Genomic DNA, 123,812 nt, shown 5'->3' with positions numbered 1-123,812 from the left:
ATGATAGCTTGAACAATAAATTTTAATATGAATAGTAAATCAGTTTGAATAACGTATGATAAAATAAACAAACATCTGGCAAACGGGTTTATATATATATATTGGATTCGAATCTAGATAAGCAAACCCAAAACTAAATGGATTCGCAAAAGGTTCTGTTACTATGCCTGTATTCTGTTTCTAAGATTTATTCTAAACATTCTGTAGTTTTGAATATAAACATTTTAAACTGTGGGTATGTGGGGGTAGCATCCCCCAATCAGCATGTGTGCTATTTTTCGGATTTTGCTTGACTAAATGTGAAAATCTGATAGAAATTTCGAATTGAAATAAATGAATGCAACATACATTTAAAGCTTAGGACACATGTAGACATGCATATGCTACGAACAATTTACATTTAGTCTTCAATAGATGTGTTCAGGAACTCGGCAACAGTGAGTTGTTTTTCCCGTCCGATCCCGGGAGACAAGCAAACATGCATCGCTGCACGTTTATCTATCGTTAACAATGAAAGAAATCCTAACAGTCGTTATTATAGAAATCTTTTTCTCTGTGTAGGTGTCTTTTTATAATAATGAATACAGTTTTAATTAAAATAAATTAGAAAAAAATGTTATGCTTTCTAAAAAAAATCCAATTGGTAGTTATATACAATAATGTCAATGACTATAAAAATTAAATTTAGGTACAAAATACCTATACATGTACGTGTGATAAAGTTTCAGATAATGTGTCCTTTAAGTTAATAAATGAAGTACTGATTTTGCTTCCTTAATAATTTTATGAAAATTTCCACAAAGAAATAATTACCCTTGTGCTTGAATAGTTAGCACTTAATAATCACAAAGAGCATATCGCATACTTGTTCCAAGAACAGTTTTACTTATGAACGATAAAACAAGAAATGGCATGAATCCAATGACACAATCCAGTAGAATCAAGTTTGTAATGAATGCCAGGAGCTTTTTTATATGCATGTTATACCTAAATAATTACGATATGTTATCTGATCAGCTCATTGTATATGCAAGAAGAATTTAATTAGTTTTTATATGTAACTTGAAATAATATGCGTATTGGAAATTATAAAAGCAATATGGAGTATCATCATTTAAAATAACAATATATATATATATATATATATATACAGTGTATATAACCCTGAATACTGCAAAAGGGAGACCAATTTTTTTTATCTGCATTACGGGGACTTTTTGTATATATTTTATTTCTGGTGTCACCTAGAGTATTTTAGTATTTTCACACTGCATTTGCATTAATGATGCACACATGTTATTTTCACACTGAACAACACACAGCATTAAAATATACAAAATTATTGGTCTCCTTAATAATTACAATGTATAAACCATGTTTTAAGGAGACCACTTCTATATATTATATACATACCATATATGCATTAAGGAGACCTTGTCTAAAGACAGAAACATGCTTTAAGGGGACCTTTTCTGCAATACTTCAGGACACTAGGCAAAACCTGTGTAAATCCATGTTGAATTGTTATACTTTTAATTGTCAAAAATACCTCATTACATAAATTAAACAAAGATGGTTTTAAAGCTCTGCATTGCTCACTTCAGGCATGTACATATAATCATTAAACAAGAGGATTCTGCGTAAAAATGAGTATCGCATTTGTTCCAAAAGGTTTAGCACTTACGGTTTCAAACAAAAAGCTTCAGTTACAATTAAACATAACAAGAGTGCCTCATGGGAGAGCACAATAGACCAGTCATGAAAGCTTTTGGGAAAGGGTAGCTATGTTTTAAAAACTTCTTCCATAACAAAGACCTAATGACAACAGGAAAATTATTATTGACTGAATTACTGTCACATGGTTCTTGTGCATTGCACACCGTCTCTTGATGGCAAACATTTGTGCCAAGTTATTTTAAATTTTCCCATCTAAAGAGAGAGTGGTCCGCTGCTAACAAGCGACCACTCACGCATATCTACAGCGCTTTGTAGTTTTCTCTCATAGATGACCATGTGGCGGATTTTTCTGTGCAGCGGTTGTTCTGATACTTGAATTATATCTGGATGAGAAAGTCGCTGTTCTTCCATGTCCATATTATTTAATGTCATAAAATATTGAACTTGAAAGTGTGTACCCTTTACCTTATTGAAAAGCCTAGGCGTCATATGTTCATCGCACAAACTGCACTTCTTGGCCAAGGGTACAGAACAATGAATCCGTGGACGCAAAAAAAATAAGTCTTACATATTTGATTCATTTAGTTGTATATTTTCTATCAAAATAGGAATCTTAGGCGAAATTGTGACTCCATGTTTGACGGAAACTAAAATGAAGTCGCTGCCAGTTAGTATTCATCTTTATGTTGATGTGCGCTTTTAATGATAAAAGTAACTATTAACAAACCTTATTACAACCATGCGTCTGTATTTATTCTTTCAACTTAATATAGATCAAATGAACATTTACCCTTGGATAAAAAAAATGCCCCCCCCCCACTTGGGGTCACCCCCCCCCCCCATCCCCACTTGGGGTCACTTAGTTAAAAGTAGAACTTTAATATATTTTGCACGTAGCATCACCTTGCGGTCCTTTAAATGATTACCCTTGGATCAATATTTATCCCACCCTGGGGGTCACTTACTTTATATAAGACATATCTGGCAACACTAATTCAAATTCTTTATTTCTCTCAGTGCATCATACATGATACAAACATAAGGTATATAAACAATTTACATTTGTAAAAACAGCAGTATGTACATGGCAAGTCATTTTTGCAGAGAGCAATCACAATACATAAAAAAGATTAACCATCTACTAGTATTGTTTGTTTTTATTTTCTTCTTTCGTTCAGTAGGGAAGTAATTTATCGAGTGTAATGATTCTGCAGGATAAGTAATATATATAAAATACTTTTTCTGATATTTTAATTATATTTGACCACGTGTTATTAATAGTCTGAGCATAACATAAAATGATGTCTATTTCATGTAATCATCTTTTGACATCTGTCATGCATAATATGGTCTGCTTTTATAAGAAGTGCGGATTTCCTTATCTTTAAGTTACGTGGTCTCACGTGGGTTTTTGGTAACTCACAGAAAGTGTTTATGGATTTATTTCTATTGGAATTAAGCAGTGTTCTAAAGTTTGGATTAATCTATATCAAGTGATTTTGGATACACTTCACTATGAAATTTGGTGCAATGGCTAGATATACCGAAATCTTAGTGTTGCCGTGCTGTTGTCATTGGAAAACGTAAGTGTTAACATTAAATTGTTAATATCATAGATATTGCTTGTTTAATTGTTTCCTTTACTGTAAAGAAAAAATACAAGTAAGTAAAAATATATACATCTGTAGATATACCGTATTATTAATATAATGAATGGGATACCAGTCGTCTTATACAATAGATGGTTGATGAGTTAACAAATGTATATGCAGATTGCGTCTTAGTATTTACCTATACAGTAATCAAAATATAAAGGCAATTTGCTATTGAACTTATTTTATTATTATTATTGCTGTTTTTATTCATTTTTGTTTCTTTTGGCTTTATTTTCTGATGTTTATTTATTTCAAAGCCAGTGCAAAAAATGAAGACGTTTTTTGTTTGTTTGTTAATAATTGACATGCTTATGCTTTTGGCAAGAAATCTTACCGAAACGAAATGTAAGAAAACTTATAGCATGCATGCCAGTTAATTTAGCATAAATAAAGTTTCCTTTTAAAAGGACAGGCTTGCACAGTTGTGCCTTCATCCCAACCCTTTAAAATTGTGTGTTTTTTTGGTCTCAATTTATTATCACATTTTTTTTTTAATTACGGTATTTGTATATCATAAAGGGTTTATTTAGTTGGATTTTTTTTGGAAAACCGAATATTTTTTGTCAAAACGATTTGAAATCTATTCTCTATTGTATAAAACTAATAAAGAAAATGATCAATCGTAAAAATACTAACGTGATACTGAAGGAAAACAAGTGTGCACATTTCATTTCCCCTTCAGCGAAATCATTCCTTTGCTTTATAGACAAGTAAATGCACTAAAATACTTCGTTACGTGGTACCAATTAATAAGCATGTATCAACTATGTTACACGATCACAAATAGACGATATCAGCACCAAACTCCTCACAACTGTTACGTCACGCTTTGCTACTTTAACTCACAGACACTTGGGGTTTGGAGCTCAAAACGCCTTTAAAATCCAAATAAAATGCATATTTGTCAATCCCAGCACATGTACTGATCATATATATCAAAAAAACTTAATATAAGCCGTTTTGAAAAAAATTCATATTTCAACATCTATAATGTGTATTATTATAGATGTTGAAATATGATTTTTTTTCAAAACGGCTTATATTAAGTTTTTTTATATATATGATCAGTACATGTGCTGGGATTGACAAATATGCATTTTATTTGGATTATAAAGGCGTTTTGAGCTCCAAACCCCAAGTGTCTGTGCTTTAACTGTACAGATCAGGGGAAGTAACCGCTGCGAGGAGTGGGAAGGTTAATGATATGCATGGGCTATTTTTAGATTACCTCACCATTACGGTTTAAACCGATAAATCAAGTAAAAATATAAATCCTATTTATATAAACAAACTGGGATTACCGAAGTAACTAAAATAGCTTAGATTTCCGTAATATTACTTCGTCTGATTCCGCAGTATGACGGAATCGCCCGAATTGTCACGATTGCAATCGGAACTACATCGGCTATTATCATTAATCCGAAGAGTGACGGAAAAGGCCGAAAAGTTGCGATTGGCACGATTGGAGCTGGTTTCCCGTTCAATCATGCACCAACAGATGTAAGCAGGAAACCACCTAACCGGAACAAGTTTTCCAACTGCAAGCCAAAAAGATATGTTAAATATACATATACAATAGGTTCTTGACCTTTCATTCTCACAAAGATTTCCTAACATATATATACACCATATTTATATACATTTAAACATATTCATGCATTTATAATTGTTTGAAACACTTTTTTATCATTAAATAACATTTATTAATTATAGCTTACTTTAACATTTTTCATTATTATCTCTAGAAACATAATTTGATTAATTCAATTTTGTTGGTTAATACTGTTTAATAATTGAATGTATTTTTTTCAGTATATTTGGATGTCTATAATAATATGCTTTAACAAAAATAATTTCTATCATCAATTCCAGTACATAATGAAATTCATCACCAATATGTATGTGACACAATTGAAATTTTGTTTCTGGTACTGAAATACTATGCCTTCTTCCAACCTCAATAGAAAATGTACTTTTTTTCAAGAACGTCTCTTACAATTTTGCGCTTTACTTGAGGATGCATTGCAATGAAGTATTTCAAACCATGTTTTGGGCAGCGTATTTAATGCACTTTTTTCAATTTCATCAAAACAACTTCTTTTTATAAAAATATTTGCTGTTTTGAAACAGAAATTTGAGTTGTAAGTCCAATTATTGAAAAGAAAACACCATAAAAAACCTTCTTTACAATGGCAATGACTTGCCTCTTTAAATATTTTTGTCCCATGGTGTTTGTTTTTAACGGTGTAAAAAATTATGTTACACCTGCAGGAGAAGCCCCGTCTCTTCAGAAGTTTTCATTTGTATTAACATTTTCTTTAAATTTAACAACGATAATGACTCGTGCTAGAATACTACTTGTATTCAGAAACATATGAAATAAAACAAATAGGTGAAGTTTATTTATGACATATTAACCACGATCACATCAATAATCTACATAATGATCACATCAATTATCTACACCACATCACATCAATAATTTACATAATGATCACATCAATTATCTACACCATGATCACATCAATCGTCTACACTAGATCACATCAATTATCTACACCACGATCACATCAATAATTTACATAATGATCACATCAATTATCTACACCATGATCACATCAATCGTCTACACTAGATCACATCAATCGTCTACACTAGATCACATCAATTATCTACACCATGATCTCATCAATTATTTACACAATGTTTACATCAATTATCTACACCATGATCACATCAATTATTTACACCATGATCACATCAATTAGCTACACCATGATCACATCAATTATTTACACCATGATCACATCAATTAGCTACACCATGATCACATCAATTATCTACACCATGATCACATCAATTATCTACACCATGATCACATCAATCGTCTACACTAGATCACATCAATTATCTACACCATGATCACATCAATTATTTACACAATGTTTACATCAATTATCTACACCATGATCACATCAATTATTTACACCATGATCACATCAATTATCTACACCATGATCACATCAATTATCTACACCATGATCACATCAATTATCTACACAATGATCACATCAATTATCTACACCACGATCACATCAATTATCTACACCATGATTACACCAATTATCCACACCATGATTACACCAATTATCTACACCATGATCGCATCAATTATCTTCACCATGGTCACATCAATTATCTACACCATGATAACATCAATTATCTATACCATGATCACATCAATTATCTACACCATGATCACATCAATTATCTACACCACGATCACATCAGTTATCTACACCACGATCACATCAATTATCTACACTACGATCATATCAATTATCTACACCATGATCACATCAATTATCTACACCATGGTCACATCAATTATCTACACCATGATCACATCAATTATCTACACCACGATTACATCAATTATCTACACCATGATCACATCAATTATCTTCACCACGATCACATCAATTATCTTCACCACGATCACATCAATTATCTACACCATGATCAAATCAATTATCAACACCATGATCACATCTATTATTTACACCATGATCACATCAATTATCTACACCATGGTCACATCAGTTATCTACACTGTGATCACATTTATTATCTACACCATGATAACATCAATTATCCACACCACGATCACATCAATTATCTACACCATGGTCAAATCAATTAGCTACACCATGACCACATCAATTATCTTCACCATGATCACATCAATTAGCTACACCATGATCACATCAATTATCTTCACCACGATCACATCAATTGTCTACACCATCATCACATCAATTATCTACACAATGATTACATCAATTATCTACACCATGATCACATCAATTATCTACACCACAATCACATCAATTATCTACACCATGATCACATCAATTATCTACACAATGATCACATCAATTATCTACACAATGATCACATCAATTATCTACACAATGATCACGTCAGTTATTATCTACATTATAACCATATCAATTATTTATATCACGATCACATCAATTATCTACACCATGATCACATCAATTATCTACACCATGATCACAATAATTATCTACACCATGATTACATCAATTATCTACGTACACAAAAGGATAATCTCTGCAGGCCCTCCAAAGTGGCGGAAACCCTTAAATTAAAAAAAATAGACATCAATCGCCTCATACAACAATCGAATCAAGTGAATTTCAATCTTTATATAAGGCTTCCCTATGAAAGAGCTTATTGTCAATCCCTTGTCTGTCCGTAGAAAAAATAAAAGTATTGAAGTAATTTTATTTTATCTAGAGACCAGAAAGAGAAGTGCATTGTCAAAGAACAAAAAAAAATCCTTAATTTTTAATTACCTCCTTTTAGGTTAAAAAAAATGCTTGAATAAATTGAACAAAACATATTGAAGGATTATGATTAAAACTCCACATAATGATAGATATTAGTAAAATGTAGTGCAAGTCACACTGAAAGTACAAGACAACTGTAAATGTGAAATTTGTTCAGTCATAAATATGTCCATAATTTGTAGCTCACACTGTAATGTTGAAAAATATGTGACTATTTTGTTTCCTATGGTTGTAATCTGAAATCACATAAAATTTCAAATTGATTTTTTACTGTGAATTATTAGATATATCATTTTTCCAAAACAGTTCTTTTAAAGTGAATGTGACAGTTCGCATATAAATATAGAATATGTCATATGAAAATTTCTTTAATTTCCTTGAAAGCCATACGATAATTTACACCGGTGTGAACTATCAATGTAAATAGCAGTCATCTTCTAAGTATAAATTTACGTACTCAAACATGTGGTTGAAAGCTAATATCTAAAATCACGTATAGCAGATCGTACTGGAAAGCATTAATGTCATCGGAAGAGTCACGTTTTCTTGTCTTTGTAACTATGTTTATAACTGGCTACTGAGGTCATGTTATCTCTTAAGAATTTCCTTATCAATTAGGTCATTATTAAATTATAGCGATTATTACATAGTGAGATTCTTTCTCCTTGACAAGATGTTTTCTACAATGGTATGTTTTTTACTTGCTTTTACTTGAAAATTTGACAAAACACAAAGCTGTTTGTATTTTAATTCCGGACTGGCAAAATTGCTTATTTGATATCGCTTTCAAGTTGTTGAAATCAACATGATTATTGACTCTTTATGTAAACAAGCGTCGCGTTTTGCTCTTGTAATTTATCTAATTCATTCATGTCATTTATAGTATCTAATCTGTCGAAATAAAGCAAGAGTCAAGAAACAAAATTATGGGACGCATCTAGACTGGGACAGAAAGTTACACTATTAGTCCCAGATCTAGATAAAACTAGAATGTACATTTCTTCAATAAAATTTATTTTGCTACACTGTTTCGAAAGACTAGCAAAGGTTAAGTCCCAAAGCAATATGAATTTATGCTCACTTGAAGGGGTGGGGAGCAATAAATTTGCCATTCTCAGTCCAGCATTAAATATTTCTAACAATTATTTCAGAACCGTGTACTGCTACTTACAATCATTTTGGTTTATTCGTTTGGACAAACACGATGCACAGGTAAGATTAAAGTATAAAAAAAAATGTTGCGTCATTCAAGGCATGTTCTTTATCATTTTCCAATGTTAGTCATGTTAACATTGTTATGATAAAACAACATATGAAAATATATCTATCCTTCAATAAAACTTTATTTATTTCACTGCTACGTCAATTTCTACATTTACTTCTTTATGCCCATTTGATCAGACATTTTGTCGTAATGCAATTAATAAAATAACGGCAATTCGACCCCAATAAACTAGGTATTAAACGCACGTGAATACAAATTGATAAAAACTTGAACAAAGTACAGAAACAATCTTTATTATCAATGTCAATTTATATACTTCCGATTACATTGTAATTAAAAACTAATAAATGGCACGTATGAAATAATTACAAGAAAAAAACACAAAACTATCCTGAGAGATTGCTGGTACCTACAAATCTTTCACATTTTGATACAGTATAGGACATCTTTAACTTACTGCGTACGTTCTCGTTAGGATTGTGTATAACTTGGAATCACCATAGGCACACCATACAATCAATCTGGCAGAAAGCAGTTCAAGCGTCGACAGCTGTCCCAGTAAATACACGTACATGTCGGCGCAGGAAAGGTCATTTTCAGTCAAAATTCACGTGAAGTAAAGCTTGCACAGGGTCAGAAATTTGTTAGCATGCTTCTTTGGATGTTAACTATGAATCCATAACATTAATTACTCGAACACAGTTGGGATATGTTAAACATAGATGAATACTTACCGTCCGTCAAATGTATTTCCTGCGCCGACATGTATATACTGGTTAAGCTGTCGACGCTTGAACTGCTGTTTGCCAATTTGATTGTACGGTGTGTTGTCACAAGTTTTTCTGATATCTGTCACGAATTTCCTGGAAAACGTTACGAATTTCGTCGGAAAACTTTTCTATATACCGAAGAAACAAATACAGTCGAACTTCGTTCGCTTGAACTCGGGGGTCTGTGCAATTTGTTCAAGAGATCGGTAGTTCGAGCCAACCGAGGTTGAACTATTATTACATAGAACATAGGCCTAAAGGTTTTCAAGCTTACATCGGTCAAATGATAAATACGTCAATATAATTGTTTGTTAGTACATTTGTTTCTAAAATATGTCATATTAAGAATTATTTTCCTTTTGAAAACAGAGTTAACGGTACTCTGTGTTAATCTGTATTCATGCATATTGTAAATGGTTTAGTTCAATTGGGCGATCATTATCCAAACTGTGAACAGTGTTCAAAATATATTTATAAGTTTATTATGGGATGAATTTATTTTAAACAATGAATTAAAAAATCTTGAAAAAACAACAACATTTTACAGCAGCAGCTATTTGTAGTCATTTACTAAAATAAACACACGCACAAGTATCACTCTGTAAAAAGATTACATTGTTACAATTCACGTTACATGAACCACAGTTGTAGGGTAAACGTCATTTATTTATTGACTTAAGCGCATTTCAGGAGTTATTTTCGTTTTATCGTTATTAAAGACGGCAATATACAATTTTATCATAACAAGCAAATCGGTTACAACACCTTTTATTTTGTATCAATTAACCTTAATTGTTTTTATCACGATCACGGGGTGTTAAACACATGTGTCACCGACAGTCAATTATTTAGAAAATGTCGAACCACAACTTTTGTTGTCTGTGTTCAACCGAAATGGTGTGATTTACACTATATTTATGCCGAAGGAACCAGATATCAGGTTCGAGAGTTCGAGCGATCGGTGTTCGAGCGATCCGAGGTAGAACAATATATATTATATAGGAATTTTGCCGGGACTGGGCGATGAGTTCGAGCGACGGGAGGTATTCGAGCGATCCGAGTTCGAGCGAACAAAGTTTAACTGTAGTAATTTTTATGTTTGAGGTGCTAAATTAAACTTTGATGTTTAAGCTTGCCTTACATATTGTATAATGTGTCAGAAAAAAACAACAACTTTATGGCTCATTTTTCACCTCCCTTTGTTTAAATTCTTTAAATAGTTTATAGTAAAATTTCTAAATTATTTGCTCATTCGTACATAGTGACCAGTTCATTTATGATCTTCTTCCTTGATGTATTCAATTGAAAGTTGCAAACATTGAGCCCCGGCTAACAAATATATGCCCGATATTTCAAATTTCCCAGAAGAGTTCTTCTAATAACTTGTGTTATTGCCATTGTGTTTCTTGCGTTTAGTTAGGGCACATTTTAGCTTTTTATTATTCAATGAGGAGATAAATCATTATAAAACGTAGTACGCTTATCCTTTGCACAAAAATTATAAAATGTTTGTTTTGAGTCGGTAGTATAAAGTATGCAAAGAATAAACAGATGAAACGTTATCTACAGTAAAACCTGAATCAGCGGTCACCTGTATTCAGCCGTATCATGGCTTAAACCGCCAAGGAAAAATGTTATTAAAAAAACTTATTGTTTGTTCTTAGTTACACGTGTTTAAAGCAACCACCTTTCTTCAGCAGACAATATACAGTTGTGCTTCCCTGATCTAGCGGCTAAGTAATTTGTAGCATATTATATCACATTAATAAGTATAACTAGGATAACCTTCAAGCCTTACATGAAAAGAATTGGCTCTAACTATCCATCTCTCGACGCGCCCTCCGGGTTCGAGAGAACAAAGTTCGACCATATACTCGTATTTTTGTTATATATTAAAGTACAAGAGTTTCCTCTACTTAGATTATATCGGGGGATGCCCATCAAACATTGACAGAAGATTTTACATTTTACTGTAAAGGAAATATCAACGCACATGGTAATACTTTCGGACATTTGGATAAGAATGATTCTAAAGATATGGCAACCAATCTTTAGTTTAACTTAACTTTGTTTAGTATAAATGTATGCAATAATCTTCCGCAACATGGAGAGTCCTGCAAGTCCAGTTATGTTAAAAAAAAAAGAATTAATAAGAAAAGAAACTAAGTGGATAACAGATGACTGACATCTTTAAAAAATAACAAATTGTATTGTCATCTCGTTGAAAAATGTACTATAAAAAATCATGATGCAATATTTAAGCATTTAAAGATGAAAAAATATCATTTTTGGCGATTGTTTGCCGACGAAATTTGTAACGTTTCCCAGGAACACCGTGACAGTTATCACAAGTTATAAAAGAACCCCATCCTCTGTATAACAGTTCCTCCCCCGTGTCGCAGTCTTCGGCAAACCTGTCTGACCGTTTTGCAAGTCAGACTGGTCTTGAACATGAAATGAGGTGCAGGACCGAATGTCAGACACATATTCAAACTGGCGATAAATTTTAAAATTGAATTTTTATGACAATTTCTGTCACAAATGTTCGAAAATATGTCCGTTACAGTGCGTCATCCGATGTCAGCCTGATTTGAAGATTATTACTAAATCAAAATATCTTTACTACGGAATAAACTTAATTCTAGGTCATACGAGTCTGCATTTTTTTCGCATTGATGATATTCATTTGAAAGCAAAGTAAATGCTCCACAATTATGTTTACCTAGCCCGTTTGTAGTGATCTCATCAAGGTAAACACTTGTCATGTCTTTCGAAAATACAGTTTGACTTGCCTTTATATCCACCTGTATTAAGCAACCACTTGCCTAAGAAATCAGTTTAAAAATATCTTAAACTTTCCAAATAGGGACTTTCTACCTTGATTCCACCCAAACATATATATAGATAAGATATATAAACACATATATATCTTGCAAGGACATAAATATAACTTAAAGATCCTGCAACACATTTTTATGGTTTTATATCATAAATATAATGCTCACATGAAGATATATCAATATTGTAAGTTTCCAAAGCATTATTTGTAAAGATATTACCGAAATTTACATTTTATGTTAATAAAGGGAGGTAATTATAAATTTATTTTTCATAAAGTCTAAATCAAATAATTCAAAAAGAAATGAATGCATATATTTTAATGATTACATAATTATAACGTGGACAAATATTTGCAGTAGTATTTTACAAATTCTTCGAGGTTTGAAAATTGTTTAAGAAGCATAATTTTATACATATACAATGTATAAGATTTCAAGTGTGGTAGCAACCTTAGTTATAATACACAGGATTATTAATTTCATGAAATTACGAATGCGTTAATTATGTTAAATGACACATAGCCACGTAATCGTCCAGGTTGTTTTTCAAAGACGCAAGCATTTTCTAAAAAGGCAGACCAAAGTAATCAGTCAAGCATATGACAAGAACGCAAGTTTTTACTTAGTTGTAGTTATTGCTCTGCGCCCACAGGCGCGGAGCTATTTGTGTTTACTATTTTTTTGTCCATGGGCCCGGATTTGAGCAATAAATCCTTTCGATTAACAGCTAAAGGTAAATCCGCATTCATGAACTCCTTTCGATTTCTATATTGGTTTCCCCGTCGATGATTCGCAGCATGTCATATTAATGAATGAGAACCGGAAAGCAGTTCTGCTGTTACATAAATTCGAAAGCTATAAATAGCTATAAATGTTATACATTTGTTATTTCCCTTTTTAGTAGTACATGAAATTATAATTTGTTACATTTTGAAATACATTTACACACAGCATATCAAGTATACTATTAGTGATTGAATTTGTCAATATAAAAAAGATTTCAAGCAAAAGATTTTAACAATTTTGCTTTTGATAATTATTTTCAATTTATATATATGAAATTAAATGTTTAATAATAACATGTTGATATATTGGTTGTTTTGAAATAATTAAACTTTAGTATATTAAGTTACATTTCACTTGCACCATTGATACAGCTTACCATTCCGTGATGAGCCCATATGGGCTTTCCGGCGGCGACCTTAGATAAACGCAATTAAAAAAAAAAAAAAAAAAAAGATGATGGTATGAATGCTGACAATTTCGGGGTCCGTACTCGACAGCGAAAGCTGCATTTTGTAGCCTTGCGATCGGATGGACCCGCCTTAAGGTTATCCTCCCTGTCGGCCAAGTTTGTTCACACAAAATTTGAGCAAAATGAGAGTAGTATCAACAAAGCTCACTTTGTTATAAGATGAGCTATTTGCAAGTATACTTCCAATTCTATGTTTTAAAGACTATTTTAAACAAAAATAAAAATGATAACAATAAGAAATTTACCTTGAATGGGTTACATTTCTGAAGACCAAAAACATTCTGTTGCAAATCTTTATGCACATTTCATGAATGGCAAAATCCAGTTTAAAGTCTATTTTACTGCAAACAAATGGTACTTTTTGCAGAAAATACAAACAAAAACTTTTAAAAACATAAATCTTAGGAAAGTAGTTTACCTGACCTTGAAATAAAGTTTCCTTTTAAAAGGAAAGGCTTGCACAGTTGTGCCTTCATCCCAACCCTTTAAAATTGTTTTTTTTTTTTTTTTTCAATTTATTATCACAATTTTTTTTTGAATTACGGTATTTGAATATCATAAAGTGTTTATTTAGTTGTTTTTTTTTTGTAAAAACGAATATTTTTTGTCAAAACGATTTGAAATCTATTCTCTATTGTATAAAACTTATAAAGAAAATAATCAATCATAAAAATACTAACTATTCTATCATACTGAAAAGGAAACAAGTGTGCACATTTCATTTCCAGAGAAATCATTCGTTTTGGCAGTTGCTAATTTCATTTATATAGCATCTTTATGGACAAGTAAATGCACTAAAATACTTCGTTACGTGGATAAGCATGTATCAACTATGCTACACGACCACAGATACGATGCGCTAACGTGGTAAGGTTAATGATATGCATGGGCTATTTTTAGATTACCTCACTGCGTTCATTAGATCTAAATATAACTCGATCATGCACTAATATTCTGTGTGATTTGGTAAGCAAGACCACCCTTTGGAGACGTAACCATCCTTTATTGTATCAGGTATATATGTTAATATACGTACCTGATTGTATATAAAACTAATACAGACAAAAACAATTATAAAAGAAACTAACTTTTGCGTCTTGAAAAAGAATTGAAACGGAACAATTTCGTTTATAATTTATTACGGTTTAAACCGATAAATCAAGTAAAAATAGAAATCCTATTTATATAAACAAACTGGGATTACCGAAGTAACTAAAATAGCTTAGATTTCCGTAATATTACTTCGTCTGATTCCGCAGTATGACGGAATCGCCCGAATTGTCACGATTGCAATCGGAACTACATCGGCTATAATCATTAAACAGAAGAGTGACGGAAAGGGCCAAAAAGTTGCGATTGGCACGATTGCAGCTGGTTTCTCGTTCAATCATGCACTAACAAATGTAAGCAGGAAACCACCTAACCGGAACAACTTTTCCAAAACAAATGGGCTGCTGCAAGCCAAAAACATGGCCTCCATGGCGTGTGTAAAAAAGTAGTACCATGAAAATAAACATCATTTACCTATTTCTTGTGTACATGACAAACAGACACACTTCCCTGTTACACATAAAAAGGTTAGATTTTAAAGTTTGATTGTGTTTTCATTTTAATTGTAGTTCATAAGGCTATAAATGATGATTGTTTTCTAGCACTACTTTTTACAAAAAATAATGGAGGCCATGTGCTTAGAAGGACATGAGATACTGATTTATTTGGAATTAAGTTTTGAAAGATTTTTGTATTTGCTGCAAAAAATAGCTTTTGTTGGCAATAAAACAGACTTTTAAAAGGATTTTGCAATACATGAAATGTGCATAAAACTTTGCAACAGAATGTTTTTGGTCTTTAGAAATGTAGCACATTCAAGGTAAATGTTCTTATTGTTATCATTTTTATTTTTGTTTATAATTGTCCTTAAAATATAAACCTGGAAGTGCATTTTCAAATCGTTTATCATTTTACAATAAGAGCTTTGTTGTTATATGAATTTTGGCCTACTTTCACTTTGGACAGACTTTAGTTAAAACAAACGTGACTGACAAAGCGGAATCACCTTAAGCATAGGTTATAGATAGATATCATGACAACAACAGAAACATTGATCTGCAGTTTGAACATGAAGTGTAATGTTTTTTTATGAATGGTTTTAAAGCAATTCAACATAAAATATATATTGATCTCCCTAAAAATTAATTTACAATAGTTTTTTTTTGTATATCACCAATGTCAAATAGCTTTCATATCTTTGTCTTGCACGAATATGATATAAGTGAATTTCCTCATACCTACCTTAAATTCAGGTAACAGTCTTCTATTATATTGATAAATACTGTATCACCATGTAACGCGTGTATAACAAAAAATCCTGAATTTGGTCTTTTGGAAATTCATCCCATTTTTTCATTCCAGAGTGTGTTCTACTTTCAGTATTGAAAGAAACCATTTTTTTAATTTGACATGAAAAATATATATGTAATATAACTAAATATTATAATATTAGTCCTTTTTGTTACAATTTGTATATTTGTTACAATTATAACAGACTGATATTTCTATCATCTATCTTCTGTTACTGAAACAGAACACAGTACAGTCATGTCACATAACATTTATAATTCTTGTAAGTCTTGTTTGTATTCAATTGAATTACTTTCCTTACCAGGTAGGCATCAGTGAAAGCATTTTTTATATTAAATATTTCCCCTCTTTTTAACGATGGACTGTTATGGACAGTGCATAAGATAAGTATAATTATGCAAAAAATGGTTTACAGAACATTCGGAAAAAATCTAATAATACTTAATCTGAATATAACATGACCTGTGCGTAGGAATAATTTGGTAAGGTATCTGTAATGAGCACATTTTTTTTTTGCGCGGAGCTTCTCAATTGCTGCATTGCAGCAACATTTGTACTTGTAGTATTTGAAATTCGTAAGTAACGGGAGTATAACAGTGGCTGGGGCAACATTGAGGGATGTTTCTGTTAAAAAAAAGGCCAAGGCCAAACAGAAACATCCCTCAATGTCGCCCCAGCCACTGTTATACCCCTGTAACTTACGAATTGCATATATTATAAATGTTTTATCTCAACTTCATTATTATTTTGTAACAGAAATCAGTAAAGTAAAAAATAAAAAAGTACTATGTGCATTTCCCTCTGTTGTGCCCTTTCACTTTTGTTTTAAATGGAAACCCCAGACAAATAAACCAATCAGCTAGCTATATGTTATAATTCAGTGAACGTAGCCGTTTAAAGTTTTCGCTGTTGCCAAAACAAGGAATGTAACAGTTAACTCTGAAACCGCAAGAGGTATCAACAAGAAACTTTGCACAGACGCTTTGGGGTCAGATCCTACCCCAACGTAAACAATCTATCAAAACTATTTTAATATTTAAACACGAATGGGAATCTATTACAAAGATAAAACTGGTTTTCAAACAATTTTTACATATATGAAAAAATACCGTAGAATTCTGTTTGACCATGTCATCAGCACATGAATTTAATGAGAGGCCAGAGGCTCACATAATATAATTTTTTTCAGCTCTTTCAAAACATTCAGTATTGAACTTACTCTCATTCAATGTCCTCTATTTATTAGAACATGGCTAAGTATACTTCTCAAAATTTGCTAAGGATCACTTTTTCTGCAGTGCGTTACTTTTGTGTATTTGTAATAAATGTGAAAATTGATTAAAAGGAATTAAATATAATTAGTAAGGAATCGATTTTTACTAAAATAATGACAATGTAAGTGTTCCTTGACGTGTGCCTGTTGCGGAAAGTTTTGGTTGGATGTGGCTTTCTGCAGCATATCCCAAGCATGCTCAATTGGATTTAAATCCGGGGACCTCGCTGGCCAATCCATGCGGACTATAGTTGCCTCCTCAAGATATCAATTTGTGATGTGGGCTCTGTTCTGTGCACGGGCGTTGTCATCCATAAGAATGAATCAGAGCCGACTGCGCCAGCGTTCGTGCGTACATGGACGTCTAAGATTTCATTGACGTACCATACTGACGTCAGTGTACAGTTTTCAATGTGTAGGTGCGTTTTCCCCTGAGCGCTTATTGCCGCCCACACCATGACTGAACCCCCGCCAAAACGGTCGTGTTCTGCAACGCATGCTGGAGCTAAGTGATCATTTGGACTTCTTTAAACCCTAGCCCGTCTGTCCGTGAAGTCCCCACAAAACCTTGAATTATCAGCAAAGAGGACCGGGGTCCAATCATTAACTGTCCATGTGACATGAGTCTGCGCCCATTGCAAACGCTCTTGAATTTGGCGTTGTGTCAAAGGAATGCGAATCGCTGGCCTCCGTGACCCCAACCCAGCATCATGCAACCTGTTTCTAACAGATTTTGTCCTTACACGCACACCAGTTTTACAATAAAACGAGAGTCGTCTTGCTGCTTATACACGTTTAAGTGAAAGCACATGGCCATAAAACACCAAATTTCCATGGGTATGCTTTTCCACGTGCTTATCGTGCAAGATGTACATGGCAAATCGATAACTTAAGTTCACGATTATAAGGTTCCCATACAGGTGTATCGGAAATAGAATTTTAATATGATTATAATAGGAATGAAATATGCACTGTCAAAACGGTGATCCTTAGTAAATTTTGAGTTGTATAATTGTTTGTCATTTCACCTTTATGATTATTTGCATAAGTCATTTGGTTGTAAGTCACCTCATTTGAAATTGTAAATCACCTCATTTGAATCTGTAATTTAATATTCTATACCCAAAATAAGACTGTTTAATGTGAAAAAAGAATTATTTTTTATTGACGCACCTATAGTGTAACGCTAACATTTAACGGGTCTTTACATTATGTTTGAATTTAACGCAAATGTCACGACAAAACATATGCACGGCCGTTCAATACTATTTTTACAGCACGGGTATGTGATAGACTAGCTTTCCTCGAAACGACTGTCATAAACAAATGAATCTAAGCACTCGTCCGACGATTAACATATACAATTTCATCACATACCCGTGCCAATTTTGCGACTCTGTAAATAAAGTATTGCACGGCCGTGCATATTTTCTGACGTGACGCCATTTACGTTATACAAACAGAGTGTAAAAATGCGCTAAATGTCAGCTTATGAAAAATGATTCTTTTGCACTTTAAACAGTCTTTATTTTTGGTATGTGATAAATACAATATTATATTCGTATTGAGTCATTACTGAATTTATTGAACTCGTTGAATAAAATAATAATTAGATCGCCAGAGGCTCGCAGGCTCACATAATATAATTTTATTCAACTCGTTCAATAAATTCAGTATTGAACCTTAACTCATTCAATATCCTCTATGAATTCTCATTATTCTTTTATCTTATTAACTTTTCTTGTTGGATGGAATCTCTTATTGTTGTTACACACTTTAATATTAATTCTTTATTTAATTATATGTGTATGAACGAATGAAACTCTTCAATCCATTTAGCTCAGTTACTAATTCCGTTTTTGGCAAGATCATTTTAAATGTAAATACGCTATGATATTTCTCGTGATTCTAGACCATTGCGTTTACATGTCTATTTCAGGTTCTTTTGGTCGAGACTTTTATATAGGTGTACCAAAAGCGTGGAACAATAGTCCACAGTTTTCACTTCTTATTACCTCAAATACGGCTGGATCAGCGACAATATACATACCATATTTAGGCATCAACACAACACGTAGTTTTAATCAAAGTTTAGAGTACAAGGTAACTGGTGACACCATAACCAATGTAAATACAACAGTGGAACACAAGGGTATACACGTGACAACAGATGTCGACGTCACACTTACTGTTATGAAATATCCAACCAGTACATGGGAAGGTTTTTTAGCACTACCTTCTACCATGTTATCTTCTCAATATATAATCTCGTCAGGCTACTCGCTTCAACGTTATTCATATAACAGTAATTTTCTTGTCCTAGCAGTACATGACAACACATCTATAAACGTAAATATAGACAACAATACATTAAGAGTCACGTTAAATAGACTTGATACGTATCTCGTTCGACGGTTAAATGATTTAAGTGGAGCTGTTGTTTTCAGTAATAAACCTGTTGCCGTCTTCTCTGGACACGAAGCTGGAACTTCACAAACGACATGTGGTCATTTAGAATATTTCGTGGAACAACTTTTACCTACCAAACATTTTGCTCAAGAATTTATCGTTCACCCGGTACCGCCAAAATCACAATATGTAGTGCGAATATATAGCTCATCTCAAAACACATCTATAACATTTCGAGATACAACGAATCAAAATAAGCAACTCCTTTTGAAAGCTGGTGATTTTTATGAAATTTTAAGTGATAATGGCGCAATGTATGTTTCTGCAAACCAACCTGTTCAAGTCATGTTGTACGGTACATGTAAGAATGATGCTAATACTGGCAACGGATTTATGTCTATAGTTCCGGCAATCAATCAATATAGAAACTCCTATCATTTCTCCGTGATTGCAACCAATGAACCTTTTACTCATTATCTTACAATCATTGCAAAAACTGAGGATATAGCTGGACTTCGAATCAATGGAAACCAAATGGGGAATATCTTTCATAGCTATGTGACACACGCAAACAATGAGACGTTTACTGTTAATGTATACAAATTGTCAGCCGGCGAATATCATCTGTATCACGTGACAAGTAGGACATTTGGAGCAATACAGTATGGCTTTGGTGATTTAGATTATGCTTACGGATACCCACTGGGAATAGAAGTTTACAAAGGTAAAATTTAAATGCAAGTACATTTTTTAGAAATAAGTTAAATTTATAATTAATAACTGCAGCCAGATAGTTGGTTCTCATTTCACGAATAAGTACTAATTTGTTAGAGTTGTTTTCTTGTTATACATGATTAAATGTTTAATGAACTGTTAACTGGGATAGTAATGTTTCGTTTCACATCATTCATTTCTTAGTACAAATTACTGTTTTTGCATGATAATGTATCATTTAAACAATATCTAAACATACAGTATTTAATAAAGGAATATCAAATGTTAAGAAAGGTTGTTTAAACAGAGAGGGGTTATAAATGGCGGGTGATGTGGGATCGTTTAGTAATTTCTGTGTGAAGGTGAGAGTAATTGCGGATTTTGTTATTAATAATCATCATTTTGATGGATAAGTTTTGAGACTACAACACACTTTTTTAAAAGCTACTTTATGTGTTTAAACTATATGTCTGCTGCCTGAAGTTTAAATATTATGCTTGAAGTTTTTAAAAATAATAATTTCAAAATATATGTATGAAAGAAATATGTGTGTAATTGCTAAAGCGCATGTATGAAATCGTTAATAAACGATTAAAATCTATATAATCTGATAATATTATTATACGGCTTATTTCATTTTACTTATAAATACATACAATATGCATGTGAGGCATTCTTTATTACAACTCTTTTGAGATTCAACCATGATATTATGGAAATAACATAATATTTACCTCTAATAAATTTTATAAAAAATATTTCATTCTAGATATTCTGAATATCATGTTGTAGTAGTTTTCTGAGATTTTGTATTTTGCTGCTCGCAACGTTGGAAAATTGATATCTCTCGAGACCGAAGGTCGAATTTCAAACGCTGCGTGTAGGAAAAAAAACATGACTGCAACAAACCAATACGTTTAAAGACAATGAGAGTAAAACCAAAATATCTAACTTCTATTAGTTATTGTAGAAACTGAAATATAACTGTCAAGATATAAAATTCACGAGTGACGGATGAATACGTAATTTTCGTCTCCAAAAGTTTTGTCTCCTTTACCAAATGCTACATTATACACAGTTATAAATGACCAACGTGAAAAATAGTCCGGTATTAAGGTGCCGTATTTGTCACTATCATAATACATTTTCTATCTGTTGAAGTGTTCTGTTGGCTTTCTCACATGAAAGAGTCCGAAGATGCTGGTGTGGCTTGAACCTACAGCTGTGAGAGACAAGTTGTTTGAAGTCAACTACCTTAACCACTCGGCCACACAATAAAAGTGCTGGTAACATTTAATAAATACAAACCGGATTATCATTGATTTGGAATACAATATTTATAACATGTTCGCAAAATTAATAAAAACCTAATTTTTTTAAACATTGTCATAGTATTACTCAATTGTATTTCTTTCCATATTGTTTTTATTATCAGAAAGCATAGGGAATGACGAACTAAGGTGTTTCGACTGTAAGGATATGACACATTTGTACCTCTGTGACACCGTTACTAAATGTTCGAGTGGCCAGGTATAAATTTTTTTTTTTAATTTTAATTTTTTTTTTTTTTGGACATTTTTATATCATAACCATTTGTAGACTTATAGTTATATTTACACTGTAAACAGCAAACGACGACATTCAAGCTTTAATGGTAAAGAACTTATGTGTCCCTATGTGTTTTAATTTATACAGTGAAACTGCTGCACTATACATATATATTAATGTTGCAAAGACGTTATTGCTCTACATAGGGCCGGATTGCTGAGGTTAAAATGTATTTAATTCACGAACTTGCAATTGCAATTTTGTATGAAAATAGTATTGAAACTGTATTATTACATGTGAATAATAACTAAAATGATGTACTATTTAGGAAAATTAAGAGTTTTGTGTACGGTGTTCCCGTTCAGGTCTAAAACAAAAATAGTAGGACATTACGATGGTGACAGTTCGACAATAGTGTTGCAAAGCGCGGCAGTTCGACGGTGACAGTGTATCGTACTGTCGCATTGTCGCCATGGTACTGTCATACTGTCATCATCGTACTGTCGCGCTTTTGTACCCTAACGAAACACAGTAGTTATTTGATGCAGTCTGACCATGGCAAAACGGTATTCCGTTATGGCCAGCGCGTTTTATCTGAGAACGAAAAGCGCGAAGCATGGCAGTACGATGGTGACAGTACTGCTGTACGATAGCTAAGCGCGTCAGTACGGTGGTGACAATATCACGATGGACTGTCATCATTGTATCGCGTTCTTCGCGCTTTTCGTTCTCACAGAAAACGCGCTGATCCTAACGGAACACCGTAGACCAGACATACGATAGGCGATTTAAATATGGTATACGTGATTTGTATTTTAAGGTATGTCATGTGGAGACCTATAGAACCAACAGTGGGCAAGTGAAGTACAACAGCGGATGCTTGGCCTCCGAGGTAAACAAACAATCAACTAAACATACATACACAGTGAAACACACAACCACGCACGCACACATACACACATAGAGTGAAATGTGTTGTGTTTTCACCATAATACAAATTTAAAGAAAATATAATCGATTTTTTTTCAAGCTTGTATTTAAGATAATGTTTTCTTTAAGGCCATGATTAAGGCCATGATTGAAATGTCTTTATCCTCCGACTATGAAATAGGATATTGTTTTGTCATTGTCAGTCCGTAGATCCGTACGTCCGATCTTAGAGGATAGACATTATAATTATGGTTATGTGTTGCATAAAATAAAATTTAACATTATGCAGTTCATTCCGAACAAATTCTAGGTTTAAAATAAATTGTGGGGTATGAAAAAGTGATTGAAGTATTTAAAAAAGACAAAAAAAAACCCATAAGTCTATCCCCTAAAGAAGTCCGTCCATCCTTCCGTCCAAATTTTGTTTTCAAGTTAATTCCCCGAATGCAAATGAGATAAGATGCGCATATTATCTGCATGCCCAAAATAAAACTGGCCATGATTTGTTATATATTATATATACAGAGAAATATTCTGCCAAAGATACTTCTTGACAACTACTTACTGGATTTTAACGAAACTTAATGGAAGTCATCAATACTTGAGTAAATACTTGACAATTAATTCGTGACCTTGAGCTTCAAATGGCCTTCAAGAAAAAATTATTGAATATTTTTGTAAATGTTACAATAACTTTTTGTCTTTTATTTACTATTTTTTTTGTATATATACAGTATATTTGGGCAAAACAATGCTAAAGGAAAGAGAAACCGACATGTTGAAATGTTAAAGAATGCACTCGTCCATGACCTTTTCTCAACTTTTTGTGATTAATAATAACCCGTATTCGGCGGGGTTTAAAAAAGTAAACGACTTGTCTTGTATATAACGGTGATCAAGTTGAACATTCACGAATTCATTCGATAGAAACATTTGATGATAGTAAAGTAAATTCAAAATGTCTTTATTAGAAAAAGTTTTTTTTTCAATATATGTTGTGATTCATTTTGTATTAACAGCAATGTTCTAGTAAGAAACGACAAACAAGTCAGAGTACTTCCGAATGTGTTCACTGCTGCTCTTCATCACTTTGCAATTCAAACGGCTGTGGAGCTGAGGGTAAAGAAAACAATTTTTGACGTTTTTTGTTACTTGCAGTCAGTAACCATAACAAATTTATATGTAATAACTATTAATATACATAGAACTTTTCCTTTCGTAATACTCAAACGGTATTTATAGAAAATATAATGGTACGTTGTTTATGTCTTTAATTGTGCGTTATAAATATCTTGTTCTGCTGCAAACGGAACAATCGGCTTTCTCCAGTGGCTTCTTGTTGTAGCCCGAGGTTTTCCGATTGGTTCTGCTGTCACGCAGCGCTGGCAAAAAAAAAGAAAAACCGCCAACAATTTAAAACGGAATTCTGTCTTGTCTCGCGCTGAAAATATGCCAACAAGTTTAAAACGTCCTGTGATTGTGCAGGACTTCATAGTTTAATGATTATAGTTTGCCAATCATACCATTGTTTCTCAGGTTTGCCTCCCCCTCAACTACGAGGACCGTTATGCTACGACTGCTCGTATGTTTCTAATATGGATGAGTGTAAGACAGTAAGGCTGTGTTCGAAAGACGAGGTAAGACATCATTTTACACACTTCGTATTAAAGAAGTGCATAACTATAGAAATTTGTAGAAAAAACATTAATGATTGTAGATGAATCGCTTTCTTTTTTCCCTTGTTAGTTTAATAAAAATAACATTTCATTCTTTATATTTTGATTACGCTCCTGGCATCAGTCAAAAATTTCAATCCTTTTTTTGTGTGCAATAATGGTAGTGTGTCCACGTATCAGCTAAAGGGCGAATATTTTGATATGCTCTTTTATTAAAATTTAAGATTTACAAAAAAAAACAGCTTCAAAACTACCAATCATGAACGTGGTTTCACTTTACGTAATAATTTGAAAAAAAAACAACTTGTTGTTAGTTCATCATGTGACGAAGAAACCTAACATAAAATGTCTTTAAATATTTTTTTGTTTGTTTCAAGGTTTGTAGCGTAGAGAAGTATGACTGGGGTGGAGTATATGACCATTACACAGCAAAATGCCATAACAAACAGGTATTGTTGATATAAAATACAACACTTTAGCGTTTTTATGATTGCCTGGTCTTTCTGGAACATTGATACCGATTTTGTTACTGATGAAAAAAGAAAACTTCATATTTAACAGTGCTTGTTTTTCATTGATATCAAGTGGTTTCCAAATTTTAAAATCATTGCTATGAAGATCAGATTTTATATTGCAAAATCATCTTTTTCTCTAACAAAATAACTTTTGACAAATGATGTTTGTTAAGAATACAAGCCTTTACACCAGAAAGTAATTTTCCTCATGATTGAACAAACAGAATAAACCAGAATAGGCTAAGGGAATTGTTTCTCCTACGTTTTTGGATGAAATGCCATCTTTAGAATCTAGATTTAACTTGCACTTACAATAAGATACAGTAAATTTGATGAAAAAAAAACGGTTTAGTTTGATTGTGCTGTGCAGTTCCATTAAAGTAATAAGTACCACCAAATTCAGTCTGTAACACTCACTCATGATGAAGGGCTTGGACCTTTTATGTTCTTGATATATATGTAGAATAGCCCTATGGTTTTCCTGAGGCTAAAGATATTATAAAAAATTTCATGTTCCTATTATTATATAAGTGCTAAATTTAAAAACGATACGGAAACAGGTTTTTATAAGGTGTTACACTTTCCATTTTTAGTGTATTTCGCACAAGAGGCAAACTGACGTCACATATGCACGAGAATCACGATCAACCCCCGTATGTAAAACCTGTTGTGACGCTGACCTTTGCAATTCCGATTGCTCAAAGACGTCACAAAATGGCACTGACGTCATCATTGTTGGTATGCTATTTCGTTATACTTCTATGTGTAAATAGTTTACATGTATTTGTAAGTGCACTCATACTCCTTTTCACAACATAAAAATAGATAAGAAAAGTAACCATAACGTGAAGAAGATTGTTAATAATAATAATTATGATAATTAGGACAATGATATATGTAGGTGATGATATTGATGATGATGATGATGATGATAGTGAATGCAAACATATGCCAACGTTTTATGCCCACGAAGGGCGGCATATCAAAATTGCACTGTCCGTCTGTCCTTGCATCCCAACTAACCCAACATTCGTGTCCGGACTGTAAAAATGATATTTGCGGGTGATGATATTGATGATGACGATGATGATGATGATGATGGTATTGATGATGATGACGAATGTCAATCTATTCCAAATTTTTTTCACAAAAAGAAATCTGAACACAGAAGTCTGTAATCTATCAATCACAACATCACTGCGGACAAAAAGGAAAAAAAATACCTTACTATAATTAGGTTATTGTAATGTGTAAACCATAATCAGATAAATATGTTTGAATTGTTTATTTTTGTTATAATATATGATACTTATTAATATGTATGGATGTTGTATCTTCGAATTGCCCGCTAATTTATCATGCATTATTTTCTCGAATGAAAACAGAGAATATGTAAATGAAATTGATTTAACTTATTCTAGCTACGTACTGTTATTGTTCAAATTAAAGATTGGCAATTCCCTTATTAATGCATTGTTTTTTCTATTTCAGGATGAATTCGGACGTTGTCATGAAATTACTCTTTGGTGATGGGAGAAAAACTTTATCTTAATAAAGACAAAAATAACATCAATTTACTTATTTATTAATCATTCAAGAGATTCGAAGTATAACAAAATAGAAATTTTTATCATTGAAGGTCGTCAAAAAATTGAATGAAAAAAAGGAAAATATTTCAAGCCCTCTTTGATGGCGACAGTGGTTATTGCAATCAAGTTCTACCATCCAGTCAGATTAAGCAAACTACAACATTAATAAGTGATTTAGTTATATCCAAATTTGTATTTTTATATTTTAACACATGTGACATATTCCTGGCTTTCCATGACTAACGATGCATAAAGAACCTAGGTAACAGAACTAAACACATGTTCATCAACAAATGTATTGACACATATTACAGTAGGACCATAGTTTCAATATGTACAATAGGGACTTGGGGAGAGTCTTCGAAAATCGGATGAATATTCAAAAATATAATAAGCATTCTGCATTCAAATACTTTTAAATAGATATCACACACCAAATCGCACACATACATACTCATACTTATCATGGCTTTGGTCTGTAAAACTTCATTCTTTCACGTCGGTTCTTAATTCCGGTTTTCTAAACATTTTGAAAATTTGAAGCTTTTTTCATATGGAAAAAATATTGTACACTTTATAATTTATTTATAAAGAACAGAACCGAAGTTTATGGAACCAAATTGACTTTAACACTTTGGTTCATCATCATAACACATATACAATTACATAGCGGGAGTCATATTTCTATACTAGTATCATAAGTTATTTACGTTACATTTCATAATAATTTTTATAAACATATGTCTACATATGTGATAACGAAATAAAGAATATATCAGAATAAAAAAATGTATAAGTTTAATAATAAAATAATTATAAGATTATTATGAAATAATATACAATGTGCTCCTATAAGTTCACTATACTTTTAAAACAAGAACCAAAACAATGTACATACTGTACAAAAATCTGCTGTATGACACATGAAAACAACAACATTTTCAATCAAAATTAGATTTAATGGTCAAAACGTAGATCATAGGTCGGCCATTTTGAAAACAGAATGTCATCATTTAAATCGCGATAAATTGTGTCACACTAGTTTTTTCATGATTCAGTAAAAATTACGTCATGTTATATTGCTCAGTTTTAAAAATTCACACTATCATATTTTGTAACTGAAAATTATTTTTTTCAACAAACAAGAACAAGAAGAAAATGATTGTTTCAGACATATGCACACATTTCAACTAATGTTGTCATTTTGCAAAAATAAGTGAAATGTTGATCTGTCTTCCGTTTATTTTATTTTGCACAAAAACTTTGTTGTTTATACAAAATGTATGTATGACTAAAATAGGCCAATTTTGACCAATTTTAACAAAAGTCACATTGAAATATTCCATAACCGTGCAATAAGTGATTACGCGAAATTAGCGATGTTGAGTATATATCTTTTTCCAATAAAACATGCAAATATAAAAGAGAATGGCTAAAGCATCGCTGAACTACAATGAGTAGACGTTATTTTCCAGACGTCATTTGGTTTATTGATGTCATATGACGTGTAAACATACCTTTTTATGCTGTGCATAAATTGTTTTATAATGCATTTGACTGTCCTATTTGTTCGATTGGTGAATTGTATGAAGCGTGTTAGAATTGAACTTTAGTAGATCTATTACATTTGAATCGAGAAATATGATAAAAAGACAAAGCACAATGATTTATTTTTATGCACACGCGTAGTAATATATTATTTGTATGCGCATTTTATAATCCGCTATATGAATATAGGAAATAACCCATCATGTATCTCACATATGTCAACAAATTCAATTTATGATTATTTCGCATTATGTCACCTTCAGGGACAGAAAATTTAGTATTAAGCGCATTGATACCTTATTTTTAATCATATTTTTTTCTATTTTATTTTCAGTCATTATATTATACATTATGTTTAAAACAATTTAGTTTTGAACATTTTTTGCAAGGAAAGAGAAATAACTGAAAGAAAATACAAACATTCCGCAAAAACAACTGTAAAATCAAATCATGGCAGATAATAAAGTAACAAACACAAATTTAAAAATCAAACACTACTTTGTTTACAGAGTGCTACTTTTACGACGAATAATTTCCCTTTCACTACTTCTTTGCTCAGGTGATAAACATTTAAAGTTCAGCAGATAACAAAATGTCTCATGACATTGGCACCTTTGTTAAAAAATGTTATCATTCTTAATTTAAACCTTTTGGTCGCCAAAAGTAGGATGATGTCTCCGTTGTACAGCTATTAAATTTCATTTTTGGCAACTGAGATTGCGTTAACTCTTGAGAGTTTCCTTATCAGTTAGGTCATTATTAAATTTTAGCGATTTATACCTGGTGAAAGACTGTCTACGTTATATGATGTTAGTGACAATGGTATGTATTTACTTGCTTTTACTTGTAAATTTAACAAAATACAAATCACATATATTCTAGCTATTTGTATTTTAAATCCGAACTGGCAAAATCTGCTTATATGATATCGCTTTCAAGTTGTTGAAATGAACATTATTATTGACTCAGTCTCTTTATTGACACAAGCGTCGTGTTGTGCTCTCGTTATTTATCTAATTGATGAATGTCATTTAGCATCCAATTTGTCGAAATAAAGCAAGGGTCAAGAAAAAAAATATGGGATGCATTTAGACTCGGACAGAAAGTTACATTATTAGTCCCAGATCTAGATAAAACTAAAATATATATTTCTTCAATAAACTACACTGTTTCGAAAGACTAGCAAAATTTAATGTGAATTCAATATGAATTTATGCTCACTTGAAGGTGTGGGAGTAATAGATTTGCCATTCTCAGTCCAGCTTTAAATATTTCTAACAATTATTTCAGAACCGTGTACTGCTACTTACAATCATTTTGGTTTATTCGTTTGGACAAACACGATGTACAGGTAAGATTAAAGTATTTAGAAAAATAGTTGCGTCATTCAAGGCATGTTCTATATCATTTTCCAATGTTAGTCATGTAAACATTATCATGATAAACCAACATATGAAAATATATCTATCCTCCAATAAAACTTTGTTTATTTCACTCCTACGTCATTTTTTATATTTATATTTACTTTTTTAGGTCAAGTTTATCAGAAGTTTTGACTTGATACAATTAATACAATAATGGGATTCGACCCAATGACCTAGGTATTAAACGCACGTGAATACAAACTTGTAAAAACTTAAAGGGTACAGTAACAATCTTTGTATCAATTTCAATTAAAACCAATATATGGCATGTATGAAATTATTACAGGAAAATTCGCAGGACAATCAATGAGATTGCAGATACCAACAAATTGTTCACAGTTTGATTTGATAAACATGGTCACATATTTGTTACGGTTACATAAAAAGAACATAGGAACTCTTTTACTATGTACACACACGTAAGGATTGCGTGGCCACTCGATAGCTAAAACGTGAAAACACCATGTGTATTACGTGACCACGCGATAGCAATTATGTGAAAACACAATATGTATTCCGTGGCAACGTTATAGCTGTTACGTAGAAACACCATAGATATTACGTCGCCACGCGATAGCTATTACGTGAAAACACCAAAGGTATTACGTGACCACGCAATAGCTATTACGTGGAAAAACCAAAGGTATAACGTGGCCACGCGATAGCTATAACGTGAAAACACCATAAGTATTACATGACCACGCAATAGCTATTACGTGGCACATGGCCACGCGATAGCTATAACGTGGAAATACCATAGGTATTATGTGGCCACGCGATAGCTATTACGTGGCAACACCATATGTATTACATGGCCACGCGATAGCTATAACGCGGAAACACCATATGTATTCCGTGGCCACGCAATAGCTATTACGTGGAAACACAATATGTATTACGTGGCCACGCAATAGCTATTACGTGGAAACACAATATGTATTACGTGGCCACGCGATAGCTATTACTTGAAAACACCATAAGTATTACATGGCCACGCGATAGCTGTAACAGTATACCAAAATTAAGTCTGATGTATACAATAAAACAATCATTATTACAACCTTCAGCGCTAGAAATTAGACAGATGACCAATAACAAGACGCATTCAAATGAATAAACAAATACATAAGACTTACAACAATCAAAGCATTCAGTAAGTTGATATACAAGTAAAACAACACACTATTTAAGCCGACGACTAACCAAAATATTTCATCAGATATCTAACAAAAACGCAATAAAGACAGGAGACAAACACATAATTTCTTTCTGACGATTTACAAAATAAACATTCTGTCTGACTACTTCCGACAAACTGAAATCTTCAAACTGAAAATATGGCAGGCTTTGACAATAAATGGTAAATATAAGCTACTGTCCATGCACCGTAGCACCATCTTAAGCGGAATTCAACATTAAGACATAAAAATGGCGAAATTTTGAATTTAGCACATCAGTCAAAAAGAATTATTAAATTTGAATTATCTACCCATTTTGATATGACGTCACTTTGTGAACTTTGTAAAGAAGTTTACCAATTTTTTTGTTATTTAATGGACCTTTACTAAATTTAAATCAGGGCATGATCTCAAAGCAAAACTTATTATACCCATCTAAGTGTAAATAATCAGCAAACAAGTAAATAAAAAATGAACTTTTTGTCCTAATTGTATTCAATTTCATATTTTACTGTGAAATATTGATCAATTATCCATTTTACCAACGAAATTTTCTAAAAGATGTCGTTCAGATTGTATCGTTAACGCTCAATTCTAAAAATGAATGGGACAGTCGTGTTTAATTAAGGTAGGTTTTAGATTGTATCATACACATATTTCATTATCAATTATTGGTCATTCATCATTATAATAGTTGATTATGAAATATATATTACTTATTCAACACCTGAAAATGACCAAAGCATCTATCATATAACTAGTAATTATGCATATTTTATTTTTAAGTAAGATGAAGCCTTTAATCATTCTAAACGACTAAGCGTTTAGGCACCTGTCGTACAAGGACACAAGCACTGAGATGGATGATTTACAGAAATGTAGTTATTCAGAAAGATGACATAGAAATAACTCTAGCCTTCAGTGTAACAACTAACATATAGAATTGATATCGATAATATAATAAACATGACAAAATCATTTCGGCAAACTACATACAACCATTCAAGAATTAAGTAAATTCGACGACTTACATATATTACGATAGCGAGATGATAAACAAAGCATTCAGTCAAGTCAGATTGGTATTTATTACAAAACGGATCACGAGGTTTGTTTGTTTTCTGGCGTTTTACGTTTGATTTGAACACATGTTTTTGGTGATATCTATGCAACATCCCTGGATAACTGAATAACCAGTGATTTCCAAATTCCCTGACCGACTTTTTGAATCAACTGTGAGAGACAAAGACCCTCAGTGTCAATGTAAAATATGATCAGATGACTAACAACGACAAATTAGAGTAGACAATTTTAGTGACCCAAGAATACAGTCAGACAATAAAGAAATTGACACGCATTTAGTAAATCAGCGTACAATTACACACTTGACAAATAACATCAGAAACGTATTTTATTATTCATTAACCTTCATGTCAGTTTTTATGGAATGGCACTATATTAACTACATGAAAAGAAAATTATTTTCTTACTTATGTATATTTGGCGTCCGCGCCGAAGCGCGGCGCCCCTTTATGGAATGAAATCAGATTTTGTGACAGGGCGACAGCAACTTCTCGAGCCTTTTAGTCGGTCATAATAAAAGCCAATCATTCCGATATGAGGGTGCTTAATTATTAATTAAAAATGAAATGTCGCGATATGTACAAATGAATAGCGAACTGGAGAATTTCGGAATGCAAACATTTTCAAATGAATTAACCTTCTCCGTCAATAAATAACACTCTTCGGGGTTTTTCATTTATCATTTTGAAGTACACAGTGGGTTATTATATGGTATGTTATTGTTGTACATGTATATATAATGATGAGTTGATGACCTAAACATTCCGAAAATCTATTTATAGAGGGATGTACTCCTATCGGTAATCCCGGTTTCTCCCGGTCTATTTTGACCGGGATTTACTAGTTATCACACGTTTATTGTCCGGTCTCTCCAGGTTTTGGAGTAGATGTTTAATATCGTTACAGAACAGAACAAATATTTTACAGATAAATAAGCTTTTTTCCAAAATGAAGGTTTGTCACTTAGTTTGGTTACAATAATTCATAAACACAGATCAACTCTCAAATTTATTGATTATTAATATACATAAACATACAATTCGAAAAAGAAAAAAAACACCAACAACAACAACAATAGCATGTTTCATTTTATCTATATGAGATACTAGTAATGGTATTAATATGACACTTTAAACTTTGAAACATTTTATTTAATTTGTTGTTCGTATTTAGTAAAGATGCCGAGGAATTATTCAAAGTTACAAATTATATTTTATGAATTATTTAATTGATTGATAATTTAAAAAATGATAAAGAAAAATACAAATGTACATGTACATGGTTTAAGAATAAACAATATTATACGTATATTTAAAGATTAACCATAATTTCCTAACTTTTTCCAGTTATGTTTTGCTTTATAATCGTTGGTCAATGTGACAATTGAATTCTTAAAATTTATTTTACAATTTTAATAATAAATAAAGAGTAGTAAACGTAAAAACTCCGCATTAAAATTGCACATAAAACACATAAAAAAAGAAAACAATATTAATAAAATCTGTAATTTTTTAATAAAATAGATATTACAGTTATTGTAAAAATAAACAATTATGCTCAATATGATCAACATGGTATTATAACCAGTGTCATATTTTTACTAAGTGTGAACAGATACCTTAAGAGGGGTTCTTCGCTAATAGCGATAACATGATAAGGGACAATTACACAAGTGTTGTGTTGATTATGCGTTACACATATGGATTATAAATGAATGTATACATGTATATCCGTTGCTATAAATAATCATGATCATAAAGAAATAAAAAAGTAATATTCTAATCTCTAGCATGCCAATCAAAGTTCATAATGAACAATGTCTTTCGTCCGTTCATTCATAAGTGATATACAATTCTGGTAAAAACCAATTAACCATTGAAAAGATTATAAGAATATCTTGTCATCATATGTCTACTAGTTCATCTTCACCTGCTGCATTTCTTGCTTGGACGCCCTTTGATGCTTTGCATCAATGCTTTTCTTGTCTACTTTTGAAATAGAACAGTTACGCAAGTCTTAAATTTTTCATAGTTTCAAATTAATGATTGTTAAGAAATTGTTGATAATAAATGTATGTTTATGTACTACATTTTGTTAAAAAGTTTATGTTCTGTTTTGACTTATGATTAAATGAAGACTCATAATATATTACAAAATCATAATAAGATAATCAATCAATTCGCTCTTTCATTTATTTCCCGTTCATTTATTAGAATGATATTAAAATCTGGTGTAAAACACATTAAGGTAAGATTTATTGGAAAAAAAAATGGGCCGATTGGGGAAAATTCCGAAATGTCTGGGACCGAAACGTCTTGGGTTATTTGGGACCGAAACGTCTTGGTCCGAAATGCTCGAAATCATATAAAATGAATTCATTCTCAACTCTTAGATTTTAACTGACAAAAACATCAAAGTGTAACAAGAATATGAAAATTAAGCATTGTCTTTGGTAGTACTGATATGCACATTATAAACGCTTCACGAGCAGAGTTAAACCATGCCAAATTTGAAACGATTTATTATCAAACATTATTGCGAATTTGTGTGACATTTTGCTTCAACTGTTCAAATAATGATAATTAAATTTAAGAATGCTTGCAATCATGCAATTATTTTTCAAGTAGAAATGGAGTTAAATAAATTGAACTGGCCTTTTTGTTCAAGAAAATCTGGAATACACTTTATCAATGCATCCCGATTCCTGACTGACAGCCAAAACGTACGAAACTCCTACGAATTTAAATTTGCCATCAACGTGGCTGTAGATTCGAATTATAATTATGTTTTCTTTCCTTTTTCTGTCACTATGATTATATGTTAAAGCACTATTAAAAACTAGTGATTTTGATACATATAATGTACCACAAATGATAATATTATAACGTTAAATTAGTGGGACTCGTAAACAGATCTGTGGCTATAAATAGATTTCAAAACAATAACACATGTAACTTGCCTATATACAGCGCCACCTATGTGTTTTATAAGGTTCACGGGGAGGAATCACGCCGTTCGTTACCCAAACAAACAAGATGGCGGATGCGGCCAAAAAGTAGGTTTTACCCTTTTTAGCTCACCTGAGCATGCTCAGGGTGAGCTTTTAGGATCGATGATTGTCCGTCGTCCGTCCGTCCGTCGTCCGTTCACATTTAGTTGTTAACACTCTAGCGGTCACATTTTTGCCTCAATCATCATCAAACTTGGTCAGGATGCTTATCTAGTTGATAGCTCGGATGAGTTCGAACATGGGTCATCTCGGATGAGAAACTAGGTCACAAGAGCTAAAAATAGAAAAACCTTGTTAACACTCTAGAGGTCACATTTTTGCCTCAATCATCATCAAACTTGGTCAGGATGTTTGTCTAGGTGATAGCTCGGATGAGTTCAAACATGGGTCATCTCGGATGAAAAAGTAGGTCACCGGAGCTAAAAATAGAAAAACCTTGTTAACACTCTAGCGGTCACATTTTTGCATCAATCATCATCAAACTTGGTCAGGATGCTTGTCTAGGTGATAGCTCGGATGAGTTCGAACATGGGTCATCTCGGATAAAAAACTAGGTCACAGGAGCTAAAAATAGAAAAACCTTGTTAACACTCTAGCGGTCACATTTTTGCATCAATCATCATCAAACTTGGTCAGGATGCTTATCTAGTTGATAGCTCGGATGAGTTTGAACATGGGTCATCTCGGATGAAAAAGTAGGTCACCGGAGCTAAAAATAGAAAAACCTTGTTAACACTCTAGCGGTCACATTTTTGCATCAATCATCATCAAACTTGGTCAAGATGCTTGTCTAGGTGATAGCTCGGATGAGTTCGAACATGGGTCATCTCGGATGAAAAAGTAGGTCACCGGAGCTAAAAATAGAAAAACCTTGTTAACACTCTAGCGGTCACATTTTTGCATCAATCATCATCAAACTTGGTCAGGATGCTTATCTAGTTAATAGCTCGGATGAGTGTGAACATGGGTCATCTCGGATGAAAAAGTAGGTCACCGGAGCTAAAAATAGAAAAACGTTGTTAACACTCTAGTGGTCACATTTTTGCATCAATCATCATCAAACTTGATCAAGATGCTTGTCTAGGTGATAGCTCGGATGAGTTCGAACATGGGTCATCTCGGATAAAAAACTAGGTCACAGGAGCTAAAAATAGAAAAACCTTGTTAACACTCTAGTGGCAACTGTTGTGATCCAAATATTCTGTTAATTGGTCTGAAAGTTTGTTTTGATGATTTCTAAGTCAAGTTCGAACATTGGTCATCTTGGATGAAAAAAACTATGTCACACCGCCCAAATATGGAAAAACCTTGTTAACATTCTAGTGGTCACATTTTCGACTCAATTATCATCAAACTTGGTCAGGATGCTTGTATAGGTAATTGCTTGGATGAGTTCGAAATCGCATGTGGAACTAGGTCACCGGAGCTAAAAATAGAAAAATCTTGTTAACACTCTAGTTGCTACTGTTTTGATCCAAGTATCCTTGAAATTGGTCTAAAAGTTTGTTTTGATGATTTCTAGGTCAAGTTTGAATATGTGTCACCTGGGTAAAAAACTAGGTCGCACTGCTCAAATATGGATAATCCTTGTTAACACTGTAGTGGTCACATTTTTGACTCACCTGTCATGAGACTTGGTCAGAATGCTTGTCTAGGTAATTGTTTGGATGAGTTTGATAAATCAGGTGAGCGATCTAGGGCCATCATGGCCCTCTTGTTTCTCTGAAATTCATGATGTTCTTGTATAAAGTACATATAACAACCTTCTACACAATTTTCCTGGCACACAGAAATTTATTTCATGGTGTTTCGTCCAGCACTTGTTCTGAAATGCGCGTCACCAGATTTGAAGCGAGAGAATTTTCCACCGGTTTGATCGTGGTAACGTACGGCTTCTTCACTCAAATTCGCTGTTTCTTTTACATATATATATATTAACTGAAACCACTGACTTTGAAAAGTTGTAATATGTTGTCAAGTTATCCTTCATGCCCATTCCGGCTAGATTTACTGGTGTAAAGATTAATATCGGGGCATTTTTATCGTGGCATTTTCCGGAAATGATAACGTATGGCGCATAAAGTATCAATGATAACGTACGGCGCATTTTTCTACTAAGTGGATTTCTATTTGTCCAGTCAGCTGATAATAAATTATTTGTATGTTGGAAATGATAGATATTTGAAAAAAAAAGTTTGTCATTTCAGAAATAAATATTGTACAATGCTGCACCATCGGGTATCAATATCTTTCTAGCTGGTGGCATAATAAATATTCGTTGTAAATATACCAAGTAAAACACACGTTTATAGTTTGAGAATATTTTTGTAGAAAATGCAGAATCGAAAAAAAAATCCTCCATTTTCAGGAAACATTTGTTAATTGTTGTCTTCACATTAAATTTCGACAGTGTTGTGCGATAATTATGGTCTTATCCCATTATCAGAAAGAAGAAATGCATTCACCAGAGCAAAAATGTTAAAATGGTACGGAAGACTTGATATATTTTCTTTTCAAAAATTACGTTAACAAATTACTGTTAAGAAAATTTTAATATTTGAACCACGTCAAACATAAACAAACGAAAAGTGATTGCGACTAGCTTACACCCAGATGAGATGAGCCTGTGTTTATACGCTCATTAAAAGAAAATTCATAAAAGAGAACAATGAATATAGGTTCTATATTGAATTTATTGAATTAGTTAGAAAATAATGTTTTGCAAAAAGTTCAATAAATTTATTAAATAAGAAATTTCCAGTTTAGTTGACGAAACGTTTTCTATTTAGCGTGACGTTGTGCCACTATGACGTCAGATATATTTGCACGGCATATCCGTACAGTTTTTTATTAAAAAACAATTACATGCAATTTATAAATTTGCCTATCATATTTTGGCGTTTTTTTTCTCTCGCAAACGCCCTACCAAAACATTCAATCTCTGACAAAATAGTATTGCAGGTATCAGCAATAAAAGAGTGTTATTGAAATTTGCGGTAAACATTTTACCGACCATGATAAAGTTTCAAATCGGATTTGGATTTCGATGTTTTATCCATGATCGAGAACCCGTCTAGAATCATTAAAGCTAGACTGCTCATGAATGCGCTCAGATGACGTCATTATCTTTATGAAAGAACAGCTGTAAAAATTACTACGCTACTATGATAATAGTGTTTACGAAGTATATGTTAGTAACATATACTTCGTAAACACTATTATCATAGTAGCGTAGTAATCAGTTAGTGTTCATCTATGTTGTTCTACAGAATTTAGAAACTTTGACAGGAGCGATAGCGGCGGAGAATGTTTCTTAATTATTTCCGTAGAACAGCTACGGATGAATACTAACAAACGTAGTGTCAAGCTTTATTTGGCTTCATTAATATTTAGTTTCTTTCGTCACTATACTTGTCTATTTTACGAACACGGTTCTATTAAGCACTATGGAAAATAGAAGTTTATGTAGTGTCCAAATTTATTTCTCACCCAATGAAAGCGCTGTATTTCTTAAAAAATCTGTGCGTTAATTTCATGGAGGAACAAAAGACGATACTTTATTGAATTCCGTCCATAGTCAATTTCTCATTTTCATAAAAATTCATAGAACAGCTTAGTGACGTAATAAAGTGCAAAAAAAGCTTGACACTTAGTATGTAAGTATACATCCGTAGCTGTTCTACAGAAATTTAAACATCCTTCTTTCGCTATCGATCCCGTCAAAATCTATAATTTAGAACTATAGAACAGTACGGATGAGCACTAACATATACATAGATATTTGAAATTTGCGATCAAGTTTCACTTTTGACGAAACATTAAGATCACCAAAGGTGGAAAAGTTGCTCTATATTCGACTATGATATGCAAGAAAACATATCACTCGTGATTACCTATCGGTTTTTAATATCCATCCCACTGGCACCTGTACAAGGGCTTAAGTTAGCAAGCATTGTTACAGCCCATTGCGAAAGAGCCCTCGGATCGGATATTTCTATCCGATACAAAAACACATGATAGATATTATGCAAATACTAAATAATATTCAGTTTCTTTATTTGGTTCTACAAATCCTCTTATGTCTGGTAACTGGTAACATAAATTTTCTCTTATAGAGAAAATCAATTAAGCAGACAAAAATGCGCCGTTCGTTATCATTGTTATTTTGTGCGCCATACGTGATCATTTCCGGAAAATGCCCCGATTTTAATATTTTCAGCGGTTATTCTAGCCGGAATGGGCATGATTCAATGCTTAGATGCCGACATATTACAACTTTTTAATTCAGTGGTTTCAGTTAATATACATATGTGTAAACGAAACAGTGAATTTGAGTGAAGAAGCCGCACGTTACCACGATCAAACCGGTGGAAAATTCTCTCGCTTCGAATCTGGTGACGCACATTTCAGAAGAAGTACGGTACGAAACCTCATGAAATAAATGTCTGTATGCCAGGAAAATTGTGGAGAAGGTTGTTATATGTACCTTAACACAAGAAAATCACGAATTTCAGAGAAAAAAGGGAAAACCATACTTTTTGGCCGCATCCGCCATCTTGTTTGTTTGGGTAACGAACGGCGTGATTCCTCCCCGTGTAGGTTGCAGCGGCGTGCATTTTGTCTTCGAAAGGCACTTGTTTATATATATATATATATATATATATATATATATATATATATATATATATATATATATATATATATATATATATATATATATATATATATATATATATATATATATATACACACTTAATTTGTAAGCCAAATAACATTTAAAAAAAGAAGTTTAAATGATTACAACAGCGAATAAGGATTATTTTTTGTTAATTTTTTACCCACCGCCAGGACACCGACCAGAACCTGACGTTAGTACGACTTCAAAAAGAAACATCTAATCGACATCGGTTTTTGGACGTCAGATTAACGTCGTATTTTGGTCGCCGACGTCGTGACCAAAACCTAACGGTAATCCGACGTTATTTTAACGTCATGTGTTTACTGGGTACTTTGTGACATTGAAGGTTCCATGATAATTGCCGTATGAACACAACTGCGGATGTTTCTAAATTCAAACTTTCACCAGTTACGTGTTTAAATGTTGAATTTTGCTTAAACCGGTGCTAGGGGGCGTGGACTGTAACTTGCATTTTCCAGTACCGTCCATGAACAGGCTCATTCAAACCGAGCCTGCAACATTTTCAATTTTGCCGTCTTTGGCTTTCTTTAGGGATTCTGTTTTTCTCTATTTCGTTGTGTTGAATACTATGTGGTTGATGTACACTTTAAAACCCTTTATTCATTATTTAGTTATCTATCCAGAGAACCATTAATCTTCTATAGTCCTATGATACTCTCGTTTAGATAAGCCACAAATTATTTTGAATCATTTTTCAGGAATTTTATAAACCGTTACTCCCTACATCATGCTTTACATTCTGTGCTTTTACATTTTTTTAGGTACTTACGGGCGAGAGTTTTACATAGGTATACCTAAAACCTTCTCCGAGAGTTATCCACAGTTTTCACTACTCATTACCTCAAATATGACAGGAACGGCTATAATCTACATACCACATTTAGGCATCAACACGACACGTAGTTTTAATCAAAATTTAGAATACAAGGTAACTGGTGACACCATAACAAAGGTAAATACAACAGTGGAACACAAGGGTATACACGTGACAACAGATGTCGACGTCACACTTACTGTTATGAAATATCCAGCCAGTTCATGGGAAGGTTTTGTAGCACTACCTTCTTCCATGTTATCTTCTGAATATATAATCTCGTCAAGCTACTCGCTTCGAGGTTCTTCATATAACAGTAATTTTCTCGTCTTGGCAGTACATGACAACACCTCTTTTAACGTAGATATAGACAACAGTACATTAAGAGTCACCTTGAATAGACTTGATACGTATCTCGTTCGACGGTTAAATGATTTAAGTGGAGCCGACGTTTTCAGTAATAAACCTGTTGCCGTCTTCTCTGGACACGAAGCTGGAACATCACAAACGACATGCGGTGTTTCTTTAGAATATTTAGTGGAACAGCTTTTACCTACCAAACATTTCGCTCAAGAATTTATCGTTCCTCCAGTACCGCCAAAATCACAATATGTAGTTCGTATATATAGCTCATCTCAAAACACATCTATAACAATTCATAATAAAACGAAACAAAGTAGGCAACTTCTTTTGAAAGCTGGTGATTTTCATGAAATTTTAAGCGGTAATAACTCAATGTACGTTTCTGCAAACAAACCTGTCCAGGTGATGTTGTACAGTACATGTTATTATGATGCTAATATTGGCAACGGATTTATGTCTATAGTCCCGGCTATCAATCAATATAGAAACTCTTATCATTTCTCCGTTATGGCAACAAACGAAAATTTTACTCATTATCTTACAATCATTGCAAAAACTGAGGATATATCTGGACTTAGAATCAATGGAAACCAAATGGGAAATATCTTTCATAGCTATGTGACATACGCAAACAATGAGACGTTTACAGTTAACGTATACAAATTGTCAGCCGGTGAATATCATCTGTATCACGTGACCGGTAGAACATTTGGAGCAATACAATATGGCTTTTTTTCAAGATTTGCTTACGGATACCCACTGGGGATGGAAGTTTCCAAAGGTATATGCCCTTTCATTGTTTTAGAAACATATTCAGCTTATATTCATTATAACTTATTTAATACTGCGAAACTTATTTATTTTTAATGGAGCAATCATGTTTGTTTTTTGTCATACAATGATTAAAATGTAAATATGATTCTGAAGAATAATGCAATCATGACTTTATATCGACTAAGCATCTTCTGGAAAGAACTACTCACAGTTTATCAAGACATGACTTTATTTTTATTACGTATACTTAAATACAGTAAGTAACATTTTCATGGAGTGGCGTCACTTGACTCCTACTGAAAACCGATTGTATGGTGTATTCTTTATGATAAGCGGTCTTATGATTTGAGATTACGGGAACAGCCATCGTTAAACGAATGGCTACGATGTTTTTTACTAAGGGCGCGACAGTGTAAGTGAATATGTAATGTTAAGATTGTTTCCCAAAAACATTATTTTCTGCCGTAAGTGATCGGTAAAATAATAAGCACATTTATTTAGAAGTCGAAGCAAGGATGAATTCTTCCCCTGGTACTACGTTATATTATTGTATTAGTATGCTATTTTGTCGCACTACATATCCCAGACAGGCAATGGTTCAGTAGTAAGACACTCGCTAAAGAAGTGAGAGGTGTGTAGCTCAAAGATGATAAATGCCACACTTTTAATACATTTTTTCTTTACTCTTTAGTAATTACCCAAAAGAGAAAAAAAGCATACGCGTGTTTCACAAATTGAAAAAATGTGAATGATTGATATTTTAATGCAAATAATTTGGTGGCGTTCAAACATTTGTTTTTTATTTGTGATTAGAAGGCGACGAGAATGACGGGCTAAAGTGTTTCAACTGTAAAGGCATGACTCACTTGTACCTGTGCGACACTGTCACTAAATGTTTGGGGGGACAGGTATTGTTTTTATATTTTACACTCCAATTTAACTTTTACATTTATATTCCTTTTCGTTTTCGCTTGACTTTTGGGGCGTGAGAGATGTTGCAATTTTAGATTATCTCTCTTCCCTTGTGGCAGAGGGTTTGCCTTGACGTGTTGAGGCATCATAAATACAGCCACCGTTTAACCGTTTAAAGGCGACTTAATGAGTTCAAATGATTGGAGACTATACATCTCTTAGATCCAGCAGGTGAGACGCTTTTGACCCCTGGTGTTGCTTTAAGTTTGTATCACCCCAAGTTAGCCAAATCATCTTTACTGTTCCGGCGCCATATTACCTAAATTGTGTTGGTCCGCCGAAAAACCAAACAAAACAAAAGTTTTCCTTCTATATGCCTTACAACAACAAGTGCCAAATGTCGTATGTCACCTGTAAAGCGTTGCGCCGTATTTCGCTTCAGTGTTGTATGTTTCTGGTCCTTCGGGATGATTGATTCCAGCACATTTAAAGTTGAAGGTTGAATACCGCTTAACTGAGTGCTAGCGGGATTGAAAATGTTTTATATTTTCTCTCATGTAGAGACTCAATCAATGTATCTTTCATATCATATTGTTGTTTTCATTGCTACCGAGGGATGATGTCTTTTCCATACTTTTAAAATAACATCGGAGCATTAATTGAGCTTTAATAGATAGAAAGAAGGGTTGGATTGATTAATGGATATATGGATGGATGGACCAAGGAGAACAACGTTCAAAGAACGTTAATACCATAATATTCAGAAATAACAGCCGATAGGGCACTAAACTTGCAGTGGCGAACAAAAGCGATATATGAACGGAAAATTATACTTTTAGTACTAGAAATTCCTAGAGTTTAAAAAAGTGACGAAATTTATAGAGGAAAGGGCCACAATAGACGGGAATGGAAACGGCAATATAGAGAGAAGACAATTTGTTAATCCAATACATAACAATAGTGGTTGTCAAGCCATACAAAAAGGAGCATGTTGGGGCACTGCATTAGAAGACGGTCAATAGAAAAAAAACACAACCAGGGAGGGTAACGTTATAGCAGATAAAGATGCACGTTCCATTTTTTTGTGCCTTAAAATTGTTCTTGTTTTACGGTACAATTTAAACTTTCATGCCAAAATTATAATAAAGTCTGTACTGCAAACTAGTACTCCTATGCCGTTCAGTTGGCCAGATATAGTATAAGGTTAGATAATTTTCTTCTTTTAGATATCCAATGACTTTATTTTATTGTGTTTAAGGTATGTTATGTGGAGACCTATAGAACCAACAATGGACAGGTGAAATATAACAGCGGATGCTTAGCCTACAAGGTTCGAACACAAACATACCAACGAACACCTAGCCACTAAGCTGCGCATGCAAGCAAACATATTGTGAAATAATATAGGCATTTCATCACGAATCAAATTAGTAAAAAATATAAATAAATGATTAAGTGCTAAAGTCTTACCAACCAATAACTTCTTTCACGCTTAATTATGTAATTTTTGATTTTCAAGCTCGTATGATTTATCGCTGGTGGATCGAATTTCCAAAAAAATTCGTATGATATTTTCAATATAAATACCAAATATGTAGTATGAATGATGAACATATCACATTTATTTTGTATTAACAGCAATGTTCTAGTAAGAAACGACAAACAAGTCAGAGTACTTCTGAATGTGTTCACTGCTGCTCATCAACACTTTGCAATTCAAACGGCTGTGGAGCTGAAGGCAAGTTTAAATGTTAATGATGTTGTTTTTTTTTTTGTAATTTGAACAATAAATAACCATAACAAGTGTGCATACTTTATCACTTTGCACCTGTGGTTCACAATAAAGATCAGATACAAATATCTTGATACCGGGTATATAAATATATAGTACAGCTTTACTAGAAGAGCTTGTTCTGGTATTCTTTCACTGTTGGTAGTTAATGAACAGTTCCACGAACAATTTTGATCCCTTTCCGGTTCGGTCCACCATATCTGTATTTCATATACAATTTTATGCTCAAATTTAGGTTTACCTCCCGCTTCTTTACGAGGACCGTTATGCTACGACTGCCCGTATGTTTCGAGTATGGATGAATGTACATCAGTAATGCTGTGTTCCAGTGACGAAGTAAGATGCACACATTTTAAAGTTTTATATATAGAAATCAGTAGAAATAAATGCGGCATACATGCTATTTGAAGTATTCTTCATAACTTAGTTCTATAACATGCTCATTTACTACTTTGCTTAACATTTTATGACTAAGTTGAGCCTCAGCATGATATTAAAAGCAAAGGCTATATTGAATTACTTTAAAATAGAAGACCTTAATTAACTTTACCGGTTTCGGCTCTAATCCTTTTTCATACATATAAAATGGGCATTTGAGTTGCGACGGCAGTGCGTGTTTTTAAAGAAGTCATACCTGTGAAAAATAATTAGTAGAGCCCTTCAAAATATATACCATGTACCTCTACACACTTCAGCCCAAGAATTCATTCCTAAAAAGCATTTTTGAACTGTTCTTTTGGTTAAACTGTTTATAAACTGGCGGCAAGAAGGGTTCGAGCCGGCGACCGCGAAGGCGTGATTTAATGTATGAATTAAAGCAGAAGTCACCAGGAGAGAGGTCAGGCCTAAAAGCTAAATTACAAAACTACAATTCTCTGCTGCTCTAAGTAAACTTGAACCAAGGTTTATCGTTGCGCAGGTGCATTATCATTGAATAATTTGATACTGCGTACCCCGGACCTTGGATTCTTTGTAATGTAGTGATTAACTAACAGCAGTGAGAATATTGTCACGGTAAAATGTAATAGTGACCCTAACCCTCTCGGGCACAGCGACACGGACCACTATGCCACCAATGTCAAAAATAGAGCGTACATAACTCTTGTAACGCTCCTGCAACAACTGGGTAATCGCTGTTTTCATCTACCCACATTTTATTGCTGAATTTATTGTCGGGGTAAAAAAATAAAGCCACGTTTTAACCCCTGTTACAATATGTCTCAGGGGTCGAGGGTCTCGATCTTTGAACCTAGTAAATAGGGCCGAGGCTTTTTCGACCCGCTCCTTTTTCTGGTCAAATGCGGGATCCAACTGGCACACACTTACTTTTACTTTAACTTTTCATTCGAGATGGAAAACAAATATGACGCACTAAGGCCCGATATGTCACTTATCTCTTCCACGGTATATCTTGCATCCTCATCAACTTCAGAGGTAGCGGAAATTGCACGCCCGGGGCGGGGATCATCCTTAACATTAGTTCTACCTTCAAGAAAGATTTACCCACTAACCTACGAAATTTGAAAAAGCTCTTTAATAATGCAACTCAGCCAATTTTACAACCAGTATACAAAACCACATGTTTGTAAATGTTCTGCTAAAAATTTATTGCACGTGCAAATCGTGTGAAAATAGAATGCTTGTAAGAGAAATCAATAATCTTCCAAACGGCATATCATACATGTACTTTAACGCGCAAATCGTGGCTAAATTGAGTTGTTGCCACTAATTAAAATATTCCCCTCTTACTTTTATAATTTCACTGTAAAATTATCAAAATATGATTTCACTGTCCACTAAAAGGCATGTTATAAATATCTATAAATTCTTAACTGTTGTAACTGTTCCAAACTCATTTTGAAATATCATCACCATGCAACATTTTTCCTATCATATATAATCGTATAATGGCTTCAGGAAAATAATCTTATTCCTATTAAAGTGGATAGGTCTACAATGGGCTTATTTTTCATAAGTATTTTAAATATTAATAAAAAAATTACAGATATTCTTATGAAATATTTCTTGAAAACAAAATGTTGATAGAGTTCTTAACTTATTTAATATTAACAAATATATTATGCATAATAAATCATATTTGTTCTAGAACGCTTTATTATCTGCTATATATTTATGTGTCATATCGGATCATGTACCCAACACTTACCGACAACATTGATATATAATTCTTTTGTATAGTTTGTTCTCATGAATAATACTAAACGTTATGAACATAATTATTAATCGTATTACAGATCTCTTATTATAGACAAATTCATTTTAATTGTAGAATCTATTATACTTTGAACAAATGTTGGTAAATCGGTAAGAATTGCCAAGAAATAACTATGCATTAACTAATTTTAACTAATTTATTTTCAAGGTGTGCAGCATTGAAAAGTTTGATTTTGACGGGATGTATGATCATTACACAACTAAATGCCATAACAAACAGGTATTGTGCGTAACAAACTTTTTCTTTCCGCTGGAATGGAGATATAATTGTCAATCCGTCTGTTCAAAGAAACACCCAATGGTTATTGTCAGCTATTGACAATATCACTTTATTTGAAGTGAAATATTTCATGAAAGTGCAATGATGTTCGTGTCTGCCCGCCCAAAACACTGTCATTCGTAGCTAGAATAAAAAACAAAAAGATAATCAAGGATGCGTGTCGAGCATAAGAAGGTCAAGAAATAACAAGTTCATACAGATAATATAGTGTCGCTTCTTGCCTTCATGGATGTATATTTTGTTAATTATGAAAAAATATGTGGCACATTAAGAAAATGTTTCGCATGCAAGATCATGAAAATTAGTCCGATTAAATAGAAAGGACATTTTTTTCAGAAGTACATTGATGGTTGTTCCGGTCAAACAAGTTATTATGCGTTGATTTTAAAATACATGTCAGTTTGATATGCGCAAAATTAAGATGTCGTGTCATACACAAAAACTTGGCAAGCATTTCGAAATTCAATATCAAGTCATGAAATAACTGTGAAAAAACTATGTCCGGACTTTAAGTTTCCGGTCTTAGGGCAAGGTTTTATAGTTTAAGGCCAAATAGACCTCGAACATGCATATTATATCGTTCATTTTTTAAAAAATATTTTTTTGTGTTCTCTTACAGTTTCAGAATTGTTGCTCATTGGCCAAATACCTGAACCATTCTAGCTTCTTTTGTACAATTGGTACAGTGTTAGTGATTTGTATAGAAGTTAAATCACTTCGTTTAAATCACAATCTATTTCACCACCTGTTTGTTTAAAACTCATTCTTTCAATATTTTAAACACATGTTGGAACTTTTACAGAATGAAAAAAAAAGACATTTCTCAAGCTACATTTATTCTTCAAGCATGATTCTTCTTAAAAACTGCATAAAATGGTTATATCCGATAAACGTTATGTGATTCATGAACATATTTAGAAAACATATCAATTTGACAATCAATTTTGAGTGCATTGATGTAGAAAAATGCACGGTACGAATTTAAAGGCACAGAAATGTATACATTCATATACACGAAGGCCGATTGTGACACAAAGTAACCAGAATCAACTGTTTGAATAAGATATCTAATAGTGCTTTTGTTTTTCAAACTTTGTAGTGCATTTCCCACAAGAGACAAGCAGACGTCACTTCTTCACGAGAATCACGGTCAACGCCGGTATGTAAATCCTGCTGCGATGCTGATCTTTGCAATACCGATTGCTCAAAGACGTCACAAAATGGCACTGACGTCATTATTGTTGGTATGCTGTTTCCATTATTTCACGAGAACGAACTTTTCATAGACGTTTTCTTCCTTTGTTAAAAAAATTTCGTCGTATTTATCATCTAAAGTACACGGATATTTTTTTTAATTTAAACAGTGTAATGATATACATTGTACTTTATAATAATGATGAATATATTACGAACATTATAATAATAATAACAGCAATAATAATGATAATTATGATTAAAACTAGAATTATCAACATAATAAGAATACTGATGGAGGCAATAATTGTGTTGGTGTTCAAAACAAGCAAACATTTAAAAAAACAACATAGTTCAGATTGATAGCCACTAACGATTTCAAACAATCACCTTGTGATTTGTTTTCTTTCAGGATAAAACCCGATCTTGACATGGATTACTTGGTGATGGGCAAAAATCTTTATACTTTAATAAAGACTTAAAGTATCAGTTTGTTTACATTTTTATTCATTATTCAGTATTATTCAAAAGAGCATACATGTACAATGTTTAACATAAATAAAACAAAAACAAAAAAACAAACAAACTTGAAGTTCGTCTAATACAGCACATAGACAATGTTGCAGGCATTTGATTGATGGACAGTGAATAATACAATAAACCTTCCAATATTCGCAATGTTCAACATTCATATATGAAAGTGGTACAATACAGGAACATTAGTATATCATCTTGTGGTAATCACGGAGCATTATCTGTGATACTTTTATGTCATTCCATGAAAAGCCACGAATAGTCGCGTAGTTTACAGAACTAAACAAAAGTTTATCAACACGTAGAATAGTACACATTGGACCACTCTCGTAGCATTTAATAGAAATGAGAACGAATGTTTGTATGCACGAGAACCCTTTAACTACATATTGAACTAGCATTTAGAGCAATGTTGCAAATAACATAACTGTAGCATGAACCATTTTTATGATTTGTGAAAAGATAATCATGTGATATCTTATTGCAATACTTGCAAATTATAAATACATTGCAAAGTAACTGAATATGTTTTATGCAATACTCGGTATTTGGTTACTAATTTCAGATGTGTTTAATGTTGCTTAAGTCACAACAAATCTTTGTTGTTGCTATAGAGGTTATATTATATAAATATAATATTTGTAAGATATATGATCAGGAGGTTGTTTTAAGAATTTCCAGACCAATTTCACATACGGGTAATTTTCTGTCCAAAATAACGCCACATGCTTAGGGGAACAGAAAATTTGTTACCAATATTAAATACACTTCTTATAAAAAAATCATTGTTAGTGTGTATAATTCTTAGGTCAACTTCGTTTGTTGGTTATTGAAGATCTAAACCACAACTATTGGCAAAACATCAAAGGGAAATCACAATGACTGTTAATAATGTTTGTATTGCTAATTCCAATGTCGAGATAAAATAAAGGGCACCAAATCCAAAAACTAAACTTTAGGCCGCCACTTGCATCATGTAACGTTATTCTCACACTCTCTTTGAGCATGAAATGGAAGTTTTTTTTCGATGAGTTACAACGTGACTAGATGTCCTTTTTATTTACTAAATAGTCTGTCCTCAAATAACTTCTTCATTAACAAAATGTCACAAGACCTGGTCACGGCTTTTAATTTTTCTACCAACAATTGTTCAGTTTACTGTATTGTAATATAGACTGCGATTGGCTAGAAAGTGCAAGGAATCAGTAAAATTCAGTGCACATCAGGTGATTTGATGAAATTTTGATGTTTTCAAGTATGAAAAATATTTGAAAAAACTAACACTGCATTGTTTTCTTACGAAAATGAACTGTTTCATAAGAATCTTGGATAATTTTTCATTTGGATATTTACATTATTCTTAAAAGGATATATCAGTTTTGTGGTAAAAGAAAATTTCAGTGAAAAAGGGGGTGTATTATCTTTGAGATCATTATGCCAAAAAAAATGTCGATCAACCCGATATATCAAGATCATTTTGATGTGTCAGGCATGTCATTCTCCTAAAAAAAGTCACATCTTTACCATGAATACTAATTTTTAAGCTTAAGGTAGATTTATGGGTCACTTCTTGTAATAAAAGCATATTGGAAAATCAGTACAGTAGTTTGACCAGTTCATAACGAATAAAGATGACTTCCAATCCATATCAACATGAACTTGTTATTCCAAAATCCGTATATTTCCGATTGTGAGCGAAGCCAGGGTAGATTTGAAAGACCCTGTCGTAGCTAAGTGGGAAGAGTGTCAAGGAATCATGAACAACACATGTCTCGGAAACTAACGCTTTTGGTTGTCCTATGTATAGTATATATTTAAAGATGTAAATAAATGAGTAAAAAATCCGACCACTTGTCAAATTGCAAAAATATGTACATGACCAGTTTATATCTTCAATAACTTCGTCAAATCATAAGCTCAAAAGCGAGAGTTTCATACACATTGCGTTAAGGAATAGGCTTATTAAAAAAAATCAAAATAACATACAAACCCACTCACTTACCTGTAGAAAATGTGCCGGTGTTGTAAATATTCATGAGTCGGTAGCCAGTTTTTAATTCAAACTTTGTTTTGGTGCCAGACGACAAGGCGGCAAATACAATCATTGCTGTATGACGTATCTATTACAAATGAGTTTAATAGTACCAATAGGTATTCTAAATCTAATGCTTCTGAAAAAGACATTGTTAACAATCATATCACTAACATTTCCAGTATCAACGTCCGAATTGATGAAAAAGAACTCAAACTTTTTCTTTATGTATTGGATTCCTAAACCTTACAAAGCTAGATTTATTGCTAATTCTGCCTCTTGCACTACAAGTAAACTTTCTTTTTTTAATGACATATTGTTTGTCTGCCATTAAAACACATGTATATAGATATTTTGATAAAGTCTATGAAAACACAGGCAAACCTCTCTTTTGGTTTAGTGTCCAACGTAATATGTCATCCAATGAAAACGCTGTATTTCTTAAAAATTCCGTGCGTTGATTTTCATAGAAGAACAAAAATCGATACTTTATCAAATACAGTTCATAGTGGGTTTATTTTTTTCATAGTGCTTCATAGAACCGCGTTTGTAAAAATAGTCATCTGCATAAATTTGCATATGCGCTTTAGTGGGTCGCTTTTGAAAAGTAATTCATAAATAATGACGTCAAAAGGTCAACCGACATTAATTTTGCATTATATATATACATATATATACAAGCAGTTCAGATTTAAATCCTCGTCTTGGCGAAAAAGATACTGGACGTGTAAAAGTAAAAACCTATACAATAAGTCAATTAATATTTTTTGTTACGAATGTAGGAAATGTTTAAATTAATTTGTTATTAAGAGGAAAGTCCCGTGTGGGGGGGGGGGGTAGACAGAAAGTGAAAGAAGATGTTTTTGGAAAATACTTGTTTACACATGACAGATAGTGTATGGAATTCATGTATCAATTGTCTAACTCAATAAAAATGTTTGTTGAATTTAAATGTTTCCATACCGAGCAAATGAAAACTTCATGCGTATTAACGTAAATCATGCATATTTATAAGGTCAAATTTAAACCCAACGTTCAGAAAGCGGACCGGAAGTGACGTAATAAAGTGAATATGAATGAGGCCAAATAGTTTTACACTAAATATGTTAGTGTTCTACAGAAATAAGTCGCTATCGCTCCCGTCGAAGTTTCTAATTTCTGTAGAACAGCACGGATAAACAATAACATATACATATAAAAAACTGGTTAAATTTTGCATAGAACTTAAACTGTCAGTACATACGATTTTTCTACCCTTTTTACAACACTGTCGCATAATGATAGTTATTTAATGATAAACTAATTCCCTTATTCAGAGAACAGATTCATGGGAAAAAGTAACATTTCTTGCATGTAATCTCAAAACGCTTTCTTTACAAACTGTAGTGTACAAACATTAAACTATGTGTATCTGTGACAAAGGTTGTAGAACACTCTCTTTTCTTTTAGACAACATTTATATCATGTTTGGTAATGCCCTATTTAAACAGAACATTAGATTTCCTATGGGTACTAATTGTGCACCCCTAGTCACCGACTTGCTTTTATATTGCCATGAAAGCGACTGAAGATAAACAGCAAGATGTTATTGTAGCATTTAATGTAGACGGAGACGTACCCCATGTATCATGTTACGGGGTATATATTTTTCTCAGTTAATTAGATTTGCCACAGTTCATAGCAACATAAAGGATGTAAAAGAGCATAATATTTTTACTACTAGCAAGCTATCATAAAATTCTGCGACAAGGAATAAACAAGTCTGTTTTTATGGGGATGTGATTTACAAACTTCGTAGGATCTTGGTAACTTTTTCTGTTGTCTTTACTAAAATTATTAAACGTTTTGTTTTAAATGAGGTTATGACCATACGATTTTAAGACATACCGCATGCTTAGTGTCAAACCCTATTTCAGTTGGACACTACACTTTCCTCTTTTGATAACGACTGAAGGACCAAGTGGGGCACTCTATGATGGACAGTTCTTAAAACACTTTGGGACTAAATTGTCTCAATGTTCGTCTTCTGCTTCGTCGGGCCCTTGTGTGTAATTTCTCGTTGCTCTGTCTTTCTTTAAGACATTAAGTACTTTTGTTATGGCCATTTGGTTTACTTTTATACAATTCTACATGAGCATTTCTGTATTTAACTTTTCACCTTTTGTTACCATAACAACTTTTAGAATTTCATTTGGCGGAGATTCATTTTATTTGCATTGCCTCCTTGAAAAAGGAACATGATGGGGCTAAGAGTGAGGTTTGGTGCACCAACAACCGATTTCAGCTCCCCAGCAGTGCTTAGGCTGTTGATCGTTCCAAGGCGGCACCCCTTTGTGTTCCTCAGATGTATGTATTGTTTGTTTTTCCATACTACTATAATGAAATTTTGTGTCCCTTCTTTCTGTTTTCTCGTCTACGGTTAGTCCCCTTCCCCTGTGCCCCTTTACTTTGTTGGCCTGTACATCAATCAATAAATCGTCTTCTTTATTTCGTTATCGGTTACTGTTATTTTCTTTTATGTATTATCGGAGTGATTTTTTTGTCTATGCTTTGCCTTGTGTCCTGTCCTGTTTTTGTTTGGGGTCCTGCTTGGCCTCCTGCTCCTGGTACTTTGTTGCTGGGATGTGGGGGGTTGCGTTAATTAAACGCCACCTTTCCTTGTTGATCTTGTTTATCATATTATTTTTCAAGTTTGCAACGATTTTTCTCACTAGAACCAAGTTTTCAACAACTTCACGTCCTGTCGGCTTGCTTCAATCTCCTGCAAATTGTTTTGTTTTCATGATCAGTGTATTTCATTCAAAAAGCCATGCATCATATACATTGGCAAGTTTACAGGTTGCACAAAGACTGAAGTTTGTAGATAAATGTAATAATTATGTAGGTTCCGTTATCTCTATCGAACGTCCTTTAACGAGTGGGTCATACAATTTATGCGATTTGTTATAAGGAGATAGTCTGTCTTTTTAACAAGATGTTAACAAAAATGGTATGCTTTTCTTTGCTTTTATATATCTATAGATCAAGTTTTGTATTTTAATGGACGGTTTTTTAACACCTAGAAACTGTCACAGGACAGTTAGAGTAAAATAGGTTAACTTAATACAGCACGCAATAAAGAAAGACATGTGGACATAACTATAACAAAAATCAAAATAACATATGAACATGCTCATACATGATATATAGGTAATGATAAGGAACAATGGTGATTGTAGTGTTGGTAGTTTACCCTTCGGATCAAGGCACCACCAGAGCACAGTTGAGCTACCGCATTGTTCCTGGACAGGCTGTCAAGTAGTTTACTAGTACTAGTTGCCTTCGCTTTCTCAAATAACTGATAATTGTACATTCCAGAGCAGAGGTACTTTTGAATGACATTAGAAATGATTTTATGATTAATCATAACGAAAATGACCTACATCGCCCGGAAATCGACCTAGTGAGCTAATCGGACGGTATAAAAACAACTGTCTTAAATCTTAAGTAAATAATAATAGTAACAAAATGATATTGAGTTCATAACGGAGATTAATTCTTAAGATATGATACATTTATGACCAATGCTTTTTTTTATAATTTTCAGTCAAAATGTTAGATTCGACGATTTTTACATCAAAATAATATATGAGCCACACCTTGTCTCGACGTTTCGGCCGTATTCTTTCCGTTTATTTTAGCGTAATGTTCGCATCCTACTGTGCATAAGATAACAAGAGCTGTCGGTAGGACAGCAACGCTCGACTATTCTTAGTGCTTGATAGTAAAAAAAATGCTTGATACAGTTACCTCCTCCTGTTTACAGGTTGGGGTCATGATGGTGAACAAGTGTGCAGAGTTTCAAAGCCATATGTCAATGGACTTTGAAAATATTTGAACTATTACAAAAACTTAAACGTAAATTCTAAGTCGAAAAAGGGGCATAATTCTGTCAAAATGCTTGATAGAGTAACCTCCTCCTGTTTACAGGTTGGGGTCATGATGTTGAACAAGTGTGCAATGTTTGAAAGCCATGTCAATGGACTTTGAAAATATTTGAACTACTACAAAAACTTTAACGTAAATTCTAAGTCGAAAAAGGGGCATAATTCTGTCAAAATGCTTGATAGAGTTACCTCCTCCTGTCTACAGGTTGGGGTCATGTTGGTGAACAAGTGTGCAAAGTTTCAAAGCCATATGTCAATGGACTTTGAAAATATTTGAACTTTTACAAAAACTTTAAAGTAAATTCTAAGTCGAAAAAGGGGCATAATTCTGTCCAAATGCTTGTCAGAGTTACCTCCTCCTGTCTACAGGTTGGGGTCATGATGGTGAACAAGTGTGCAAAGTTTCAAAGCCATATGTCAATGGACTTTGAAATATTTGAACTATTACAAAAACTTTAACATAAGTGGTTACGCCGACGCCGACGCTCGGGTGACTGCAATAGCTCTACTTATTCTTATCGAATAGTCGGGCTAAAAAATAGAACTTTACACGGCCTTGACATACATTAATGATAAAATCACATAATTTGTTTCAATAAACATATACTTCAGGGATGTGTTCTAATGTTTGCATTCATTTTGGTTCATTCGTTTGGTCAAACACAATGTACAGGTAAGAGTAAATTATTGTTAAGTTATTGTTGTTTGTAAAAACATTGGTGACATTGAGACTGACCAAATATTCCAAGTTTTCAAAAAATTTCTTTATAAGTAGCTAACAATAAAGTCTAGGTTGAAAAGAACATATAGCTCTGCAAAAATTCTTAGGCCGATGCCAGCAGTCGTGGACGGTATCTCACACTTTCTAGTACTGTCCATGAACAGGCTGAAAAACGAGCTTACAACATTTTCAATATTTTAAGGATTCTGTTTTTCTCTATTTCACTGCCCCTTTGAAACGTATTCTGGTTTTAAAAGACAATATTTTAAGTTTAAATTGAGTGCCTTTGATGGTCATTGAGCAAATAGAAAAACGTACTAAACGACAAAGTGAAATTGTTGCAAGCTTGGTTCGATTGAGCCTGTACAAAATTGTAAACATAAGCTACTGCACATGCCCGTAGCACCAGCTTAAGCAGAATTCAATATTAAGACATAAAAATGGCGAAATTTTGAATTTCGAACATCAAAGTCCAAAAGAATTATAATCATGCCACCTTCGAAAAAAGGGCGTATATTGTTTTGCTAATGTCGGTCTGTCTGTCCGTCGGTTTGTCTGTCTGTCTGTCGGTCTGTCCGTCGGTAGACCACATGGTTTCCGCTGATTATCTTGAAAACTATTTATCACAAATTCTTCATATTTCACATAGTGATTTGCCATAACTAGTAGATGACTCCTATTGATTTTGGGGGTACTAGGTCAAATGTCAAGGTCACAGGTGCCTTAAATGTCATAATGGTTTCCGCTGATTATCTTAAAAACTATTTATCACAAAGTCCTCATATTTCATATAGTGATTTGTAATTGGGGTCATACGGTCAAAGGTCAAGGTCACATGGGCTTTATATGTCAGAATGGTTTCCGCTTATAATCTTAAAAAAGTATTCATCGCAAAGTTTTCATATTTCACATAGTGATTAGTCATAACTAGTAGATGACCCCATTGATTTTGGGGTCACTAGGTCAAAGGTCAAAGTCACAGGTGCCTTAAATGTCAGAATGGTTTCTTGTGATTATCTTGGTTACTATTTATCACAATGTCTTCATATTTCATATATTGATTGGCCATTACTAGTAGTTGGCTTCTTTTGATTTTTGGGTCACTAGGTCAAAGGTGAAGGACACAGGGGCCTTTAATGTCTAAATGGCTTCCGCTGATTATCTTGCAAAGTAATCATCACAAAGTCTACATATTTCACGCATTGATTGGTCATAACTAGTAGATGAGCCCAAATGATTTTGGGGGCAAAGGTCAAGGTCATTGTTGCCTTGAATGATAATATGATTTCCCCTTATTATCTTGGTTACTATTTATCAAAAAGTCTTCATATTTCATATATTGATAGTCATAGCTAGCAGATGACCTCTATTGATTTTGGGGTCACCAGGTTGAACGTCAAAGTCTTAGGGTCTTTGAATGGTAGTATGATTTCAGCGCATTATCGTAAAAGATAATTATCACAAAATCTTCATATTTCACAAAGTGATTGTTCTTAACCAACAGATGATCCATATTGCTTTTGGGGTCACTAGATCAAAGGTCAAGGTCACAGGGGCCTTAAATTTCAGAGTTGTTTCCGCTACTATCGATCACAAAGTCTTTATATTTCACATACTGATTGCTCATGACTAGTAAGTTACCCCTATTGATTTCGGGGTCACTAGGTCAAAGGTCAAGCTCACAGGGCTCTTGAATGTTTGTATGGTTTCCAATTATTATCTTGAAAGCCTTTTATCACAAAGTTTTCATAATTCAATATTGATTGGCCATAACTATTAGATGTCCTCTATAGATTTTGGGTCACTAGTTCAAAGGTCTAGGTCACAGGGGCCTTAAATGTCTCATTATCTTGAAAACTATTTATCAAAAGTCTTCATTATTTCTTTTTTCCATGATTGAACATTTCCATGTAACCATTTATGGTAAGTGTCTATAACAAAATTACCAATAATTTGAGTCAAGGGCTAGAAAGGGGGCATATGTGTCGTTCGACATTTCTTGTTTAAATTATCTGCCCATTTTGATTTGACGTCACATTTTGTGAACAAGTTTACCAATTTTTGTTATTAAAAGTTTCTGAGTCAATAGACCTTTGCTAAATTTAAATCAGGGTATGATTTCTAAGCAAAAACTTATTATACTCATGTAAGTGTAAATGATCAGCAAACAAGTAAAATAAAAATGAACTTGACATTTTGCCCTTATTGGTTTTTCATATTTTACTAATTTACTATGAAATATTAGGTAGGTTTTAGATTGTTTCATACACATATTTCATCATCAATTCCTGGTCATTCACCATTATAATAGTTGATCTTGAGATATATTACTTATTCAACTCAACTTGACATAAAATGTTGAGCATTATGTAACTTGAAAGTTACATTATTTAGATCGGCAAAAGTTGACAAAAGTGTCGTTGCAATCACTCCATTTTTTCTTAAGATACAACACGTGAAAATGACCAAAGCATCAATCATATAACTAGCAATTATGCATATTGTCAGTAAGATGAAGCCTTTAATAATACTAAACGACTTAGCGTTTACGCACCTGTCGTGTAAGGACACAAGCATTGAGATGGATGATTTACAGAAATGTACTTATTCAGAAAGATGACATAAAAATAACTCTATCATTCAGTGAAACAACTCACATATAGAATTGATATCGATCAGATAATAAACATGACAAAATCATTTTGTCAAACTACATACAACCATTCAAGAATTAAGTAAGTTCGACGACTTACATATCTTACATAGCGATTACGATAGCCAGATGATAAACAAAGCATTCAGTCAAGTCAGACTGGTATTACAAAACGGATCACAATGTTTGTTTGTTTTCTGGCGTCTTACGTTAATTTGAACACATGTTTTTGGTGATATCTATGCATATCCGGATAACTGGATAAACAGTAATTTCCGAATTCCCTGCAAGTGCCCGACTTTTTGAGTCAACGGTGAGATACAAAGACCCTCGGTGTCAATGTAAAATGTGATCAGACGACTAACAATGACAAATTAGAGTAGAAAATGTTGCTGACCTAAGAATACAGTCAGACAATGAAGAAATTGATACGCACTTAGCAAGTCAGTTTACAATTGCACAACCAATAAATAGCATCAGAAACTTATTTTCATTATTCATTAACTTTCGTGTCAGTTTTCGTTGTGCTGAATCTTATGTTGTTGATGTACATTTTAAAACCCTTTATACATTATTTAGTTATCTATCCCGAGGACCATTAATCTTTTATAGTCTAATGTTACTCTAGTTTAGATCAGCCACAAATTATTTTGAAACATTTTTCAAGAATTTTCTAGACCGTTATTCCCTAGATCATGCTTTAATGTTCTTGTGTGCTTTTACATTTTTCAGGTACTTTCGGGCGAGACTTTTACATAGGTATACTTAAAACATACGCCGATAGTTATATGTTTTCACTTCTCATTACCTCAAATATGACTGGAACGGCTATAATCTACATACCACATTTAGGCATCAACACAACACGTAGTTTTAATCAAAGTTTAGAATACAAAGTAACGGGTGACACCATAACCAAAGTAAATACAACAGTGGAACACAAGGGTATACACGTGACAACAGATATTGACGTCTCACTTACTGTTATAAAATATCCAAGCGATACATGGGAAGGTTTTTTGGCACTTCCAACTGACATGTTGTCTACTGAATACATAATATCATCGTATCAACCATATACCAGCAACCTACATAGTGATTTTCTAGTTGTTGCTTTACAAGACGACACCTTCATTAACATACATGTCGAAGAGAAATTAGCAAGAGTCGTCTTAAATAGACTAGAGACGTATCTTGTTCGACGACATGACGATTTAAGTGGAGCAAGAGTTAACAGCAATGCATCTGTCGCCGTTTTCTCTGGACACGAAGCTTCAGCTGTACCAGTAAAATGTGGCTATGGAAAATATTTTGTAGAGCAACTTTTACCTACCAAACATTTTGCACAAGAATTTATCGTTCCCCCAGTACCGCCAAAATCACAATATGTAGTGCGAATATATAGTTCATCTCAAAACACATCTATAACATTTCGTAATACAACGAATCAAAATAAGCAACTCCTTTTGAAAGCTGGTGATTTTCATGAAATTTTAAGCGGTAATGACTCAATGTACGTTTTTGCAAACAAACCTGTTCAGGTGATGTTGTACAGTACATGTTTTAATGATGCTAATATTGGCAACGTGTTCATGTCTATAGTCCCGGCAATCAATCAATATAGAAACTCCTATCATTTCTCCGTTATTGCAACAAAAGAACATTTTACTCATTATCTTACAATCATTGCAAAATCTAAGGATATATCTGGACTTAGCATCAATGGAAACCAAATGGGAAATATCTTTTATAGCTATGTGACACACGCAAACAATGAGACGTTTACAGTTAACGTATACAAATTGACAGCCGGTGAATACCATCTGTATCACGTGGCAGGTAGAACATTTGGAGCAATACAATATGGCTTTTATTTATATTATGCTTACGGATACCCACTTGGGATGGAGGTTTACACAGGTAAATGCAATTACTTTATTTAGAAATGATTTAAATTTATTATTTATTATCGTACAACTTAATTTTACCGCTGGATAGTTGGTTCTCTTGTGACGGATAAGTAATAATACTGGTACATGTATATAATAGGGTTTTTTTTAAAATACATAATTAAATGTTTTATGTGATTCTTAACTGGGGTTTGTAATATTATGTTTAACATTATTCATTTCTTAATACTTACTTTTCTTGACAGATCACCTTCTGAAACAAGATATTCCGTATTTATCTACTGAAATATTTTTTTATAAAATCTATAAACGGTTAATACTATGTTATTTCCGTAATATTATGGTAGACTTTCAAAAGATTTGTAATAAAGTAATGTCTGTGTTGTTGAACAAACATGCATATTATATGTATTACTGAATAGGATAAAATGATCCGTAACACAACATACATCATACGATAAAAAACGTTTTTAGTACAGTTATATATAGAAATGAATTGAAACTAAATTGTTAAGAAAGGATTTGTATATACAGAGTAGGGCTGTTGGGGGCGATGGTGTGTGTGATCGTAAAGTTATTTCTGTGCAAAACTTTACTGGTGCAAATGATAGCGGATTTTGTAAAAATAACCTTCATTTGGGATAATTTTTGAGGCGACAACGCACATTATAAGTTTGAAAAATAATATTTTCAAAATATATGTATGATAGAACTATGTTTGCATACATGTTCATTTGCTTATGTGCATGTACGAAATCATTAATAAAAGATAAAAATCTACATCGGATAATGTTGTGTTACGGATTATTTTATTCTATTAACTTAAAGAGGTAATCGCCTCGGTCAATATGACATTTACCGGTGAATATGACATCATTTTCAATGGCTCACTATTCAATAATTGTATAGTAGTAGCTTCTGATGGTGTGTATTGTGCTACTCGCAACGTTGGAAAATTGATATTTTGCGAGACCGATGGTGCAACTCGAACCCACAACCCACAGAGGTAAGAGGCAAGTGTTTTCAAGTCAACGATCATAATCACTCCGCCTCACAATAAAAGTGCTGGTAACATTTTTAAAAAATCTGGATCATCACTGATTTGGAATACAATAAAGATTTACTTCCTTCTCGCAAAATTAATAAAAACCTAATGCTCATTCCATTGTTAAAGTATTTCTCAATTTCCATATCTTTTTGGTTATCAGAGAGCACAGGGAATGACGGATTGAAGTGTTTCGACTGTAAAGATATGACTCATTTGTACCTCTGTGACACCGTTACTAAATGTTCGAGCGGCCAGGTATACATGTTTTACATTTTCATATCATTACCATTTGTTGACCTGGTTTATAGTTACGTTGACACTTTAAACAGAAAATGACGTCTTCCAAGCTTTAATGGTAGAGTAACAACATGCGTGTCCCTATGTGTTTTTATTTAAACTGCTGCACTATACATACATGTATATAGTGTTATTGCAAAGAGGTTATTGCTCTACATAAAAGTGTTCTGCAGAGGTTGAAATAAATTTTATTCACGAACTTGCAATTGAAATTTTGTATGAAAATAGTATTGAAACTGTATAATTTATTTACATGTTCATATTAACAACAAGAGCGATCAGGTATCACATGTGTCGCCTCATGATGGCCAATTTCATGTTGGGACACTGAACATTCCTGTAAAGTTTGGATGAAATTGCACCAGTAGTTTATGAGGAGTAGTCCGGACAAGTTTTGTGACGGATGGACGGACCGACGGACAGACAGACTCACAGGACAGTAATTATGTGGCTACTCTATTGTTCTCTCTATTGTTCTTTTTAGCCACACAAAAGAAAATAGCCACATAAAAGCATTACAGAATGAATGACATCAAAGAGAAAGAACAGTTACCTATAGTCCCTCTAGCCACATAAATACTCTCCTGTGAGTGCGGACGGACGGAGAGACGGACAGACAGACGACGGAGAAGTGATCCCTATATGTAGCCACTACTCCGTAGAGGCGACACAAAAATTGTTACCATCGTACTGTTATGTCATACAGTCTGACCACTACGGTGCTCGTTAGGGCCAGTGCGTTTTCTCTGACAGCAAGACCGTGAGAGTACGTCAGTATGATGACCAAGCGCGACAGTTTGGTGATGACAATACCACTGAACGACGGACAGTTACAATCGTACTTCCGTGCTTCAAACTGCTCGTTCACACAGAAAATGCGCCGGTCCTAACAGAACTACGTAGACCAGACAGACGATAGGGGATCTAAACATGGTAAACGTGATTTGTATTTTTAAGGTATGTTATGTGGAAACCTATAGAACCAACATTGGGCAGGTGGAATATAACAGCGGATGCTTGGCCTCCGAGGTAAACAAACAAACAATCAACTAAACAAACACATACACAGTGACACACACAACTATACGCACGCACGCATGCGTTTGTACCATAATAGATATTAAAAGTAAAAATGTTATTGATTCTTTGAAAAAATGTCTTCAATTTTTTTTTCTTTAGAGGAACACGCCATGATTTGAATGTTTTTATCCCCTGTTCATACCGAACAAATTCTTGGCTTAAAACATATTGTCGAGTATAAAAATATTGATTGTGATGTTTAAAAAAGACCAAAGGAGAAATAAAACAACCCCATAAGGTCTATCCCCTAAGAAAGTCCGTCCATGCTTCCGTCCGAATTTTCTTTCCGAGGTAATTTCCGGATGCGCATGAGATAAGATGCACATATCTTCTGCATGGCCAAAATATACAGAGTAATATTCTGCCAACGATACTTCTTGGCAACTACTTACTGGATTTCAACGAAACTTTATGGAAGCCATCAATACTTGATAAATACTTGAAAATTAATTCGTGACCTTAAGCTCCAAATGACCTTGACCTTCCAGAACAAATTATTGAATATTTTTGTAAACTGTAAGAATATCTTTGTCATTTATTTACTATTTTTGTATATACACTGTATATTTGGACAAAACAATGTTAAGAACATAAAGTGATTAATAATAACCCGTATTCAGCGCGGGATACAAAGTAAACGAATTGTCTTGAATGTAACGGCGATCAAGTTGAACATTCACGAATTCATTCGAAAGAAACATTTGATGATAGTAAAGTAAATTCAAAATGTGTAATATTAGAAAAAGTGTTGTTGTTTTTTTCAATTTATTTTGTAAATTTTTTTTTTTTAAACTTAACAAAATGTTTATTTAAGAAAGGGAAAAACGAGTCAAAAGTAAAATCCGAATTTGTTCATGCTGCTCTTCATACCTTGCAATTAAAAGGGTTTTTGGGGAGTTTAAAGGGAAAAAGAAAACAATTTTTTTGACTTTTTTTTGTTACGTGCATTTACCCAGTACCAAAAACAAAGTTTTTATGTTTAAACTTTTAAAAAAATCCCATAGAACCCCTTTTTCGTAATCCCAAAAACGGTAATTTTTTTAAGAAAATAAATGGGGGTTTTTTAAATGTTTTTAATGGTGCGTTATAAATATTCTTTTTTCTGCGAACCCGTAAAAAACTCGGCTTTTCCGGGCTTCTTGGGGTCCCCGGGGTTTTTCCGATTTGGTTTTTGCTGCCCACGCAGCCCCCTGGCAAAAAAAGGAAAAAAACCCCCAAACCCAATTTTAAAAAGGGGAATTCTGTTTTTGGGATTTGGGCCGCTTTTCAAAAAAAAGGCAAAAAATGCCCAACAATTTTTAAAACGCCCTGGTGTTTTCAGGACTTCAATTTTAAATTTTTTATAGTTTTTCCCCAATCATATTCATTTTTTCTCGGGTTTGCCCCCCCTCAACAACGGGCCCCGGTTTAGGGCAAACCCTGCTCGTATGCTAATATGGATTGGGGTGTAAGACAGAAAAGTCTGTTTTTCAAAAGACGAGGGTAAAAACAACATTTTAAAAACTCTTCGTATTAAAGAAGTGTATAAATTAGAAATTAGAAAAAAAAAATTTTTAAGGGTTTGTGGGTTAAATCGCTTTTTTTTTTCCCCCTGTTAGTTTAAAAAAATTTTTGACATTTCATTCTTTATTTTTTGGTTCCCGTTCCTTGGCACCCGGTCGAAAATTCAATGCTTTTTAAAATTTTTGTAATATAAGTTATTTTGATTTTGCTCGTTTTTTAAAAATTTAAGCTTTAGAAAACCCGGGCCCCCGGGTGGTCAAAGGGGTTAAGTCAATGATTTTTAAAATCCAGTTCCCTTTCTGGGTGGGCTCGATCCGGGAAAATGTTTTGGGGGTATTTTTAGCGCGGGGGAAGGGTAGTTTGGTATTTATTTAAACTTCCAAAAACGTTTGGTTTGGGGAAAACTACCCGCTATATGACTGAAATACTGTTGGGAAAAGGCGTTAAATGAAACAAACAAACAAACAAAAATGGCTTTAACTTTACGAAATAAATTAAGAAAAAAACCTACTTTGTAGCTTCCTCATTAGAATGAGCAGGCAGTTAAGTGATGAGAAACTTGACATAAAATATCTTTAAAAAATTGTGTTTTTTATTTTGTTCCTAGATTTGTAGCGTGGAGAAGTATGACTGGGGTGGGGTATATGACCATTACACAGCAAAATGTCATAACAAACAGGTATTGATATAAAATACAACACTTTAGTGTTTTTATGATTGTCTGATCTTTCTGGAACATTGATACCGATTTTGTTAGTTATGAAAAATAGAAAACTACATATTTAACGTTGATATAGACATTTGACATGTAACAGAAATTTTATTCCATTAACATGATTCAACAAATCGAACGATTTTCAATTACTTTTGTTTTGCATTGATATCCACATTTTAAAATCATTGCTATAAAGAACTGATTTTACATAAAAAAATCATCTTTTTCTCTAACAAAATAACTTTTGACAAATGTGGTTCGGTGATTGAAATAACAGGAAAGTTCTCAATATTAATCAAAGTTATATATAGGTTTCACCAAATTCAGTCTGTAACACTCACTGAAGATGAATCGCTTGGACCTTTTTATTTATTTATAGAAACAAACATGTTCTTTTTGGGTTTTTGTTGTGTGTATGTTTTGTTTTTTTCGTTTTTTTTGTTTGTTGGTACGTTTGTTTGGTTTTTTTTTCTGTTTTTTTTTTTTGGGGGGGGGTGGTCTCTTCATATGTCTTATTATGTTCTTGATATATATAAAGGCCGTCTGATTGTCCTGAGATTAAAGATATGAAGATGAACCTCGTGAACCTAATGTTATCTAAGTGGTAAATTTAGAAACAGTAAGAAACAGGTTTTTATATAGTGTCACATTTTCACTTTAAAGTGCATTTCCCACAAGAGGCAAACTGAAGTCACATCTGCACGAGAATCACGATCAACGCCCGTATGTAAAACCTGCTGTGACGCTGATCTTTGCAATACCGATTGCTCAAAGACGTCACAAAATGGCACTGACATCATCATTGTTGGTATGCTATTTCGTTATACATCTATGTGTAAATATTTTACATATATTTGTAAGTGCACTCATACTCCTTTTAACAATATAAGAAATAGATAAGATAAGTGACCATAACGTGAAGAAGAATGTTAATAATAATAACTATGATAATTATGACGAAGATATTTTTGGGTGATAATATTGATGATGATGATGATGATGATGATGAAGAAGAATGCAAACATAGGCCCACGTTTTATGCCCACGAAGGGCGGCATATTAAAATTGCACTGTCCGTCTGTCCGTGCGTCCCCACTTACACAACATTCGTGTCCGGACTGTAAAGATGATATTTGTGGGTGATGATATTGATGATGACGATGATGATGATGATGATGGTATTGATGATGATGACGAAAGTCAGTCTATTCCAAATTTTTTTTCACAAAAAGAAATCTGAACACAGAAGTCTGTAATCTATCAATCACAACATCACTGCGGACAAAAAGGAAAAAAATACCTTACTATAATTAGGTTATTGTAATGTGTAAACCATAATCAGATAAATATGTTTGAATTGTTTATTTTTGTTATAATATATGATACTTATTAATATGTATGGATGTTGTATCTTCAAATTGCCCGCTAATTTATCATGCATTATTTTCTCGAATGAAAACAGAGAATATGTAAATGAAATTGATTTAACTTATTCTAGAGACGTACTGTAATTGTTCAAATTAAAGATTTGCAACTCCCTTATTAATGCATTGTTTTTTCTCTTTCAGGATGAATTCGGACGTTGTCATGAAATTACTTTTTGGTGATGGGAGAAAAACTTTATCTTAATAAAAACAAAATTAACATCAATTTACTTATGTATTAATCATTCAAGAGATTCGAAGTATAACAAAATAGAAATTTTTATCATTGAAGGTCGTCACAAAATTGAATGAAAAAAAAGGAAAATATTTCAAGCCCTCTTTGATGGCGACAGTGGTTATTGAATCAAGTTTACCATCCAGTCAGATTAAGCAAACTACAACATTAATAAGTGATTTAGTTATATCCAAATTTGTATTTTTATATTTTAACACATGTGACATTTTCCTGGCTTTCCATGACTGACGATGCATAGAACACCTAGGTAACAAAATTAAACACATGTTCATCAACAAATTTAGTTACTCAGTTTACAGTAAAACCATAGTTAAAGTGTGTACAGCAGGGACTTGGGGAGAGTGCTCGAAAATAGGATGAATATTCAAATATATAACTGTAGCATGAACAGTTTTTATGATTTGTGTAAAGATATTCATGTGATATTTTATTGCAATACTTGCAGTTTATAAAACAAAGTGCGAAGTAACTTAATATGTTTCATGCAATTCTCGGTATTTGGCCACTATTTTCAGATGTGTTTAATGTTGGTATAGTCACAACAAATCTTTGTTGTTGCTATAGACGTAATATTATTTATATGAAATATTTATAAGATATATGATCAGAGGTTTGTTTCAGAATTTTTAGACCAAGTTCAAATACGGGTAATTTTATGTGTAAAATGACGCCATATGCTTAGAGAAACAGAAAATTTTGTCACATACGCTTTGCATAAAAATCCGGTTTTTTTGTGCGAATTCTTAGTTTAAATTCGTATATTGGTAATTGAAAATCTAAACAAAACCATTGGCTAAAATCAAAGGGAAATCCAGAAGCTATTCACCATGACTGTTAATAATGTTTGTATTGCTAATTTCCATGGCAAGATAGAATAATTGCGGGCACCCAATTCAAAAACTATACAATAGGCCATTAGCGCCATGTAACGTTATGCTTGCACTCTCTTTGAACATGAAATAGAACTTTTCTTCGATATTTTACAAGTTCCAAGGTGACTAAATGTCCTTGTTATTTAGCCTGTCCTCAAATAACTTCTTCATTAACAATATTGTGGATATATATCATATATTTTGAAAAGACAAATATAAGCACTTTACGTCTGTCTTTTAGATATTTTAGATTGATTATGACAAATCCCTTCATATTTTTAAATCGTGATAATTATGTATACAAAGCAAGTTTGTGCTGAAAAACTCTTTTTTCTAACTATTTTGATTCAGTATGTGTTTTTATGTTGTACTTTAACAAAGATTTTTGTGAAATAAATCGTAAATCAAGTATAATAATTGTTCTTGTAAGTAACATTAACAAGAAACAGTTTTTCATTCATCAAATTATTAATTTAAAGTCCAAAAGCTGACGTTTATCCAAGCCCATTTCATTTTGCTATCTGACCAATATAGTGTCCGGAAACTTCTGGACGTATTTTGCTCACTTCAAACATCAACATTGTTGAGAGAAATCATTATTCATTTAAATATTTGTTGTTCTAAATGATTTAAATCAGAAAGAAAGCTTTTCTAATCTGTAAAATATTATTTTATATCCACAAGACTAAAGCATGTCAATGCGCAGTTCAGGTCACACTAATATATTCAAAAATTGAGGAAACATCCGAAAGGTTTTTTTTTTCAATGTAATCAGAGATAACATTGAAATATATCGTAATTAAGTTTTCCAATTGTTTAACATGATATCGACTCGTTGAAACACATCATTTGATGTAATGTGTATTTTAGACAAAATATTAAAAAATAACTAATTTCCATGGTCGAGTTCTTTTTCCTGTCGCAATACCTGGTCCCGGCTTTTAATTTTTCTTCCAACAATTGGTCAGATTACTGTATTGTAACATCGATTGGTTGCAAAAAGTGCAAGAAACCAGTAAAATCTAGTGGACATCAGGTGATTGGATGAAAATGTGATATTCACGAGTATGATGTATATTTTAGAAATTAACGCTACATAGTTTTCTTACGAAAATGAACTGATTCATAGGTATCTTGGATATGTTTTCATTTGGATATTTTAATTTAAAAAAAAATATATGTCAGTTCTGTGATCAGCAGAAACAAATCAGTGAAAAAGGGGGATAATCATCTTTGGGATCATAATACAAAAAAATAGTCGATCACCCCTATACATCAAGATCATTTCGATGTGTCAGGCATGTTATTCTCCTAAAAAAGTCCCATCTTTACCATGAATGCTAAATTCTTTAGTTTATGGTAGGTTTTTGGTCACCTCTTATAATAAAAGCATATTGGAAAATTAATACATTAGTCTGACAAGTCAATCGCGAATTAAGATGACTTCTAATCCGTATCAACAGGAGCTTGTTCCAAATACCGAATATTCCCGAATGTGATTGTAGGTTAGTGGTAGGGAGCGTCAAGCATTCATGAAAAACACATGTCTCGGAAAATCCGTATTTGTTGTCGCTTTGAGTGGTCCCATAATATAGTCTGAACTATGTAGAATACCTCAATTATTACGGGGTTGTAAATGTACCATTCCAAATTATAAAATGTATATGTTATTTTGTGAAAAGGAAAGGGTTTTTTCCTTATTTTTTAAAAAATTAAATACATGTAAACACACGTGCAAAAGTTAGTGCGCAAAAGTTAGTGCGCATGGCAATATATTTATATCGATATATACATGTACATATCAATTTTAACACAAGCGACATAAAAGGAAAGTCATGAATTATTTAATCAGGCTTCCAACCTACAAATTAGGACAAGTGAATGCAAGAAGTTCGTTTTCATAATGACAGAGATAAATTTCAGTTCGTCAATAATACAAATACAATGAACAGTTTAGCATGTTTGGAAATTTGGCAACGAAAGCCCACCATAGATGTGTTCGTGTGATAAACTGATGGCCACCAAAAATAGGTGAATCAAAATTTTTTGTGAACTGAAATTTTTTTTATCTCTTAAGATTTTCCTTATCAATTAGGTCATTATTAAATTTTAGTGATTGTTACATAGTGACAGGCTTTCTACGTTGCATGATGTTAGTTACAATGGTAAGTTTTTACTTGTCAATTTGTCAAAATCAAGAAGCAGGAACTGTTTCACGAAGGATGGAGTTCTTATGAATACTTGTCAGGAGTTTTTGTGTTTTCATCTTTAAAACGTGAGTTTAAGGTGTTAAATGTAAACTTTGATGATAAAGCTTCCCTAACATCTTGTATTATGTGTCAAAATTTAATTCTTAGGCCATTTTTCATCGCCTCTTGCTTAAAATCTGATAGATTTGAGTAAAATTTCTGACGAGTGATTTTGTAGTATGAACAAAAGTTTTCCGTCGAACTCTATGACAGAACTATGACAAATTATCATAAGAATTTCATCCCTGGTGTAACAGTTCCTCCCCCGTGAAAATGCATATCACATTTATTCAAGGTTTTTTGTTTCTTAAATCCGAACTGGCAAAAGACGCTCAAATGATATCGCTTTCAACATTGTTGAAATCAAAATTATTATTGACTATAGAAACAAGCGTCGCATTTTGCTCTCATAATTTATCTAACTCCTGAATAAACTTTTAAAACTGTCATTCAGTGTGAGAAATTATTTTCAAAGTGTCAAGAAACAAAATTATCTTTGCTGTTCTTTATTCTCATTTTATTTTGGGAACGCTCAGATAACATTTGCATAAATTATTTCAAATAACATTTCAGAATCGTGTTTTGGTTTTTGCATTCATTTTGGTTCATACGTTTGGACAAACAAGGTGCACAGGTAAGATAAAATTATATGCCTCTTTTAATGCAACTTCTATGTATAAGAAATCCCAATGTCAGTCAAGTAAACATTGTATGTATAAATTACATATAGCCTACATGAAAAACTTACCTGATTTTAAAACATATCTAACAATCATATTCAATTTAAAAAATGCCCTCTAATGTTCAATTATTACCAAAATCGTCTACAGATAAATTTTTGTGTACTTTTTGTTTCTACAAATATAATAATAAGTACATGTATATGAATAATAAATTGTTAACTTTTATATCTATAGATTTAGTTTAGTGTAGGATGGACCGAACGTCCGTATCCGTTCTGTGTAATTCTTCTGTACCCGAGGTCCTTATTACAAGCTTGACGGAAAGAACCGAAATGTGAATATTAAGTTTGATGAAGGCTTAGCTAAAACTCGCATGCGCGATTGTTCAAATAGACGCCACGTTTACACGGTAAAAAATACGGTTTATGCGAAAAAGATGCTAGAAATGTTCAAACTTAGGCCTTCCCTAGCTCAAAGACTAAGTTTCAATTTATCAAGAAAATGCATAGGGACACTCATTCGTTAATAGAGGCAAATAATCATGATTCTTGTGAGATGACAATCATGTATCCTTTCACCCTGACTATTTATAGACAAGCATTCAGTAAATGAGTAGCATAAACTAATTAATTCAGTCATATCTTATATTTGGGCAAACGTTTATTAGTAATTAATATATAAAACAATGCAATAATTTTGTACGGTGGCAAGGTGGCATACAGGGGACATAGGATTTTTTTTATTTAGTACGTGGTCACGCTATATATATTACGCACACACACAATAATTTTACGTGATCACAGGATAGTTATTACGTACGCGTGCACACATGCACATCGCATGGTCACATAATGACTTTAACGTGCATAGGTAATAGACGACTGGAAGTCACGTAATACTATCACGTAAGCTCTATTAGCTATCACGTGCGGTCGTATTAGCTATCGCGTACAAACGCTATATCTATAACGTGGCACTAGTAAATAGAAGGTTCCTATAACCTCTCCATGCAACTGTAATTTCGTCAGCCGATTCATGATAGCGCAAGGATTCAATTCGATTTATTTAAAAGAGTGAAAACGACAGTTGACCAACACCGATACGTGTGGTTGATAAAATAATAACGGCGCAAGTACTCAACTGAATATCACCAGTTTGTTTAAACTCAATCACAAATTTCGTGAAGGCATTCTAACACCGCACTTTGGGTCCAACGCACTTTGGGGTCCGACCCCAAAGTGCGTTACACTTCGCATCGCACTTTGGGGTCCAACGCAATTTGGGGTTATAATCGAGAAATTGACCCCAAACTGCGTAAATATGCTGCATATTAACGCACTTTGGGTGCAAGAGTTTTGAAGATGTCAACAGAGTTCTGCTTAAATACTAAGTACTGACTTATTTTCGATCTGCGACATTGAAATATTTGCGGTGGAGTTCAAGATGACGGTTGATACTTTGTTTGATGCTTTACTGATAATAGTTTCATTAATTTTACCACTTGAAATATCTGAAAATTGTGTCCATATAACAAGGCACTCTAGTACATAAATTGTGAATGAATTCCTAAAATTAAAAGATGCTGCGAAAAGTATCATCTTCTGTCAGTCATTTACTTGATAACTTTTGGTGCCATATTGTGCCCCATTTTAAATATGGTTTAAGGAAAGTTCTAACTGATCAAGATCATTTAAAATCCCTATTGATTCTACTATAATTCACATGTTTTGCGTCTATTTAATACCTTAATATTATTTAAATATGATGCTTTAAATAAATGCAGTTAATATTTTTTATCCAAAGAACTACAAATATACTCTATTGCAATGTTCTGGTAGAATATAAAGTTTCTCGATCGGACTATAAATAGTGATTTTTACAAATACATTATTAAGCTTATCAACAAACTTAAGTTTGTTTGTAAGTTCCGTAACAACCGTTCGCCAGAGGCTTTTTTAATGGGAAATCTTACATACTTCTTTAGAAAGGGAAAACATGAATTTTATAGTGTTAATTGATGGTATCAGAGAAATGTAAGATGCTTGTTACCTAAATAATTTAGCGAAAAATGTGTAATAATTTGTCATAAAAGTAGCAAAATGTAAACAATGTAATATGGTACTTCCATATAAAATACTAACTCACTATAACTGTACTCAAAAAGCAACAGATGAAAAAGATGTTTTGGTAATTGGCCAATGGGTAAGTTTTTGGATACTTTAGAAGTACACAAAACTTAAAAACCTTTTAAGAAATACAAATAAAAGCATAATAGGCCTTTAAAACGTTAATTTTATAATCTCGAGGCGATTGACACCTCACCATCCCCTCTAGACCCCTAAATGAGAACTTTACATTTTTATGAAGTTTCGTTCTTAACCCTTTCACTGCCATAGGGACGGCTTAAGCCGTCCCTGTTGTTTTCGGCGTATTTGCCATATGGACGGCTTTAGCCGTTTCTTTAATAATTATAGTAATAATAATAAATAAATAATAATAATAATAAGAATAAGAATAAATATAAAGAAAATTATACCATCGACAATAATTATCATTATACTTACAGATTTGGAAACATATATAATTATTTTAATACTAATAAGAAATAATAATAATTATATTAATTAATAATATAGTAATTTCTTAGAAAACCCTCTGGCAAATAGGTGAACAATAAAACAATAACCCTCTGGCAGCGAAAGGGTTAATTAATGTGTTCTTAATGTGTGACTATATACTTAAATAGTTACGAACTACTACTACTTAAGGTCGCATCTACACCTTGTCAAGTTTCTTAATTGGCACATTTAGATAAGCTAAATAAATGGCCTTTTCATGATTTTATCAGGAAAATTTCTTTACTGAAATGTTTTATTTAGATTTCCCAGGATTTATACATTTGTCTTTGCTAAGACTATCATATTTCCATAAAATGTGTAAATAAAAAACCCGGGAAAATGATGCAATTATCTAAAAACAATGATGTTAATGAAAGTTGTACATTCTTTTAAAATAAATGGAAAATGTAAGAAAAAAAGTTTGAGCTTGTAAATTGATACAAATTCTTTATTTGATGAAAGTTCTTCACTATCTGACCAAGATCATTTAAAATCCCTATTGAGTATATTATAATTCAGGGCACATGGTTTTCGTCTATTTAATATCTTGAATTTTGTTTATCATTGGCTTTGATTACAGTATATCATTTAAAACATCATGAAAATTCCATTTTATTGATTGACTTTTTATGACCCCAAAGTGCGGTCGTTTGTCTGATGTTAAACCATGCATATGTACCTGTTTAACGCACTTTGGGGCCAACATTGGATCCTTAAGTGCGTATCGCACTCTGGGGTCGGACCCCAAAGTACATAACGCACTTTGGGGTCGAACCCCAAAGTGCGTTGGGCCCCCAAAGTGCGGTGTTACAAAGCATAATGTGACGAAACTTTTAATTGAGAATTTACTAGAATGTTTTAAATGGCTATATACGCCATCATTTTTTAGCGTTCCTTCGTGATTCTGACTGATCGCTTTTACATTTTTTTCAGGCACTTTTGGACGAGACTTTTACATAAGTATACTCAAAACATATAACGACAATTTGCTAGAGTTTTCACTTCTCATTACCTCAAATATGACTGGAACGGCTATAATCTATATACCACATTTAGGCATAAACACAACACGTAGTTTTAATCAAAGTTTAGAATACAAGGTAACTGGTGACACCATAACAAAGTTAAATACAACTGTGTAACACAAGGGTATACATGTGACAACAGATGTCGACGTCACACTTACTGTTATGAAATATCCAATTGGTACATGGGAAGGGTTTTTGGCACTTCCGACGGCCATGTTGTCTACTGAATATATAATATCGTCGTATAAACCATATTCCAGCTATAAAAGTGATTTTCTAGTTGTTGCTTTACATGACGCCACCTACATCAGTATACATGTCGGCAAAAAGATACTTAGAGTCGTGTTGAATAGACTTGATACGTATCTTGTTCGACGACATGACGATTTAAGTGGAGCAAGAGTTAGCAGCAATACATCTGTAGCCGTCTTCTCTGGTCACGAGGCTACATCAGTACCAATAACATGTGCCTATGCAGAATATATTGTAGAGCAACTTTTGCCTACCCAACATTTCGCTCGAGAATTTATCGTTCCCCCGGTACCGCCAAAATCACATCATGTAGTGCGAATATATAGCTCAACTCAAAACACATCTATCACATTTCGTAATACAATGAATCAAAGTATGCAAATTCTTTTGAAAGCTGGTGATTTTCATGAAATTTTAAGCGGCAATGTCACAATGTATGTTTCTGCAAACAAACCTGTTCAGGTGATGTTGTACAGTACATGTTATTATGTTGCTGATACTGGTGACACTTTCATGTCTATAGTCCCGGCAATCATTCAATATAGAAACTCCTATCATTTCTCCGTAATTGTAACCAATGAAAACTTTACTCATTATTTAACAATCATTGCAAAAACTGAGGATATATCTGGACTAAGAATCAATGGAAACCAAATGGGAAATAGCTTTCAAAGCTATGTGACACACGCAAACAATGAGACGTTTACTGTTAATGTCTACAAATTGTCTTCCGGTGAATATCATCTGTATCACGTGACCGGTAGAACATTTGGAGCAATACAATATGGCTTTTCGACATATCATACTTATGGATACCCACTGGGATTGGGAGATTACAAAGGTAAAGTTTAAATGCAAGAATTTTTTTAGAAATAACTTCATTTAACTGCTTGATAGTTGGTTCTCTTGTGACGGATAAGTACTAATTTGTAAGAGTTGTTTTCTTGTTATACATGATTGAATGTTTAATGAAATGTTAACTGGGCTAGTAATATTTCGTTACACATCATTCATTTCTTAATACCATTTTTGCATGATAACGTATCATTTAAACAATATCGAAACATACTGTACGTTAAGAAAGGAATAAAAGATGTTAAGAAAGGATTGGTTTTAACAGCGTGGAGTTATGTAAGATCGTTTAGTAATTTCTGTGCTTTGTGTGAAGCAAAATTTTACAGGTGATAATAATTGCGGATTTTGTTGTCAATAATCATCATTTTGATGGATAATTTTTGAGACCACAATACACTTTTTAAAAGCTACTTGATGTGTTTTAACTATGTGTCTGCTGTCAGAAGTTAAAATATTATGCTTGAAGTTTGAAAAAAAATAATTTCAAAGTATAAGAATGATAGAAATATGTTTGGAAATATGCTTATGCGTATGCATGAAATCATTGCTTTATGATAAAAATCTACTTAAATAACAGCATATCGGATGATATTTTGTTCAGGATAATTTTATTCTAAATGTAATAAGTAATATATGAAATATGCATGTGTGCTAAACAACAGAGAAAGTCTTTATCATAACTATTTTGAGAGTCTACCATAATTTTATGGAAATAACATAGCCGTATATACATTTTAAAAAAAATTTCTTTAGATATTTACGTTCTAATATTATGTTGTAGTAGCTTTCTGAGGTTTTTCATTTTGCTACTTTCAACGTTTGAAAGAGACCCACAGCGGTATGAGGTAAGTGTTTTCAAGTCAACGACCATAATCACTCCAGTACACAATAAAGGTGCTGGTAACATTTAATTTATGCAAACCGGAGTATTATTGATTTGGAATCCAATATAGATGTAGCACCTACTCGCACAATTAATAAGAACCTAATTCTCATTACATTGTCATAGTATTACTCAATTGTATTTCTTTCCATATTGTTTTGGTTATCAGAGAGCACAGGGAATGACGGACTAAAGTGTTTCGACTGTAAGGATATGACTCATTTGTACCTCTGTGACGCCGTTACTAAATGTTCGAGCGGCCAGGTATACATTTTTTACATTTTCATATCATTACAATTTGTAAGTCGGACTTAAAGCTTATAGTAACATTGACACTGTAAACAGCAAACGACGACTTTCAAGCTTTAATGCCTATCTGACTGAAATACTGTTGGGAAAAGGCGTAAAATATAACAAACAAATAAACAAGCTTTAATGGTAAAGAACGTATGTGTCCCTATGTGTTTTAATTTATACAGTGAAACTATTGCACTATGCATGTATATTGTTGTTGCAAAGACGTTATTGCTCTACTTAAGGCCGCACTGCAGAGATTGAAATGTATTTAATTCACGAACTTGCAAATGCAATTTTGTATGAAAATATTATTTAAACTATATAATTACATGTAAATACAAATGTATCAAAATGATGTACTATGGTGCAAAATTTAGAGTTATATGAACAGTATTCCGTTAAGGTTTGAAAACAAAAATCGCAAAAGTATTACGATGGTGACAGTATGATGGTGACAGTATATCGTACTGTCGCATTATCATCATAGTACTGTCATACTGTCACCATCGTACTGCCGCGCTTAACCTTCCTGCTGTACCCTAACGGAACACCGTAGTTATTTGATGCAGTCTGGCCATGGCAATATGGTATTCCGTTATGGCCAGAGCGTTTTCTCTGTGAACGAAAAGCGCGAAGCATGACATTACGATGGTGATAATACTTAAGTGCCATAGGTTAGCGCGACAGTACGGTGGTGACAATACCACGATGGACTGTCACCATTGTACCGAGTTCTTCGCGCTTTAAGTTCTCACAGAAAACGCACTGGTCCTAACGGACATCGTAGACCAGACATACTATAGGCGATCTAAACATGGTATACGTGATTTGTATTTTTAAGGTATGTCATGTTGAGACCTATAAAACCAACAGTGGGCAGGTGAAGTACAACAGCGGATGCTTGGCCTCCGAGGTAAACAAACAAACAAACAATCAACTAAACAGACACATACACAGTGACACAGGCTTGTATTCGAAATAATGTTTTCTTTAAAGGACCAGGCCATTATTGAAATGTTTTTATCCTCCGCCGATGAAATGGGAAGATGATATTGTTTTGTCATTGTCCGTCCGTCAATCCTTACGTCCGATCTTAGAGGATAAACATTACAATTATGGGTATGTTTTGAATACAACTTAACATTATGAAGTTAATCCCGAACAAATTCTTGGTTTAAAATAAATTATGGTGTATAAAAATTGATTGTGGTATGTAAAAAAGACTAAAAAAGAAATAAAACAACCCCATAAGGTTCCTCCATGCTTCCGTCCGAATTTTCTTTCCGAGGTAATTTCCGGATGCGCATGAGATAATATCCGCATATCATCTGCATGCCCATAACAAAACTGCCAATGAATAGTTATATAGTATATATATATACAGAGTAATAGTCTGCCAACGATACTTCTTGGCAACTACTTACTGGATTTAAACGAACCTTTATGGATGACCTTCCTTCGAGAACAATTTTTTGAATATTTTGTAAAATATAACAATATCTTGTTATGTATTTACTATTATATATATGATAAAGGAATGAGAATCCAACATGTTGAAATGATAAAGAATGAACTCGTCTATGACCGTTTTTGGACTTTTTTTGTGATTAATAATAACCCGTATTCGAGGGGGGGGGGGCCGGGGGATATAAAGTAAACGAATTGTCTTGTTTATAGCGGCGATCAAGGTGATCATTCACGAATTCATTCGAAAGAAACATAGGATGATTTCAATGTAAATTCAAGACATGTAATATATGGAAAAGTCTTTTTTATTATGTTTTGATTCATTTTGCTTTAACAGCAATGTTCTAGTAAGAAACGACAAACAAATCAGAGTACATCCGAATGTGTTCACTGCTGCTCTTCATCACTTTGCAATTCAAACGGCTGTGGAGCTGAGGGTAAGAAAACAATTTTTAACGTTTTTGTTACTTGCAGTCAGTAACCATAACAAGTTTATACTTTATATAACTACATAGAACTTTTCCTTTGTGATACTTAAACTGTATTAATATAAAATACATGGTATGTCGTAAATACCTTGTTCTGCCGCAATCCGTACAACTGGGCTGTCTCCGGTGACTCCTTATAGTCACCCGAGTTGTTTTGATTGGTTCTACTGTCACGCAGCGCTAGATGAAAACAAGTTTAAAATAGATTGCAGTCTTGTCTCGCGGTGTCAAAGCAAAAGGCGAAAAGACGCAAACATGGTTAAAACAGATTTTCTGTATTTTTTTACAGTGATAGCAAAAAGCGAAAAACCGCAAACAAGTTGCAAAAATATTTCTGACTTGTCTCGCGGTGATAGCAAAAAGGACGAAAAGACGTCAACAAACTAAAACGTCATACTGTCTTGACTCGCGGTGATAGCGAAAGAGCTTAGATACAACATCAAAAATATAATAATAATAATAAAACTTGCATAGCATCTTAAAATGGCTTTTGGCGGTGGTATGCAGCAAAATAACAACAAAAAAGGGATATAAAAAAACGACCATAACTTAGTTCTTTGAACGGCCTTCGACTAAGTGAAGGGAGTTGAGAATGGAAGTCGTTCCTGGGTTTTACATTTCAACATTCAATAGTCTATGGTATAAACTTTCATATTGACAGCCAGGCAAGAAGTCAAAATAAGAATTTTGGTCAAATACCGGCTTAAATAAAAATAGTTGATATCTAAAAGATACATTTAAGGCATGGTGTTGAAATCTTTTCTCATGTTATCCTTTAGGAATTTTATGCTGTCAAAGATAAACAATTTTGTTATAGTCATTGTATTACAGTTTAATGATTATAATATGCCCATCATACATTGTATCTTTAAAAAAAATGGCAATTTCAGGTTTGCCTCCCCCTAAACTACGAGGACCGTTATGCTACGACTGCTCGTATGTTTCTAATATGGATGAGTGTAGGACAGTAAGGCTGTGTTCCAAAGACGAGGTAAGACGCCATTCTACACACTCCTTATTTATGTAGTGCATAGGTATAGTAATCAGTAGAAAAATCATCTGTGGTTGTAGATGAATTGCTTTTCTTTATACATTGGATACTTTCCTAGGTATCAGTTGAATATTCAATGCCGTTCACTTTGTTGAACAGTAGTGTGTCCAAGTATCAGCTAAATGAGCGTATATTTTGATATGCTCTTTTATTAAAATTAAGTTTTACAAAATAAAACGGCTTCAAAGTTACCAATCATGAACGTGGTTTCACTTTACGAAATAAATGGAAAAAACTTGTTGGCAGTTCCTCATTAGAGTGAGAGAGCAGATATGTGACGAAGAAACCTAACAAATCGTCTTTAAATATTTTTATTTTGTTTCTAGGTTTGTAGTGTAGAAAAGTATGACGAGGGTGGTGTATATGACCATTACACAGCAAAATGTCATAACAAACAGGTATTGATATAAAATACAACACTTTAGCGTTTTTATGAATGCCTGCTCTCCCTGAAACATTGATACCGATTTTGCTAGTGATGAAAAAAGGAAACTATATATTTAACGGTGATATAGACATTTGACCTGTAACACAATTTTTATTCCATTAAATAATCCAACAAATCCAGCCATTTTTTATTTACTTTTGCTTTTCATTAAAATCTCGTTCAAAATTTAAAATCGTTGCTATGAAGATATGATTTTATATTTAAAAAAATCACACTTTTCTATAACAAAATAACTTTTGACAAATGTTTTTTGTTAAGAATACAAGCCTTCACACCAGAAAGTCATTTTCTCAATGATTGAACAATTAAATAAACCAAATAGGCTAAGGGAATTGTTTCTTCGACGTTTTGGATGAAATTCCATCTTTAGAATCTAGGTCTAACTTGAACTTACAATAAGATACAGTAAAAGTAGATAAAAAAAAGAGCTTTGATTGTTCCAGTTCCATTAAAATCAAAGTTAGGGGTACCACCAAATTCAGTCTGTAACAATCACTCACGATGTAGGGCTTGAATCTTTTATGTTCTTGATATATATTAAGAAAGGCCATATGATTTTCCTGAAGAAAAACCTCATGTATCTATTATTATATAAGTGCTAAATTTAAAAAAGATACGGAAACAGGTTTTTTATAAAGTGTAACATTTTCCCATTTTTAGTGTATTTCGCACAAGAGGCAAACTGACGTCACATCTGCACGAGAATCGCGATCAACGCCCGTATGTAAAACCTGCTGCGACGCTGACCTTTGCAATGCCGATTGCTCAAAGACGTCACCAAATGGCACTGACGTCATAATTGTTGGTATGTTATTTCGTTATACATCTATGTGTAAATATTTTACATATATTTGTAAGTGCACTCATACTCCTTTTAACAATATAAGAAATAGATAAGAAAAGTGACCATAACTTGAAGAAGAATGTTAATGATAATAATTATGATAATTATGACGATGATATTTATGGGTGATCATATTGATGATGATGATCATGATGATCATGAATGCAAACATAGGCCCACGTTTTATGCCCACGAAAGGCGGCATATTAAAATTGCACTGTGCGTCTGTCCTTGCATCTCAACTTACACAACATTCGTAGGTGATATTTGTGGGTGATGGTATTGATAATGATGATGATAAAATCAAACATATGCCCATTTTTTTAACAAAAAGAAATCTGAACACAATAGTCTGTAATCTATTTATCACAACATCACTGCGGACAAAAAGAAAAAATATAATAAGTAACTATTATGTTATTGTCAAATTGAATTGCAATGTGTATTAGATAATCAGATGAATATATTTAAATTGTTCTTGTAATCATTTCTTGCTCGAAATATAAGTTGTATCTTTGTATTGCCCTCTGCTCTATATGTATCTAATTGTATGTACTGTATTTATCATGCATTATGTTCTCGAATGTAAACAGGGAATAAGTAAATGAAATTGTTTTAGAGACGTACATGTACTGTAATTGATCCGATAAACGATTTCAAAACTTCCTAATGAAGAGGCATTTTTCTCTTTCAGGATGAATTCAGACGTTGTCATGAAATTACTTCTTGGTGATGGGTGAAAAACTTTATCTTAATAAAGACAAAAATAACATGAATTTACTTATTTATTAATCATTCAAGAGATACGAAGTATAACAAAATAGACGTCTTTGTCATTTAAGGTCGTCAAAATATTGAATGAAAAAAGGAGAATATTTCAAGCCCTCTTTCATGGCGACAATTGTTATTGCAATCTAGTACTACCATCCAGTCAGATTAAGAAGTCTACAACATTTATTAGTGATTCAGTTACATCCACATTTGTTTTTTATATTTTAACATATGTAACATTTTCCTGGCTTTCCATGACTAACGATGCATAAAACACCTAGGTAACAGAACTTAACACATGTTCATCAAGAAATTTACTTTCACATGTTACAGTAGGACCATCGTTACTGTGTGTACAGTACGGACTGGAGGAATGTTCGAAATTCAGATGAATATAAACATTCTACATTCAAATACTTTTAAACTGTTATATATGATGGCACAAGTGATTAAGTGCATGACTTCAAATTATCCGATTGAAGATACCAAACACATAAAAGCGCACGCACCTACTTTCCATGGCTTTGTTCTGTTCACCTCGGTCCGTTATTCCGGTTTTCCAAGCATTTATAAAAATTGGACCTTTTTTATACTCTAAAAGTATTGTACATTTTTATTATCTATTTATAAAGAACAGAACCGAAGTTTATTCAACAGAATTAACTTTAACACTTTGGTCCATCGTCATAACATATAAACAACTACATACATGTTACATAGCAGGAGTCAATTACATATACTTTACCAGTACCATAAGTTATTTACGTTACATTTCATGATAATCATATTAACATATCTACATATGACAACGAAATAAAGACTATAACAGATTGTAAGTTAAATAATAAAAATAATTATAAGATAATCTTGTCTTTGCTTAAAAGTTTTGATGGAGAAAATTACATGTCTATATGATTTTCTTTGAAGATGCTTTTGAGATGTCCTATATATGGACACTGGAACTTTATGTCATTCTTGATTCTGTGAAAGGTGGAGTCTACTTTACCAACTTGACTTTATCCAAGACGAAAAGAAATATGTTATTAGGAATAATCCAATAGTCACACTGTTAACTGTAGAGGTCCAAAATGAAATTATTTATAGTTTTTGCAGGTACAAAAATCGGCAGCGGAAGTATTCTTCGCTTAAGCTTTGGTGATCTTCCTTATTTTGTCAAGCTAGAATCAAAACAATATCGGCCTGAGTGGTTAATTTTTTCTCATCAAAACGACAAACCGGTTTTAAAGTGAATAGGTCTATAATGAAAGGTCTATAATTCATTAAGTTATTACTCTGATAATATTCAGTAAAGACATTAAAACCAACTGCGAAATAATTATACATTGAAGTTGGTGGCAAATGTAAGATACGTGATGGACTATTTCAAATATTTATATAGCGGATAATAAAATGTAAGGGAACAAAATATTATTATTCATCGTATTCATCGACATTAATTGAGAAGAATATTCAAACCATGCATTTCCACTGTTTTCGTTTATCAATATTTAAAATAATTATGGAAAATGTGCCCATTGTAGATCTATCCACATTAAATAACCGATTATCGCCTCAAAGACCGATCATATTTCTAAATCAAAATGTAGAGATATGTTGCAGAAAAAAGGATTGCCAACAATGTGTACTGTCTAGTATACTAAAAGGCTAGGGGGCTCCAATTAGTGCCATGGACGACAACCCCAACAGCTATTGCATTTGTAAAATTGGTGGTCTTTCTTATGCGATATGTCGTACAAAAATAGCTCTAAAATTCGCTGATTTTTGCAGATAAAAAAGTCACGTAATATAGGTACCGTGTTCAAATAAAAGTTCATAAATAAATTATTTTATCACACACCCGTGCCGATTTTGCGACTCCGTAAATATGGTATTGCACGGCCGTGCATATATTTTGACGTGACGTCATTAGCGTTATACAAACATAGTGTAAAGACGCGCTAAATGTTAGCGTTATACTATAGGCGCGTCGATGAAAAATGACTCTTATTTCACTTTAACGGTCTTTATTTTGGGTATGTGATAAATAGAATATTAATTTCGTGTAAGTTCATTACTGAATTTATTGCACTCGTTGAATAAAATAATATTATGCTCGACAGAGGCTCGCATAATATAATTTTATTCAACTCGTGCAATAAATTCAGTATTGAACTTACACACATTCAATAACCTCTATATCCTTAACTTCAACAATCCCGTGACCTTTGAACGTGGATTGCTGTTTATATGTATATTTCGGCTAATTCGGTTCCGTTATCTTATTTGAGTATCCTTATCATTAGGGGTCATTAAATTTTAGCGAGTGGAAGCCTTTCGAAGTAACAATATGTTAGGAAAAATGGTATGTTTCCTTTCTTTTAATATGTCTATAATGTGCTTATTGATGTATATCAATGTAAGTCTAGCCATTTGTGCCTGTAATAATGTGCAGAGGGACACCGGAGGTATTATTTTACCAGTCAAGCTGGAGTTGCAATTTAACATCAACTCTGTTGATGCGACTTAACTAAGTTAAACAAATATATCATCATAAACACAGCCGTTACCATCTTTTTAGTAGGACAGCTAAAAGGACAGCTGTTCGTTACTAAACAAAGCTGAGTTGTCACTTAAATATTTTGATTTTATGTCAAGGCATATCTCCCATTTCAAGAATTCCACAATAAATAAAGTGCTGTGTGGCAGGTGTATATAATTTCTACGTAGTACACTTTTGAATGTTCTAATCTTTTTTTCGGTCCTACTGAAGTATTAATTAAACTTATTTATTGTATCAATAAATAACATCATGATCACAACAATTATCGACACCATGATAACATCAATTATCTACACCATGATCACATCAATTATCTTCACCATGATCACATCAATTATCTACACCATGATCACATCAATTATTTACACCATGATCACATCAATTATCTACACCATGATCACATCAATTATTCACACCATGATCACATTAATTATCTACACCATGATTACATCAATTATCTACATCACGATTACATCAATTACTTACACCATGATCACATTAATTATCTTCACCATGATCACATCAATTACTCACATCATGATCACATTAATTATCTACACCATGATTACATCAATTATCTACATCACGATTACATCAATTACTTACACCATGATCACATTAATTATCTACACCATGATCACATCAATTACTCACACCATGATCACATTAATTATCTACACCATGATTACATCAATTATCTACATCACGATTACATCAATTACTTACACCATGATCACATTAATTATCTACATCATTATCACATCAATTACTTACACCATGATCACATTAATTATCTACACCATGATTACATCAATTATCTACATCACGATCACATCAATTACTTACACCATGATCACATTAATTATCTACACCATGATCACATCAATTACTCACACCATGATCACATTAATTATCTACACCATGATTACATCAATTATCTACATCACGATTACATCAATTACTTACACCATGATCACATTAATTATCTACATCATTATCACATCAATTGTATACACCACCATCACATCAATTACTCACACCATGATCACAACAATTATCTACACCATAATCACATCAATTATATACACCATGATAACATCAATTATCTACACCACGGTCACATCAATTATCTGCACCATGATCACTTCAATTATCTACATCATGATCACATCAATTATCAACACAATGATCAATTCAAATATCTACAAAATGAACACATCAATTATCTACAGCACGATCACATCAATTATCTACATTAGATCACATCAATTATGTACACCACGTTCACATCAATTATCTACACCACGGTCACAACAATTTTCTTCCGATCACATCACTTATCTACACTAGACCACATCAATTGTCTACACCATGATACTATCAATTATCGACAACACGATCACATCAATTATCTACACCACACTCACATCAATTATCTACACCATGATGACATCACTTATCTACACCATGATCACATTAATTATCTTCACCATGATCGCATCAATTATCTACACCATGATAACATCAACTATCTACACCATGATCACATCAATTATCTACACCATGGCCACATCACTTATCCACACCATGATCGCATCAATTATCTACACCATGATAACATCAATTATCTACACCATGATAACATCAATTATCTACACCATAGCCACATCAATTATCTACACCATGATCACATCAATTATATTCACCACGATCATATCAATTATTTACACCATGATCACATTAATTATCTACACCATGATCGCATCAATTATCTACACCATGATCATGCCAAATATCTACACAACGATCACATCCATTATCTACACCATTATTACATCACTTATCCACCACAACATCACATCAATTATCTACACCATGATTACATCAGTTATCTACAACATGATCACATCAATTGTATACACCATGATGAAATCAAATATCTACACCACCATCACATCAATTATCTACACAATGATCATATCAATTACCTACACCATGATTTAATCAATTATCTACACCATGATCACATCACTTATCCACACCATGATCGCATCATTTATCTACACCATGATTACATCAACTCTCTACACCATGATCACATCAATTATCTACACCACGTTGACATCAATTATCTACAACACGATCACATCAATTATTTACACCAGGATCACATCAATTATCTACACAATGAACACATCAATTATCTACAGCACGGTCACATCAATTATCTACATTAGATCACATCAGTTACGTACACCACGATCAAATCAATTATGTACACCACGGTCACATCAATTATCTTCCGATCACATCAATTATCTACACTAGGTCACATCAATTGTTCAATTGTCTACACCATGATCACATCAATTATCGAGAACACGATCACATCAATTATCTACAACACAATCACATCAATTATCTACACCACGATCACATCAATTATCTACACCATGATCACATCAATTATCTACACAACAATCACATTAATTATCTACACCATGATCACATCAATTATCTACTCCATGATCACATCAATTATCTACACCATGATTACATCAATTATCTACACCATGATAACATCAATTATCTACACCATGATTACATCAATTATCTACACCATGATCACATCAATTATCTACACCATGATCGCACCACTTATCCACACCATGATCACATCTTATCTACACCATGATCACATCAATTATCTACACCATGATTACATCAATTATCTACACCATGATCACATCAATTATCTACACCATGATCGCACCAATAATCTTCACCATGATAACATCACTTATCCACATCATAATCTTCACCATGATTACATAAGTTATCTACAACATGATCACATCAATTATCTACACCATGATTACATCAATTATCTACACCATCATCATATCAATTATCTACACCATGATCACACCAATTATCTACACCATGATAACATCAATTATCTACACCATTATCACATCAATTTTCTACACCATGATTACATCAGTAATCTACACCATGATTTCATCAGTTATCTACCATGATCACATCAATTATCTACATCATAATCAAATCAATTATATACACCTTGATCACATCAATTATCTACACCATGATCAACTCCATTATCTACACCATGATCAAATCAATTATCTACACCATGATCACAACAATTATCTACACCATGATCACATCAATTATCTTCACAATTATCAAATCAATTATCTACACCATGATTAAATCAATTACAGTCAACTCTTATTATCTCGACATCGCTTTTCTCGATATTTCGTTATCTCGATGAAATTTTTAATGTCCCGATTTCCTTCCTTCTTTATCTGTATTTGATATATTTGTTTATCTCGATATTTTTATTTCGATATTTTCAGTATCTCGATGTAAAATTTCAGCCCCAACAGTTATTTTCACACTATTATCCTTTGTTTATCTCGACTAATAGTTTTCTTTCGTCTGTTCCCTTCAGACGTGTGAAAAACACAAACCGGACGATAATTGCTCAATAGCGTGTGTCATAATGATAATTATGTTTGTAACAAGTTGAGTTGTTATTATAAAAGTTAATCTTATTAGCGTGTTGATTGACTTATGTCCAATATAAGTGATTTTACGTTCTTTACAAATATTCGAACACTGTATCAATTCATTAAGACTTTAAATGTAAATGAAATAGTGAAAGTATAGAGACGTTATCATTGCAATATTGTTTCACAATTTCACAAATCAAACAGCGGTCGAACAATCTCGAGAAAGATCCGATAACTAACACGGGAGGATATCCGGATCAATCAACCTGAAAACAATGTTTTCACTATATTGGTGTATTAATGAGTAAACCTCACTATGTGTTTTTATCACAGACACCCGTATTTCCGCTAGTAAACACCCGCTAATGTTATTTTGTTAAATATTGACTAGGCTTATGAAAAAAGACATGTGGATATCATAGTTTTATTTACATAAGGTATGCACATGCCTTTGTAAAATCAGTTTCTGCTTTGTTCAAACCTCAATATGTTTATCTCGACATTTCGTAATCTCGATATCTTTTGGACGGTCCCGATGACTTCGAGATAACGAGAGTCGACTGTATCTACACCATGATCGCATCAATTATCTACACCATTATCACATCAATTTTCTACACCATGATTACATCAGTAATCTACACCATGATTTCATCAGTTATCTACACCATGATCACATCAATTATCTACCCCATGATCACATCAATTATCTTCACAATGATCAAATCAATTATCTACACTATGATCACATCAATTATCTTCACCAGGATCACATCAATTATCTACACTATGATCACATCAATTATCTACACCATGATTACATCAATTATCTACACCATGATCACATCAATTATCTACACCATGATCACATCAATTATCTACACCATGATCACATCAATTATCTACACAATGATCACATCAATTATCTACACAATGATCACATCAATTATCTACATCACGATCACATCAATTATCACAACCATGATCACATAAATTATCTACACGCATGATCGCAACCAATTAATCTTCACCATGATCACATACTTATTCCACACCAGGATCACATCAATTATCTAACACCAATGATATACATCAATTATCTACAACCATGATCCCCACATCAATTATCTGACACCATGATCACATCAATTATCTACACCATGATCACATCAATTATCTACACCATGATCACATCAATTATCTTCACCATGATTACATCAATTGTCTACACCATGATTACATCAATTATCTACACCATGATCACATCAATTATCTACACCATGATCGCATCAATTATCTACACCATGATAACATCAATTATCTACACCATGATTACATCACTTATCCACACCATGATACACAATTATCTACACCATGATACATCATTATCTACACCATGATCAACATAAATTATCTACAACCATGAGATCGCAACCAAATTATCTTCACCATGATCACATCACTTATCCACACCAGGATCACATCAATTATCTACACCATGATTACATAAATTACTCTACACCATGATCACATCAAAATTATCTACACCATGATCACATCAAACTTATCTACACCATAGATCACATCAATTATCTAGCACCATGATCACATCAATTATCTTCACCATGATTACATCAGTTATCTACACCATGATTACATCAGTTATCTACACCATGATCACATCAGTTATCTACACCATGATCACATCAATTATCTACACCATGATCACATCAATTATCACCATGATTACATCAATTATCTACACCATGATCACATTAATTATCTATGCCATGATCATATCAATTAAATACACCACGATCATATCAATTATCGACACCATAATCACATCAATTATCTACACCATGATCACATCAATTATCTACACCATGATCACTTCAATTTTCTACACCATGATGACATCAATTATCTTCACCCTGGTCAATGTATTAATATATTGACATATAGCAAAAAGGTTTTTTCAACAATGGGCACTGTCTAGTGTTCTTAATTAAATATACCCGGGGGACTTTAAGTAGTGCTCGGGACGACAACAACGCCTACAGCTATCGCTCTGGTAAAATTGAGATTGTCGGTACAATAAATAGCCAGAAAGGGTTATTCTAGAATTCGCCGACTTCACGAAGATAAAAAAAAGGCACGAGATATAGTCACCGTGTTCAAATCAAAGGTCATAAATACATGTAGATGTACGCTTAAACAATCACGTGATACACTTTTGACCATCAAAAGTAAGTCGATGTCTTCGTAATTACATTTTCGGCTAGTGAGATTACGTTATCTCTTAAGAGTTTCCTTACCAATTAGGAATTTATTAAATTATAGCGATTGTTACATAGTGAGATTCTTTCTCCTTGACAAGATGTTGTCTACAATGGTATGTTTTTACTAGGTTTTACTTGTAAAATTGACAAAACACAAAGCTATTTTTATTTTAAATTCGAACTGGCAAAAACTGCTTTTTTATCGTCTTCAAGTTGTTGAAATCAACATTATAATTGACTCTTTATGGAAACAAGCGTCGCGTTTTGCTCTTGTAATTTATCTTATTAATGAATGTCATTTATTATCCAATTTGTCGAATTAAAGCAAGAGTCAAGAAACATTAAATGTATATTTCTTCAATAAAATATATATTGCAGCAGTTTTGAAAGACTTTCAAACTATCATTGCCCAAGCAATATGAATTTATGCTGATTTGAATGGGTTGGGGCTAATAGGTTTGCCATTATCAGTCCGGCGGAACAACCATTGCATAGAGGCGCATCCGTGTCTAAGCCACTAAATGCTAGGTCAACCTGTAATACAGGTATGTCTTGATACAATAAAAGATTATTAGGTCAAATTAAATGGCAATCCGAGTCTACAGTTTAAGGGGTTTATTTTTGTTTTATATATATCAAATTTGAATATCCAATGTGCCAACGTTTCAAAGGAAAACTTGATAATTTCATAACAGATAATTTTGATTGAATTTCAACGAAATTTACTTTAAATATGCTTATGACAGAAAAGTAAAGCAATGATCATCTGCATGATAGCATTGCTTAGACCTTGCTAAGAAATAAAGTCCACACCTGTATTTTTTTGTTTGGTAACCGACTCGAGTTTTTTGCCATGGTCTTTTGAGCGGGTTAACTTAAAGGGATCGCTTTTCATTTGAAGGGCGCCCTTTATTTGTTTTTTCTTTTTCACATGTATATTATTTGGTAAAGTCAAAATAAACAAGGGTTTTTAATTTTTTTCCAAAAAAATTTCAAAAATTTTCCCGGGAAACATTTTGCTTTTCATTTTGGTTCAATCGTTTGGACAAACACGGTGCCAACAGTAAGATAAACTTAATATTTAACTCACAAATAAATACATGGCCTTGAGGGCATAAATATGCAAGTTTACGGAAACTGATTGGTCAGACTGAGGAAGGTATAATGGCCCGAATCGCAGCTGGAAGGACATATACCTTCCGAGGTCTAACCCAATCCTGTCCGTAAACTTGCATTTTGCCCAAGAAGGCCATGTTTTTATTTGTTAATTGAATTATAGTCCGAATCTAAATCCTTTCTGACCATTTTTTTACTTTAATTTTATTTGTCAAGTGTGTGAAAATCTGCAAACCCCCAATAGTCGGATTTATTATTATTATTTTAAAAGCGGATACGAGGAAAAAAAAAAAAAAAAAAAAATCATGGCCTTTCCTTTTTTGTTATGTCAATTTGTTGTAAACCAAATTAAACAGGCCAAAAAAAACCCCGGAACTTTTAAGATTAAAAATGACGGTACAATTCTAGTCCATAAAAGGGAAATTTTAATGGGAGGGCCCGGGCTGTTTGGGGTTTTAGGGACCGGATGCCCTTTCATAATTAAAAAAAGGGAAGGGGGGGTAGCAAATGAAAATATAAAAAACGTTTTTTTATAACTTTTTTCTTTTAGAAAAGGGAAAGGAACGTGAATGGTTGCACACTTAGTTCAAGCGAAAAAATTGGTTTGGGAAAGGAACTTATTTCAACCCGAAAAAAGGGGTTGCAAATTAATTTAAGCGAAAAAAAATTGGTTTTAAAACTTAAAAAAAGGCTAACAGCTAAGATATTTACAACAATGGCCCCTTATTTTTTTTTATTAATTTTGGGGGGTTTGGGTAGGGTTTTTTTCATTTTTATTCCATTTTTTTTCCTTTTTTTGGGGTTAGCTGCCAGTTCTTAAATTTTAAACGAATTTATTTTGGAAAGATAAAAAATTGGCCAGGGTTCATATTTTTTTTTTGTTTTTGACAAAAGAAAATTTCTTTTTTAGATCTACTCATTTTTTTCAAAACCTTTTAATTCGGGGAACCCCCAAAGCCACCAAGAAAAAACCATTATCTGTCAATATTTTGGTAAATGTTTATTAGTTTGCATTTTTGGGGAAAAAAAGGGATACCCCCTGGGTTCCCAAAAGCGAAATTTTGGTTCCCAGGCCCTTGAAATTATCCCTTTTTTTTTGAAAAATTTAAATTTTTTAAAAGTAAAATTTAATGAAAATGGCAAAGGATTAAATCAAGATCTTTATTCATTTGGGTCCAGATTTTTCCCGTGATAATTTAAATACAATTTTTATTTCCCCCTTTGCTTTTAAAAAAATTTTTCCCATATCCTTTTGACTTTTTTAAATTTGGTTTTTTCTTTATTTTTTTCATTTTTTTATCTTTATATTTGGTACCCCACCACTCAATGTCCCGGCTTTGTGCCCCTTTTTTCGGCTTTTTTGGGTTTGGTGACAAAACTGATGAAATTTTTCCCGGAAGCCCCAAATTGTGTTTTGGGATGTTTTTCCCTGAATCCCCGTTTTGCTTTGTTGATTTTTTCTATTTTTCACCCCAAAACCCAAAAATTACACATGTGCCATTTTTTTTTAATTTTTCACTTTTTCAGTTCATTAATGAAAACAAAGAAATTGCTATCCTGAAAGTGATAATACCCCCCCAAGAAACTAAACTTTTTAAAAAAAATAAGTGGGTGAAGAAAAAATTTAAAACTAAAAACCCAAAAATAAATGGTGGAAAGAAATTATTTCAATTAAATTGGGCAATAAACCCAAAAATGGTCTTCTTTTAAGGGTTTTGTTTTACCCCAATTTTGATTAAACAATATCCTCGTTCCCAAATTTTCTGGGAAATTGCCCGGGGCCCTTTTGTAAAAATTTTTTAGAAACAGGCCCTTTTGACTAATCCCGGGGGAATCCAAAATCCAATACTAACCCCAGGGTCTTCATATAAAAATTGCTAATTTCACCAATTTTGATTAAATATTTTTTTCTAACATTATTTTTTTGCCCCGGAAACCTTTTTTTTCTTTTTTTATAAAGGCCCCTTGTTTCTTTAACACAGGGGCCCAAACAATCCCAACCGGGGTCTTTTTAAAAAGTTTGGGCTATAAAAAACCAATTTTGATTCCCAATGTCTCAAACCTGGGTTTTTTGGTCCTAAAACCAAAAATGGGGAACCAACCAAACCCCCGGGACCGAGGGGCCACGGACGGAGACCAAACCCAAAACCCGACGCGACAAGCGGTCCTTCCTATAGGTACCCCCCCTTAATTTCGTTTGTGGGGTGATACGTAAGGATCATAATTTGAAAAAGATCTAGGAAAATTTTACCGAAAATAAAAAACCTTAAACAAAACACAAATTGAATGGAAACTTTGTCCTTTAGTTTTGGGTCGTCTTTTGACAGTGAAGCACTAATTAAAAATTAAAGAGAAGACGGAAATTTGCCGGTCTTTGTTCCATTTTTGAACCGATTGGGTTCTTAAAGCAAACATGAGTTAACAGTCTGTGGGAGGATAATTAAATTTGAATTATAAATGCAGTTGACGTGATAATTTTAAATTTAATAAAAACGCAACCTAATCTTGATTAATTTATGTTATTTCTTTTTCCAACCCAGAACCCAAAACTTTTTTTTTTTCAAACTAGCTTTCCTTAAATCTTGTCAAACGTAACTTTCAATATTCAAATAAAATGAAATTAACTGATACAGAATGATACTAACATGTCATCGAATTTTCATCAAATTCAAACCAGAATCTACAAATTTTAAATACTTCTATCAGCGTTTTTTTATTTAATTTTTATGGCACTAAATAACAAATAAAAACAACACATGATATTATGAATAATTATTTCATCTAAAGATAATTTTTATTGCAACTAAAAACAATTATATTGACGCATAACATTGACTTAGTTTGAAAACCAGATTTGCTTATATATAGTACAAGTCTACAATCAAAATGCGCTTGAACAAGATATTTTTGTGTATTGAAACTTTATTTGAAACATGCAAATAAAACATTTCCATAAGATTAACAGAAATATATTTTGTCTTGCATGGTGAACTTCAGAACTTAAAGAAGTAAGTAAATGTGGGGAAAATCCACCAGAACGTAAATTTCAATCTTAAATTTGACATGCCCAAAGTTTAATCTTAAAATTATTTTTCGTAAAAGTCAAAAACCTTTGGGGGGGCTTAAACCCCAAAAACCAGGGGTTTTAAAAAAAAATTGGGGGCAAAAATAAATTTTGCACCAATTTTTCCTTTGAAAAAAATGGGTGCAAGTACTTTAGGGCCCCGGGCCCTTTGGGTAAAAAATTCCTTTGACCCCACTTTAGTAAAAACCAAAAAATTTTATAATGTGCGGAGACGTGGCAAAAACACGCTTTTGCCCCGGGGGGTTTCAAAATGGGAACGCACGTTCCCCAGGGTTTTAAAAAAAACCCGGGTTTTATTGGAAAATTTTAAAAAATTTTAGGCCACTCTTTGGGATATAAATTTTAAAACTAAGTATAAAAATTAAAAAGAAAACATAAAAGAAATATTTATGACAAAAACGGGTACGGAGAAGACATATTTAATAATTAATGACTTTTAAAGATGTCTTAAACGTTTTTATCAGAAATTTAAAACATTGGATATATAATCTGAACGCGTTAAGGAAAAAATATGACTAAAGTTAAGATCTGATGAAAAAGAAGGCCCAAAACGGAATAGTTGAAGATGATGCGTAGCTGCCTTAAAACTAAATTATGTTCACTAGATTTTTGTTAAATGTCTACCTAGGATTTTTCCCATTTAGAAAAAAATAGTTTTTATGACTTGCACCAGCACATACTTTCAAACAGACGACTTACTGATTCATCAGGCTGTGTCGGACCGTATATGTCACACGTGTGGGACATATTCAGCCGAATTAATCACAGCTTTCTTTATGTGCCATATACGTTTCTGCAATTTGGTAGTGAATACCTGACCGTGCATGTCACACATTTTACACAGTAAACTAACATTATCATCGTTGTTTTAACCTTCATTAACGTTAATATTACATCATCATCATTAACAACAACAACAACAACATCACAAAGCTCTAAGCCTTTAACATTCAGACAATAAGATTTTTTTACTATATGTACATAGTGAAAATCAATGACCCTGGGGAGGGGCCAATTTTGACACCAGCACTATAATTTGAACAATTTTGGTAGAGGTTCACTTCACAAAGTCTCATGCCAAATATCTTACCTCTAGCCTTTGTCAATTCAGAGAAGAATATTTTTCTAGTTTTTAGGGCAATTTTAACACTAGGGGCATTATTTAAAACACTTTGGTAGAGGACACATAGATGATATTATATACAAAATATCAAAGCCCTTAGCCTTGTACCTTCAGACAAGCAGATTTTTAATTATTTACTATATGTACATAGTGCCTGAAAATCAATGACCCAAGGGCGGGGCCAATTTTGACCCCAGGGCTATAATTTGAACAATCTTGCTATAGGTTCACTACATAATGTTTCATGCAAAATATCTAACCTCTAGCATTTGTCAATTTACAGAAGATGATTGTCTAAAAATTTTACTATATACATATTAGGAAAACCTATGACCCCCGGGGCGAGCTAATTTTGACACTGGGGGCAAAATTTGAACAACTTTGGTAGAGTACCTATAGATGATATCATATACCAAATATCAAAGCTCTAAGCCTTTTACCCTCAGACAAGAAGATTTTTAATTTTTTACTATACGTACATAGTGAACATCAATGACCCCCGGGGCAGGGCCAATTTTGACCCCAGGGAAATAATTTGAACAATCTTGGTAGAGGTTCACTACACAATTTTTCATGCAAAATATCTAACCTATAGCCTTTGTCAATTTCTAGAAGATGATTTTTTAAGTTTTTACTATATACATTAAAGGAAAAACTATGACCCCCGGGGCGGGCCTAATTTTGACACTAGAGGCAAAATTCAACAACTTTGGTAGAGTACCTATAGATGATATCATATACCAAATATCAAAGCTCTAAGCCTTGTACCTTCAGACAAGAAGGTATTTTAAGTTTTCACTATATGTACATATAGTGAAAATCAATGACCCTGGGGCGGGCCCAATTTTGACCCCACGGCTATAATTTGAACAATCTTGGTAAAGGTCTACCAGACAATGCCTTATGCAAAATATCTATGCTCTAGGCCTTGTGGGTTTTTACAAGAAGATTTTTTAAATTTACTCTTATAATTCCTTTTGGTTGCCATGGCAACCAGATTTTTGCATGGAATTAAATTTTTTGAACAACTTTGGGAGCCCTTCACCAAAGGATCACTCCTGCCAAGTTTGGCAGAAATTGGACAAGTGGTTTTTCACAAGAAGATTTTTTAAGTTCACTATATAATCTTTAGAACACACGAACATACATACAAACACGCACACGCAAACGTACACGCACACACACACACACACACACACACACACACACACACACACACACACACACACATACACACACACACACAGGTGAATCACTATATGCCACCGCATCGCAGATGCTGCGGTGGCATAAAAATGATTTTTTAACATGTTTATAAATCATTTTCTTCACGCTGCAAACCAGATATATAATTTTACAATGGTGTGCACGAGAGGAGATAGTATGGCGTTCTGTTCACTTGCTCCTATAAAACGTTATGATTTGCCTAAACATATGCGTCATTAAAGCTCTAGCAAGATGTTAATTTTTCCTGATGACTCACAAAGTATGGATGATACAATGATAAGGGGTAGTGGTGGCTAATAGCTAAGATGTTTTCCTCTCAACCCATGGCTTGTGGATTTGAGCCCAACTCGGGTCACGACGATGTTTCCTCATTAATATCACTTACCTGCAACATTAGGACGAATCATTAAATTGCATGTTACAAAGCCTAAACCACGCCTACTATTAGAGAGGCGATTCTCTCTCAATCTTAAAGAAAGAACTTTTAGCTCAAACAGACCCGTGAGGCAAAAATGCAAACTTGTATTTAATCAAGTAGTTTAATCTTTTAGAAATAAGAAAATAATATGTAACCAAGAATTGATTATATTTAACAATTTATTCATAACTATTTTTGATATTACTGACATATTTTGTTATTTGTAAAATAACAGAACAGTTCGTCCTCAAAATGATTCGAACATTATGCAATTTGCACCAATATCTAAATGGAAATATTCTCGGCGCAACGAAGATTTTTACCTCTGTCTTTGTCTTGAATTATTTCAAGTATACCAATCATTTCAATTTTACTTGTTATCCAATTTATTTTGCTTACAAGACCTTTAACTTTTTGTCGCAACATACAAACATTTAGAATTTCAGACAAGGCATTACTTTGGGAATTTATGCATTAAGTTATACTTTTTCACAAAAATATGCAATGTAATCATTAAACAACGAGCACATACCAAGAACATCGAGGAAAAATTGACTAGTGCTTCGGATATTTAATTGTAATGGAGGACGATTTTCAAGGCTGATTTTGTATATTACTTGTGACTGTTCATATCATTTGGCGGCGTCTCTAAAGTGCTGCATCAGCATTTAACTTGTTATTATAAAACACCCAACTGAATGTTTGTGCAGGTGTTATTCATCAGGCTGAATATTGTTAGAGATAAGACTAAATGTTATTGTTGTTATTGTTGTTGTATGTTGCTGTTGTTTATAATCAGGCGGAATGTAATGTGTTGTTGATGTTGATAGTGATAAAATAGATAAATACAGAATCCCTAAAGAAAGCCCAACACGGCAAAATTGAAAATGTTGCAGGCTCGGTTTGATTGAGCCTGTTCATGGACGGTACTGGAAAGTGCAAGTTACCGTCCACGCCCCCTAGCACCGGCTTAAGCAGAATTCAACATTTAAACATGAAATAGTAAAATTTTGAATTTAGAAACATCCGCAGATGTGTTCATACGGCGGTTATCATGGAACCTTCAATGTGACAAGACTGAATGTTTGTGTTGTTGTTGTTATTTTTAGTAATCAGGCTGATGACTAACAACATCAACATCAAATATCATTCGGCCTCGTGATTTGATGAAACCCAGAATTATTCAGTGTGATGTCTAATGAACAACAACACGTAACGTTCGGTCTGATGGCTAAAATAACACAAACAATCATTCTGATGATTTAAAGCAAAACATGGCCTTCCATTATATGCATAACACAGTTAATAACATTCAGTCTTATTACTAACAAAAACATATTTCATTATGCATATCGCTTGGACAAGTAATAATTTTACGTGCCCATGTAATAGCTACGTCCGTGTTATTTGTGCCGTGTGGCGGCTGTAAAAAGTCTCCCCGTACATTTAATCAATGATGTTATATTTTCGATCCTTGAAGATCGTTCAGCACGACATTATTGTTGTGCTTGTGGTATTTTTAGTTTCAACTTTTCGGCATTTTCTAGTTGGGTGGTTCCAATATTCCTAATTGAATAATGTTGATTCACCCTTAGGATATGTTGCCTGCTTTTTAAATTTGTCTTTTGACGTCTTATCTGTGATACGCAGGCTTCATAATCTCTGATCCCCTTTCAAAATTCCATTTTATTTAGTTCCGCCCATTGTTTTCTCGTTTAGGGTACAAGCTTTTTATTACTTGGGGACCATACGCCGCTTTTCATGGAATGGCACGGAAGTGTCACATTAAAGGTTCCATGATAACCGCCGTATGAACACATCTGCGGATGTTTCTAAATTCAAAATTTTACTATTTCATGTTTAAATGTTGAATTCTGCTTAAGCCGGTGCTAGGGGGCATGGACGGTAACTTGCACTTTCCAGTACCGTCCATGGACAGGCTCAATCAAACCGAACCTGCAGCATTTTCAATTTTGCCGTGTTGGGCTTTCTTTAGGGATTCTGTATTTATCTATTTTATTATATGAATAACGCATAGGCTTGTGCATGTGCCTTTTGACTTTATGGGCCTAATATTCAATTATTTATTTGTTTTCTTTAGTTCCTTATCAGTGTCTAAATATTTATTCATAGGTAGTGGTTTGCCTGCCCGTACTCTGCCTTATGCCCTTTTCTGTTTTTATTTGGGGTCCTCCAGGGCTCCTTGCCACTGGCTCTTGTTACTGGGTCGGGTGGGGGCTGCGTTCATTGAACGCCGCCTTTCCTTGATGATCTTGTTTATCATATTTTGTGGGTAACAGTAAAATATCATCCCCAAGAAAATACTGTTTTCCGAGGCGACCAACATTCAATCTTAAATATACTTATTGTGTATACTTATTGACACTATATGTGCAAACTATGCAGATTTCTGAGGTATTTTACTTGAAACATCTGCAAAAAATCCATAGGTAGCGCGATTTTCATTCCTGCTCATGAAAAGACTCAATTCAACAAAATCAGCAATATTCTGTGTTTACAAAGTTCTTGTTGCATCAAAGGATCAACCTTTTCATAATTTTCATAATTTTGTAATAATTATTGCATATCTAACTATAAATAGTAACAAAATTGCATCAAAAGTTCATTGATGCTGCCCAAAGATTGTACATATTAGCCGGTATTTACCAAGTGTGCCAATATCTGGTATCAACCAATTTCCTACTATGCTAAAAATCCATATAAAGGTAACTTTCGGTCATTTTGCACCTGCATTTTAACAACGGTAGGCCGTCTGCATGTAATTTTTTACGTCATTAGCAATTTGTTATGACTGCCGAGGGGGTACTACAGTTTCAAACCGAATAATTGATTTTTATAAGATTATGATACAGGGCGGCAGATGCAATTAAACTGTTATGATAAAGGGCAAGTGTTCCTTAAGCCGATGCCGTCATACTTGGACGGCATTGGCCCTCGGGTCAATATTTTACAAAGTGCGCCGATATCTTTCTTTAGACCCACTCGCCCTGTATCTAAACATGTTTTTCTTCTTTTTAGAATTAAATCTCCCTGATCACAGTTTCGACGTTGGCTGTGTCTTCCTAGCCACCCAATACTTGAACCAAAACAAGAATGGAAACAACCTCCAAACTGTAAATGTGACATTTAGATGTTCATGACATTAATGAAAGGCATGAAATACAATTAAGACATGCATGTTAAAATGTCCACAAAACAACATTTGACCTGCCAAAAAAGATGCACTTGGATGACCAGTACCCTGATCTGGAAGAATGTTCAATTTGCCTGCTTTATTAACTTTCAATTGAATTTTGTTCTGTATTGCAAACTGCCACATTTCAAACTTGTATACATAGGGAATGGGACTTTTTTTCCCCTTGTTTTTTTATGTATTGTATTACTGAAATATTGTCTGATCGAATCAGAACTTTTTGACCTTTGACCATATGTACTAACTTTTTTAGAGCAATGAAATTGCCTCAATCTCCAGACAATTAAAATGAAAAAAACCTTGAATCATTTGAGTACTAGTATCCAGAAACGCTCCCCACCCACTCATCGAAGCATCGGTTTGGAGTGCGAGATTCGCTGACCATGAAAGAAATGATTTGTCCAGTAAAACATTCACTAGCTGTAACCACCATGTCAGATGATTTTAAGGTGTTTTGTCAAAGGAATTAGAAATTCGAGGTCTATTGAACTCGGTTTTCAAGATGCAAAAAGGTGCAACTGAATTGGACTCATGTATAAACGAGCATTTTTTACAGTTTCGTGTATGTCGCCATTAGACTTTGAATGTAAAAGTTCTCTCTTGCTGTATAGTGAGTTTTATTTAATATTGTTTGAATTCCTTGGGAAATCTTTTTTTGTCTGTCGGGAGTTGGAGACACTACACCTTGTTTGAGATAAGCACATTGTCTATGTAAGTTATTCATTGAGTTGTTTGAAGAAGTGGCTTTTTTGCATTTATTGTGAAACCTAAATGAATCAGGACACTTATCATTCTCGATAAAGTTTGAAGAAGTTTTTTCTTGTTAAGAATTTAGTCCCAACTAATTGTCTAGATAAACTGTTAGGCGGAGATTTTGCTGTCGTAAAAATGCTGCTACAACAGCTACTATTTTTGTAAGAACTCTTGGAGCTAAAGTTGGACCGAATGGGAGTGAAGTCCATTGATACGCTTTGCTGCCCACTGCAAAACTTAAATATTTTTTGGGGTTTGGAAATATGGGAATATGCATATACGCATCTTTAAGATCTATCGAGATGGCAAATTAAATTCAGAACTGTTTTCATAGATCAATTTTGAAATGTTGTTTTCCGAGATACTTGTTGAGGGGTTTGAGCTTGATTACTGATCTTAAATCTTCAGTTTTCTTGGGTACTAGAAACAGTGTACTATAGAAACCTTGAATCTTTTATTTCTTATGAACTTCCTCTATACAATTTTCTGTAATAATTCTTCTACCACCTCCAGCAGTATAATAATTATCTTTTTCTTTTGGGACAATTGTTTTGAGAATACCGTTTAATTTTGGTTTTTCTAAGAATTCTAGTTTGTAACCTCAACACACTGTATCTTGTGCCCACTGATCGTATATGATTTGTTTCCCTTAATTTGCAAAGAACATCAGACGAACCCCAACAGGTATCGCTGGGTGTAGACAAAAAAGGTCATGTTGACTTGCTTTTGTTACGAAAATAACTTACCCCACTAGGTTTAACAATATTGCAACGGTCTTGTACTTTTGGTACAGTAAAGGAGTACGACTTATTAAACGATCTGTTATTCTGATACAGAATTTTCAAATCGTGGCTTCTTCCAGTAAAAACCAGTAGTTGCTGAAGAAGGTGGAAGTTTCCTCTTACGATCTGTTTCTGGCAGGCCACAAATCTTAAAGTGATTATTCAATTCAACTTTTGCTCAAGGCCAGTACCAAAAACGCCTTCGTGAGAAAAGGGATATCTAAAAATATGATTTTTCACATTCCTAACATCTTGTAAACTAGTGTCGGCCATAGCTGCTTTTCGCCGAATGAGATGATGGAAAGCACCTGTACGTGCCATTTGATCAAGAGATTTCGTAGACATTGCAAAAATGTCCCTAACACACTGAATAGCACTGTCAACATTAAGCTTGTCACTTTGTGAAACAGATAAAAGACTACTCAGTGCTTATTGCATGTTATTTATAATGATGCGCCCCATCAGAGCTGCATGTTGACCTTGATATGCCATCTTTTCTAAAAATCTTAAGGGTTGAGAACATAAAGACTGAGATTTTGGACACTAATTACCATATTTCTAAACTACTAATGTCTCAATCATATTATCTATTGATGGAACGGACAATGTTTCTTCAGATTGGCTACAAACAGGAAAAGTTGAACGATAACTTTCCTTGTAAGATGTGAGTTTGGAAGGATCAGAACACCTCCATGAATCCTTTTATACTTTAATTTGAATAAGAATCTGTTGTAGTCACAGCATCTTCCCCACACAATTCCACCAAAACAGTGGCTGTATGCTTACTGTACTTAGTTAACCTGTCAGGAACATGCATATCACCATCGAAGTGGTGAATTAACACTAATAACGGAGTGTCCATCTGAATCATCCAAACAGTCTTGTAAACCACGGCTTTAATCCATCGGGTGGTATGAAAATAAATATTTCATGAGTTGCGGTACTTAATTTTTTTTATTTATTATAAACTATAAATTTTTCTCTTATTGACATAACAACTTGAAAGACTTTCCCTTACATTTTGTGTACTGGCAGAATTTCAAAGAAGGTAGTCCGGCAGTTACCAGTGAAAATACGGAAATTGTGTTGAAAATACGGAAAAATGAAAATACGCATTTTATTTCATCAGTCATTCTCAATATTTCATTTATAATAAATTTTAATATAATACAAAAATATTGAATTTCCATTCTCATTTGCTCATTCTGTTTTGCAATACTCTGTACACTAAAGTTGAGCTTATGTGCAATACTCGGTACACAAAAATTTATACTCAGTACACTTTCCTGTTTCTTTTTGGGCTGTTTCTTTGTGCTCGAAATGCTCGATTTTTTTTTTGGTTATATAAATCATTTCTAACGATTCTACAGTATAACAGTCAACATTTTCTTGTAAGCAGCCGATCGTTTAGGGGTAGTTTAATCAATTTTACAAATATATGTTTTCCTTTTATGTCTTTTAGAGCTACAAAAGGTACCTTTAGATATCTAAATCCCTTTGAGATTAATGAAATAGCCATAAATTTGAAAAGTGTCGTCTCTGAACTAACCTTCGTTCCCGTTCAAAGTCGCGAAATGGGATGAACGTCCTCATAATATCGAGCAATATCCGGGGTACGGTACATCGCATTGGTTAAGCTCAGTCACAAATTTCGTACAGGCATATGACAAAACTTTTCATTTAGAATTTGCTAGAATTTAAAGGGCTATACACTATCATATTTTAGCAACCCTTCGTGATTCTGAATTATCAAACTTGCATTGTTTCAGGTACTTTCGGACGAGAATTTTACATAGGTATACTTAAGACATTCTACGACATTTTGCCACAGTTTTCACTTCTCATTACCTCAAATATGACTGGGAAGGCTATAATCTACATACCACATTTAGGTATAAACGCGATACGTAGTTTTAATCAAAGTTTAGAATACAAGGTAACGGGTGACACCATAACAAAGGTAAATGCAACAGTGGAACACAAGGGTATACATGTGACAACAAATGTTGACGTCACACTTACTGTTATGAAATATCCAAGCAATACATGGGAAGGTTTCTTGGCACTTCCAACTGTCATGCTGTCTACTGAATACATAATATCGTCGTATTCACCAAATCACCTCGGGTATTTTAGTGATTTTCTAGTTCTTGCTGTACATGACGACACATTGATTGATATACATGTCGATAAAAAAACATTTAGAGTCTTGTTGAATAGACTTGATACGTATCTTGTTCGACGACATGACGATTTAAGTGGAGCAAGAGTTAGCAGCAATACGTCCATTGCCGTCTTCTCTGGACACGAAGCTACTACAATAGTACCAATAATATGCCACTTTGCAGAATATTTTGTAGAGCAACTTTTACCTACTAAATATTTTGCTCAAGAATTTATCGTTCCCCCAATACCGCCCAAATATCAATATGTAGTGAGATTATATAGCTCATCTGAAAATACTTTGGTAACGTTTCATAATGCAACGGATCAAAATAAGCAACTCATTTTGAAAGCTGGTGATTTTCTTGAAATTTTAAGCGGTAATGACGCAATGTACGTTTTTGCAAACAAACCTGTGCAGGTGATGTTGTACAGTACATGTTATAATGATGCTAATATTGGCAACGGGTTCATGTCCACAGTACCAGCAATCAATCAATATAGAAACTCCTATCATTTCTCCGTTATTGCAACCTATGAAACTTTTACTCATTATCTTACAATCATCGCAAAAACTGAGGATATATATGGACTAAGAATCAATGGAAACCAAATGGGAAATATCTTTCAAAGCTATGTGGCATGTGCAGACAATGTGAATTTTACTGTTAACGTTTACACATTGTCTACCGGCGAATATCATCTGTATCACGTGACAAGTAGAACATTTGCAGCAATACAATATGGCTTCAATTATGCTGAGGCTTACGGGTACCAACTTGGCATGGAGGTTTACAAAGGTATATGTCTTTCCTTTGTTTTGAAACATCTTCAACTTATATTCATTATAACTTATATTATACTGCGAACTTATTTCTTTTCTATGTAGCAATCACATTTGTTTTGTCATACAATGATTAAAATATAAATATGATTCTGAAGAAAAATGCAATCTTGATTATATATCCACTAAGAACCTTCTGGAAAGAGCTACTAACAGTTTATCAAGATATGACTTTAATTTTACATACACGTATACTGAAATTCATCAGGTGACCTTCTAGACTGTAGACTGATTGTATAGTGTATTCTTTATAACGAGCAGTCTTTTGATTTGAGATCACAAACCATTTTAAGTTTTTTCGGGAAAAGCCATCATGTTAGTTAGGGCGCGACAGTGTCACTGAACCTGTAAATTTTTTTTTTTCCAAAAACACTTTTTTCTACCGTAAGAGACATTTATTTGAAAGTCGAAGCAAGTATGAATATCCTCCTGACTCTACGTTATATTATTGTATTAGTATGCTACTTTGTCGCACTACATATCCCGGACAGGCAATGGTTAGGTAGTAAGACACTCGCTAAAGAAGTGATAGGTGTGTAGCTCGAATATGATAAATGCCACACTTTTATTACATTTTTTCTTTACTCCTTAGTAATAAGCCAAAAGAATATACGCAAAAGAAAGAAAAATCATACGCATGTTCAATAAATTGAAGAAATGTAAATGATTGATATTTTAATGAAAATTAGTTGGTTGCGTTAAAACATTTGTTTTTTATTTGTGATGAGAAGGCGACGAGAATGACGGGCTTAAGTGTTTCAACTGTAAAGGCATGACGCACTTGTACCTGTGCGACACTGTCACTAAATGTTTGGGGGACCAGGTATTATTTTAACATATTTTACACTCCAATTTAGCTTTTAAATCTATTTTCCTTTTCGTTTTCGCACGGCTTTGAGGCATGCGAGATGTTGCAATTTTGGATTATCTCTCTCCCCTTGTGGTGGAGGTTTTGCCTTAATAGGCATCATTAATCCAGCCACCGTTTAACCGTTTAATCATAAGAGGCGACTAAATGGGTTCGAATTGTTTGAGAACGTTCATCTCTTAGCGCCAGTAGGTGAAGTGTTTCGACCCCTGGTGTAATCACCCGAGATAAGCCAAAATCATCTTTCTTGTTCCGATGCCATATTACCTAAATTGTGTTGATCAGCCGTAAAACCAAACAAAACAAAAACAGAATCTCTCATAAACATAATCAAACTGGGCCTATAATGTTTTATATACTTTTGTTGCTATTTTTTCTACCGACGAATCTTTCCTCTCCTATATGCTTCACAACAGCAAGTGCCAAGTGCTGTAAAACAGTCCGCGGTTCTTTGCTTCAGTGTTGTATGTTTCTGATCCTTCGGGATGATTGATTCCAGCACATTTAAAGTTAAAGGTTAAATACCGCTTAATTGAGTGCTAGAGGGCTTGAGAAATGTTTTATATTTTCTCTCGCGTAGAGACTCAATCAATGCATCTTTCAAATCATATTGTTGTTTTCATTGCTTCCGGGATGATGTCTTTTCAATATTTTTAAATTAACATCGGAACAACTGTGAGCTTTAATAGATACAAAGAGGGATGGAGACAGATGGATGGATGGATAGATGGATGGATTCAAGGAGAGCAACGTTCAAAGAAGATTAATAGATGGATGGATGGATGGATGGATCAAGGAGAGCAACGTTCATTCAAGAACGTTAATATCATAATATACAGAAATAACAGCCCATAGGGCACTAAACTTGCAGTGGTGAACAAACGCGATATATGAACGGAAAATTACGGTATCCTATTGCGTCCAAAGAATTTTGCTAGTCACGCGATAATTATTGCCTCTAAAAGCCGAAATTTAGTACTAAATGTCGCAGTTCTTAAATTTCGCTATTTCGTCTTTTCTATAGACCAGGGACACTTATACTAGCGAAATTTAACTATTTCAACTCGATAATTATCGTCTTATTTTTCGTATGCTGTGTGATCCTCACGCGATAATTATTGCGTTGAAGGGCGCTAATTATCGCAAGAGAGACTAGCGAAATTTTTACATGCGAAATTTAGTCTAAATTTTGCCCTTTAGATGCCATAAATATCGCGTGTTTAAATTTCTCTTATGCGAAAATTAGTCATTCAATTCGATATTTGTCGCGTGAAGAACACACAACATACGAAAATTAAGACGATAATTATCGAGGCGAACTTTTCCAACTTCGCTAGTTTATGTTTCCGTGTTCTCAAGAAAAGGCGCTCGAGAGACTAGCGAAATTTCAGACATACGAAATTTAGTACTATATTTCGCTTTTTTGAGTGTCGTAAAAATTATAACTATTAGTACTAGAAATTCCTAGGGTTTAAAAAATTGACGAAATTTATAGAGGAAAGGGTTACAATAGACGGGAATGGAAACGGCAATAAACGTTACAAAACATACAGAGAAGACAATTTTTTAATCCTATACATTACAATAGTGGTTGTCAAACCATACAAATAGAAAAGGAATATGCTGGGGCACTGCATTAGAACAACACAACCAGGGAGGTTAAAGCAGATTAATGTGCACGTAACCTTTTTTCTTAGCCTTAACATGTTTTTATTTTACGGTACATTGTAAACTTTCATGCCAAGATAATAATAATGTTTGTACTGCAAACTAGTAATCCTATGCCGTGTAGTTGGCCAGATTATTCTTTCAGATATCCAGATATCAAATGACTTTATTTTATTCTATTTAAGGTATGTTATGTGGAGACATATAGAACCAACACTGGACAGGTGAAATATAACAGCGGATGCTTAGCCTACAAGGTTCGAACACAAATATACCAACAAACACCCAGCCACTCAGCTACGCAAGCATGAAAACATATTGTGAAATAATATCGGCATTTCATCACGAAGCAAATTAGTAAAAATATAAATAAATGATTAAGTGCTAAAGTCTTACCAACCAATTACTTCTTTCACGCTTAATTATGTAATTTTTTTTATTTAAGCTCGTATGATTTAATGTTGGTGGCTCGAATTTCAAAAAAGTTCGTACGATATTTTCAATATCAATTCCAAATATGTAGTATGAATGATGAACATATCACATTCATTTTGTATTAACAGCAATGTTCTAGTAAGAAACGACAAACAAGTCAGAGTACATCCGAATGTGTTCACTGCTGCTCATCAACACTTTGTAATTCAAACGGCTGTGGAGCTGAAAGTAAGATTAAATGTTAATGATGATTTTTGTAATTTGCACTCAGTAAGTAACAATAACAAGTGTACATACTTTATCGCTATGTACCTGTAGACCATTTGTGTGGTTCACAATTTAGATCATATGCAAATATCTTGAGTAAATAGTTCAAGTACAGCTTTATTAGTAGAGCTTTTTGGGTATTCTTGCATATCAGACAGGATTATCTACCGTTTATATCGGTGCTAGAAAACTTTGTCTTACACCCCCATGTAAGAAAAGTTGCGTGCTTTAAATGACGTCATTGACGCGCGCCTTTTATGAATGAATCGCATTCTTAGGATGACTTCATTTTTCCGTTATGAATGAAGTTGTATATTCATACGCTACTATAAGAAAAAAGTGCGTAATTAGAATATCAGTTTTCATGATTTCAGTTCCGAAAATAATTGACATGTAATATGCAAGAAAAAGAATCAAAAACCGGCAGCTGGTACAGACTGGAAAATCTAGCTCTCGTGTAACTGTTTAGCGGAAACTCGGCAGAGCCTCGTTACCGCTGTAAACAGTTACCCGCAAGCTAAATATTCCGGTCTGTATCGGCAGCCAGTGTAAGATTCTTATATTCTTTCACTCATCCAACAACAATGTCTGTATATCATATACAAATTTATGCTCAAATTTAGGTTTACCTCCTGCTTCTTTACGAGGCCCGTTATGCTACGACTGCCCGTATGTTTCGAGTATGGATGAATGTACATCAGTGATGCTGTGTTCCAGAGACGAAGTAAGATGCACGCATTTTAAGGTCTTATATATATCTATAGAAATCAGTAGAAAAAAAAATGCAGCACGCAAACTATTTGAAGTATTCTTACTAAACATAGATCTATAACATGGTCATTTACTACTTTGCATTTTAACATGTTCGAGGCGCAGCATGATATCAAAAGCATAGGCTAAATTGAGCTATCTTAATATAGAAGACCTTAATAAACTTTAAAGGTTCCGGCTCTAATCCTTTTTCATACATGAAAAAGGGGCATATGAGTTGTGACGGCATCGCGTTTTTAAACAAGTCAAACCTGTGAAAAATAATTAGTAGAGTCCTTCAAAATATTCACCATTGAACTCTCTCTACATACTTCATTCCCAGAATTCATTCCTAAAAAACATCTTTGAACTGTTCTTTTGGTTAAACTGTTTATAAACTGGCGGCACTATGGGTTCGATCCGGCTACCGCGAAGGCAAGATTTGATGTATGAATTAAAGCAGAAGTCACCAGGAGAGAGGTCAGGACTATAAGCTAAATTTACAAAACTACAATTCTCTGCTCCTCTAAGTAAACTTGAACCAAGGTTGATCATTGAAATTATGATACTGCGCACCCCGGTTTAGGTTCTATGTAATGTAGGGATTAACTATAGCAGTAAGAATATGATCACGATAAAATGTACTACTGACACTATCCCTCTCGGGCACAGCGACACGGGCCACTATTCCAACACTGTCAAAAAATAGAGATTACATAACTCTTTTAACCCTCCTGCTACTTCGAGCAACAACTAAGCAATCGCTGCTATCATCTACCCACATTTTGTTACTGAGTTTATTGATACATAAAGCCACGTTTTTTATACCCTGTTAAAATGTGTCTCAGGCGTCTTGGTTCCTGATCTTTGAGCCTGGTAAATAAGACCGAGGCTGTTTCAAACCGCTCCATTTTCTGTTCAAATGCGGGGTCCAACCGGCGCACACTTTCTTTTACTTTAACTTTTCTTTCAAGATTTAAAACAAATATGACGCACTAAGGCCCGATATGTCGCTTATCCCTTCCACGGTATATCTTGCATCCTCATCAACTATGACTTTGACGGTGCTGATATAATTTTCAGAGGTAGCGGAAATCGCCTGCCCAGGGCGGGGATCATCCTGAACATCAGTTCTACCTTCATTATACATTGACACCTGTCAATTCTTCATAAACTAAATCTAGATCCGTTTTTATTTCTTGCGCATATTTACCCACTAACCTACGAAATTTAAAATAAGCTCTTTGCTCCTCTCACAATGCAACCCATCCACCACTTTTACAACCAGTATACAAAACCGCATGTTTGTAAATGACCTGCTGAAAATTTATTGCACGTGCAAATCGTGCGAAAATAGAATGCTTGTAAGAGAAATCAATAATCTTCCAAACGGCATATCATACATGTACTTTCACGTTGTCGCGTAAGTTGTCGCGTAAGTGTGAACAATATAATGTCGTCAGCTCGTGATCTTACGTGCAGTGTCCCCCAAGGAAGCTGTTTAGGGCCGTGGCTCTACCTCGCGTATGCAGGGACCATATTTGACATTGTTACCCCTACCATCTTCGTTTACGGCTTCGCCGACGATCATACTGCCAGCAAATGTTTCAAACCTACACCCGCTCTCGAGGCCGAATCCATTGCGAAACTAGAAGAGTTCACAACACAAGCAAATGATTGGATGAACAGTAATAAATTAAAAATGAATCTTCAAAAACTGAACACATTATTTTCGGAAGTGCTCTTCAGTTGCGTAAACTGTCTAAAGATGAAATTAACATCTGTGGTGATAAGATCAAACGACAAAATACGATCAGATATTTAGGGGCATATTTGGACGAAAATCTGACTTTCAAACATCACATCAAGATAAAGTGTCGAACAGCTATGTTGCGCTTTTTTCGCATAAAAAATATTTGCAAATTCCTCACACAAGATGCAACAGAAACTATGTACTCTCACTCGTTATTTCTCACTTAGACTATTGCAACGTGATTCTGTATGGTATTTCAAACTGTGATATTGCAAAACTACAGCGAATTCAAAACATGTGTGCCAAACTAGTATTGAATCGTAGGAAAAGTGACAGTTCTAAGCAGGCGCTATACGATCTACACTGGCTGCCCATCAAGGCCAGAATACAATTCAAGATTCTTGTATATATGTACAACTGTCACGTTGGAAATGCACCAACTTATTTGACCGACCTGCTTACACCTAAAGTTCAAAAACGTTCTCTGAGATCATCATCATTTTCAGTTGACAGTTATGAAGTGCCTTTTAATAAGTGTAAAACTTTCAGTGACAGAAGTTCAGTACAATCGGCCCGAAACTCTGGAATGATCTTCCATTAAATATCAGACAATGCTCATCAGTTGATAGATTTAAGAAACACTTGAAGACTCATTTTCTTCAGAGACTATTTTAATCTTTTTTAGTCAAAGTCAGTAAAGTGTAGAAAACTAAGAGACAATGTTTTTCTGCGCATTAACTCTGTGATGAATATCTGATTTTTACAATGTATTTATTATCCAAAAGTAACATTTGCATGTCTTTAACCATGTCCTTTAATAATATAGCCATATTTTTAATTTTTTTAAATAACATTACTTTCTTTTATTTGTGATACCATGTTTTAGTTTTTAATTAAAATTAATTTTTTTTTTTAAAACTACAATTTATTATTTTAAAGTTCTGATGTTATTACAACGCCTTAATATTTTTAAAATGAAAAATGGCTTTTAAAGAAAAAAAACCGTTTCTTTTCTTTTAGTGAAAATCGTGAAAAAATTGGTTGTTTCCCCAAAAATTAAAAATTTGGCCCCTCCTTTTTTTTTTTCACTGTAAAAATTTCAAAAAAAATTTTACTTTCCCAAAAGGGGTGTAATAAATTTTAAGTTTGTGTTGCAAATCATTTTTTAAAAACTCACCCCGCACAAATTTTTTTTTTATCAAAATAATTGTATTTGGTTTTGAAAAAAAATCTTATTTTTTTTAAATAGATGGGTTTAAAAGGGCATTTTTTTCTGTATTAAAAAATTAAAAAAAAAATTCAGTGTCTTATAAAAATTTTTGAAAAAAAATATTAATCGAGTTCTTAACTTATTTAGTATGAACAAATATATTATCGTTAATAAATAATTTTTGTTCTAGAACACTTTATTATCTGCTACATACTCATGTTTCATATCGGATAATGTACCCAACACTTACCAACAACATCGATATATAATTCTCTTGTGGTTTGTTTTCATGAATACTGCTAAATGCTATGAACATAATTACTAATGGTACAACAGATCTTTTATTATAGACCAATTTATTTAAATGGTATTATACTTTGAACAAATGCTTGTAAAACGGTAAGAATTGCCAAGAGATAACTATGCATTATTTAGTATTTTATTTTCAAGGTTTGCAGCATTGAGAAGTTTGATTTTGGCGGGATGTATGATCACTACACAACAAAATGCCATAACAAACAGGTATTGTGCGTAACAAACTTTTTCTGCTGGAATGGAGATATAATTGTCAATCCGTCTTTTCAAAGAAACACCCAATTGTTATTGACACTTATTGACAATGGCTCTTTACTTGAAAACTGAAATTTTCATAAAAGTGCAATGATGCTCTTGTCTGCCCATGATACAGTCATTTGTAGCTAGAATAAAAAAATCATAACTCAAACTGCGCATCGAGTGCAAGATTGTCACCAAAGATCAAGGTTGTACTTTATAATATAGTGTCGGTTTTTGCCATCATGGATGGATATTTTTGATAATTATGCATAAATTATGTGGCACGTTAAGAAAATGTTTGGCATGCAAAATCAAGCAGATAATCAGCCACATTTAAATTGAATTGACATTTCTTTTTCAGAAGTACATTGATGGTTTGTTCCGGTCAAAACAATTTATTACGTATTGATTTTAAAATACATGCAGGCCTCGACATTAGCAGTGGTCCGTTGGTCTGAGATCACCTTTGATTTTAGCAAGGGCAACCTAATTTTACAAGCTACTGGTCCTTAAGACCGCTTTTCTGGATGGTGCAAGGCTCATTTGGGAGAATGAAATTTTATTTACGCAAGTTAAAGGAGTAAAGCATGTTTATTAAACTATGTTTTAAATGTATTGATATTTCTTTTGAATGATTTTCTCACACGAAAATATGTGCGTAACAAGAATTTTGACACGCTTACCGTTTGGTCTTGTATATGCCACTATTGCACTCCGTTACAACGCTCTTTTCACAAAATGGAGAATTTACAAGCCAAAGCACGCATATCTATGTATCACTGATTCTGTTTTAATGTCTTAAAAACGCATGTTCATAAAAATATCGGTTCGTGAAAATTTACATTTTTTGTGGCATTCGACCTGTCTGCAGTTGAGTATCTTTAAGTAATGAAACCGAAGACCCAACAGAATCAACTGGTGAATAAGAGATCTAACAGTATACTTTTACTTTTCAAACTTTCTAGTGCATTTCCCACAAGAGACAAACTGACGTCACATCTGCACGAGAATCACGGTCAACGCCCGTATGTAAAACCTGCTGCGACGCTGATCTTTGCAATTCTAAATGCTCAAATACGTCACTAAATAGCACTGACGTCATCATTGTCGGTATGCTTTTTCCATCATTTCACGCGAACGAACAATTCCTAGGTGTTTTTCTTTCATATGTAAAGAATCATCATTTCATTAAATGATATACATTATATTTAATAATTATGATGAATATATTGACAGAGATGATAATATTAATAATAACCAATAATGATGATAATTATTATTAAAACTAGAATTATCAACATTATAAGAATACTGATGTATGGCAATAATTGTGTAGGCTTTCAAAACAAGCAAACATTTAATAAAAACAACATAGTTCAGATTGATAGCCATTAACGATTTTGCAAAGCCAATCACCTTCGTGAATGTTTTTGTTTTTCTTTCAGGATAAAGCCAGATATTGACATGGATTTTTTGGTAATGGGCAAAAATCTTTATACCTAAATAAAGATTAAAGTAGAGCTATCATTTTGTTTATATATTTATTCATTATTCAGTATAATTCAAAAAGAGCAAACAAAGTTAAAAAAAAACAAAAAACTTGAAATTCGTCTTATACAGCCTGATGGGCAGTGATAAATACAATAAACCTTCCAATATTCGCAATGTCCAACATTCATTTTTGAAAGTGGTACAATATAGAAACAAAAGAATATCATCTTGCGATAATCACGGAGGCTTTACTGTGATACTTTTATGTCATTCCATGAAAAGCCACTAATAGTCGCGTAGTGTACAGAACTAAACAAAAAGTTTATCAACATGTAAAATAGTACACATTGGACCACTCTCGTAGCATTTAATAGAGATGAGAACGAATGTTTGTATGCACGAGAACCCTTTAACTACATATTGAACTAGCATTTAGAGCAATGTTGCAAATAACATAACTGTAGCATGAACCGTTTTTATTTGTTTGGGTCGTCAGACCAAACAAATAATGGTAGCGAAATTTCAGAGTCTAATGTTCTTAATTGCAAATGCCGAAAGTAGTCCACTTTTTGAAGCGGTTACTTCCCTTTTGTATGTACACTAAAGCCGAAAAATTCAGGGGAGATCACTGCGTAAAGATGGTCAAAGACAGGCGCATCAATTTTCAAGCAAAGTAATTTATTATTCCCGAATGGTCGAAGATTTTCTAATATGTTTTCTGGTATTTTTCTGATCGAAAATAAACTTAATACAAAGCGGACATTCAATCTCTACACAGAAGTTTATGACAAACCTAAACAACAAGTAGTTCTCAAAACAGCTTAAAACTAGCGATTTAAAAGAAAGAAATATTTTATTTTGTTACAAGTATCCAACAAATTACAACGCATTTAAAGCTTAAACAATAGCGTTGGCTTATAGATTGTCAATAAAATGCACAATCACAAATTACGCGGATGAATATGATTTTATCAATGAAAATACTATTTTTAGCCATGTTAGATTACCGAATACTACACAAACCGAGTAGTGGAATATATAGATTCTACATGTCGGACTGTTTGGGCGAGAGGATTTTCGCTAAAATATTTACTTCAATTTTAAACAATAGGTTTACCCTGAACAAAATACCTCGAAATTAATAAGGATTACAAACCTGAATGCAATGGAAGTTCTAAATTTAGAATGACTTGATATTATTCAGATTTCCTGTGAATAACTTCTCCGTGGTACAGTGGTAACGCGCTCGCTTAGTGAGTGAGAGGTCTCGAGTTCGAATCCGAGTAAAGGAAATTTTTTTTTGTTAAATTCTTTTTTTAATTGTTTTTGTTAAGGAAGTAGCCATGATTTACAAGGATAAAGTGTGGCTGTCGTAAAAAAAGTACATAAATTATTTTTTGATGCAACTCTAGTTATGCAGAATTCCGTATGTGCCTTACAAAATGAATTATAATACATAACAAGAAAAGCATTGATGCAAAGCATCAAAGGGCGTCCAAACAGCAGGTGCAGATGAACTAGTAGATATATGATGACAAGATATTCTTATAAACTTTTCAGTGGTTCATTGGGTTTTACCAGAATTGTATATTGATCACTTTTGAATGAACGGACGAAAGACATTGTTCATTATTTATAACTTTGATCGGCATGCTAGAAATTTATTTAAATGGTATTATACTTTGAACAAATGCTTGTAAAACGGTAAGAATTGCCAAGAGATAACTATGCATTATTTAGTATTTTATTTTCAAGGTTTGCAGCATTGAGAAGTTTGATTTTGGCGGGATGTATGATCACTACACAACAAAATGCCATAACAAACAGGTATTGTGCGTAACAAACTTTTTCTGCTGGAATGGAGATATAATTGTCAATCCGTCTTTTCAAAGAAACACCCAATTGTTATTGACACTTATTGACAATGGCTCTTTACTTGAAATGAAATTTTCATAAAAGTGCAATGATGCTCTTGTCTGCCCATAATACAGTCATTTGTAGCTAGAATAAAAAAATCATAACTCAAACTGCGCATCGAGTGCAAGATTGTCACCAAAGATCAAGGTTGTACTGATAATATAGTGTCGGTTTTTGCCATCATGGATGGATATTTTGATAATTATGCATAAATATGTGGCACGTTAAGAAAATGTTTGGCATGCAAAATCAAGATAATCAGCCACATTTAAATTGAATTGACATTTTCTTCAGAAGTACATTGATGGTTGTTCCGGTCAAACAATTTATTACGTATTGATTTTAAAATACATGCAGGCCTCGACATTAGCAGTGGTCCGTTGGTCTGAGATCACCTGATTTTAGCAAGGGCAACCTAATTTTACAAGCTACTGGTCCTTAAGACCGCTTTTCTGGATGGTGCAAGGCTCATTTGGGAGAATGAAATTTTATTTACGCAAGTTAAAGGAGTAAAGCATGTTTATTAAACTATGTTTTAAATGTATTGATATTTCTTTTGAATGATTTTCTCACACGAAAATATGTGCGTAACAAGAATTTTGACACGCTTACCGTTTGGTCTTGTATATGCCACTATTGCACTCCGTTACAACGCTCTTTTCACAAAATGGAGAATTTTACAAGCCAAAGCACGCATATCTATGTATCACTGATTCTGTTTTAATGTCTTAAAAACGCATGTTCATAAAAATATCGGTTCGTGAAAATTTACATTTTTTGTGGCATTCGACCTGTCTGCAGTTGAGTATCTTTAAGTAATGAAACCGAAGACCCAACAGAATCAACTGGTGAATAAGAGATCTAACAGTATACTTTTACTTTTCAAACTTTCTAGTGCATTTCCCACAAGAGACAAACTGACGTCACATCTGCACGAGAATCACGGTCAACGCCCGTATGTAAAACCTGCTGCGACGCTGATCTTTGCAATTCTAAATGCTCAAATACGTCACTAAATAGCACTGACGTCATCATTGTCGGTATGCTTTTTCCATCATTTCACGCGAACGAACAATTCCTAGGTGTTTTTCTTTCATATGTAAAGAATCATCATTTCATTAAATGATATACATTATATTTAATAATTATGATGAATATATTACAGAGATGATAATATTAATAATAACAATAATGATGATAATTATTATTAAAACTAGAATTATCAACATTATAAGAATACTGATGTAGGCAATAATTGTGTAGGCTTTCAAAACAAGCAAACATTTAATAAACAACATAGTTCAGATTGATAGCCATTAACGATTTCAGCAATCACCTTGTGAATGTTTTTGTTTTCTTTCAGGATAAAGCCAGATATTGACATGGATTTTTTGGTAATGGGCAAAAATCTTTATACCTAAATAAAGAGTTAAAGTAGAGCTATCATTTTGTTTATATATTTATTCATTATTCAGTATAATTCAAAAAGAGCAAACAAAGTTAAAAAAAAACAAAAAACTTGAAATTCGTCTTATACAGCCTGATGGGCAGTGATAAATACAATAAACCTTCCAATATTCGCAATGTCCAACATTCATTTTTGAAAGTGGTACAATATAGAAACAAAAGAATATCATCTTGTGGTAATCACGGAGCATTATCTGTGATACTTTTATGTCATTCCATGAAAAGCCACGAATAGTCGCGTAGTTTACAGAACTAAACAAAAGTTTATCAACATGTAGAATAGTACACATTGGACCACTCTCGTAGCATTTAATAGAGATGAGAACGAATGTTTGTATGCACGAGAACCCTTTAACTACATATTGAACTAGCATTTAGAGCAATGTTGCAAATAACATAACTGTAGCATGAACCGTTTTTATGATTTGTGAAAAGATACTCATGTGATATCTTATTGCAATACTTGCAAATTATAAATACATTGCAAAGTAACTGAATATGTTTTATGCAATACTCGGTATTTGGTTACTAATTTCAGATGTGTTTAATGTTGCTTAAGTCACAACAAATCTTTGTTGTTGCTATAGAGGTTATATTATATAAATATAATATTTGTAAGATATATGATCAGGAGGTTGTTTTAAGAATTTCCAGACCAATTTCACATACGGGTAATTTTCTGTCCAAAATAACGCCACATGCTTAGAGGAACAGAAAATTTGTTACCAATATTAAATACACTTCTTATAAAAAATCATTGTTAGTGTGTATAATTCTTAGGTCAACTTCGTTTGTTGGTTATTGAAGATCTAAACCACAACTATTGGCAAAACATCAAAGGGAAATCACAATGACTGTTAATAATGTTTGTATTGCTAATTCCAATGTCGAGATAAAATTAAGGGCACCAAATCCAAAAACTAAACTTTAGGCCGCCACTTGCATCATGTAACGTTTAGGTCTGAACACTGTGAAGAGGTCTCGTGACCTCTCCAGTTATGTATTTCAATTCTTTTTAAGACTTGAAAAAATATAGTACCCGAACTGTATTTACAATGCCGGGAGTAGGGGATTTTTTAGAATACTACATGAAATATATGTAATAAAATACCTTTAAACAATTAATATAATTCTGAAAAAAAAAACACTAAAAAATAACTATACATGACGCTTAAATAGAAATATTTCATTAAGATTACAAATTGGAACAGAATACAAAACAGCGTGTACCGTTTTCAATTAAAAACGAAATAAACAAAAAAATCAAAACAGCAATTTATTATTTCGATGCATTGGCAATGGTATATCTATACTATACATGTATATTATTTTTTTTTTTGTTTTCAAACAACTAGAAAAACAAGGGACTAGTTATTCGCTTGTTCATATATTCGAGTCTGTACCGTATTTCTCGGAAAATACTATGAAAAATGGCTATACTCGAATGCTTTCAGGTTATTATTTTTTTTTAGTTTTTATATACTGTGGGTAGCTTATATAGTCACGGGTACTCTGCACCTTATCTCGTTAAAATCAGTTGGAATGTGCGTATTCCTTACTTGGTGTAACTACTTTCAATCCGTATTAACTCCGATGTTATTATAGATAATAGCCGTGACATTCCGATTGATCGCCACACGATACACTTGAAAAGCCCGGTGCTATTTAAAATTTTAAATTTACTATTTAAGTACTATTAACATACTTTTTTGGCGTTTCTTAAAATTGCTTTTGATTTTTAGTTTTCTGTTTAGACTGAGACATAATGTGCCTTTAGCATTCAGTACAGACCCGGCATTAATGGTGGAACCGTAGCGTGATTTAGTATTTTAAGGGTTGAATCGAGTGCAGAAAATATATGCTGTATTTCTCACTAAATGTGTTCTTTTAATGTCATTATAAAATATTTATCCATTTTCTAATAATCATGTAAATTTATCCGTTTGATAATAGTCATCAGTACTTTAAGTACTTTGATTTCCTATGTGACGTCAAAACGCGCACTGGCTAGACTGTGTCTCGTAAGAATTATTGTCTACGACAAAGGCTGCGACGTCGCAGAAACACAACGTCTGCGACACGTTTCATAAAACGGTCGTACGACGTTGTCGCAGACGTACGGCACCGACAAAAAATTGTCGTAGACTACGACACGTTGATAAAACGGCCCCCTGGTCACGGCTTTTAATTTTTCTACCAACAATTGTTCAGTTTACTGTATTGTAATATAGACTGCGATTGGCTAGAAAGTGCAAGGAATCAGTAAAATTCAGTGCACATCAGGTGATTTGATGAAATTTTGATGTTTTCAAGTATGAAAAATATTTGAAAAAACTAACACTGCATTGTTTTCTTACGAAAATGAACTGTTTCATAAGAATCTTGGATAATTTTTCATTTGGATATTTGCATTATTCTTAAAAGGATATATATCAGTTTTGTGGTAAAAGAAAATTTCAGTGAAAAAGGGGGTGTATAATCTTTGAGATCATTATGCCAAAAAAAATGTCGATCAACCCGATATATCAAGATCATTTTGATGTGTCAGGCATGTCATTCTCCTAAAAAAAAGTCCCATCTTTACCATGAATACTAATTTTTAAGCTTAAGGTAGATTTATGGGTCACTTCTGATAATAAAAGCATATTGGAAAATCAATACAGTAGTTTGACCAGTCCATCACGAATAAAGATGACTTCCAATCGATATCAACATGAACTTGTTATTCCAAAATCCGTATGTTTCCGATTGTGAGCGAAGTCGGGGTAGATTTGAAAGACCCTGTCGTAGCTAAGTGGGAGGAGTGTCAAGGAATCATGAACAACACATGTCTCAGAAACTAACGCTTTGGGTTGTCCTATGTAAAGTATATTTTTAAAGATGTGAATAAATGAGAAGAAAATCCGACCACTTGTCAAATTGTAAAAATATGTAAATGATCAGTTTATATCTTCAGTCACTTCGTCAAATCATAAGCTCAACACCGAGAATTTCATATACATTGCGTTAAGGAATAGGCTTATTAAAAAAATCAAAATGACATACAAATCCACTCACTTACCTGTAGAAAATGTGCCGTTATTGTAAATATTCATGAGTCGGTAGCCAGTTTTAATTCAAACTTTATTTTGGTGCCAGCAGACAAGGCGGCAAATACAATCACTATTGTATGACGTATCTATTTCAAATGAGCTTAATAGTACCAATAGGTATTCTAAACCTAATGCTTCTGAAAAAGACATTGTTAACAATCATATCACTAACATTTCCAGTATCAACGTCCGAATTGATGAAAAAGAACTCAAACTTCCTATCATGTATTGGATTCCTAAACCTTACAAAGCTAGATTTATTGCTAATTCTGCCTCTTGCACTACAAGTAAACTTTCTTTTTTAATGACATATTGTTTGTCTGCCATTAAAGCACATGTACATTTTGATAAAGTCTATGAAAACACAGGCAAACCTCAGTTAATTAGATCTGCCACAGTTCATAGCAACATAAAGGATGTAAACGAGCATAATATTTTTTATTACTAGCAAGCATCTCAAACAGGGTTACCGCTATCATAAAGTACGGAAATATTTTACAAAATTGTACAATTGTAATTTAATTTTAATTAGTGATTTATAAAAAATTCAGCGACAAGGAATAAACAAGTCTAATTTTATGGGGATGTGATTTACAAACTTCGTAGGATCTTGGGTACTTTTTCTGTTGTCTTTACTAAAGTTATTAAACGTTTTGTTTTAAAAAAGGTTATGACCATACGATTTTAAGACATACCGCATGCTTAGTGTCAAACCCAATTTCAGTTGGACACTTCACTTTCCTCTTTTGATAACGACTGACGGACCAAGTGGGGGACTCTATGATGGACAGTTCTTAAAACCCTTTGGAACTAAATTGTCTCAATGTTCGTCTTCTGCCTTGCTTCGTCGGGCCCTTGTGTGTAATTTCTCGTTGCTCTGTCTTTCTTTAAGACATTAAGTACTTTTGTTATGGTCATTTGGTTTAATTTTATACGATTCTACATGATCATTTTTGTATTTAACTTATTTCACCTTTTGTTACCATAACAACTATTAGAATTTCACTTGGCGGAGATTCATTTTATTTGCATTGCCTCCCTGAAAAAGGAGCATGATGGGGCTAAGAGTGAGGTTTGGTGCACCATCAACCGATTTCAACTCCCAAGCAGTGCTTAGGCTGCTGATTCGTTCCAAGGCGGCATCCCTCTGTGTTTCCTCAGATGTATGTATTGTTTGTTTTTCCATACTTTTATAATGAAAATTTTGTGTTCTTTCTGTTTTCTCGTCTACGGTTAGTCCCCTTCCCCTGTGCCCCTTTACTTTGTTGGCCTGTACATCAATCAATAAATCGTCTTCTTTATTTCGTTATCGGTTACTGTTATTTTCTTTTATGTATTATCGGAGTGATTTTTTTGTCTATGCTTTGCCTTGTGTCCTGTCCTGTTTTTGTTTGGGGTCCTGCTTGGCCTCCTGCTCCTGGTACTTTGTTGCTGGGATGTGGGGGGTTGCGTTCTTTAAACGCCACCTTTCCTTGTTGATCTTGTTTATCATATTATTTTTCAAGTTTGCAACGATTTTTCTCACTAGAAACCAAGTTTTCAACAACTTCACGTTCCTGTCGGCTTGCTTCAATCTCCTTGCAAATTGTTTTGTTTTTCATGATCAGTGTATTTCATTCAAAAATGCCATGCATCATATACATTGGCAAGTTTACAGGTTGCACAAAGACTGAAGTTTGTAGATAAATGTAATAATTATGTAGGTTCCGTTATCTCTATCGAACGTCCTTTAACGAGTGGGTCATACAATTTTATGCGATTTGTTTATAAGGAGATAGTCTGTCTTTTCTAACAAGATGTTAACAAAAATGGTATGCTTTTCTTTGCTTTTATATATATCTATAGATCAAGTTTTGTCATTTTAATGGACGGTTTTTATAACACCTGCAGTAGAAACTGTCACAGGACAGTTAGAGTAAAAACGTAGGTTAACTTAATACAGCACGCAATAAAGAAAGACATGGTGGACATAAACTATAACAAAATCAAAATAACATATTATGAACTTACTCGTACATGATATATACGGTAATAATAAGGAACAATGGTGATTGTAGTGTTGGTAGTTTACCCTTCGGATCACGGCACCACCAGAGCACAGTTGAGCTACCGCATTGTTCCTGTGCAGGCTGTTCAAGTAGTTTACTAGTACTAGTTGCCTTCGCTTTCTCAATAACTTGATAATTGTTGTACATTCCAGAGCAGAGGGTACTTGTGAAAATGACATTAGAAATGATTTTATGATTAATCATAACGAAAATGACCTACATCGCCCGGAAATCGAACCCGGGCCGTCCAATTCACAGTCCAACGTTTTACCAAGTGAGCTAATCGGACGGTATAAAAACAACTGCCTTAAATCTTAAGTAAATAATAATAGTAACAAAAGGATATTAAGTTCACAACGGAGATTAATTCTTAAGATATGTGTGCTACAATTATGAGCAATGTTTTTTTTTATAATTTTCAGTCAAAATGTTAGATTCGACGATTTTTATATTAAAATAATATTTGAGCCACACCTTGTCTCGACGTTTTGGCCGTATTCTTTCCGTTTATTTTAGCGTAATGTTCGCATCCTACTGTGCATAAGATGAAAAATAGAACTTTACACGGCTTTGACATACATTAATGATAAAATCACATAATTTGTTTCAATAAACATATACTTCAGGGATGTGTTCTAATGTTTGCATTCATTTTGGTTCATTCGTTTGGTCAAACACAATGTACAGGTAAGATTAAATTATTGTTTAAGGCTTATTTTGTTGTTTGTAAAAAACATTGGATGACATTGAAACTGACCCAAATATTCAAGTTTTTTCAAAGAATTTCTTTGAAAGTACCTAACAATAAAGTCTAGGTTGAAAAGTCAAAAGTCCAAAAGAATAATAATCATGCCCCCCTTCGTAAAAAGGGGGTATATTGTTTTGCTAATGTCGGTATGTCGGTCTGTCTGTCTGTCCGTCGGTCTGTCTGTCTGTCTGTCGGTCTGTCCGTCGGTAGACCACATGGTTTCCGCTGATTATCTTGAAAACTATTTATCACAAATTCTTCATATTTCACATAGTGATTTGCCATAACTAGTAGATGACTCCTATTGATTTTGGGCGGGGGTACTAGGTCAAATGTCAAGGTCACAGGTGCCTTAAATGTCATAATGATTTTCCGCTGATTATCTTAAAAACTGTTTATCACAAAGTCCTCATATTTCATATAGTGATTGGTAATTGGGGTCATAAGGTCAAACGTTCAAGGTCACATGGGCCTTATATGTCAGAATGGTTTTTTTCCGCTTTATAATCTTTAAAAAAGTATTCATCGCAAAGTTTTCATATTTCAACATAGTGATTAGTCATAACTAGTAGATGACCCCATTGATTTTGGGGTCACTAGGTCAAAGGTCAAAGTCACAGGTGCCATGAAATGTCAGAATTGGTTTTCTTTCTCATTATTCTTGGGATTACTATTTATCACAAATTTCTTCATATTTCATATATATTGATTGTCATTACTAGTAAGTTTGACCTCTTTTGATTTTTGGGTCACTAGGTCAAAGGTCAAGGTCACAGGGGCCTTTAATGTCTAAATGGTTTCCGCTGATTATCTTGCAAAGTAATCATCACAAAGTCTACATATTTCACGTATTGATTGGTCATATCTAGTAGATGAGCCCAAATGATTTTGGGGTCAAATGTCAAGGTCATTGTGGCCTTGAATGGTAATATGATTTCCCCTTATTATCTTGGTTACTATTTATCAAAAAGTCTTCATATTTCACATATTGATTGGTCATAACTAGCAGATGACCCCTATTGATTTTGGGGTCACCAGGTTAAAGGTCAAAATCATAGGGTCTTTGAATGGTAGTATGATTTCAGCGCATTATCGTGAAAGATGATTATCACACAAATCTTCATATTAAACAAAGTGATTGTTTTTTTAACCAACAGATTGATCCATATTGCTTTCGGGGTCACTAGATCAAAAGGTTCAAGGTCACAGGGGCCTTAAATTTCAGAGTTGTTTTCCGCTTACTATCGATCACAAAGTCTTTATATTTCACATACTGAATTGCTCATGACTAGTAAGTTACCCCTATTGATTTCGGGGTCACTAGGTCAAAGGTCAAGCTCACAGGGCTCTTGAATGTTTGTATGGTTTCCAATTATTATCTTGAAAGCCTTTTATCACAAAGTTTTTTTT

The 123,812-nt window shown here is 33.4% G+C and overlaps 3 protein-coding genes and 1 long non-coding RNA gene across 8 annotated transcripts; all 4 read left to right on the top strand.

Annotated features, from left to right (window-relative positions):
- The first annotated feature begins 8,355 nt into the window (after positions 1-8,355).
- LOC132720213 (IgGFc-binding protein-like) lies at positions 8,356-66,184 on the top strand. Of its 2 annotated transcripts, none has more exons than XM_060704293.1 (10): positions 8,356-8,396; positions 8,860-8,920; positions 19,372-20,565; positions 21,991-22,085; positions 22,924-22,995; positions 24,053-24,152; positions 24,570-24,670; positions 64,431-64,502; positions 65,202-65,346; positions 66,107-66,184. In XM_060704293.1, exons 1-10 carry the CDS (start codon positions 8,382-8,384, stop codon positions 66,109-66,111), a joined length of 1,860 nt encoding a protein of 619 aa, XP_060560276.1. In that variant the 5' UTR covers positions 8,356-8,381; the 3' UTR covers positions 66,112-66,184. The 2 variants fall into 2 exon arrangements, with proteins under 2 accessions (XP_060560276.1, XP_060560282.1); XM_060704299.1 differs by lacking the exons at positions 64,431-64,502; positions 65,202-65,346; positions 66,107-66,184 and adding exons at positions 25,087-25,158; positions 25,818-25,962; positions 26,716-26,797 and having other exon boundaries at positions 8,361-8,396.
- Positions 40,546-113,149, top strand: LOC132720230 (uncharacterized). 4 transcript variants are annotated; one of them, XM_060704322.1, is made up of 8 exons: positions 40,546-41,713; positions 42,520-42,614; positions 43,877-43,948; positions 44,257-44,356; positions 44,646-44,746; positions 46,794-46,865; positions 48,025-48,169; positions 113,085-113,110. In XM_060704322.1, exons 1-8 carry the CDS (start codon positions 40,603-40,605, stop codon positions 113,087-113,089), a joined length of 1,701 nt encoding a protein of 566 aa, XP_060560305.1. In that variant the 5' UTR covers positions 40,546-40,602; the 3' UTR covers positions 113,090-113,110. The 4 variants fall into 4 exon arrangements, with proteins under 4 accessions (XP_060560305.1, XP_060560294.1, XP_060560319.1 ...); XM_060704311.1 differs by lacking the exon at positions 113,085-113,110 and adding an exon at positions 48,532-48,673; XM_060704336.1 differs by lacking the exons at positions 40,546-41,713; positions 42,520-42,614; positions 43,877-43,948; ... (2 more) ...; positions 46,794-46,865; positions 48,025-48,169 and adding exons at positions 102,901-104,089; positions 104,865-104,956; positions 106,855-106,926; ... (2 more) ...; positions 111,535-111,606; positions 112,605-112,749 and having other exon boundaries at positions 113,085-113,149.
- Positions 73,552-80,129, top strand: LOC132720254 (IgGFc-binding protein-like). The gene is made up of 5 exons (XM_060704346.1): positions 73,552-74,761; positions 75,828-75,922; positions 78,801-78,901; positions 79,288-79,359; positions 80,070-80,129. Exons 1-3 carry the CDS (start codon positions 73,831-73,833, stop codon positions 78,879-78,881), a joined length of 1,107 nt encoding a protein of 368 aa, XP_060560329.1. The 5' UTR covers positions 73,552-73,830; the 3' UTR covers positions 78,882-78,901; positions 79,288-79,359; positions 80,070-80,129.
- Positions 113,150-114,844: 1,695 nt separating the features above from the next.
- LOC132720208 (uncharacterized) lies at positions 114,845-116,486 on the top strand. Its single transcript, XR_009624310.1, has 3 exons — positions 114,845-114,957; positions 115,943-116,087; positions 116,411-116,486. It is a non-coding gene; the product is annotated as an uncharacterized LOC132720208 (long non-coding RNA).
- Positions 116,487-123,812: the final 7,326 nt, after the last annotated feature.

This window comes from Ruditapes philippinarum, unplaced genomic scaffold, assembly GCF_026571515.1.
Source record: "Ruditapes philippinarum isolate M1 unplaced genomic scaffold, ASM2657151v2 ctg9268_1_1_1_1, whole genome shotgun sequence".
Classification (NCBI taxonomy): domain Eukaryota; kingdom Metazoa; phylum Mollusca; class Bivalvia; order Venerida; family Veneridae; genus Ruditapes; species Ruditapes philippinarum.
Note: the sequence above shows the minus strand (reverse complement) of the source record. Positions and strands in the feature narration are given on the sequence as shown.

Bases quoted from the DNA above. Each gene is read 5' to 3' on its own strand.
- LOC132720230 (XM_060704322.1), top strand. From the start codon at position 40,603: ATGACAGGAACGGCTATAATCTACATACCACATTTAGGCATCAACACG. The intron at 42,615-43,876 runs GTATTGTTTTTA...ATTGTGTTTAAG, and splicing joins CTAAATGTTTGGGGGGACAG to GTATGTTATGTGGAGACCTA. The intron at 43,949-44,256 runs GTTCGAACACAA...TTGTATTAACAG, and splicing joins GCGGATGCTTAGCCTACAAG to CAATGTTCTAGTAAGAAACG.
- LOC132720254 (XM_060704346.1), top strand. From the start codon at position 73,831: ATGAAATATCCAATTGGTACATGGGAAGGGTTTTTGGCACTTCCGACG. The intron at 74,762-75,827 runs GTAAAGTTTAAA...TTTGGTTATCAG, and splicing joins GGGATTGGGAGATTACAAAG to AGAGCACAGGGAATGACGGA. The intron at 75,923-78,800 runs GTATACATTTTT...TGGCAATTTCAG, and splicing joins CTAAATGTTCGAGCGGCCAG to GTTTGCCTCCCCCTAAACTA.
- LOC132720213 (XM_060704293.1), top strand. The intron at 8,921-19,371 runs GTAAGATTAAAG...TGTCTATTTCAG, and splicing joins TGGACAAACACGATGCACAG to GTTCTTTTGGTCGAGACTTT. The intron at 24,153-24,569 runs GTAAAGAAAACA...ATTGTTTCTCAG, and splicing joins AAACGGCTGTGGAGCTGAGG to GTTTGCCTCCCCCTCAACTA.